At 36.1% G+C, this 144179-nt stretch overlaps 1 long non-coding RNA gene across 2 annotated transcripts; it reads right to left on the minus strand.

Moving 5' to 3' along the window:
* Positions 1-26792: 26792 nt before the first annotated feature.
* LOC141414887 (uncharacterized) lies at positions 26793-93367 on the minus strand. Of its 2 annotated transcripts, XR_012439842.1 has the most exons (4): positions 93059-93367; positions 87130-87235; positions 85365-85514; positions 26793-27731 (listed from the first exon to the last, which is right to left on the minus strand). It is a non-coding gene; the product is annotated as an uncharacterized lncRNA (long non-coding RNA). The 2 variants fall into 2 exon arrangements; XR_012439841.1 differs by lacking the exon at positions 26793-27731 and having other exon boundaries at positions 73914-85514.
* Positions 93368-144179: the final 50812 nt, after the last annotated feature.

Here is a 144179-nt window from a genome sequence, read left to right on the forward strand (position 1 = left end):
CATTGGTAAGATGAGACAAAGAAGGTCACTTCATACTAATAAAAGAGGCAATACATCAAAAGGAAATAACAATTATCAACCTATATGCACCCAATGTTAGTGCACCCAACTTCATCAAACATACACAAAGGGACATAAAAGCACATATAGACTCCAACACTGATAGTGGAAGACTTTAATACCCCTCTCTCACCAATAGACAAGTCATCAAAAAAAAAATTCAACAAAGAAATCCTAGAACTAAATGACACCATAAATCAAATGGACCTAACTGATGGCTACAGAATATTTCATACAGCAACAGACAATATAAATGATTCTCAGCAGCCCATTGAACTTTCTCCAAAATAGACAATACCTTAAAGCACAAAGCAAGTCTCAACAAATATAGGAAAATTGAAATAACCCCCTGCATTCTATTTGATCACAATGCAATAAAATTAGAACTCGACAACAAAAGCAGCAGCAGAAAATCCACAAATAATTGGAGGCTAAAGAATACATTTCTCAAAGATCAGTGAGTCATAGAAGAAATAAGAGAGGAAATCAAAAAATTCCTGGAATTTAATGAAAATGCAAATACAACCTACAGAACCTATGGAACATACAGCAAAGGCAGTCCTAAGAGGAAAGTTTATAGCTATGAGTGTATATATTAATAGGACAGAAAGATTTCAAATAAGTGACATACTGCTACATCTCAAACTTCTAGATAAACAAGAACAAGTTAAACCTAAAACAAGCAGAAGGAGATGAATTACAAAAATAAGGGTTGAAATTAATGAAATAGAAACCAAAAATAATAGAAAGAATCAACAAAACAAAAAGCCATTTCTTTGAAAAACTAAACAAGGTAGAAAGCCCCTGGCAAATCTGACTAAAATCATGGGGAAAAAGACCCAAATTAGTCAAGTCAGAAATGAAAAAGGGGAGCTAACAACAAACACAAAGCAAATCTAGAGAATTATCAGGGACTACTTTGAGAACATATATTCAAATAAATTAGAAAATCTTGAAGAAATGGACAAGTTTCTAGATACTTATGACCATCCAAAACTGAACCAATAGGATATTAACCACCTAAACAGATCTATAACACATAATGAACTTGAAGCAGCAATAGAGTATTCCAAAAAAGAAAAGTCCAGGACCTGACAGATTCTCCACTGAAATCTACCAGACCTTTACTGAAGAACTAATACCAACACTCCTTAAACTTTTCCATGAAATAGAAAGGAAAGAAACACTGCCTAACTCATTCTATGAAGCCAATATTACACTCATCCCAAAACTGAAGAAGGACACATCCAAAAAAGGAGAACTACAGGCCAATCTCCTTAATGAACATTGATGCAAAAATCCTCAATAAAATAATTGCAAACTGAATCTGACAACACATCAGAAAGATCATTCACCATGACCAAGTTGGCTTCATCCTAGGGATACAAGGATGATTCAACTTATGCAAATCAATAAATGTAAAACAACATATTAATAGAAGCAAAGACAAAAACCACTTGATCATCTCAATAGATGGCAGAAAAAACCTTCAATAAGATTTAACACCATTTTGTAATAAAAGCTCTAAGGAAACTAGGAATAAAAGGAATGTACCTCAACATTATAAATGTTATTTATGACAAACCTATAGCCAACATCATACTTAAAGGAGAAAAGCTGAAATCATTTTTCCTAAAGTCAGGAACGAGACAAGGGTGCCCACTGTCCTCACTTTTATTCAACATAGTTCTGGAACTCTTAGCCAGAGCCATAAGGCAAGAAGAAGAAATAAAAGGAATACAAATAGGTAAAGAAGTAATCAAGCTATCCCTATTCACAGATGACATGATCTTATACCTTAAAAACTGAAAAACCTCCACCCAAAAACTCCTAGACACCATAAATAGCTTCAGCAATGTAGCAGGATACAAAATCAACTTACAAAAATCAGTAGCCTTTATATACATCAATAATCAACAGATTGAGAAAGAATATAGAAAAAGAATTCCACTTACAATAACCTCAAAAAAAAAATCAAATACCTAGGAATAAACTTAACAAAGGATGTAAATGACCTCTACAAGTAGAACTACAAACTATTGAAGAAAAAGATCGAGGAAGACAACAGAAGGTAGAAAGATTTCCCATGCTAATGGATAGGCAGAATCAACATAGTAAAAATGACTGTACTACCAAAAGCAATCTACATGTTCAACTCAATTCCCATCAAAATTCCAATGATATTTATCACAAAGATTGAAAAAAATCTACCCTAAATTTCATTTGGAAACACAAAAGACAGTGAATAACACTGAGCAAATGAGCAATGCTGGAGGTATCACAATACCTGACTTCAAATTATATTACAGATCCATAGCAATAAAAACAGCATGGTTCTGACACAAGAACAGATAGGAAGACCAGTGGAACAGAATAGAGGACCCAGATATAAATCCATGTAGCTATGCCCACCTAATTTTTGACAAAGGTGCCAAAAACAGCTTCTTCAACAAATGTTGCTGGGAAAAGTGGTTATCTATATGCAAAAAACTGAAACTAGGTCCATGCCTGTCACCCTACACTAGTATCAACTCAAAGTTGATTAAGGACCTCGGACCTGAAACCTTGAAGTTAGTACAAAGAAGAGGAGGAACACACTGGAAGCAATAGGTATAGGCAAGGACTTCCTCAGTAGAACTCAAGCAGGTCAGCAACTGAGAAAAAGGATGGGTAAATGGGACCTCATTTAATTTAAAAACTTTTGCACAACAAAAGAAATGGTCTCTAAATTGAAAAGAACACCCACAGAACAGGAGAAAATCTTTTCTAGCTACATATCAGACAAAGAAGTCTGATAACCAAAGAAATGGTCTCTAAATTGAAAAGAACACCCACAGAACAGGAGAAAATCTTTGCTAGCTACATATCAGACAAAGAAGTCTGATAACCAGACTTACACAGGGAGCTCAAAAAACTAAACTCCCCAAAAATCAATGAACCAATAAAGAAGTAGGCAACTGAACTAAACAGAACTTTTTCAAAGGAAGAAGTTCAAAAGGTCAAAAAACATGAAAAAATGCTCACCATCCCTGGCCATAAAGGAAATGCAAATCAAAACCACACTAATATTCCACCTCACTCCTGATAGAATTGCTACCATCAAGAACACCACCAACAATAAATGTTGGCAAAGATGCAGTGGAAGAGGAACCCTCACACACTGATGGGGGGGAATGTAAGCTAGTACAACCATTATGGGAAATAATATGAAGGCTTCTTAAAAAACTAAAAATAGATCTGCCATATGATCCAGCAATACCACTCCTAGGGATATACCTGAAAGAATGTGACTCAGGTTACTACAAAAGCACCTGCACAACCATTTTTATTGCAGCAGTATTCACAATAGCCAAGCTTGGAAATATCAAAGATCCCCTACTAATGATGGATGGATTAAGAAAATATGGTATTTGTATACAATGGAATTTTCTTCAGCCACAAAGAAGAATGAAATTTTGTCATTCACAGAAAAATGGATGGAAATGGAGAACATAGTCTTAAGCAAAGTTAGTTGGGCTCAGAAGGCCAAAAATTGCATGTTTTCCCTCATATGTAGATTATAGACCTAAAACAAATGCAGTAATAGTATTGGACAAGGTCACACATTAAGGGGAGACTGCGCACAGGAGAGATAGGGAAAGGGAAGGAAACAAAAACTTGGCTGTGGTTGATGTGCTCACTGTATTGGAGCACACCGTGGGGATTGGTGAAGAGGTCTGGCAGAGATGAGCCCATGTGGGTTGTAATACACGTATGCATTGAAACAAAACAAGGAATATCCCTATATATGTCTTCATCTCAAATTAACAAAAAAGCTATGTTTTTCTTTTTATATTATATGTTTTTTCTTCAACAAAATCAGAGTACAAGAGAGTGGAACAGGTTCCGCCAGGAGCTGGGGGGGTGGGTGGAAAACAATGTAAACACAGGTAAGTAAATGTGAAAACAATAAAATTAAATTAAAAAAACTAAAATCCACTTCAAGGGCATCCTAATACCCCAACTTCCTTGTGCTCAGCCCCACCTATTAATGGCTCCACCACTTTCTAATATACCAAACTGCAGACCAAGCCTTTAACACATGAGCCTTTGTGGGACATGTGACATCCAAACAACTGCACAAGGGTAGCTACACTGGCCTCTTTTGGTTTCCATTACTGTGGAATATCTTTTTTCATCCCTTCAATATGAAGCAGATGAGCATTATAAAATCGGATTTTGTTGTCATCATAGAGCTGAGCCTTGTTTGTTTTCCTTTTCAATCCAGTCAACCATTGTGTCCTTCAATTGGAGAATTTAATCCATTTATATTCAAGGTAGTTATTGATAGGTATTGACATACTCCTGAGATTTTGTGAATTGCTTTCCAGTTATTTTGTAGATTTTTTTTTGTTCCTTTCTTCCTCTCTTGCTCTCTACTTTTGTCATTTGGTGATTTTTTGTGGTGGTATGCATTGGTTGCTCTCTCTTTTTGTGTACTGTGATGTTTTTGCATTGTGGTTACCCTGAGGCTTACATAAAACCCTTTACAACTGTAATACTTCATTTTAAGCTGATAATTTCTAACATACACAAAATCTTTTACCCCCTCCTCAATACTTTTTTATGACTTAAATGTGAAAATTTACATTTTTATATTGTGCATCCATTAACAAATTGCTGGAGCCATTCTTTTTAACAGATTGTTTTGTCTTTTGATCTTTAAGTCAGATATCAATGTGAATTACATACCACCATTATGGTATGAGATACTCTGAATTTGACTTTTGCCTGTGGTTTTTATTTTTTCCTATTGTCATGTTGTTTATTAGCCCTTTTTGCTTTATTTTGAATAACTCTCTGAGTCTCTTATAAGAAAGTGTCCTGGGTTAATAAGTTACTTCAGTTTTTGTTTGTGAAAGTCTTTATATGTCCTTCATATCTGCTTTTTGTGGCATTTTTGTTTTGTTTTGTTTTGTTTTGTTTTAAACAAGGTCTCACTGTCTTCCTAGGCAGGCTTTGAACCTCCTGCGTCAGCCTCTTGAGTGCACGGACCGCCATGCTTAGTCTTTTGTCATTTCTTAAGGACAGCTCTGCCAGGTATTTGTGATTTGCATTCCTTGCCCACAGGACATATCAGGGAGCCTACAACAGTGGTGGGGAATGAGGTACACGGGCCACTTAGAATGTTCACAGGTCCACTGTGGGGGTCTGCGGATAAGATATTCCAAATGGCACAGGGGCAGTCTTGCTGATAGAGTGCAGATAGTGGTGTCCTAGTGTGGACCTCTCTAGCACTCCATGTTACTCCATAGTAATATCCACAATCAAACAGAAGTGACATAGATAAGGCCAAACCCAGACAATTCCTGTGAGCTCAAGTAAATTGCCTGAAATGTTGCCTACCACTGTTAGAAGCTTTACTTATGATTCTCACCCACACAAACACCAACATGGTTTTTCCCCAGACAAGATTGTTTGAGAAAGAAGAAAAAAAATTGTTAGGGTACATACATAGGGTACAAAACATACATAGGGTAATGTATGTTTTGATGATAGTTTTAGATTATTATAAAATTCAAACAGCATTTAAGGTGATTTCTAGGATGAAAAACTTCCCCAGTTGGCACATAGCTTTCCTTCAGGAGAGGTACAGAACTGTAATTGATACATGCTGCTTAATGTTTGGCTTAAGGACTGGTCATAGCACTTGGAAATTTTAAGGTTGGAGGACTGGTAACAAGGAAGTTTGAACTTACTCAATTTAGTAAATGGGCCTGGGATATGATATTTTTATTTCACCTGAATATTCTATAAAAAGATTCCTTCTATAACGGAGAGTCATTTTGACAGTGGACATAATGTCTTATTTTGTGAAAATTGTTTTTTGTCTATAGATATCCATAAAAAATGACCTTCATGGCATACCTAAGTTTATACATGGGCTGGACAATATGAGCTTCTCTCATTGAGAAGCTTCAGGATGCTAACTAGTGAGTTTCCAATCACCAGTAAGGAATGAAGCACTGACCTTTAATATATATGCTACACCATGGTTAGTTTTATGTGTCAGTAATGGTCAGACTATGGCTTCTTGTTTTCTGGTCAAAAAATAGTCTAGAAACTTGTTATAAAGATATTTTTTACATGTGAGTGATATAGTAAATTTTAACTAAAGCAGATATTATCCACCATAATGTGAGTAGTCAGTTGAAGGCCATCAGATCAAATATGGAGGTTTCCCAAAAAAGGAATTTTGAGTTTTGAGCCTGCTGGCCTGCCCTGCAGATTTCAGACTCAGGACTGTATCATCAACCCTCAGCTGAATTTCCAGCTTCCAGTCTCTGCTACAGATCTTCAGAGTTAGACTTTCCGTCTTCCACAGTTGCATGGCCTAATTTCTTAATCTCTCTCTCTCTCTTACACACACACATTTTTATGCTATTGATACTAATTTCTGAAGAACATTGAAAAGTATATTTTTATTATCAAGAGTGCTCATAGAAGAATTGAATCCTATGAGTTTTCTGAATTGATTTTGGGGACTCAGGATGGGGATCTCTTACCTGACCTAAAGGCATTAAAGACTATTTCCAGTAGCAAAGAGGGGATTGTAGTGTGTGGCATGATGTAGCAATAGAGATATACAAAATTACTTGCAGGTACTCCTGATCATATACTTTTAAAATGGGAAGGTTTTGAGAAACCACATATTTGATACCTTGTAACATTTTTGTCAAACTAACAAGATGAATGAGATGGGCTGGTTGCTCCTGAATGTACCAAGCAAGGTGGTAAAAGAAAAGGATGAGTTCAGAGTTTCAAATTTCTAGTTCCAGTGCTACAGAAATAACTTGAAACTTTCTACATTGGTCCTGAAGGAACGCTTTTATCTACCATAGCTGTAGACCTTACTTTGCTAAAAAACAAACCCAGAGCCTCATTCTGCCAGTAGCTGAATTGCAATGCAAATGGAATTTCAACTCTTACAGGGTGTCTACTAGTAAAATGAAGGCATGGGCTGAGAACGACAAGATTTTAAACACTGGAATGAGGAAAATCATGATGACCCTGGGGATCCTGAACCCCTGATTTCTGAGAAGACATCTTTGCTAATAAAAGCAGCTTTTAAACCCAATCTGAAGCATTAGCCCTGTTTTGCCTGAGGAAGCTGTAATACCTCTCCTCATGTTGTTCCTGTTTGTGACAATGCTCAATGTCCTTTGGATCCACTCACCACCATTCTTGTTTTCACCTGTCTATCACTGAACTACATAAATCTGAGCAGGTACCTAATGGTGAAGTACAAAGTATGACCCATGAGAAAGGACACATACTCCAAGAGCACTATGCTATTTTTCCAAATTACAGAGACAGAAATCTAAGGAATATGTGTGGGATGGATATTAAGGATATGGGGGAAGGAAAATGAAGTTGAATCAGTATGAATTTATTGACATGAGTCCACTCAGCAGAAATCCTGGATTTCATGCAGTTTGAGGAGTTAGAAATGACTCCTCAAAACCATTTGCTTGTTAGGTTAGCTGAAACATGGAACTACATTAAACCAAGTTGAACTGCCAAAGCTGTTTTGATACAGGTAGACAAGAGCACCCAAACGATTAGTGACATTGGAAAGTTGGAATGGATTTATCGCTAAGGGTCCAGAAGACACATCTTTCCCAATAGCTGTGAAAAGTAAATTTGGGAGCACAGACTCACCAACCTGAGAGGGCCCTGTGGTTTTGCTTTAATGTAAGTCAGAAAATGCCATGAGAAATGCTTAGAAGTCTAATGCTAGCTGTGGACTTAATCCTTGTTTATTTAACAAAATATGTAACAGGTGTTTAGTCAGTGCTTAAAAAGCATGGATTTCTCACTTGGACTAACAAAGCAACCAAAAGCAGGATAAAATCCTGTGCACCTGTCACTTTTGTCTTAAAACTTTGGGTCAGACTCCTACACAGAGACATTAATCACTCAAGGAGTGTCTTGTCTAAAAACTGGTGCTGTCCTATCTCATCCTCCTTCAAGGTTGATGGCACAAAGATTAAAGTAACTGAGGTGTCTTACTATCAATTTTTATAATGCCATGCTCCAGACCCCCAGAAAAGTGCCTAAATTTCTTCAGTTATTGCTCTAAACCTGCAGTCGCCCTGGAATCCTGAAACAGCAGAGTTTTGCAGACAGATCACTCCAAATAGAAACAATCCTCTCATGGGAAATAGACTGTCCCCTCAAGAGACAAGTACTTCTTCAAACCATCTTGTAGGACCAGAACTGATATAATGAGTAACTGGACAATATTTTGGGACTGTTTAATAATTATCCATACCACTGGCCCACTGCCCCAATTCCTCCCCTATTTAAACCTCAAGCTTATGTCAGTATCCCAAAGCTGGACTGAAGTGCTAACTTTCCCGCCCCAACCACCTTAATAAATCTCCTCCTTTCTCTGACCTTCACAATTACTCATCTCTTTCACTGAATCGTAGGCAACTGGGCAGAATTGACATGTTGGAACCGCTAGAGTTGGGCCTCCTTTGGCCAAGGACTCTCGATACAAATGCAGTTGCTATTTATAACCCCAGTTGCCTACTTTCTGCTCCACACACCTTCTGCACTCACCATCTCAGCATTTAAGATAGCTTCATGTGACAGGTAAACTCACATTCTAAGTAGATAGGAGCTCTTGCCTAATCTGATTTTACTGTAATTAAGTTCTATCCAACTAACAGCATTAGGCTAAATATTCGATGGGTTTTTGTCAGAGGGATAAGATTGCCTGGCAACACAATTGACTCACCTTTGAAACAATGTCCCACTTATTTTTCAGTGAAATAATTTCCTTAGTCATAAGCAATGCTGTGTGCAGTGTAGAACTCGTGGGTAATGGCTATTGGATGCTGTGTAGGGAAAATCTTTTCTTGCCTCTTAACAGTTTCTGGTAGCTCCAGGCTTTCCTTGCCTTTTGAACATAAAGCACCAATCTTTGCCTCTGTTTTCATAAAACCTTCTCTGAGTAACTGTGTCCTCTTTTTCTTTCTCTTAAAAAATAAATAAGGAGATAAAATTAAAAAATTTAAAAACACTTGTCATAAGAGTTAGCGTATAAGAGATGATATCACCTTAAGTTTCTTAATTTAATTGTCTGCAAGGACTCTCACCAAATAAGGTTAGATTTACAGGTTCATGACACTGACCTGTAATTGGATACTATTTTTGGTATCAAGAACTCACTCCATGTTAGTGTTGAGAAATATTCCATTAAATGGATATACCACTTTTTTTTATCTACCTGGTTCCAATCAATATATATTTATTGAGAAAACAGAGCTACCCTGAACATTGGTCAACAGTGTTTTTGTGGACATGTGTTTCTCTTGTGTAAATGCCCAGGAGAGACCCTTGCAAATCTCCTGTAAATTGTCTCCTCTGTAATAATTTCCTTCACAAGTTCTAGCCAGCATGGTCTTTCTACTCTTGGAGAGTTCCAGGCTCTACTTGGGTGCTCCCTCTCTGCACTGAGGCTTCCTCTACACACAGGAGATGGCCGTGTTGTAGTAATGACCTTCTATGTGTCCACATCCCAAGGATTGCCCCTCTTTTCTGCTTGCTGTCAAATGGCTGCAAACTTGTTTCATGGATTTTGTTTGTGTCTTAGTTGTTTAAAATGGGGAGGGCAAATCTGTTACAGTTACTCCAGGATGAGTGGAAGAATAGCTTTTCTCTTGCAATATATTCCACTCTTTTGATTTAAAAGGAAATTTTCCTTAATTGAAAAGATATGCAAAATTAGACTTGGGCAGTCTATAAATTTTTTTGGTCTCCAAACATTCAACCATATCTTGCAGAAATAGTTGTTTTTTAGGTAAGTAAACCTATTTAACATCTCTACTATCACATTTGAAAAATCTAAGCTCGTTCTAGGTTTGTCCTAGACAAATCTAGACACTGTGTTTTGCAAGTTTCCACCCCTGTGTTGTGTATGTGTGTATCATGTATATTTGTGTGTTCATGTCTGTGTTTATGTAATGTTTTTATTGAAGTCTTTCAAAGAGAAAAGAGATTTATGCCACACAGGAACAACTCTTTACTGAATATTCTTTGTTGAATTATTGGTAATTTTCTCACTAAAAATGAAATAAAAAGCAAAATTGCATCTGAATACTTTTCAAACAAAAATGCATGCTCACTGTGTATGTCTCGTTATTTGGGTTGATTATATACATTAGCAAATTTCCTGGGAAAAATACCCATGGCTTCACTAAAATTGCTTCTTATTGTTTCTGAAGATAATCTCTAATGTAATATTATTGCAATATTTTTGTGAGGCATTAAAATTGAGTGCTGTCTTGGGAAATCTGAAATCAATTCATTTTTCTTGACATCCCCAAACAATAGTAGTTTAAATAAAATCACTTGCATGTGTTTGCAGAATCTGAAAGAAGTTAGTGCAAAAATCAAATACTTGGGTTAAGATAAATTATTAGTTAAATTATGTCTATGTGTTTGAATGTACAAATGTGTACAAATAAATACATGTACATCTATATAAAGTTAGATGTTTATAAAAAAGCGGTATATGACAAATAATTACTAATACCTCAAAATGAAAACTTTATAAAATTTATGATGACTATAGAAAATACATAATTTATGCAGGTAAAGCTAAATATAAGCATAATTAATCTAACTAATAATGCATCAATTAATGTATTACACTAAGTATGAAGACTGTGGCTCTTTAATATTCTATAAATGTGGCCATTAGTTGTGTATGTTTTTAAACAAATGGGAGAATAGTTAACTAACAGATATTCTACCATAAATGTCTCCCTTGAATTTAACACTTTGTTTTAATATAATTCTCTGAAAAATCTTATATACTAACATTTGAAACTATCTAAGTTGTAGTAAAAATCTTTGCAAGGAGCAGGACACAGTGGTTTATGCCTGTAATCCCAGCCACTTAGGAGGTTGAGATCAGGAGGATGGCTGTTCAAAGTCAACACAGGCGAAAAGTTGGGAAGAAACTTCATCTCCACAAATATCTAGGTCTAGTGGTACACACCTGTTGTCTCAGCTGCACTGGAAACATAAATAGTAGGATCACAGTTCAGAATGGCCTGAGCAAAAAGCAAGACCCCATGTCAAAAATAACTAAAGCAAAATGGTCTGGGGCCTGGCTCAAGGCAAGTGCAAGGTCCTGAATTCAAAGTCCAGCCTTCCCCACCAACACACACGCAATTCTTTGAAAGGGGTCACTTGCAGATTGGAATTTGTTTATTTGTCATATATTTGGAAATACTTTAATAGTAATAGTAAATGTGGTTTTATTTAACAAAGTAATTCTCTGAGTTTTAGCATATCTTTTCCTTAGGCCTTGAAATTTTTTCCTGTAATAATAATGTATAATGTTTACTGAAGATTTTCAATGACCAAATACTTTCTTTATAAAAATAGTTTATTTCTTTAACTATCCTGTTTCTGGTCAGTGAATGCAATTCTTATTTTTTGCTTTTTTGTATTTCAGACTCCCTCAGTATTCCCAGATGTGTAAAATGGTGCATCAACTGGGTTAGTATCTTACAATATGATAGCTATAGTTGTAGGAGACAAATGAAATCAATTTTGTCTTCTGCACATTGCATGTCTGAGCAGATTTATGTCTGAGATTTTGAGGGAAGAGTGAGTGAAGTAACAGCTGAAGGTTTGAGAAGTCTCCTTTCCATATCTCCTGCTGTCTGCAGGATGTAGAACACAGTGCCATGAAGCAGCCAGCCTGCTTCTCCAGGTCACTGCCTGTTTCTCTCCTTTGCATTTTCCTGCAGCTCTAGTCCAATCCAAATGCTCCCTAACTAGCCATAGGTTGTGTCATGACAAACTCATCTAAGTTGGAAGTATCCTAAGTCAAAATCACATCATATCATTAGTTGAAAACACATTTAAAACACTTAACCTACCAATACCCTAGCTTAGCAATGCAGCCCTCTGTGGAGTGTTGGCTGTCTCAGAGGTAGGGTTCACTGCCCCTGCCCAGAGTCATGACAGCTCAGGAAAAGATCAAAATTCCACAATCAGAGTAAAATTTCTAATGCATAGGCATTGCTGTTCTCCATCATAAAGTACAAAAGTTGTAAGTTAAATTGAGGTACAGAGCATCATCTGTACCTCAGCTTTCTGGAACACCCCGCATATCTGTCTCTCTGCTTAGGAAGCTTTCCCAAGCCCTGTTCCCAGCTGATTTTCCTTCACTTGGCTTGCTCACACTGGGTGAGCACTGTTTCCTAATGGAGCATTTTGCACAGGATTAATTCACTCTGGCTTTACCTGGCTCTGTTCCCAGTTTTCAGTGTAGAAACACAGTTCACGCTTAGCATGTGAGAGAATGCGTCTGGCAGCTGGAATATCTTCTTGCCTGACCTCCATCTGAATCCTGAGATTGTCATCTCCAGGCCTGGTGGCTTTTCAGCCCCCTCCAAGAAGGAACAGATGTAAATGATGAAAAATTTGTTTTGCTCTGTAACAAATGGTAAGCTATAATCTAGAGTCAAAGTGACATTGTTTCTAATATTTGAAGTTTTGTTTTTTTTAAATCATTTTGCCTGCTGTTTTTACAGCCTGCTTCTTCAGGTCTACATGTTTCTACAGGTACTGAAAATGAAAACTTCCAAGGGAAAGCCTCCATGGAATTCTCATCCTAACCCCTTGCCATATGGAAGGACTCATCACCTTCACAACCATCAAACTATATGTATTGATGTCTAACTGCTCATGGCCCCATGGCAGGTACAGTACACAGACATGAGCAGGACAGTTTTCAGTCCACTCTAACAAATAGAGAAGTGTGACCTTATGTGGCTCACAGGTTCACCCTTCACCTAGCACTTGAAGGTGTGGATGACCTGTCTTTAGGAACAAAATCATTGCTGATAATATCCTTTCTTTCCTTTTCTATTTTTATTTAATTGTCCTGTACCATATGTGTATTAGTCAGTTTTCTATCACTGTGACAAAGTACCTGAGACAATCAACTTAAAAGAAGGGAAGGTTTATTTTGGCTCACCATTTCAGAGGTTCTAGTTCATACTAAATTGTTCGGGTTGCTTTGGGCCTATGACAAGGCAGCACATCCAAATGAGGAACATGTGGCAAAGTGAGTTGTTTACCTCATGGTAGACAGGAAGCAATTAGACAGAGGAAGGGACCAGGGTATTCAAGGGCACCCCCCACCCCAGTGACTTAACTTCCTCCCACTAGGACAATGCCTCTTAAAGGTGCCACCACTTGCTTATATGTCCATGGCCTGAAGACCAAGACATGGGCTTCTGTGGAACATCTAGGAGTTAAATTACAGCAGTGTGGCTTTCTGCATCTGTAGCAGGACTTTTCCCAGCTCTTCAGCTGTGCTGCTCTACTAAAATCTTCTGTTAGAAGCCACACATCCCTGCAGCTCAGACTGCACCTATGGAGTTGCTCCTGACCCACCATCACAGCTGAGCTGTCTTTTCTCGCCTCTTGCTGAAAGGATCGTTTTTAAACCAGGTAGTGTCAATGTTCTTCCTCTTCTCTTAAGTCACCTTCATGGAAGTCTCTTCTTGTCTCGTTGTGTGGTCTAACAGTGTTCAGTTTCCCTATTGGAGCTGTGTTTTTTCCTCTAGTTCTGGTTGAAAGCTCATGGCAGGCCTCAGAGGCTTCCTATTCCCCAAGAGTCTAAGGCTCAGGAACCTGTCCCAGTCCCCCCCTAAACTCCCACACCCTGGAAGAGAGGCTCTGGACTGGCGGGGGGGAAGGGCAGGTATAGAATCGGCTACAGCAAGGCTTGGGCAAAGCAGGGAGTTCTCTAGGCCTGATGTCTAAGGTGAAAGCGTAGATTCTACAGACAACCCCCGTGAAGAGGGGCAGAAGCAATCAACACATGAGGCTTCAGGCAGTTGCACAGGTGTGTCTGGAATTTATTCTATCTTGCTCCTCCCCTTATTACTCTCCTCAAGTAAGTGGTGTTCACACTGGGACTCTTCCTAGAATTGCTAACTTTTATTTATTTGTCCTCTTCCTCTCCCCCCAGTTTCTCACTTACTTAACATTGTGCTTTCTTGAGGCTGATGTGTCCCTTGCTAGGTGAGAAGCTGCATGGCTAGAGGGAAAGCAGAGATAACCCTGTGTTCCAGACTTTCAAGCTACTGTTTACCCAAACTATAGATATTTTGGCAGGTTACTTTTCTTGTTTATTTATTTTGTTTCTTTCTGAGAAATCTGAATAGATTACAGAAGCAACCACCCCAGATTTCTGTCATTCCCTAGAGGGCACGCTTTGGTATAGACTTTTTCTCTGTCTCTCTTAGCTCATCTGTCTCTCTGGGCTTGACTACTTCTACTTTAGAGGTCACCAAGTCCAGGAAGTTCTTCAAAATCCCCCACTTCTCAATTAGGTGCCTCTCCCACGTGATCTGGCAACATACAGTTATGGAAAATAACGGGTTAAAACTTGGGGCTTCACACTTGCTAAGCAGGCATTCTATCACTTGAGCCATGCCCCCAGTCCTTTTTGCTTATTTTCCAGATAGGATCTGGTGTTTTGTTGTTGTTTTATATGCAGTCAGCTTCAGACTGTGGTCCTCCTACTGATGCTCCCTATGTAGCTGGAATTACAACTGCGTATTGGTTGCAATGGAGGCCTCACTAACTGTTTGCCCATGCTGCTATCAAATGGAGATCCAAATGATCTCTGTCTCCTGAGTAGCTGGGATTAGAGGTGTGAGTCACCACATGAGGCCTCTCTCATGGTTCGTTACTGAACTGCATTAGAATTTCATGTCTGATTGTCAGTTTCTTCATGAGATCTTAAGTTGCTTGAGTACATTTTTGCTCTTCATCATTGTGTTCCCATGATTAACAAAAAAGTCCATTCCTATTGCATGGCCAATATTCACTTGATAAGTTAAAGTATATAATATGATTTTGATACAAGTTTATTTCTTCTTCCTCAACTCTTACATATTATTAAAGATGTGAAAAGTGAAAGTTCCTTTCTATTGATGTTTTAATGGAGAAAGGATAAGAAAGTCTATTCAAATTATGGACATGTTATGAAATCTAATTGAATTAAAATTCTTATCATCTAATGACTGAATTGGATAGCTTATAGATGAATGAGATCGGAAGAGCAATTTCTATGGTGGACACACACAAATGATGCAAAAATAGGACACAAATATTACAGTACATTTTATGGAATGTGAGTGTGTGTGTGTGTGTGTGTGTGTGTGTGTGTGTGAGAGAGAGAGAGAGAGAGAGAGAGAGAGAGAGAGAGAGACAGGGAGTTATGCATAAACAAACACATACACATAGAGAAAAGCATTCCTTTTCCTAAAATGAATCTTTAGGAGGGGTGTCTACTGGAGAAGGAGAGATCCTCTAATTGGGTGAAGTTAGAAGATTCTTTTGCAAGCCTTGCATATACACAGCAAGTACTCCACCACTGAGCTAAATACTCATCCCTAGAATAATTCAATTTAATAATCATAAATAATGTGGCTGACAAACACCTTGTTTTCATAAGCAAACAAAAGAGAATAAATGTAAGATATTAATAAGCCTGCAGTACAAAAAAGATTACAAAACAAGGCATAACTTTTAAAGAGTTGATATTCATGTACAATGTTAGAGAAATTTTAATAAAATAATAACTAGAACCAACAAGTTATGCAATAAAATGGAGTATAAGATCTTTTCACAGATTTGTAATTTAAAAATAAGAGATATTGGTTTAATGAGACTATTGTTTCATTAAACATTTAAAGCAAAAAGTACCTTAAATTATATTTGTATTTATGATTTTTTTAAAGTATAAAATTTTATACACTTTCACTTAAAATGCATTTATTTTAATGGGAGTGGGATTTGAACTTAGAACTTCACACATGCAAAGCAGGCACTCTACCACTTGAACCAGTTCATTTTGCTCTGGCTAGTTTTGGAGATAAGGTTTCACACATTGTTTGCCTATGCTGGCATCAAACCACAATCCTCCCAATCTCAGCCTCCCATGTAGGTAGGATTGTAGGCGTGAGCCTAGCTAAAAACCACATTTTTTTTAAGGTATGTGATGTCTTGACATTTTTCATTTTGTTCATTATTAAGATAAATTAACAGATTCTGTAGGTTACATTAAATATCTTTTCCAATTTAAACAACAATATATATATACCCATATAGATACAATAAATATATTTGTCTGAAAACTTGTTAAATGTTCATTTAAAAATGATCTCATGTAACTTTTAAATATTAACATTTCTGTATGATATTTTCCCACATTTATTAGCAATTTCTTCAGTGCAATTTAATAACAACATGTGTGTAGTAAAATTTCTACCAGTCTGCTGGAGTGGTCTTCCATTTTGTTTGTATTTGCTTTATTTTTTTTCTGAGGTTTTCCATATCATGGGTCACTTCCTCTTTAATATTGTCAATTTTTGTCCTTAATTCATTCATCTCTCTGTTTATGGTATTCTCTGTTTCATTTTGGTGTTTATTTAGGGCTCCTATGATTTCATTTATTTGTTTTTGTGTTTTCTCATATTCTTTATTTTTGTTGTCTTGGAATTTCTTGAGTGCCTCCTGTATGTTTTGGTTGACCATGTCTAGTAACATCTATATGAAATTCTCATTGATTACTTGCAGAATTTCTTCTTTCAGAGTGTTCTTGTGGGCTTCATTGGGTTGCTTGGTATAGTTTTTCTTTGTTTTGTTGAAGTCTGGATCTGGGTAACTGTTTTCTTCATTTCCCTCTGAATCTTGTACTAATTTATTTTGGGGGGGGAGAATGGTTTCTATTCCTTTTTCATCTTCCTATCATTCCACTTGGTACTATTTCTGTCCCTGATCTTTGTGTAGTTTAGTATTAGCTAACTTACAATAGTAAAACTAACAAAACCAAGAAAGAAGGAGAAAAAAGAAAAAGAAAGCAAGAAAAAAAATGGAGAACCAAAGAAATTAACAGAGAGATATGGTGGACAATCAGACAGCAAACAAGACAAACAAACACTTAAAGAAAAGAGAAAAAGGAAAAAATAAAATAAAATAAAAAATTTTTAAAAATCCTGGTTCAGGAACAGTAGAATTTTAGTCTTAGTAGTTCTGGTGTTACTCCCTTAGCATCCAGTCCTGTTTGTCTGTGTCTCTTAAGCAGGTTTGGAGCTGGCGTCCGGTGGTGTTGGAGCCCTCCTGTGGTGGACAGTGGCCCCTGTGCCAGTGGGCCAGTGAGCAGGCAGTAGCCTGTGGTGAAAATTTCCAGTCAATGTAGCAAATTTTCTACTCAAAATTTTCATATGAGAACATACTGCATAGGGATCACTGTCATTGTATCATTTTTAGTATGGAGACTAAAATAATATGCAGATATAAAACAGACTGCCTGGTTTATGTCTTCTCTATGTAAGACCTTTTCTTATATCTCAAGACAAAGTGAAGAACATAATGATTCTTAAGTAATTTCTTTAGGACAAAATAAATTCTCTTGTCTCCATACACAAACAATCATTTGAAATATTTTTCCATGAGAGTGTTTAACATTTGAGATGAACATGAAAGTATAAAAAAAGAACAAAAATCTGTTCAGTCAAGAATACTATTTTTTGTCATAAAATTTAGTTTTCATGAATTTTTGTCATTTTTAATTATGTTAGAAATCTAAAAGTCATGTTCAAGTATAAAAGTTGCAAAAGAAAAGTAGCAGGTTAATTGCACAACATATAATATAAAGCAAGTGCATTGTAAAATGCGCAAGGCATATAGGAAAAAATAAACTAACATGGCTGCAGACCTTCACATGAAACAATGTGAAGATTATCCAGTTTGTTTCTAAAATATTTTCAAGATAATAATGTGCATAACCCTGTTTATTTGTTTGTTTTGTGGCACTGGTACAAAACTCAGGGCCTTATGCTTGCTAGGTAAGAGCTCTACCACTGGAACCAAGGGAGTACATCTTCTGTCTCATAGTATATGGCCACAACGGGGCGGGACTAAGACTATATTCATGTTCCATTTTCATTTATGAACTTTGGTTAACTCTTAAAAAAGTTACATTGTTGCCTAACTTCCTTTATCTAGTAAGAACAGCTCAACATCCTTTATGTGATTTGAACTTGAGACTACTTCTATATGCATCCAACTATTACTTCACCTTCTCATTCATGTCAGTCTTCATTGCAATACAAGTCCAACGGAATACAAATGTTCCTTGATTTAAGGTGGGGTTATATCTTAATAAACGATCACACATTGAATTGATCATAAATCCAAAAACACATTTCCTACACCTCACTTACAGAGCGTCACATCTCAGCAATACAGTAGTGTAGACTATGGTTGTTTCTTCTCCTGATGAGGACTGCTGGAGCTGCAGGTCACTGCACTGCCCAGCATCATGAGGGAATGTGGTACTACATTGTGCTAGCCTGGGAAAAGATCCAAATCTCAAACTCCAAGTATGGTTTCACTCAACGTTGTCACTTTTGTACCATCATAAAGTTGAACTGTAGTAAGTATAGGATGATATATGCTTCAATTACTGTGAAAAACATTCAATAGAATAGATATTTAATCCAACAACCCTGTGTTCACATCCTATTATTGATTTGTTAATACCAAGCCCATGAGGTGGTGGAGAAGAATCACAAATCCCTTTCTTTGCCTGGTTCCTACCAGGTACCTGATGGTGGCTGATGGGGAGTCATGATCTCAATCCTTGAAGGAGGCATTTGAAAATCCTTTGGCTTAATTCCTTCCCTGTAACAACATTCCTAAACTCAGAAGTCTCATTTATTTGGGTAAAGGTATGATGGGTGGCAAAGGCAGAACAGGGATGAAATGACAGCATGTGTGTGTAAGGAGTGATGTGGAAAGGGAAGGCCATCTTCGGGCCAAGATGGAGCATGTATTCCTGTGATGCTCAAGCCTGTCAGTACCTTCTGCATTTTCTAGTTCCTCACGACAGCCTGCATTTCCTGCTCTTGAAAAATTAAGTATCCAAACATGAGTCACAACCCATCTTATAATTTTATTTATTTATTATTTATAGTGCTAGGGATCAAACACAAGGTTTCAAATGTGATAAGCAAGTGTTCTACCACTGAGACACATCCCCAGCCCCAATTTACAATTTTTTAATTATCCTTCTGCTCTTTGATCTTAATGTTTATTTCTTAGTTTAAAAATTATAAAATTATTTAATCAAATACTACATTATTAATTTTTCATTGTAATGTCATGGAACCCTCTACACAGTTTTGGACATAAAATATATAATTAGGTATATTATTAGGGAATATTTTTGATAAAATGTAATTGTGAACCACATGATACTCCCAAGTAAAACAATAATGTAAGGTTTTGTTAAAGGAGATGACCGGTTAGAAATAAAACATTCCACAAATCAGTGTTTGTGTGTGGACAGAGAAAAAGATGATTAAAGAGGTCAAAATGCTGACTTTCCAAGGTGCTTGGGAGCATCACTGTCAAGTTCATGCTCTCATTATCTCTTGCTTCCTCTCTCTGTCTCTAGTCTCTCCTTGCTCTAGTTTATCTTTCACAGTTCTGCCAGAGTGCCCTTTATAAAATGCAAATTTGGTCTTGTTTTTCTCATGTTCAAGGTCTTTCAGGATAAAATAACTCTCAGCAGGCTTCCTTCAGCCTCACTTCACCCATCCCAGTTCATATGCTCCTTTCTGGCCAGACATGGCTACCTGATTTGCCAGGGCATTGTTCATTCCAAGCACTTGTGGGTGCTGTCACCCTGCCTGACCCTTGTCCCTGTGTTGCTGGTGGCTTCATCCCTGGCACTCCCATGGTCCCTGCTTCACTGAATTGCGGTGAGCCACACTCTGTCCTCACCCACCTGGTCCGTTAGGTAATGGGGTACTATACCCCATCATGTTCTATAGGTTAAGTTTATTAAATGTGCTTTTGGTTGATGATAAATTCTCAAGGTCTTGAGTCAGTGAATGCTTTTTCATTTTCAAATGACTGATTTAGATGCTTAAATCCAGAAAGTAAGTTCCAGAAAAATGAAATGATTTGTTTATGTAAGTAGACTAAAATATTCTGGGAACACTGGCTCTAGTCGTTGAATCAAATGGTCTAATATTTATGAGCAGCCTTGTCTACAACTTATTTTCATGATCCTGATAATGTTCACTTTGTTATGTTTGCTTATGTCTTACGTCTCATATCTATCCCCTTAAAAAGATTAATTAATACAAGAAAATGCCACTAGATTCCTCTTCATCCTTTCTGTTTTTCACCAGTGGATAAATGTTCCTTGGGTAAATACTATATTTAGTTCAGGAATACTGAAATGACTTTATAACCTCATTTAGTAACATAGGAGACAGCAACATAAGAGTGAAATGTGAGACTGAATGTTTGTGCCTTAGAGTTTAAGTATTGAGATCCTCACTCACAAAATGGGGCCTTGGAGAGGTGAGTAGATCATGAGAACAGAGTCCTCATGAGTGGAAAAGGTGGCCCTATAAAAAGACCCCAGAGAACTCCCTCACTCCTACCCCGTGAAGACACACAGAGAAGATCTCATCATTAAAGGGGAAACTGAATCCTCATCAGACACCAAATCTTCTGGAGCCTTGATCTTGAACGTTGCATTCTCTGTGAGAGAGGTAATCTTCTGTTGCTTATCAGCCCAAGTCTGTGGTATTCAGTTATAACAGCCCAAATGTACCAGGCCAGAAGCTATCAACAAATATTGTTTAACGAAGGAACGAAGGAGCACAGTCTACAGAGCATGGATGCAGCAGGCACTCCTGTGCTTGCATAGGGAAAAGCTAGGGGATTTGCTTCTTTCTTTGCTGATACTGTTGAAAACCTTAGGACAGGCTGCTCTGGAAGCAGGTGAGAAGCAGTGAGGATGTGAAGCATGGTATAGGGAAATAGGACTGAGGGGAGAGAAATGTGTCAGTATCCCCTAGACAGGCCAGAGTTGTTATGCTCAGGTAAAAGCCATCTGTACTGTGATGTCAATAATTTCTGTGCTTCTTGTTAGTTTACTAGAAGAACTTTCAAAAGGCTCTTTCAAGTTACTAATATGGAAGAAGCTTCCCTCTACAGTGGGCAGTGGCATATCATACATGGAATGAGAGTAGGAAGGAAAGCATGGTGGAAATACTATGTACACATATGTGCAAATGGAAAAATGGAACCTGTTGCAGCTACTCCAGGAGTGGGATGGGGAGATATAGGAGAATGATGGAGGGGTGAATTCAACTGATATGTTGTAAGAACTTTTGTAAATGTCACAATGTACCCCATTACAACAATTTAAAAAAAAAAGAACGGCACATTATTCATGTAAAATGTTGACAGAAAATAGTGGGAAGAGGTCAGAAACTTGGTGCAATAGGACTTGGAGGACTCACATCTCTTGACTTAGGAAGAATTTTCAGTGGTCCTAAAGGACAACCTCACCTAGAGATTCTAAACTCTATGTGAAGTCAAGATAGAAAAGTAATCCTTGGGGAAAATGTCACCTGATAGTTTTGAGGGAGTCAAGACTGGAAGCAGAAGATTCCCTTTGAAGAACAAGCATTTCACTTCTTAGCTTCCTGTCCTATTTATCTCACCCACAGAAAATGAAGGAGTATCCACTTCTCCTTTTTAAATCCCAAGCAGAATACCACTCTTGGGGATATACCCAAAAGACTGTTACTCCAGAGGCACCTGCACACCCATGTTTATTGCGGCACTATTCACAATAGCCAAGTTATGGAAACAGCCAAGATGCCCCAGCACTGACGAATGGATTAAGAAAATGTGGTATCTATACACAATGGAATTTTATGCAGCCATGAAGAAGAATAAAATGTTATCATTCGCTGGTAAATGGATGGAATTGGAGAACATCATTCTGAGTGAGGTTAGCCTGGCTCAAAAAACCAAAAATCATATGTTCTCCCTCATATGTGGACATTAGATCAAGGGCAAACACAACAAGGGGATTGGACTATGAGCACATGATAAAAGCGAGAGCACACAAGGGAGGGGTGAGGATAGGTAAGACACCTAAAAAACTAGCTAGCATTTGTTGCCCTTAACGCAGAGAAACTAAAGCAGATACCTTAAAGCAACTGAGGCCAATAGGAAAAGGGGAACAGGTACTAGAGAAAAGGTTAGATCAAAAAGAATTAACCTAGAAGGTAACACCCATGCACAGGAAATCAATGTGAGTCAATGCTCTGTATAGCTATCCTTATCTCAACCAGCAAAACCCTTGTTCCTTCCTATTATTGCTTATACTCTCTCTACAACAAAATTAGAAATAAGGGCAAAATAGTTTCTGCTGGGTATTGAGCGGGGGGAGAGGGAGGGGGCGGAGTGGGTGGTAAGGGAGGGGGTGGGGGCAGGGGGGAGAAATGAACCAAGCCTTGTATGCACATATGAATAATAAAAGAAAAATGAAAAAAATAAAAAATAAATAAACCCCAAGCAGCTCATTTTCCCTCTAAATAGCAGTACAGTCCCAGCATGAAATAAGTGAATTAGAATTTAAAATAATACTGTGAACCAACTCAGGGTCAGGTGCTGACACTACGGGGAGGAGGGGTTGCTGGTGCTGAACTTGCTGATAATACTGTCACCTGGTGCATGTGTTGACATTGAGACTGATGGGAGGGCAACACAGGTACATCAGAGAAGCCAAGGATAATAAAAATTACAGCAGCACATGAGGGAGTGGAGGAAAAAGCTCAAAACACAACTGTCATGAGGTGACACGGGGCACCGGGTGCCTCACGTCCAACATGTGAGAGTTATTGCAGTGCTGATGTGAGGTGCGGATGTGCGTGGAGACAAGGGACTGACTGGAGATGGCAAGAGGGTCACCTTGCTAACTTCTAAAACTCACGACTTATTAAAAATACTATATTGAAGAGGAGTTCTCTAGTCACCAAGGAACTGGCCTGAAAACAGCAACTACTAGCAAGGTCTTAGGGCTCAAGTAAAACGGGAAATACGTAATTGTTCTGGGGTTGTCAACAAAGGCTTTTGTACTTAATGAGTACTGATTGTTTTAGCATGGCAGGTCTCAATGATTGAAATAGATGCTTTCTTCCTTTTTAAACACATGCAGAGAGAGAGAGAGAGAGAGAGAGGGAGGGAGAGATTCCAATAAATGTAGGGTCTGACATACTAACTAGCAGGGGGATGGAGAAAGTTTTACTATTTGACTAATAAAAGTAGACCTTTCTGTGTGCGTGTGTGCATGTCCTGGTATGTTCAATCGCATGGGCTTCCCTAGAAGAAGAGTGCATGCCAGTGTCTGGGCATTCCAGCTGCTCAGGAGGTATAGGTAGGAGGTTCCAGTCTGAGGCCAGTCTCAAGCAAAAACAGAATGCCCTATCAAAAAAATAATAAAGCAAAGAGGGCTGGGAAGAAGCTCACGTGGTAGAGCACCTGCCTAGGAAGTATGAGGAAGAAGTATACCGAAGTTACCAACATTACAACAAAAACCACGTAATTTCCAATGTGTTTTATATCAGTAAGAATATCGAACCTTAGCACTTCATGACTAGACTATTAAAATTACCCAGCTGGCCTTTTGTGCCATTGTTTTCAGATAGTCTTCACATATCACATTTGTCCTATCACTGTCTTGCTCAAAAGCCTTACCTGGTCTGAGTCCCTCAGTCCACCCACAGAGTAGGATCTGCAGGAGGCCAGCCCTTCTTTTTCCAGATAGACCCCAATATAGTCCATGCAATCCTGGGGAAGGGGAGGGACTGGAACTAGTTTTGAATTTTTCTCCATAACTTACAATTGATTGAGTACTTATACACAAAACACACATTTTCCCCCAACACACACACAATACTAATAAAATTTTATTCTCAAAGGAAGATGGATTGATTTGGATGGAGGAAGCAGATTAAAGTACATGAGCTCTCGCATTATATCAGATTATTATCTCTAATACTTTGTCAGGAAAAAAAGAAAAGGCAGAGGTAAAAAATAAATATCTAGCCATAAGAGGGAAAGTGTGTGTGTGCACTTTGTTCATTAAAATCCTGGAGAAAAACAGTAATATATGTGCTTATAATTATTAAAAATTCTCCTGTTTTATAGTCTGATTCACTATTCTGAAAAAGATAAGCTAGCTAGTAGGCTGGGCTTCTTCCTTTTGTCTAAATAATTAAGCGATACTCTCTATGGTTCATTGGCTTCTCCGTCTTTCTTTTGGAGCAGAAACTGAATATTTTGATTTTTCATCTGGTCAGTAATGATCCACATATCCATCATCATCTCCTTATCCACTACATGATCAGATTTCAGTGGTTGTCACAGAGGAAAGTAAGAAGAGCCCAGGTGTTGTAGAAACAGAAACGGGGCAAAAGCAGGAGCCACTTGGGTCTTGAATAAAAAATAAGTTGGTCTCAGCATGTAAATTATTATTTGTTTTGAGGCGGTGGAGATGGACGCAGGGCTTTAGATAAGCACTCTACCACTGAGAGACACTCCAGCCTTAAGCATATTTATTTCTTACCCCTCCCACCAACTAGTTGTGTAAGAGAAGGCAAGCTATTTATTTTGCACTATGAGATTTTTCTTTAAAGAAGGATCATAACCCTTTTGACCTTAGGTACATCATATAATTTTAAGCTATTAGTTGCATATATTCAAAGTAGTTCTGAAAATACCTACATTCGTTAAATTTCTCTGGAACTGATGGCCCTGCAACTGTGCTGAACATATCAAAGACTAACTTTTTCTCTTTTTGACCAGGGGCTCTCGCCTTAAAAAAAAAAAAAAAAAAAAACTCTTGATAATACTGATCTCAATCAAAAATGTTGTTAGCTATAAATTTATTCTATAAGTCTCAAAGAAGATAACTTGAAGATAAGCACCATATAACTCCATGTCACTAGTTTGTAGGGGAAAAAAGGTTAAAAAATAACTTAGGCAAGTAAAAAAGATATAGTAGTGAGAATCATGGGTATTCTGGAAAAGCAGAAAGTAGCCCCAAGTGTACATTCCTGGGAGTGAGCTAGTTAATGAGTTTTTAAGTGTTTATTTAAGAAATTCCATAAATATAAGGACATAAGTCACCAAAAAAGAGAATTTATACCAATGCAGCCATAACAAGCTGAAGTTAATTCATCACAACTTTCACATAAGCCTTGATGGGCATTTGGCCAGGCCCAGTGCATTATCTGTTTGACTCACAGAGTCACTGCTGCTAATGGAATTTAGCCCCATGTTTGTTGTTGCCATGGTGATACAATATTCTCAGGCATGTCATGTTCACAGATCAGTAGCAGCAGCACGGTTGCAGACACATAGCCGCTCTCAGCCTTTGACCATCCACAGGAATTCACTGTGCAGCAGTCTGCCAGGAAGGAAGTGGGCTCTGGAGAAGGAACACCCTGGCTGGGGAGGCAGCCCTGCCTTCTTCTTTTGTCATGGCAGTTCTATTATCATTAAAATAACCTTGAATTTTCATGAATTCACTCATTCACAAACACTGTCAGAGAAGGTGCAAGAGTTCAAGAGAATCCTGAGGGTCAAAGAGAGGACTAGTTTTAAATCTGTGTCTATTGAACCTGGAAATGACATCGTCTGTAGATATAATCTTATTCTTACCATAGCAAATCAAATCGTGCTGACTGGCACCAATGTCCGAGGCGATTCAACACCATGAAAGGTTACTGGGAGCAAAAGGGTCATATCCTTTGTGGCATGACTCTGAGAAATAGACACAGACATGTGTGGGAATATTCTACAAAGAATAGATTGTTCCCAAAGTGAGAAACAAATCCTGCCAGCCATATATAAAGGCAGTGGGAATTCTATGCCATGGATACATTCAGATTTCAAACCAAAGTTATTTTTGCAGGGCTTTCAGTATCTAAAATGTTTGAATGAATTATAGATATTGTGCAAGATGTTCTAATTTGCAGATAAGTGATAAAAAGTAAGACAAAGAAGAATTTTCTGGAAAGTCTTTTTGCCAGTTGGAAATATGTTTCTATTAAATTATGCATAATTTTCACAAGGCATGAAATATGCAAGTAAATCAGGCAAACTTAAAACCACTTCGGTACATGTTTTTCTGTATTGTCTGATACAGGGTCTTGGGTTATTTATAACAATACAGCTTTGCATGTTCACAGGATTCTCCTTTAGTCTAGGCCTGTATTGCTGGTTTAAAATGGGAAATCTGGAATATCAAAAACGCCCATTTAGCTGCAGGAGGATTACAGGAGAATTCACTTTTATGGATTGCTACTTCTACATTGAAACATGAAATCAAAACCAAGACTTCCAGAATTAGGATCTTAAACCTGAATTTACTTTCTATGGGCATGGAGCAGGATGGGAAAGATGACAAAGTTAGAAGGGAAGGAGAGCTTCTTAACATTTTTTTTCTCAAAATACAGCAGTTCAAGGACATTGTATTGCCAAAAATTATTGGAATTTAAGGCTTGGAAGACTCTGTCTTCTTTCAGTTTCCTGATGTGAGGTTAGAGAGATGGCTAGCTGTATGACCCAAGAAAAGCATATATATATGTTTTTATATATATATGCTGTATTGTTATAAATAGCCCAAGGCCCTGTATATATATATATATATATATATATATGTATATGTATGTATATATATATATATACATACACATACATACGTGCACATATATGAATTACACATACACACATAAACATGTATACATACACACAAATACATATATAAGTACATACTCACACATATATGGAAATGATAGTCATCAGACCATTATAGCTAGTAGAGTAGTGGCATTGAATAAATTAATAAGAGAATATATCCTCAACCTTAACAAAATCATGAACTATTAAAAATAACTTGGTAAACTACTTTCAAAAAACTTAGAAAGTAGAGCATCCTAACTTCAGGAATGCATTATGATTACTGTGCTTTGCACAAAAAGAAACTCACACATCAAATGCTTTAGTTTTTACACACTATGTAATTTTCAGGTTCAAAGTCGTGTAAAGATAGATTGGCATTCGATGTTACTTTAACCATTCATCTAATAAGATAATATTGAGAACACTGAAACATAGGGAACTGGCCCAAAATGAAGAGCAAAATGGAAAATGGGAGATGGCAGTGTAACAGAGCATTGTAAGTTTTAATCACCTCAGTGATCGGAAAGTATTAGAGGACAGAGAGCACTGCAAAACCCAGCTACAGGGAAACTCAAAGGAAATGAAGGACCTGTGGGTAGAACCTAGCGAACTATGTCAGGACAGAGTGGAGCACAGGTGGGAAGATTCTCCTGGATAATGGCTGTACTGAATCCTAAAGTTTGTACCACAGGGTTAAGAAGGAAACAAAACCTAACTATTTTATTTTTTTGACATAGAACAACATATTTATTTCCAACTATTTTTAAAGATGAAGAATTGAAGAGACTGTCCTCCTTCTGCTCCTCCTCTGTCCTCCTCTTCCTTCTTCCTCCTCCTCCTCCTTCATTGCCTCTTCCTCCTCCTTTTTCTTCATTGACTGCTCTTTGTCTTGCGCTGAAGAGATCTCTTTCAATAAGTAGAGGAGGAGGCACTGCCATGTACCACAGAGCCCAAGCCTCTGCATGTATCAAAACGATCGCTGGCATGTTCTGTCATCTGGGAGGGAGGGAATCCTGTGGGCACATGAAAATTGGTTTCGCTAGCTGGGAGTCATTGTAACTCATGCCTCCTTCTCACTATCCACATTCTCTGACAACCCAGTGTTACTCAGGATTACTCATTCACCATAAAGCCTGGGATATTGTGGACATTATTAGATCCACATGAAATATTATCATAATTTGTTCACAGAAAAAGTATTCTACCTGAATGGGGGCCAGCTACAGCAGAGCCCAATACAAAATGAAAATGCAGGACACTTTATTGGAAGGAATGAAGAAAGGGAGGGAAGAAAGGAAGAATGAGGAGGAGGAAGGAAGAAAGGCAGAAAAACACATTTTCCTTATTCTGTGGCTTCTCTCTTAACTTGTTGTGGTGATTTTTATTTGGTATACCAAGCAACGCTCCCTTGGACACAGGAATACTGGTAGGATAAGAGCAGGCTCTCACAGCAGCTTGGGCTCCTGTGTTCAGGACCCTGCTGGGACACAAGGCAGCAGAGGTTACTGGTGGGGTCCCAGTAGTGGGAAACCAAGAACCTGTCAGAGGAGACAGGCAGATGCTGATAAGTAGAACCACATTGGGCTCCCAGCCCAATGCATGTTCCTTTGTCTCATTCAAAGATGTAATCATGATGAATTTCGAGATGGTCTCTCCTGAGCATTAAACCAGTGAGGAATACCCCTCACTTCTAAGCTGGGACCCTGTGATTTCACTGATTGCAAGGAGCTGAAGAAGATGGTCCTATAGCGAAAACAATTGTGTATAGTTAGTCTACATTACTTCTAAGAGCTTAAATATTTCCCAATGTGTTTTGAGAAATAATCAGAAAAAATAAATGTAATATTTCTCATTTAAACAGGTTTGGGGATCTTCACTGGCTATTTTAAGTTTTCCAATCTGTTCTGTTTTTATATAGAGAAGTAATACTTAAGTATATCAATGATATACTTTCAATGGATGGTGAGTTGGAGACACAATGCTCATAACACTTGTTTCTTCAAATTATTCAGATGCCATGAATTTTTTAACCAGTTAGAACTTTTATGTGGTCTCGCCTGTCAGTATTCGTGTTGCTAAACATTGTTCTTTATCTGTTTTTATGGTTCAAATCAATTTACCACTACAACCAGCAATGTAAAAAAAAGTTGTCAAAATAATTGTTCCTTGATAGTATCTACCAGAAGCATTTATACTCTTATATATAAATTAATATAAGCCATCAGGGAGGCCTCTTGTAACTGGAGTGTCATTGCCTGAATGGTGTTGCCGAGAGCCACAATGCATAGAAAGCTTTGCCCACAGTCAGCCCAAGAATAAAATCCAAATAACAAAATAAAACCTATTACTGATTATGAGAAAGAGGCAGTGTATATTTTCTCAGCTTCAATCCAATTACTTTATTGTCCCAGGACTTAAAAAAGATTCATCTTTATAAATGCTTCCTCATATTCATTTGGTAGCAACATATTTATGTTCTGTTCACTTTCATCCACTGCAGGCTGCAAATGCACCCTTCACTTGACCCAGTCTATTAATTTCAAAATGCCTAAAGCCAAAACTGGCAGTGGTTATAGTTCTAAACTGTTGGAATATGCTACCTGCTTCTGAAAAATGAACAACCACATCACTTTCTTTCCAGGAAATGTTAAGCATTCCTTAGAAAAATCAACCAAACAGAAACAAATTAAAAAGTGAAGAAAAAAAAATTTTTCAATGTTCTTAGGTAGGAGGTCTGTGTATGTTTTATTAGCACTCTCTCTATTTAAGTGCACATACCACTTAGGCTAAAATAATTGTTGGTCCTAAGATTCTTAATCTTATTTTTATAGTTTCTCCCTTATTATATGAATTGGCTAAAAAATTTGCATCTCATTCAGAGATAGAAAAATGTCACCTGGATTCAGTTATCCTTACTATCAAGATGTGGGTGAAAGTTTGGTAATATTTTATAATTAATGTTGATATCCATAGATTTATGGAAATATACTTTTTCTAACTTTAATCCTAGTACTTAGTTCTAGGTGTTTTTGATTTTTTAAAAAAGAACACATTCTCCTATATATACATTGTATAATATTGCCTTTAAAACAAACTCGCTGGCCCTACAACATTAACAACTGTGATACTTCACATAATACAAATGTGAAGAAAGAGTTCTTTAAGGACGTCATCCAAATGAGAGTTATGCAAAGCAAGGTGCTCCTACTAAGCTGAACAGATACTGGAATCATGTGCTATTGGCTTACCATCTTTCCAAGGTACCAACTTCTTCCATTGGAATTTGCTCTTCTAAATGTTGAAGACATTTGAGTCTTCGAGAACCTCTATTTTAAAAAAAACGACAACCATGAACACTCCATACTGGACAAACACTTCCACATGAAAACTCTTCAATTCCCATGTTCCAGGCATTGTGCTGGACATTGGTCATGACTCATCTGCAAATAATAATCAAAGACTGGTTCTCCCATTTACTGGCTTGGTGACCTTGGGAAGGTTTCTTTGCATTGCCTTTCAACATCTTCATCTAGACAGTGGAAGTAAAAGCAGCACTTTCCTTATGGAGTTACATGGAAGTTCTAATAATATATGTGTAGAACTTAAAGCATATCCTGACACACAGTAGATACTCATGAATGCTCTGACCTCTTACGTGTGTCTTTTTCTTTGCATGCTACTGTAATCTTCTATCTCTTTTACATGTCTATATTCACCACCAAATTGTACCTTGGTAGTACATTAGGGATGCATATTATTAATATTTCTATTCCTAGTTTCTAGCACATAGTAGGCAATCCATAAAGTTTGAATAATAGATACGTCTAAAAAAAACTATTCAAATTAAAGCTGAAACAAATATATTAAACCTACAGTGCAGGTGAAATTGCAGAAAGTTTCAATAACACTGAAGACAGCCAACTACTTATAATTTGCTTATGGTAATTCTAATACCAGAGAGTGTGTTCAATCCACAAGCATGTCTTTTGGAACTATAGTGAAAATATGCAGCAACTAATAGCTTCACAGATTTCTGGAAGAGATTAAGCAAACAGAAGACAATTTCTCTGGTCTCTTTTGTCTAAAAATGTCTGTGGTCCTATGATTGATGAGCCAGCCCAGAGCAGATTAGAAAAGTAGGGACAATCAGAGTCAATTGTACAATGTCATTCACTTTTGTGATAAGAAAAGAGCACTGCTCTTATTTGTGTCCTTAATTTGGAGTAATATGCTATAAAAGAAAAAGGGTGAATAAAAAATTACTTATTTTAATCCACTACAGCTTTCTTAGCTACAAATATTTATTATACTTAAGATAGTATTATATTAAATTATTTTTCATTTGCTGACTCAATCACTAGAATTTAATGAGAAATTGTACCTCACCTCAGTAAAGAAAGAATGAAAATTTGGACATGAAGATTATCTATCTTTAAATGAACTGTTTTCAGCTACAAAATTAAGAGTCACATGGTGTCTAAGAACATTATACTCTTTGGAGGCAGCTATCTGGTTTTTCTCTACTTGATTTCTGGTTGTCCATGTTTATTGTATGTTAGGTTCTTAGTATCAATCTATTTTTAATACATTACCACATGGCCTTGTAAATATCTAATGTTCATGGTAAGTATTTACTGAAGGATAGACTAGACTTGACCAAAGTGTTTGAGTGGATGACACTTTATGCTAATTTGTTTGCTCAAAACTATCCTAGCTATTTCTCAAATGGTAAATTAAATAACTTTTCTACAAAAGACTAGTTAAAAATTCTTTGTTTTCTAAATCATTTCTATAGAGTAGGGTACTAGGGCATCCTTTGGTGTGCTAAAAGTCATATTCTGTCTTCCAATGTTATTTCACTAATCAAAAAGAGGACATATTTATCTCTCAAAATATTCCCTACCACATACATTAAAAGAATGAGATACAATAGTCACTACTACCTTCATGTCCATAGTATAACATATATAATGAACAATAATTTTGAGAAGTTATTTTAAAAAGGGATTAAGAGAAAATAAAGAAATATTTTTAAATAAGTATCTAGATTGGTATGCTATTGTTTGAACTCATTTTAGTTAAAAATATTTTAAGTGCATGTTTCTGAAACTAGATGCTAAGAATTACTTCTTTTCCTAATATATACATGTATTTACATATATATATGAAATTTCAATGCATTATATCAATTCTACAATTTACACCAAAATCAAAATATCTAGCCAGATACAATCAATGTTTTAGTTATGTCATAAATATTAACACAAAACTCAAAACCGTACTATCATTGTTCCATTTCATAGATAAGGAAATAAAGGTGTGGATTGTTTAAATAACTTGAACAGAAAGTAGTTGATAGGAACCCAGAACAGAAAGAACTGCTATCCAAGTCAGTATAGGAGCCAAGATTATCTGATTATAGATTCTATCTTCTTCCCTGTAGGTTGTACTGTTACAATAGACTGGCTTTTCAATTAGAGCTTATTTTTGGATTTTGTTGACATACAACCTAAATGTCATCACATGATCACCAAAGATATCTGTACAGTGGGCAGAACTTCTATTTCTTTTATCTGCCAACGTTCTCTGTGCTTCATCACCACTGAGCTTATCACTTAATATCTATTTGGTATTTTCTCTTTTACCTTCCAATTTGACTTCCATAGTTTCTCTCATTTGTTTTTTAAACCTTGGATATCATCATTTGTCATGTTAAAATGAGAATAACTATTTTCTTTTCCGTGATGGGTACCTTGATAAATTAAGCCATGAACACTTTTTTTTTTTACTCCGAAATCATAACGTAGTCAATAATGAGCTTCATACAGCTTCTTGTGTGAGCATTCCACATGGGTAAAGGCTTTTCCAAAGCTAAGACAAGAAGGCTCACGAAAAGCAGTGTTGTCATTTTTCTCTATGTAGTACTTACCATACTTTGAAATTGATTCTTAGAAAACTTGCCCAATATATTTACAATGAATATTTTCTCTGCTTTAATATAAATATATGGGGATCTGATATTGTGCATTTTGTGTTAGGATTGTTTACAGTTGTGTCTGTACTTTTATGTTAGATTTAATTTTTCTAAATTTTAATATTTGAATATTCAAAACAGCATGCATACATATTGCTGTATTATTTCATTTCTAATAGTTTTAAATAACTTGAGAATACCATTAAATATACCATGTATATTCAAACCAAAACTCATTTGAAGAGACAGAAATTGTGTGTGTATATGTACTAGTCTACTGAAATAGCACATTTTAAGTTTTTCTCTATTCACAATAACACTGAGAACTGTAAATTGCAGGGTATTTATTCAATATGTCTCATAAATAATAGCCTCCATGAACTAAGAATCTCTCCAAAAGAGTGGAGTATAAAGGAAACAGTCAACAACTCAGAAAGTAGGTAACTCTGTTCTAAATAAGCACAGATTATTAGATTTGACTGATGAAAGCTTACAGCTGCAGGAGATCTCCAGCCTTGCAAATGGTTGTCAATGGAGTCATATGACCCATTAGCTGAAGTCTGAGGAGCTGACAATCAGTACCCATATATTTATCTATTCATTGTCTTGATATAAACTCAAATTAGAAACACCTTACTTTCAACTGTTCTGTTTCTCTTAGCAAAATTTCCTATTGTAGTAAACCACAGAACTTAACATGATCTCCCAACATAGTCTTCTGTTCTACTCATCAAAGTCAGGGCTGGAAAATGGGGAGTCCCAATAAAATGGGGAAGCAGGATGCAATAGAGTGGTGGGATGCAATTGAACTGAATGATGCAATAGACTTGCATCTCAAATACAATGAGTTGACATGATGTAATGGGGGAGGATAATGCAGTGGGGCAGCAGGATGCAGAAGACTGGCAGGATGCAATGGACAGCGTCCATACAATCTGTCAGCCTCTTCCTGCATATCTAGCAGTCCTGCATGCTTCCTAGTATTCCTGAAAGCTCCTACTCCCACTCCTTCCCTTCCTTAACTTCCTTAACTTAGTTTGCCAGAAGTCATCCTGCTCTTAATTTGTCTGCCCTTTCTTTATTAACCACTTCATGCCTAGCATAAGCTCATTCCTATCAGAGTGCCAGAACTCTGTACCATGCTGTACAAAATGCTCTCTCTTTTGGAGCAGAGAGAATTGACAACCTGTATAGATTCCTCATAACTAGTGTGGTGACCTTAGGCCTCTCCATCCTGGCTTAATAAGCTTATGGAACCAGGTGACAGGCGAATCTCACAGATTTCTTTTGAGAGCGAAATGTAGACTGGCAAGCTACTGGGAATTGTTGTATCATAAAGAAACCCTAGGGTGACCATGCTTCTTTGGTTGGTTCTGGAAGCAATGGGTGGACCTCAAACCCTGTCTTCTTTCTCCAGCAAAATCATTAGAAATAAATATTACCATTGGTATCTCATCAAAACATGGCATTTTCAAACTGACTTTCCAGACTCTATTTGCTCGCCTACCTAGGACAAGTTCTCTCCTCTACCCTGCTAGTCCTCTAGGCTCTCCCTAAAATGTCTGCATATGACCCCACATCTGCCTCTGCTCAGCCAGGGCCATCGTAACTAGGATGATGTCTTTATTTCTCAATTTCACTCACAGACAATTTCCCTAATCTCAGGGCCTGTCTGAAGTTGTCAGATGGATGACGTGTATTTTGATCATAGTTCCAACAATTGTTGGTAAATTTTAATTGAAAAGCTCATAATGCTATGTAGGCCATCAGTACTTCATCTAGGAAATGAGATAGCTGATATTCATGTCCAAAAGGTTCTAAAAGTGTCCACTTCTCCTGGACCCCCACTTCTCCTGGACCCCATCGCATTTTTAAGAAGAGACCTATGACATACATTGAAGATACTTGTATACATTTCTTAGCTCCTGTTACCACTGAATTGTAATATCCAAAAATTCATATGCTGAAGCCCTAATTCAGTGTGATTAGATTTGGAGACAGGAACTTTAAAGAGGTAATTAAAGCTAAACTGGGTCATAGGGTGGGGTCTTGATCTAATAGGAACGGTATCCTTATAAGAAAGAAAGGCAAACCAGGGCACAGAGGAAAGAAGATAGCCATGTGCAAATTAAGGACAGACGATACAGGAGAAGCCAACATGACTGACGCTTTGATCCTGGACTTCCAGCCTCCAGAACCATGAGGCAATAAAATTCTGTTGTTTAAGTTCCCCAGGCTGTGCAATTTTTTATTATGTTTTATTTATTTTGTTTGTTTATTTCTTGATTTATTTATATGGTACTGGAGTTTGAACTCAGGGACTTCACCTCGAGCCACTTAACCAGCCCAGTTTGTTTCCATATAGGGTTTTTTAAGATAGGGTCTTGTGAACTACTTGACTAAGCTGGATTTGAACTGTGATCCTCCTGATCTCTGCCTTCTGAGTAACTAAGATTATAGGTGTGAGCTACCGGCACCTGGCTACAATTTTTATATCAGTCCTCCCTGACTGACACATTTCCCCTATGAAATCAAAGCTTCTTGATAATGGTCCCTAACTCTCCCAGGATTTTGAAGTGTGGCTCAATAAATATTTGTAGAGTGACAGAATTTTACCAGTGATGACTGCTATAAGCACACACACACACACACACACACACACACCCCTTACTTACCTGTAGACGACCACTAAATATATCCATCTCTGTATTTTCCTTCAAAGCACTATTTATCATAATCACCTTACTTGAAAATAAATTATCCTCTAAATTACAAATATATGCCTTTTTAAAATGTGACTATCAGTCTCTCTAGGTGAGTTTCTTCTCTCTTTCTGCTTTACACGTAGGTTCAGGTGTCCCATGGAGTGCCCCATTTATCCAGATAATGAATAAATATCACTTGGCTATAAATACAATATGTGCTTTTTTGAAAGAGGTTTCATTGTTCTTTGTTTTAAACAAGTCTTATTTCAACAACAAACAATAACAAACTGGCACAGTTTCTAATAGGCCACATAGATATAATTTATCAGAGATTAAGATATATATTATGGCCAAATGGATTATCATTGAAGCAGAATTAATTGAAGGAAGTGGTTTAGGTAAAGGTAAGTCTGGGAACTTTATGACTTACTGTTTTATTCATCCGAAAAAATTACATGTAAACTCAACCCTTGTCATCAAGATTTGAAAAAAAAGAAATACATGTCTTCAACCAGGCTCAGTGCACTTCAATGTCTCTAATGCCGATATAACCTAACCTTTATCACTCAGATCTTGTTTACTTCCTGCATCACAGTTTCTAGAACAGTAGTACCATTACAATACTAGGTACTGATATTCCTTTGGTGACCAAGGATTTTTTACCTGTATTAATTTCTGTCTTTTTAAATGTGTGAACTCTGACTCTCCTGCCTGCCTCATCCTCATCTATTAGCATTTGGGGAATTTGGGGGCAGAAGACATTTTATTTGATAAATGTCGCAAGTCCAAAAAGCTTTCTGGGATAATCAGATTTGGAAATGGCCAGCTGGACTGCTTTTCAAATGATAAAAAACAACAATAGCAAACTCAAGTATTTTCACTATTTCTACAACCAAAACTAATCTCTGACAAATTAATTTAAGGCAATAGTTAAAAAACAGTATCTTTTTATATGTACTCTACCTTTCTCAATATTATAAAATATCCCCGTGTTGACTTACTGTACATTGATTTTAATAAGCATTCTCTACAGAGCAATATGAATATCATTGGAAAGAATATAATACAATTTTCTACCTCTGAAATGCTATAGAAAACTGCACATTTTATACTGACGTATGCCCCATCAATAATAGAGTTTTTATATCTTATTTGTAGCTATCGATTGAAACAGCATAATGAAAAATTGATTGCAGCGAAGTGCACCATTTCTTAAGTATAAATTTCAATGTCAAATTATTTTTATCTATGCTTCCCAATTATACATGAAACTTGTACATTTATATATGTTTGCTTCCACAAAACTCTAACACAATAAATTAAATATGACAAGAATCCACTGAGTCAATAGAAACCAGATTTCTCTCACTAAAATATGATTCCAAAATTAAATATGCTACTTTCATACCAGTTTCATTTCTTCATTATTAAGAGAATTAACATCTTGATATATAGTATCATCTTCCTATGCAATATAAAAATTTGAAATGAGGTCTTAAATCTTCTGGGGATATGAATGCACTCACACACACATTCAACACAGAGAGAGAGAGAGAGAGAGAGAGAGAGAGAGAGAGAGAGCCAGTGAGAGAGAGAGAGAGAAAATATGCACCCAGAAATTCATGCATCATTTGTTAGCTCACATGAAGCTATAAACAAGGTGCCTATACTTTGTTATCTCTTGAGACCTTATTATTTTAGAGGGAATATTCTGCTAGGAAAATCTATGGGCATAAGGTCTGATAAAAAAAAAAAGGGAATCATCTCTGCTCATCAGTGGTGATTCCCAACTCCAGTATCACAGAATCCAAATGAGTTAGGTGTCAGAAATCCACAAACCCAGACCAAATCTACAAACAAAAAGTGAAAGTCCAGAAGGTGAGAAAAATATTTCTTATATTAAATTGTCCGTCTTATCTTATAAGAACAACTATGTTATTTAATAGAATTTATTAATCTCATAAAATAAATATAAAACATGTATCTATTCTTTAGATGAGATACTTCTTCAGCACTTATAGTGGGATAGTATTAGCATTAGCAATGGTTATAAGAGTACTAATGGTTTGGTAATGATCCCTGCAAAGATAATATTCAGTCCTACTCCCATTTAATGAAGATAGTTTGGGAAATTATTTTGCCCTTTCAATCTTTTCCAGTATATTATTATGGCAGCTAGTTGGCAATGGGATTTTGAAGTCCAATATTATAATTATAATTAAAAAATAGATTTATTGAGATCTAATTTGCATACCACAAATGCACCTGTTTAAATTGCAGTTTAGTGATACTTGTATATTCAGAGTTGCACTGCCATCACCAAGATAGAATTTGAAAACATGTTCAACATCCCAAAAAGAAATTCCAAGTTTTTACCCAGCCATTCCTCCTTCCCAAGCCTATGGCAACCCTACTTAGTTTGCTTATCCAGAACATTTCATTTTTATAGAACCACACAATACATGATCTTTTGTATCTGACTCCTTCCACTTTTCAGAATATTTTTACTTCTCATCCATGTCAGCCTTTCACTCTGTTTTATGGAAAGATGACCTTCTATTGTTTGGATATACCACCTTTTGTTTATCTATTTTCCAGTGGCTGGGCATTTGGGTTGTTTATATCTCTTTTCTGTTATGAATAATGTGGCTATTATTATTAGTGTGCAATATTTTGTGTGGACATGTTTTCATTTCTCTTTGGTACACGTATAGGGATATAATTGCTGGGTCTTCAATATTCTATGTCTAATTTTTGAGAAACTATGAATTTTTACCCAAGTGGTTACACCATTTTACATTCCCACCAGCACGTGTGGGTGTTTCAACTTCTTTACATTCTTGAAAATGATTTTCTTATCTTTCAGTGATTCTAGTCTATATGAAGTGGTATGTCAGAATTTTTATTTACATTTTCACAGTTGTGGATGACATTGGACAACTTTTCATACTTAGAGATCATTTGTATGTCTTCATTGGAAAAATATCTGCTCAAATCCTTTTCTATTTTTAAATTGAGTTAGTTGTCTTTATATAGTAGAATTATATGAGTTACTTATGTATTTTGGACACAAGCCCTTTATCAGATCTGTGATTTGCAAAAGTATTCTCCAACTGAATTGTTTTTTTCATTTTAATTCCAGCCACATTTTCCAATGGCTAACACTGAAAGTTTTACCACTGACAATAGTAAAGAAGTATGGTGAGCCATACCAAATGGGGACAAATATTCTGCTCTGCACGAAAGAGTCCACCACACCAGGACTTCAGATAATGTAAATTGAAGTATGACATGTATGGATACAGGCTGGATTCCTGTTGTACTATCCCAATTTTCAATTTACTTAGCAAAAGCTTCAGAAAACTGTCAAGTGTCAAAGTCTGTAGCATGTCGACAAAAATCTGTGAAAGGGTGTAAGTAAATGAATAGTAGATAAAAATGTGCAGTATTAAAAACAAGGATCTTTAGAGGGAGGCTGACGTGCTATAGCAACTGAGCATGAAAGAGCTAGCAGATTTGACTGAGGGGAAGTCATAATTGTAACACTTTGCTATTGACAGATGGGGGCCCAGAAGGTAGCTTGGAGTCAAAACAGAGCACCAAACACAAGAATAACTTGTGAAAGAGTAGATGAGATCAAATACATGTTTATAAAAAGATAATTATTTTAGAAGAGGCTCTAAATAAAGGTTCCTCAGCTGTGAGAGTTCAAAGCAACAATTATTTTCAATCTCTTAATTTTCTGTTACTGACATTGATGGTCCAGTTGAGAGCTACACCATTTTACTGCTTAATTGTACATTGCTCTCTGAAAAAAAATGACTATTCATTATGGAAAAGTTCAAAATAAATCCATAAGTTATCCTCACATATAGTTTGGAGCTGTAATCTCATTACTCATTCGTTCATTTCATGAGTGTTTAATAAATAATTTTATGTATCTGGATCTTTGCTAAATTCTGGGGATCATATATTAACCAAGACAATGCCCTCTAACAGTTTGTAGTTTAGGAGTGGAGACGATAAGTAAAAACTTAGTTACATATGGCAGAATTGCATTTCTCAATGGCATATCCTTGTTGCTGTCTGGATTTGAGTGGTACTAGAATTTGGTAAGTCATCAGTCGGTGTTGTCATGTAAAGGAAGTATATTGAACTTACAGTGGAACTTGCACAAGGAATAAAGAAGAATGTTTCCTTTGCAAGTAGGATGTACAAGTTTCCTTGTGATGCTCTCTCAGTTCTCTATGGAAGAAAATAAAACTTGTGTATACTCGGTAAGGAAATGTGTACATCCTGAAGAGTGGGGTAGGGAGGAACATGCTGTCTTATTACTATTATGATTACTTCATTTACAATGACATCAAACCTTGAAGCCAACTGCCTTGATTTAAATCTTGACTGTGCCACTTAGCAGATGTGTGACCTTTAGTACATTACTAAGTTTCTCTGTGCCTTAGCATTCTCATTTGGAAAAAGGGGATAAAATAGTTCCTGGATTATGAGACTGTTGTCTATTGGATGTGAATAAACATGTAGTGTTTTTAGGACTGGATCTGGATTGTAGAAGGCACTGAAAGATTTTTTTATCTCTTTTCAATTTCTCAACCAAGAAATTTGTAGGGGCGTATGCCTGATGGGGGCTAGGGGAGTCTCTCTTATAGGATTTTATTGCATATCTGGCAAGGAAGAAAATTCACCACCCGTAACCTTCTGAAGAGGGCATCTGTGTTTGCCTGGAGCAATTGCCAAGTGACATTTGTGCAGGAACTGTTTTTCCTTCTTTCATTCCACAAAATATCTTGACAGCCTACTCAATATCTCATTACTATGTTTGACTTTCTTTATGAAACTTATGCTTATCTGAAATTATCTTACTTGTTTACCTGTGTGTTGTCTGGCTTTCCCCATGAGAATATAAATGCTGTGAGCATGGTATTCTTTGGTTGTAGCCCCAGGGTCTCTGACCATACATGACACACTGTAGGTGGTTGATAAGTATTTTAGCCTGTGGCTGAAAAGAGGATATGTGAACACATATTCCTAGCTCAAGATGTGATCAGGAAGACCCAGCATGTCCACACTCTCTTGGTGGAGACAAGCTATCTCAGTTGCCCAAAGTTTAGTGTACTACTCACTGAACACAATGGTGGCTCAGTGTTTTTTTCTTTTTTTTTCCTGAATTGACTCATGTAACATCTGGGCTCATGTAGAGGCAAACTATGACTGAGGCAAAGTATATTCAGATGTTTAGATTCTATGTGGATCAGCTTGAATGCGCCTTTCCTTCTGTGTGAATGATATGCTTAGTGCTAATAGCTCTTGCTGGAAAATTAACTTTACTACTCAGTGATGAACTTCACGTTGGCATTTAAATATCCAAGTGTTTTGCTAGACTTTTCAAAAATAGAAAAGAGCAAAAAATGTCAAAACAAGGTGCTTTCTCGTGACATTTCTTTTACATTCTAGATGTTGAACATGATTAGAATTTAGTGCTTCTTCTATTTTTTCATTAAATAAACATCATTTATGGATTGTTAAAGGGTTCCAGAAGTTGTGTTTAAATTTGGTTTTAGATTACTCTGAAAGTTGTAGTAGCCTTCTCTCTTTGATCAAGTACACACTTTGTTGTACTTGGTAGTTTTTCAAAAGAGAATGGAAATTAAATGCCAGACATTATCGTGGGAATTTCAGATCTAGTTTGGTAACATGGGAGACAGATGTCATTATAATTTCCACTATACAGCTATGGAAACTAGTGCAAAGATTAAACCAACTCCCCAGGATCTTACAGGTAGCCAGGTGGCACACTGGGACTTAACCAAGTTCTATCTGACTATCATACTAGTCCTCTGAAGTGCTTCATAATAATGTGGGGTTTTTTCCCTTGCTCTGTTCTTTGGAGTATTTTTTCCTTTTGCCATGCTGGGGATTGAACCCAGGGCCTCCCACATAGTAAGAAAGAACTCTACCACTGAGCTACATCTCTAGACTCATTCATTTGACTTGATAGATTTTTTTCCCTAATGATTGGCCTCTATTCCTTATTATGTTTTGTCTTTTCAGCTACTTCTGGTTGTTAACAATTAGGCAGAAGGGTGTGGAACGTGGAAAGTAGACTGCTTGGCAAGATCTTGGTAGTGGTACCTCAGCCCTCTCGGCATCTCCTCTCACAGGAGCCCACACTTGCTTTTCCAGGCTGTTACCACGTGACTTCAGCATAGATACCTGCACCATTCAGGCCGTGTCTGATCCTTCCACCCCACTGGAGCCCTGAGTACTCAGTTATACAACACATGACATTAGAAAGTCTAATGGGAATGTCCGTCCTACATTTCCAAAGAGTTTTTATTAGCATACATCAATAAGACAAGGAAGTTTCACTGAGATAATTCCATAGATACACACAGTGAACTATGGACAAATGTATCCCCTTTATCATTCCTTTAATATCACTTCCATTCTCCCCTTCAGTTACACACAGTATATGTTGGGTTTCACTATGCTATTAATATATATGTAATATTATTCAATCTTCTTCATCCCCAAGTATCTTTCCTTTTAATCCCTTGGCACTACCCCTCTGCATTCATGTCCCATGACCTGAACTATGTCATTGTTAAAAATAAGCCTTCCACCATGCAAAATAAGAGTATTAATAATGAATGAGAATTATTAATTTCTTGATGCTTAATTAACTTTAAAATAAAAATTATTAGTTTAAAACAATATGTTTCAATTGCAAAGGTATTCACATTCTGTACAAACTAAAGTTTGCATTTCCCTTACAGCTCTTGTGCTGTTTCACTGTATTACATTATGAACACAAATAGAAACTCCCAGAAAATGCAGAATTGAATGAATTCGATTTCTGTCTATAGTATTATGTGATTATATTTTAGTTTATTAAAATCCTATTGTTAAATGCAAGCATATCCAAGACCACAGAGGTAGAAGTCAAGAAGCGTACTTGAAGTGAGTCTAAGTTATTTGGAACTGTTATAAACTCATTTTCAAGATTATGTATGTAACCAATTCCACATTGGCACAGTTATGATGGCATTAACTAGTTTTCTGAGTTCATAGCCATGTAGAAAATAATTTTTATTAAACATATATAATGAAATATATTAATTTGAAGTTGACATATATTATTAAAACTTAGATGTTACTGCAGCAATTGTTAGAACTTAGACCAACAAAAAATTTAAGTTATCTATAGAAAATGTACTCTACTGGGTGCATCATGAGCAAGGCATTATAAATATGATCCATCTCCCTGTTTTGCTTGACAGCCCCAGGATGTTTACTACATGCATTAAATTTATTCAAGCCATACATAAGTTTCATAGCCAAGCTTACCCTTGTCCAAACCCGAGTTGGTTGCTTGCAACAATGCCTAAAATTTCTTTTGCTAAGTGTTCTGTGTTGTTAAAGAACTAAGTCTCAGTGCATCAGACTATGATCTTATTTGAACATAGACTTTAAAGTGATCCAATATGACTTGTCTTCTTATTAAACATGGAAATCTGGGCACAGACACAGATAAGCATAAAGGGAAGATGTGAACAGATATGGAAATGGCCACCTGTGAGCCAAAGAAAGGCATCTGAAACCTGGACCTGGTGGTGCATGCCTATAATTCCAAGATTTGGGAGGCTCAGGCAGAAGGATTGTGAGTTCAAAGCCAATTTAGGTCACATTTATTTGCTAATTCAAATACATAAATAAATAAACAAAGCCTGAGACAGATCCTTTCCTCACAAGCATAAGAAGAAACTAACTCTGCCAATATCTTCACGTTGGAATTCCAACCCCCAGCACCATGAAATAATAAACTTCTGTTAGTTAAGCCATGCAGTTAGTGGTGTAGTTGGTCTTCCATATCTGAGGTTCCACATTTGTAGATCTGTGGATCAAAAGTGTGGTTAGGCTTAGGATGTTTGTATCTGCACTGAACATCTGCCGACCATTGGTTGTCATTATTCCCTAAATAATACAGTAGAATAAATATTTTTTTAACATTTATGTTGTATTAAGCATTGAAAGTAATCTAGAGGTGATTTAAATTGCATGGGGGATGTGGTTAGGTTACAGTTTGAGCATCTGTAGATTCTGGGGTTTATATTGGGTACTGACTTACCCAGGACCCAAACATGGATATCAAGGGATGTTAGTTACTTTGTTGTGGCAGCCCTACCAAACTAATGTAATAACTGGGAACACCACACACACACACACACACACACACACACACAGAAACAGAATAAAGACACCAGACATTTTAACAAAACCATCATTTCTCACCTTAGTAGACCTTTCATTGTGGTTCTGCATCATTCTGATGACATCTGACTTCCTGTTCCTATCACAAAGTGTGCCAACCTTGCCCCTCTGACCCTCAGCACATGACCTGGCCACAAATATTATTTTTAAAAATACAAATAAACTAGAAAATAAGGTTCTCTGGGAAGATCAATGTTATCCTCCAATTTAAATATACCCATATTCCTTTCTTTCTTAAGAGTGGGAATTAATTCTCTGCAGTATTGAAGACAAAATCCATCTACCTCTACTACAGAGTACACGTCCTTCACAAGCTCTTCTGTAATGAAATCTATTACACCCCTCTCTTCTGCTGCTAAAACATCTCAACCCTCACTCTTGCTCTTTCCTTCAATATACAATAATGCTCTAGCACTTTCTATCTTAAACAAAACAAATGAGAGAGTTTTATTTCCTTTCATAACAAAGTAGTTGGGCTTAAATTCACTCTCTTACTTTACACACATAAAACTTAGACAAAACATATAAATTATATTAGAAAGGCTCCAAACAGCAATGAGTGGGTGACTATGATCCTTGAGAGAAAGGAGGCAGAGTAAGGTCCAGCATTTTCTGACTCTCTCCCTGTGAATGCTTGTGTTGTTGTTTTTGCTTTTTAACTACTGCATGAGAAAATAGCCCAAGCAGAGTGGTAGTCTGGCAGAATGGAGGGAAAAAAAAAGTATGGAATAGTCGTAGAAAAGAATTTCACACATAAGAATGAAAGATTAATTAAAAGTATTATCAAGTTATTTAATAATATATTATTAATTAATTTAATTAACTAATTAAAAGTATTAATGCACACTGCAAAATGGATGGATCTCAAGCATATAATGTTGGAAGAAAGAACACAGAATCAAAACTACGTACTTTATAATTTCATTGGTATGAAGCTCAAAAATAAGTGAAGTTAATCCATGGTAATAGAAGTCAGTCAACACAGCACCCCTTGGGAGCATCGACATGAAGGGGGCTTATAAAAAACAAGCTGCATTTTTTATCTGTGTGATGGTTGTAAGAGTATATGCAAATGAAAAATGATTATTGTACTTTACTCTTTAAGTTTTTATACTTCAATCTCAATAAAACCAAATGGTAAAAAGAAATGAAGGAAGAAGGAAAAAGATTCTGTTTGATTCATATCTTTTGAAACCACAAACATCCACAAAGCACAATACTTATTTTCCAAAGACAATGGTTTCTCCTGCATCCCCAGCAATAATATCTGCCTTCATCAGCTCACCTGTGTGGTCTGTGCTGAACTCACCTTGCTTTCACTGCTTTTCTCACTTTGTTAGTGTTGATGCCATTATTGTTGAAACCGGTTCCTTCAGGGTTCATGGGACCACTTTCCCTGACTGATTATTTTTTGTCAGCCTTGCCAATTCTTTCCTCCTCAAAACCTCACTGTGTTCATCTCTGCCTTTGCATGTTTCTTAAAGCAGTGGTCCTCATCCCTGGCTGCACTTTGAAGTCACATGGGGGATGTTGATGCCTGGATCATCTTAGAAGAGTAAATCAGAATTTATTGAAGTAGGAATTTTTAATTGAAAAATCTTCTAGATAATTTTACTGAGAATACTGAATTAAAACTACGATCTTAAGTATTCATGTTTCTTAGTTCTGTCCTCTGAAGTTTATATTCCAATGATAAATGATCTTCTAATGAAACTTAACCTTGCCCATTGTATTAGTAAAGAGAGGCTAATTTCTGCTGTGATGACAAGCAAACTGTATATTTCAGTAGTTTAACAAATAGATTTGAGTTTTGCTGATATAAAATCTCCTCTGGTTCACCAGCCTTCCCATGCTCCAAAGTCTAAGCCATCTGCATCTTATAGTGACCCCATCTGAAATCTGCTGAAGAAGTGAAGGGCTGGAAGGCCAGCGTGAATGTTGAATGCTTCAACAAGATGATGTTTCATATCACTTCTGTTCATGGTTCATCAGAAGTAATTACATGGACCTATCTGCCTAGAAGGGGTTAGAAAACATCGTAATTGAGAAATAGTACATGTCTCTGTGAAGCACACAGACTTTCTCTCTCTCTCTCTCTTTCTCTCTTTTTCTTTCTCTCCCTTCCTTCCCCCCAGTTTATAATTCTCTACTAGAAACCTTCACTTTACTTCATTACTATCAGGACTAATATTTAATCAATTCCAAATCTTGGATTTAGTCCTTGTCATCTCCGTTTGGCAAGCCAAACCTGTATCATCACTAAAATAATTTCTCTTTGCCCCTCCTGTCTACCACTATTTTGTCTCTAGTCAATACTGTGTGCCTTGACAACCTCAATTATCTTCCTACTGGCTTTCTTTCATTAGTGACAAAGAAGTTGTTCTTAAACCCAAGTCTGATCACCTAAAAAATTAGCTAGCATTTGTTGCCCTTAATGCAGAGAAACTCAAAGCAGATACCTTAAAAGCAACTGAGGCCAATAGGAAAAGGGGACCAGGAACTAGAGAAAAGGTTAGATCAAAAAGAATTAATCTAGAAGGTTAATGTGAGTCAACTCCCTGTATAGCTATCCTTATTTCAACCAGCAAAAACCCTTGTTCCTTCCTATTATTGCTTATACTCTCTCTTCAACAAAATTAGAAATAAGGGCAAAATAGTTTCTGCTGGGTATTGAGGGGGTGTGGGGGGAGAAGGAGGGGGCAGAGTGGGTGGTAAGGGAGGGGGTGGGGGCAGGGGGGAGAAATAACCCAAGCCTTGTATACACATATGAATAAAAAAAATATTATTATAGAATTATAAAAATTTTAAATCAGTATTTTTGAAAAATAATAGTGTTAATTACAAATAAAAAGGTTTAAAAAAAAACCCAAGTCTGATCATATAATTCATGTGTTAAAGTTCTTTTCAATGATTTTAAAACTTATGGTATGTAATAAAAAAGACTTGAGGCTGGAATCAGTGATTTACAGAGAGCCTCTTTGATTCTTTTTACTTCCCATCCATTTATAGTTTGAATTTAGCCCTCCTAATAAATTAATTTAGTTTATTTTTTGTAAAATTTTAAGGTCTATTTATGTTCTGAAAACAATAAAAGGGAGAATTTTGAACAAATATTTGTATACTTTTGCTTCTGTTCTCTCACAGGCAGAATGATTGCGTTTCTGGGCACTCTTCCATAATGATGTGTCTGACAATTCATAGATTGTAGATCCACACCTGTTGGGCCATCATGCAGGTGTTCTGGAGTACTGTTTCTATAGATGAGTGGGGTTTGAGGAGTTATCATCTGAAGGATCTCATTCATGTTGCTGTTCTCACTTCTGCTATCCTAAATAATCCTACCTTGTCCAAATGTACACTTTAGGTGTCAATTCGTTTTTTTTTTCTTTTTGAGACAGGTCTTTCTATGTAGCCTAGGCTGGTCTTGAACTCAGGATCCTCCCACCTCAGCCTCCTGAGTATTGGGATTACAAGCATGTGTCACCAAGACCGGTTCAAGTCTTATCTCATATTGGTGTATTTCTTTCTAACATAATCTCAGAAAATTGGAGGCACATTGAATTAATACAACGGATTTCTCTGACCATGTATTGGTGACTAGAAAAGTTATTATTTCTAATGCAAAGTAAATAAGGAGGAAAAAAATCTATCCAAGCATAGCATCCCTTTCCCCTCTTTCTTTAGAACAAAATACTATATATAAATGCATTCCATTTAATAGCCACACAGGTGTATATATATATGTAACACACCTGCACAGAAATACAAACTCTTTGTCCTTTAACAGACGTAATCAGGAACCAAATGTTCAGGCATTTCCTATGGACAGGATAGAATCCATGCTATAAAATCCTCAGTTGAGCTGGCTCCTGCTGTCTATTTGCAACTCTCATAAAATGACTGTGTTTCAGTCAATTTCATTCCCTTTGTCTGCTCTGTGAAAATGAATCTGGGCCTTTCAAATACTTTCCCTTTGACAGTTGGCTTGGAGTTAACCTTTTATCAGTAGAGGGCACTGGAGAGACATTGCCTAAGACCAGGGCTTGCTTCTTGGATCTGATATGTTCTCTTGGTGGGCTCACGCTATAGCAGCTCCCATAACACCATGCACCAACTGTGCCCTGGACTCCAAGTGTCCAGCTCCTGCAGCCCGTACAGCTGCTGCAATGCCAGCCCAAGGCAGCTTATAGTGTCCAGCGGCATTTCTGTTACCTGCAGTGTCCTGGTACCAGTATTTTCCCCAGCACATGCATTGGGTGGTTTTGTAGCACAGACAGACACATTCTTGTAAACATTTTGAAGATGGATTTCTATCAAGTTCCAGAAGGAATATTCCTAGCAAGTCCTGCCAACATAATGCACAGCAACTTTTCTATCGTTGGTGAGTCAGAACCTTGCCCACCCAAATCAGATATAGGAGAGGGACAACTGCTGGAGTGTGCTTCCTTCCTCACATTCCTACATTCCTAAGGCTTTTGTTTTTCTTCTTCGTCTTTTTTCTAGGCAATTCCTTCTTGCTTTAATCTAGGCGTTCAAAGACTTTTTTTTTAAGAGTACAGATAGTGAATGTTTTAGACTTTGTGGGACATAAGGTCTCTGTCAAAACTACCCATTTCTTCTGCTATAGTTCAAAGTTAAACTGGAAAAAAAAATATTTTTACAAAGTTGATTTCCTGCCTGTAAGTCTAGATTTCTCACTCCTCTTTGAATTCCCTGTTATAGTTTGTAGTCCTTTATATTAAACTTCCTGTTTAAATTACTGGATGGCTTTTCTGTCCTCATTGGTCCCAAATTCAAGTCGGGTTCCTGTGCTATGGCTAATTCTCCAAAAATGACACTGTTTGGTTCTACTTCCTGTCTCCTGTCTTCCTAGGGGCATTATTGTGTACATGTTAGTGCTTAAGTCTCAGCGGGAACTTTTACTTCACACACAATACAAGTTTCTTCCTCCAGTGTTTCTATTTGATGTGAAAAACAGATCGGTGCAGATGTATTGCTCAGAAAGCACAACACCTGTGTTCATCATGGCAGAAATCATTCCAAGTTCACCTGCTCTATCAACAAAAAATTCTGGCTTCCATAACCCCACTGACTTCTTCCAGACAAGTGGTGAATAGTGCACTGATGCATTAACCATCAATTTTGCAAAAATACATTTACTGTTCATCTGTGATTGGTCACCTTATCACATTACGTCACCCACATGTCCCCAGCCCCACTGGGTAAACTTCTTTCATTCATATTAATGCAATAAGATTTTAAACTTTCCAAAGACTGGAATCTCTGTCCTCTTTGGTTTCTCTAACCCTAACTCAAGGTCTGATATTTGCTATGCATTGAATGGCTTTTTGCCTTTGGTATAGTAAGACCCTTACAGATGCATTAATTCTGGGAATCTCCCACACTTTTTGCTGGACTCTCTCTTTAATGCATAGCATGAAAATGTGGGAGTGAGGTTAGAAGACAGATAGTGTCCAACTCTGCCTCAGGTTCTGTGAGGATAGCATGACAGTATAAAATTTTGCAAAGGTAGAGAACTTGAAAAGAGCAGGCTGGTATCATTGGCCAGAAATAAAAACACACCATGAGACCACGTCCACAGTTGAATGGGGATTTTGAGGTTCTATGAAGCCAACATTTAGCACACAGCAGCTTGTGTTGTTCCACTGTGGCTAGGTAACCCAACTCAATGTTGGAACTGCAGCTCTAACCTCGCTTACCTTGCATCACTCATTTCTCAGTCTACTCTCTCCCAAATGCTTAGAGCAGGAACGTGAAAACCTAATGCTTCAAGGCATCCATCATTTGTACTGAATTAATCTTTCTCCAAAATGGCAGTAACTGCTGTCATCCTTGAAAGAATTAGGAAAATTTTCAAATCAAGTCTTAATTCTTCCCCAACTTTTCTGTCTTCTGTATAAGAAAGAACATCTGTTTTGCCTACTTCCCAGGGCTGCTGTGTGGATCAAGTGAAATGATACTAGAAGAGCAGTTAACTAGTGACAAATTACTCGATAGTTCTGTTCTTGAGAGGAGTGTAGCCAGCATGTCATGCTTGTCTTTAACCTGTGACCCCTGAATCCATATAAGATTTAGTTCATTGCATAATAAACCACAAGTAGGATTGAACAATAGGTCCTTTACTACTCCTTCCCACCTTGTTCTTCTGTCACTGCGATATCCCCCTTCTCTTGAACATCCCCCAGTGTCCTTAGAACACCTCCCAGTGTTCTCAGGCACCAACTGTATTCTTTCTGCAGCATGGAACCATGGAAGCCAGTTCACTGCATTCCAGGCCAAGGAGTCCCTCACTGCACTTCATGCAAGAAAGATGAATTACCTCTGTATTTTCACTCTAGTCATCAAGGGAATAAGAGATTACATTATATCAACTGCCTTTTATTTTTATTTGGATGCTTATTTGTGTCTCCTCTTAAGGTGTTCAATTGAACTCCAAACAAATACTTGAAACTCACTTATTTTAGAAATGACCATAATGGGAAGCTCTCATAGGGTCATGGCTTGATTTGGGAGCAAGAAAGGGGCCTAGTAACCAGGTAAGAACTGAGACATTGAGATGCAATCTTAGGAATTCACCTAGTAGTGCTTGGCTATCACAAAGGACTTACCAAGTTGCCAGAGCTGGCAGTGGAAGACAAGGAGCCATTCCCCCTTTAGGTAAAATATATGCATTTTCTCTCTCTATGAGCCCCATGAAGGAGGCAAGTAACCAGGTCACATATTTCAGATAAAAAGGACTATTCCTGTTCCCCCACCATATAACCCCATTAATGTGTGGAACAAACAGCATACCTGAACAGCAAACTTGAGGATGTTCCACACACAAAGATTGCTAAAGGTAAGAAAATAGACAGCTATTTTTCCTGTCTTTAGAATGCTAACTTTATGCCTCTGTCACAGTGTCTTCCCAAATTCCAAGGACTCCCCAATCTCTAATATCCAGCTGAATTCCTTCTTTATCTCATTTCTTCAATTTCTAGTGATCTTTCAACTAAAAATGCTGTATATACCTCAAAACTTAAAACTTCAAGATATATTGTCATATATTGTTAGTCTTTACTTCATGGGTTTTCATGACCTTCTCTAAATAGTCTATAAAGTACCATTTTTTCAAAGTGTAATTCAAGAACCACTGGGAGTTTATGGGGCCAATTTAAAAGGTCCTTGAAGTGCTACCTTTTAATAACAGTGTGAAGGTGGATTTTTTTTTCCATATAATTCAAACAAATCCTATGTATCAGAACAGAATGCATGCAACAGCAGAAGTGAGAATATGTCTATCTTCACTTAAAGCAAACATTAAACATATTTGTCCAAATATAAAACAATTCTATTCACCTTATTTTTGTTTTGAAACACAGTTATTTTAGAAGGTTGGTATTATGTGAATATGCCATAGAACCATTATTCTAAATGAATTTGTGAATATTTTAAAATTTTACTTATAATTTCCAATATTTTAAATAACAAATAATGTAACCCACATGCACAAAAGCTCTTTGGATTGCTCAGTAATTTGTGGAAATCATAGGAGTACTGAGACCAAAATGAGAACTTCAACTAGGACTGAGAACTCCTATTCTAGTTCATTGCAGGATTTTTCTTATGAAACTGGGACAGCCCTGCAAATAACATCATCTACAAAGAATACAAGGTCATAAACTGACTGAGTGCACACTAATGGTATGAATTTCAAGCCACAGACTTTTGGTGTGAAAAAATAGCCATTACTTTTTAGCTGATGTGAGATTGACATATGCATGTATTGGTGGACATATGCATGAGTAGAAGGGGTGCTGTTTTCTCGCTCCCTCCCTTAGAATGAGCTTTCTCTTTCTCTTGGTTATTACTGAACCTAACTGAGGTTAACTGGGGGTGACTGGAGATTCAGAAAAGATACAGGATAGACAGACAGACAGAAAGTGGGATCAGGTGTATTGGGTGCTTGGGTGGAGACACACAACCCTCATTGCTTCTTTTCTCTATCTTTTCCTTTAAGGCCTTACTCCTTGCAGTTCTTTAAAACCTTGTTTCTAAAGTTTTCTTTAAAAACTCTTTTCGTAGACTGTCCCATGTTTTCTTTTAGCTTATCTTTAGTTTAATCGCTCTTAAGGTCTTTTGCCCCCAGGCTTGTCCTGTCCCATCTCTCCTTAGCTTTCTTAAAGGTGCTCAGACTTGCAAACAGCCACTTGTAAAAACTGCTTATGCATAACTCTTAAAGTCTCAGTCCTCAGACTTGCACTGTAAAGTTCTTTCTTTGGCTGTTCTTTAGCTTAGCTTTTCTAAGGTCTACGTATAAGTTTCTTTCTTTAGCTTAGCTTTTCTAAAGCCTATGTTAAAGTTCTTTCTTTAGCTTAGTTTTTCTAAGGCCTATGTTAAAGTTCTCGGTGCAGACTTTCTATCAAGCCCTCTTTAGCCATTCTTTTCCCTTCAGCAATTTCCCTTTAGCAATTTTTTTCCCTTTAGTACTTCTTTTCCCTTCCAAAAGCTTCCCACACCCAAAAGCCCAAAGCCAAAACCCAGAACGAAAAACCCTCCAAAGCCCAAAGTAAAAGCCCAAGGCAAAAAGCCCCTCTTCCTCCTTCAGGGGGTCATTTATAAACAGCAGCAGATAAGGTGGAGAAGTGGCTCTTGGGGAGGGGCGTGACATTGTAACAGGAGAAACCTGATTTTTGCTTCTCTGAGCGCAAACAACTTAGGAGAAACAGCTGTTCTGCTTTTGGGGCTGTGCCAATCTCAGAAAAGCAGGTGAGCCGCATCTCACCTTGCTTGTGTCCAGTTCTCATAGGCTTTTCATAATCTGCTCTCCACACATGTGTGGGGGGAAGCTCTTATAAAAAGATGAACTGAATATAGCATGAGTCAAGGCAGGTGTGATGTGTCTTTATCTCCCTCAAGGGCCCTTCTCTTCCACCCACCCCATGTCCTCCTCACTGCCCCCTTCAAAGTCTCAGGAAGAGCACAAAGAGATGGCGATGAAGGCAGGAAAAGATGGTCCACACTGAGCTTCAGGTCCTGCTAACTGACTTTACCTATTGTGAGGGGTGTCTAGAATGGGAAGGTAGGTGCTCTGTTGAAGAAAGTAAAAGAAAAGATGAGGGAAAGATAGCTAAAGGAAGTATCTTTGGGAGGAGAATGTAACTCTAAATGAATCTCTTTTCTGAGCTCTCTGACCAAAATCCAATTTTTTGTTGTAGATTATTTCTTTGAAGACATATATACTGCTCTTTTAGAAATCCTTACTTTAGCAGAACAGATTCATGACCTTTGTCACTTGCCTTTTCTACACAGACATATTCATATCTAACTGCTTCATCTGAGTGCTTTTTAAATGTTGGACATTATTCATAAATACACTTATTTATTTCAACTAATTAAATTATCTATTATAGCTATTACCTACCCACATTTTTCTTGACTGCATAAAGCTGTCCTCCTCTGAATGTTTATTCTATTTTAAATCTTTGCCTTGACCTTCAATCTCTCTACATATTCATCTAATTTCTTTTATTTTTCACTTTCAAACATTTCCCCAAATTCCAATATAATAATGTAGACACATGTAAATAGATGACTAAATTCTAAGGCACATGACTCTTCAGTCATTAGATCTTGAATATTTTCTCCACTTTTCTTTGACTCAAGTATTTGATTTTAAAAATTATTTTAATAATATCCAATTTTTCCTATCTCATAGAAAGTCTGAGAGGATGAAAGACTAGAGAGTATATAAAACTACTTTAGATAAATGCAATGTACCAGTAAATAGACATAGTGTATAATGTTATCATTATACTGCATTACTCAGAAAATATGTTCTAACTGCTATCTTGTCATTGTCTTCAAGCTATATTTCCCTTGTTGGCATAAGTAAAATCTTCATTCATTTACTTAATAAGCTTTTACTTTATTTCTGACTGTGATGCAACAATTTTGGGGGAGGGGGAAGAAACTATAGACATAAGGTAAAGAAATAAGACTCCAGGGCTTTCTTTACCATGGAGATCCTATAAATTAGTCCCTAAGACACACATAAACACAGATGATATCAGCCAGAACAGAACAGGATCTGCTACAGTAACAAATAATCCCAAAGTCTCAGGAGCTTAACTCTAAGCAGTAGTTAATCTCCAAAGACAGCCAGTACCTATTCCTTCTCTCTCTGTATATTCACAATGAGCCTCCCAAGAAGAGGTGGAAATTTCCTTGAAATCTAGACTTGCTTTTGAGTAGCTGTGACCAATAATATGTGAACATTCCAGACCTAATTCTTCTGGCAACTAGTGATTTTTTTTCTCTCTTGGAACGTAGCCACCATGCTATAAAGAGTTATGCAGAAAGTGTCTGGGGGATGAAACCATGTGAAAGAAGGAGGAAGTATAGCAGATGGATAGAGACTAACACACTCACCCCAGCCAGGGTGAGCCTAAGTGAGATTAGCAGACATTCCTGGAAAATCTACATATCCGAGGGAAATGATAAACTGTTGATGTTTTAAGCTATTATATTTCAGACTATTTTCATTGTTTTCCATCAATAGATAAATACAATATAGTACAAAAGTTTGTGGTACTTATGCAACCTGTCCATCGTGTGTTGAAAGGAAAGTTCTCTACAGTCACATAGGAACCCAGGTTATCAGAGAGACCACTGTATTAGAGCCACCCAATGTATAAAACTGGTTCCTTGATCACTGTACAAGAGGAAGAGGGCAACTAAATGAGGAAGTCACCCCATCACTTCTGCTCACTGCCCCTCAGCTAATCCAGAACTATGGAAAAAGGAGAAGTGGCATAAGGGGCAGATTTAAAAGGTAATTCCAAAGTAGAATTGATAAGAATATATGACCATTGATACAGGATATACAGAAATAAGTAAGAGGAAGGGACTTTGTGTACTCAAATTTATTTCATTGAAAACATAGGATATATATTATGCTTGTGATAAGAAAGGAGAAAAATATTGAGTTCCATTGGGGCCATATTAAGCTTGTGGTGTCTATGGTAAATACGAATGAAAAAGTGAGGCAAAAATTGAGCAGATAACATTGAAGTCAGGATGTTGGAGATGGAGCTCACAGATGAAATCACTCAGGTGGGAAAGGATCTGGATCCAGAGGGAAGTGCGTTGCAAATCCTGGAGAATCCCAAATACAGTGGTAGACTAGAGAATGGGACTTTCTGAGTTCACAGGAGATAAATTGGTATGTTAGTTAAAGATGTAATTTCACCTGGATGTAGTGGTGAGTGTCTGTAATCCCAGCACTCAAGTGGCAGAGGCAGGAGGACAGAGGGTTCGAGGCCATCCTGGGCTACTTAGGGAGATGGTGTCACAAAAAGACAAAGATTAGGGATGCATCTTAGTGGTAGATCATTTGCCTACAATGTGCAAGACCCTGGGTTCAATCCCTAGCACCACAAGAGGAAAAAAGATGACTTAAATGATTACTATTTAGTTGTCTTTCTTCTAATTTACCAACCATACTAATTTGTTTAATATCTCAAAAAATTTAAAAAAAAGGAAATCTCAGATTTATGTTTCATTCAGTTTTGAAAATTTTTTTAGTTATGGATAGTATCTTTTAGGAAAACAAGCACTGTAAAGAATCTACAAATGTAATTTCATCATTGAAGATCATAGACTGAAGGGATTAGAAAGGATGGGTATGTCCATCTTTTAAAAATTATTTTATAAGGAAAAAACACAAAGAGTAATCTTTTGGCTTATGATCGCTTATGGCATCTGATACAGATGTCTGAATTGAGTGACTAAGCCTTTCAGTTCAAAGTAGAAAGTGGTGCTTTCCTTCCATGTTCTCATTGATACCAAGGTGAAGGTTAAGGCATGGCAGAGTACAAAGCCAGCTACCTAGGCAAGTTCCTTCCTCTTCCCTCTGTTGGAATCAGGGGGCTTACCAAACTCTGCTTGAGGCCTGTGGTTATTTTGATGTAGCCAGTCTAATGCCATTAGACAGGAAAATGTGCACTTGAGCCAAATTATACAAGTGTATGTCCTGGCATTAACTTTAATGTGCACCTGGGTTTCAAAAAAAGGAAAAACAGACCCCCAAATTCCTTTCTTTTTCTTTGGGGATTCAGTCCTAACACCATTTTGTTTAAATTTCATTGGTTTAAGTTTCATCAAAGTAGAATTTGTTTATGTAAAATTACATAGCAGATGTTCACTGCCAGGGAAGTGGTAGAGTATTTTATTGCCAATGTGACCCTTGTGGATTCCACAATTACAAACTGAAGCCAGGTTGTTTATATAAGGTTTCAACCATAGACTGTGTAGAAATTTGGTAATGGGAGCCTATGGCCTTAAAGACAGATCCATTTTATATGTTCTTAAATGTCTCCTCTAGAAATTTAGAGCTTGTAAAAGTTGGAGTTGGAAGAAGTGCAAATGAATGGCAAGTGTTTATATTTTGAATGTGTTTTGGTGACTCTTGTCACTAGTCTGGCACGTGCTGTTTGAGATGTAATAAAGGAACATAGGAGGTCATTGAGCATTAAGCTAGGTTCTTCTATAGCAGCAATTGTCAACTTTATTGCACAAGGACCACACCTGCCTATTTTTTTAAAAAACAGATGGCTGAGACCCACCCCTGAGTTTCTGATTTAAGTCTTGGGTGTGGCCTGACAAAGTGTATTTCTCAGGTGATATAAATTGTTGTTATTTGTCCGAAGCCCACATTTTAAGAACCTATTTGTGCTTGATTGAACGTTTAGTCAAGCCAGATCTTATGAGTGGGATGATGGCCTACATGTAGTGTTGCTGTAACAAAATGCCCGAGATTGGATGTTTTATAAAAGAAAGAGTTTTATATAGCTCACACTTTTGAGTTTAAATGTCCAAAAAATGTTTAGCTGGTTCTGGCAAGGCACAAGGCTGTGTCATCACGTGATGGAGGATGTCATATCATGGCAGAAACATGTGCAAAAGGGGGTGGTCACATAACAATGGCAAGTCCAGAGACTACAGAAAGGCTGGTCTTCTTTTTTATAGCAACTTGTTTTTAAGAGCACTAAGTGGGGTTCTGTGAAAACTGCATAAATCCTTTGTAATGGCAACTTCCCCATTGACCAAAGTGCTATTAGGCCCCACCTCTCAAAGGTTCTACCACCTCAGCACTATCACACTGCAGATCAACCTTCAGTGAATCTTTGGGGAACAAATCACATGACCTGTGGCAGTGTGGTGGGAAGTGAACTAGGCAAGGTAGCTGCTGTTCCTCAGGAATTTAAATCACTACCAGTCATCTGGGAATATTAAGAATGAAGAAAGAGGAAGAGTGTTCTAACGGACCACATGAACCAGTGTATCTGAAATGTCATCTTGCAACAGAATTATCCACAGTTATTTTAAAACAGAGTTGAGAACCACTGTGACCTTAGACAAACAGATGGACTGAAGGAGCCCAATAATAAATAGCAGAAGAAGTGTATCCACGGAAGTGCAAAAGAAGCCAATACTTCCCAATGTCCTCAAAGTGTGGGCGCTAAACGAGCAACATCAGTACCAACTGGTGCAGATTCCAAATGATCAGGATCAACCCTCAGCCTACTGAGTCACAAGCTTTAAGAGTGGGACTCAGAAAAGTGTCAACAAGCCCCAAGGTAATCCTGGTGCATGCTATACCTAGAGAATCTGAACTACAGTGAGGCTGTATCAGAGTAGCTACAATCAAATATCAGACTGGGTAATTTATAAATAACAGAAGTTTATTTATCTCAGGATGGTTATCCCTCTCTAACTTGTATCAAAATTTGGTTTATTAAACAGTGGTCTCTCAGTCTCCTTAGATCAGAGATTCTCCATATGGTTAACAGGTAGAATATCAAACCCTACCTTAGTCTTAGACTATTTTCTGTTACTGTAACAAAATACTTGAGATCAGCAGTTCATAAAGAGTAGAGAATTGTTTGGCTCCATGGATCTGGAAGCTGGGAAGTCCAAAACATGGGACTTCCATCTCTTGCTGCATCATAGCATGGATGTCTTCTCTGTCTTCTTAGAAAGCCACTAATGCCATCATGACCCCATCCCCACCCTCATGACCTTATCTTATCCTAGTATTCTCCCAGAATCCACACCTCCAAATCCCATTAGCATATACATTTGGGGATTAAATTTCTAACACAGGAGCTTTCGGAGGACACATTCAAATCATAGCAGGGGTGATGGTTATAGAACAATGATCTGATTTAAATGGTATGCTCCCCTACATCAGTGGTTCGAAATCCTGAATTTAGCTTAAAATCATCGGACAGCTTCCAATAATTCCACTGTCTAGGACACTGCACTGACATATAACATATCCTCTGGGGGCAGTCCCAGGTTCCATGTTTTTTTTCCAGGTGATTCCAGTGTACAGCTAAGCCTAAGAATAATTCACTCCATGCCAGGTAAACAACTTCCCAAGCTATTGATTATTAAACCATGACCAGTGTTTTTAAGGCGTTATGGGATGTTGGAGAGAATCAATCTGCCTGTGCAGGAGTGGATATTTTACAGTGCACAAAGTGTGTAAATGCCATAGGCATTACTGAAGAACAGGGAGGTCATGATGCTAGTAAACATAACCAAAGTGTCAGGAAGCGATTCACAGCACAGGTAACCATCTGAAGACTCAATGAGCACTTTGCAAAATAAGATGGTTGTCTTCATTGAATGTTGACAAACAGTGACAAGACAGCCATCTGTACTAATACTGTCCAAGGAATTCCTTCAGTGAGTTAAGACCAGATGATACCTTTGGTCTCCCCAAATCTGGGAGCCCCTAATATGTTTCTGTTTTTGTTGTCTCAGAAATCAGAAATTTAAACTAGAATTGAAATCATCTAGCATAATCAATTAGCCTTGAAAAATTATTCACAAATTTATTTGTATTTCATCTGAATTCTGCTATTTTATCTAAACTTTATACATTGCTAATCAAGATTTGGAAAATATCCATAATTAGCCTTGTCAATATGCTTTCTCAATATTTAATACTAAAATGTCATGGCAACTCAGTGAAAGCAATGGTAAATTAATAATAAAATTGAACCTCCATCCCAAACCCTTCTTTGAAATCCAGAATCCTGTATTCAACTGTCTGTATTCCTCCTACACTTGAATTAGAAGGCATGACCAAAATCAATCTCTAAATTTTATTCCTTGTGATCTGTAAGCTTTCGCTCCCTCCCTCTTCCTGCAGATACACACGTCTGCCCAAGTGCTCCCCAGAAAAGTGAACTTCCCCGATCTATTGATACTGGTTGGACCTCACTGCATGTCTTGCTTTGTCCAATAGAACACAGGGAAGTGATTGTACCAATTCTGAGCTGGGGCCACAGAGGAATCAGGAGTTCTACTTAATTCTTCAAGAGCTTCTTTCTGTCTTTTATTATGAGGACTGATATACCCTGATTAATTGCTACTAATTCTGCACAGGCCCAAGAAAACACTTGTGAGACAACACTTCCCCAGTTTATTCCGGACTTGTCTTACTTGTTTTTGCATACCATTACTACCTTCTGGTTTGCTTATTTGTTTATCACAGGACTAAATCGTTCTTTAACTGACTCCTTGCACAATATTTCCTTCCTACTTTTCCTTCACTCTGTTGGACATCAGTATGTACAAACAAACACAGAAAACGTGGACTGCCATATACTCAATCGAGTGCTCACAATTAGACTTAACAACCACAAAAATTTGTGCAGTGCCTGCCATTTGCTTTGCTTCTCTACTATTTCTCTTTCTTCCCCTCCATCCCAACTTTGTAAAGGAAATGCCAGATACCTCATTTCAACCACCCTTACCAAGAACTTCAGTATGCATGTCAAAAACAAATAAGCAAACAATATTACCCTATATCATAGCACCAAAAAATCATTCTCAAATACTTTTGGTCCATTTCTGGTGTGATCATGTGAATTTTGATATCTCCTAAGTAACATTTAAGTAATGTTTAATTAGACTATAATCCCCTTCCTTACTGTTGTTTCTGTCACTGACTTGTGGAAGAAATGGGTCCAGTTATCCTGTAGAAATAGCTCTTATTACACATTGAGATAACTGCTACCTCATGGTGACCTTTAATGTGTTCCTATGTCCCAGAGACACCAGTGAATCAGACACAGTGGAAGTTTTGTTAGATTCAAGTTCAGGTATATTCTGGTCTGGGAGAAAACGGCTTCAATTTTGGTGCCATATCAGACATACTACATCACATCAATAGCCATATGATGCTTGGCTATCACACATTTGATGGGGCAACGATATGTGAATTATTTATTTTATAAATATGTAACAGCATTTTTGCGTTGTATTTATTCTTTCCATATGTAAATATGAATTTTTTTTCTGTTCTTATACAAAAAGTGACAAGGCAACATTGTTAGGTCGCACTTAGACAAACAAAATGCATGGGTGTCTGCCTGGTAACATATTCATCTTGAGGACTAAACAATATAACCAAACATTTCATGTATCATCCTCTCTAGTTATTAAAAACAGAATGCAAGTTCTGCCAAAGCACTCTACCAGGCTCCAGCTCAAGCCAGTTGGAATGAGCTAGAGTTGTCTTTGGGTCATTAAGGAGTCATTTTAATCTTATTGTAATTACAGGTGTTCCTCAACCTGTGGGCTTTACCTAGGTGTAAATGGGTAATCACAAGGCAGAATGATTTTTGTTATATAATAAGGGAGATGTCAATCACAGAAGATGATTGCCTTAAGAGGCAGAGAAGAAGGAGGGATTCAAAGAAGTTCCGCTTGTGCCAATATAAAGGTAGGGACTTCCAGAATTTGAGGATCGATCTCCTCTCTGAGATGACTTGCTGTCTCACTTGAGGGGGTAGTCTATTTTTCTTAATAAATGTTGCTATTGCTTCTGTTACATTTTGCATCTTACTTGAATCTTCTCCTGCAGACACACAAGAATTGAGGACTGCAAGGAAAAATTCTGGTAACAACAATATATATACATATATCTTTTTTTCTAATTCTTGCTTTAAAATTTTTTAATTTATAAAATATTCTGCAAATAACACCATATCAGCATGTGGAAATCTCTTCCTTCTTTTTTTAATAGCTGCATAGTACTTTCCTGTATTGTAGATACTTTGCAAAATTTTCAGCCAGGCTCTATGGATGGACATTTGATCTCATATTTCTGTTAATAAAAATAATGCCAAATTTAATGAATGTGTCCCATTTTTATTGTATATGTTCCGTTTTATTTTGGAAGATGCTTTTTGGGGACTGACTCCTAGAAGCAAGATTGCTAAATCAAAGACCATATTTATATATGATGCTGTTAGATGTTGTCTAACTCTCCTGAGACTGAGTTGTACCATTTTGCATTTTCTCTGCACTGTAAAAGACACAGACACCCCTCCAGCATCACTGTCAAAGCTGATCGTGAAGTTTAGCCATGTCACTGTGGACATTAAGAGTGAAGCTGAGTGTGCACTCAGAATTCAAGGCTGCTCATACCATTTTTTCCTTGAACCAACTTCTTGTATCTTTTTCTGTTTTCCCAATAGACTGTCAGTTTTTTCTTATTAATTTTTGAAAGCTTTTTAACATATTAGGGACCTCAATCATTTCCTTATTTACCAACTCTTACCATTTGGCTTTGCCTTTGGGGAAGGGGCATGCAAAATGTCTGCTATTATTCATAAGTGATATCTTTATCACATTGTGTATCATCTTTAGTCTTTGTTATAGTCAATTCCTTTTATAAAAGTAAGCATTTTCCTTCCTTTTCTACCCCCTCAGATGCATTAGTTAGTTATTTGGGTTTAATGCTTTGAACTTTTTTCTGCCTTCTTTACATATTGGTCACATTAGGTTTTTTTGCTCCAGGATTGCTTTGCAAAATTATATTTCTCTGAAAAATTATCTTTTCACTTAGGTTTTCAAAAACTGTGAATAGATTACAAAATAAATTTGTATAAGTCAGCTTCTTCTATATTTTTGGAAATTTCATTTGTTTAAAATATGATTTCCTTCTTGACATTTTTTGTGTGTTAATGTGTGTGCATGCATGTGTGCATATGTGTTTGTGCATTCTTTTTCTGTGTGGACTTAGGTGGCCAGCTGTTTGGATGAATCAGCATTTGGTTTTGGTTCATTACTTCTCAGTAATTTCTTCTTTACCTGTTACTTCCTGCTGCTTTCCTTTGGTTTGTTCTTTTCCTGTCATTTAGAGTTGGAAGCTTATCTACTTATTATCAATTTATTATTATAGATATTCAGTTGTCTGGATTTTTCTCTGAGTGCTACATGGCCTGTGTTCTATGGACTCTGATTTGAATTGTTTGTATTATCATTGTTTTCTAGTTGACTCTGAGTTTTCCTTTACAGTTCCCCTTTGATCCAAAAGTTGTGAGAGTTTAGTTTAGTTTAGTTTATTATTTATTGATTTGTTTATTTAACTTCTCAGGTATATAGACCCAGGAAAGCAAAGAGAAATGGTCACTGTCTATTTTTGTACTATACTAAAACTATAAATCTATTTATGCTGAATTTATAAAACCTATTACTTTGATATTTTTTTTTGCAACTTAAACAAAATCAGTTATTTGTTTGAAGTTTCTCACTAAGAAAATGTCTACATGCTCTAGGATATAGCATATCCACAGTCACAGTCTCAAGGACTCTGGCCGTACCCTAGAGCCATGGTTTTCTGTAGTATTTTCTGAAGTATCAAGATTTTAAATCCCAAAGAATATAAATTGCAAAGCTTGAGGGATTTTCATGATATTTGATTAGTCTCATTAAGTGCAACTAGGAGCCAGAAAGTATTTCCACAGCAGGCAGAAATAGAAGTAAATATTTCTTAATCAGAAAATAAAAATACTTAGAAGTTCATTAAATGTGGTTTCTTCCCCGAGTTGTCAATGAAATCGGACATTGACAATATCAATGAAGAGAACATTACTTGTTGCTTCTACAACTTGGGGTATTATGTACCAAAGTGTCGAAAACCTTCATTTACATCACTAGTTGACTAAATAGATATTTATTTATTTTAAAAAAACAGGAAAAAAGAGATTTTTTTCCATGAAAATATAGATGGTCAGCAATAGTGAAAATAATTCCAAAGTCAAGAAGTGCTCCAGACCAGAAGAAGGAAAATGATCAAAGACAAGTAGAAAATATGAACATTGCTTCAGAATTTAATCCTGTGTGCAAGGTACCAAATTGTACGTGATTTAAATGAATGGATGACCCCTGGTGGCACATATTTTGGCTATCAGTGAATGTTCATTGATATAAACACAGCTGACTCAATAATCTGAATTTGGTGACAGAAATAACTAAGGGTGAAAATTGGGCATTGAGTTACGCTTAGATGGAGCAGTCTATGCCTCTCGGATGCCCCAGTTTATAAGTACAATTCACTGGACAGAACAAAGGAAAGCTCTGAATGGTGGAAAAGAGGCAGACTGCTTCAAAGCTTAGATGTAAGGAATGGTGTGCAGGAAGTTCCATGGGCTCAAACCCCTCCCCTTCCTCCCCCTCTTCTTCCTCCCCCTCCTCTTTCTTCCCTTCTCCTCCTCTTCTCCCCCTCCTTCTTTTCTTCCCCTCCTCCTCCTCCTCTTCCTTCTTCTCTTTCTTCTACTTCTTATTTCCAGTACTAGGGTTTGAACTCAGGACCTTGTGCTTGCTAGGCAAGGGCTCTACCACTTGAGCTACACCTCAGTCCTTTTGTTTTAGTCATTTTTCAAATACAGTTCTGGATTTTTTGCCCAGGGAGGCCTGGACTATGATCTTCCTGTCTCTACCTCTCAAGTAGCTGGGATTATAATTGTGAGCCATCACCTGGCTTCTCTGAGTTTCTTCATCCTTCTCACATATCCTAGATGGGAATTTGTTGAACTACTAACAAGCATCAAGGAAAAAACAGTCCAATAGCCTGTTGCCCCTAACCAGAGTACAAGGAGGAGGGTGGCTTAGCAACTGAATGCCTTTGGCAGTATCCTTCCTGTATCCCAGTCAAACTCCAACAGACTAACTTCCTTTCAGTTTCCGCAACCAAGTGATGCTCTGAGTTCAAGCCCATGTGTTGTGGCAGGTTCACAGTCACTGCAGCAAGGAGACTTCACCCAGTGGGGCAAATGCAATTCGTTCTAAGTAGAACTAGTATCTCCTGACTCTACTATTTCTGTAATTTCATTCACTATACCTGTACAGTTTACCATTAATTCCATTTAAAACAAAGGAAGTGTAAAGAGGAGAATTTGCACAGTTGAAGTGATGAGAACATGGAAATCTGAAAGGAACGAAGAAGTGTGGTCTTGAAGGAAGTGTGGTCATGAAATACTATCACCTGGCTGACAGCTCAGGCATTGCCAAGAAGGGCAGGAGTTGAAGAGAAGGGTGGTTTTATATCTTGATTGTGACTGCAGAAGGGAGGACATTTAGATAAGACAAAACTCAGTGGTGATGCAAGGCAAGATTTAAATCAACTGAGAAACTGATTACCACACAATAGGAGTGGCCCATATGTGACCTTCCCAAAGTTCATCCACCATCAAACCAAGTCACCTCTGACAACTCCCTTCTGAAGAGCTGTGTTTTCTTTTAACCTTGGAACCTTCTGGAGAATAGGAGGTCAGCATTATTATAAAAGGCAAGATTTAAAAAACAAAATGTGGACATGTCTCCATGAGGTCTGTAACAAATACTGAAATGTTTATGAGGGTGAATGCATTAGAAAGCCATGCTGCAGCTGGAGGGACCTGAAGAATGCAGGCTCTATGCTGAAGGCCAAGTGCATAGACTGACTTTTGTGTACAACTTGCTGACTGTGTCTGATTCTTGTCTGATAACGAAGGGTCAAGGAGTCTAATCAAATTTGTGCTATTCTATTATACACTCAGATGGAGAAGATTCCCATCCCAGGCATTTGAAATCCATACGGAAGCACACCATCAGCAAATCCCCATCATCTGTCTGTTCTTCTCTTCTGCCTTTGCCCCTAAGTACCGCCTAGGAGTTTTTTTCTCTCTTTTCTTCTATTAAATGTATAGATATGGTGTGTTTGTCAGGGACACTCTTCTTATTGTGAAAAATTATAAGCAGACTCCATCTGTATTCAGATATCACCAAGGGAAGTAAAAAGCTATGCCTGCACAATCCAAATGTTGATGAATACAAGGACAAGAATGCCCTTCCATCTCCAAAGCATTCCAGAGCCCAGCCTACAATGAAAATTAAAACCATCCAGCAGTAATAAGTTAAACAATAAAACTTAATTACTAAAGCGCTTAGAAGCACAAGATTCAATTGCATTATGTCTCTTCATTGAAATATAGAATATATCTAAAAGATAAACATATTTTCCTAAGATCAGAATTCCTTTTTATTTTTTAGAAAAAGGAATTGATTTGTGACAGATATGTTTGTTTTCCTTGCCTAATAATTCCAAGCTTAGAGGAAAAGTTAATACTCTTTAGGTAAAGGACTAAATCTTTCTGTCTATGATAATGCCTTTCTTTCTTCCTTTCTTTTCTTTCTTTCTTCCTTTTTTTTTTGACCCATCTGGTTTGTCAGAAAAGTCTCCTACCTCTGATATTTATACAATATCATGCAAATGTCAAAATCTGAATGTCATCTTCAAAGACCCTTTTATGTCAGGCAACCCCTTTATAGGGAAAAAATAAACAATTTTATGTATGCAAGCTTGATGCCAGTCCAATTAATAAAAGCCTTTTTTGCTATGCTTGGCTACAAGCAAGTTTCTCTTTTGAAAATGAACAGAGGGAGAATGAGATAAAAGGTCTGTATTGTTTCCTTGCAAATTTTACAGTTTCATTTTTAATTTGTGTTTGGATGTGAGGATCTTGGTGCAGATGGTGTGATAGTCCACAGTATGTTCTGAGAACCTGAAATGATAACAAAGATATGCAAATCGAGAGGGTGCTTTGGATGAAAGCCAAGATATCCAATTTCACAATAGCTGAAAACAAATTGATGTGCCCAGCACACTACTCAGAGTAGCACTAGGATATGTAACAGTGCCAAAACAAATTATATTAATGACCTTAGCTGTTTGCTCAATTCTATTGGCTGGCTTAATGTTGGTTACATTTGCCTGCATTGGTACTTCATTTTCTGCACAAAACAACTTTTCTTAAAAAAAAAAAAAGCCAAAATAAAACAAAAAACTGTAAGCTTAATGAAATTCAATCTTCATAATTATAAAAAAGCAGTTTTGGCACCTGAGGAATGTTCAGTGATATTTAACATATCAAAGAGAAAAAAATGAAAATATTTAAGATTTAAGGAAAAGTGTTAGAAATGTATCATTTTAGGGAAAGAGGTTTTTTAAATTATAAATTAAGTATAGCATTTCATAAAAAAGAAGCTATTAAATGACAGTATTTTCATTAATTTGTAGAGGAGTTTAGCTGAAATGACTGAAATAAAATGCATTTTACCAATGTCATCTGTACAAAACATGTTTTTAACAAATACTTTGCTATATTCCATGGTTCAGCATGTAAAATACATTGTTTCAGAAGGAAGAAACAGTGAAAGGAAGTTAAGTGAGAAAGAGAAGGAAAAAAACCTATAAAAATGACAACTCACGAATATAAAATCTAATTTATAAGATGCCACATTCAATTATAAGTATATTCACAATTATTTAGCATCATTATGTACTTAAACTAAAAAAAATTTGATCAGAAAGAGCAATTTAGAAGTTATTTTCCTATCATATCAGATACTGGCAGCCTTTTTAATAGTCATTGAAATCCTGTGTCCTGGATTAAAAATATTGAAAGTAAGACTGATGTTTTACTTTTACTTCCAATGAAAGTGAAATTCAAGGCTGATGAAAAGTGTTGACTGAAAATGAATGTTTTACTAATACAAATGCAATTTTAAAGACAAATGTCTTGCAAACTAATCATATTTCAAAGTGTTTATTTCTTGGATGATTTAGCTAACTTGCCATGAAAAGCCAAAACCAAACAAGTGCAAATATGCTTGTAGGGGACACAGTTAAAATTTCAAAAATCCATAAAATATTTCCAAAAGCAAACTACGCCTACACTGTCTTTTCTATCATTTACCCTTTGCAAAACATTTCATCTGTAAGCAGTTTATTGTACCAACCCCCCACAAGCCTAGAATTCCTTAAAAATTGATTGTACTACTTGTTGCTCAGCAATTAATGCAAGAGTCACGCAAACAGGTGAATACAAATGAAATTTATGAAAGGAACATGACTTGGGGGTCATTGTGAGAACAAATGCAAGGTAACATTGCTGACATCAGAACTCTACCTGTCTCATGGTATCACAATGGATTTTAGTGAAAACATTTTTTAAAGGATTATGCCCTTCTATGAAATCATAAGAGGATATAATCCTTTTAAAAATGTATCTACATTTTAAAAATACAAAATGTATATATATATATACATATATATATATATATATATATATCCACAATAAAAGAACTGAGGCATAGACAAATCCATATTTCTTAGTAAGACTGGTCACTTAGAATTTTTCAAAAAAATAGAAATCTATTCTTAATTTTAGGTTATAATTATTTTTGGTCTAGAATTCTTATCTATAAATCCCTGCCCTTCTTCTTTTATTTGTATTTTCTTTTTTTCCAGATTATTTTCTGATTTAAAAAAATTTAAAGTGAAATGACTGGAAACAGTGACAACTTAAATTCAATAAGCAGACAAATGGTACTCGTGCTCCACTTATTACTTGCTTTTTGCCTTTTGATATTAGTCCAAGGTCAACTGGGCCTTGCTAAAATAAGCAAGTCTGAAAATTTCAGGTTTTGTCCAACACTAAGCAACAGGTTAACATATAACTGTTCATAGATACAAACACTGTTTATGTGAGATGTTTTGCAGCTAGGAGCTAGAAGATAGAATATGTCATTAGACAGCAGTGTATCTATTAAAAATCTGTTTTCATCATAAGAGTACTTTTGTAGAGCAGTGCTCTTGATGTATGTTAGGGAAATATGAAAAAACAAAGCTTCAATTTGCAACAAATGTCAGCTCTCACTAGCTATTTAATTGAAGAAACACCAAAATATAGGGTTGCTGATAAGCCCCCAAGTGACCTCTGGTTTTGGGGGAAGGGATGTGCTAAAAAGAAGATCTTGGAGCTGTCCATCAATTTCTGAGACACACGGAAATCCTGAGCAGTGAGGCAATGTACTCTCCGTCTTCATGCATAATACATACCAAATAGGTGAAGTAGTATGTAAAGTGAATTTTAATTGGTTATAATTGTCATTTCATTTAGTAAAGTATTGTCTGGAGACCAGGATATCAATTAGCACTCTATGGACTCTGTTACTTATGAAAATATGCATATAGAGAGACGATGTGCTCAAGCAGTAGATATACTTTAATTAAGAAAATGGTACAATAATTTAAAGACCTTTAAAGTATCGATTAATTGCTATAGAGGAAGGGTTTGAGTATCAACTTGGTAGAGTCAAAATCACTGCATCTGATTTAAATGAATGAAGAAAGCATATTTAGCTTCTCTACTTGATTTCTTCCCAAGGAATTTATTTGATATGCTGTAAGAAAAATTGCAGAACACACGCACACACACACACTCTCTCTCTCACACACACATACACACAAACAGAAACACGTACAAAAAGAAATCTCTCATAATGATGAGGATTTTCTTCTCTAATTTTAAGCCTCAATATGTATGCATTTTGTGAAAGAGAAATAAAAACACCAACATTAAGTGAAGAGTCCCCCCAAGAAGATATCTTTCACATGTCCTTCATTTCCTCAGAGTTAATGGATGTTCAGGCATCAATAAGGTTGAAAAAAAGATGATTGATGTATTTCGTTTTATTATTAAATTGTTGGTAACCAAGGCAGCTTTTCTTTTTTCCGTGGGGATGAAGAGGGACCTGTCCCCTTTTAACCACTTGCTCTGAATGACTTTTATACCCAATATCGGTGAGAAGAGAGGATGAATGTCACCTCTCTTCTCTTCCTCCTCCTGCTGATGCCTACTTCCTCCTTTGATTGACAGCTACTAATAACCTTCCCGCCCTAAGTGCCTTGGAGACACTTTATAAGGACAAACAGCCAAGGAAACCTAGGAATGGAGCCAAGTCTGCAGTGAGTTATTATCGGGCTCGTATTTATCTCAGCTTTGTAATTTTTTTCAGTGATATGCAAATCCTGAAATAGATCTTGTGCTGTTGAAGGACAGGTCCCTCTGTTAATTGATCCACTGAGATTCCCTCTACCCTCTTTCAGCTCTCAGCCAGGAAAACGTGCTACATGAAAGGGGCTCAGAGCTGTACACAGGACACAGAAATTCTCCACATACTCCTTCACCAAGAACTCCACATTGAAAGTGGTATTTTTTGTTTCCGAAAACATGTTTCCTCTCCATAGTATCTGCCCACCAGATCACACTGATTTGTTTATTTGTTTATTAGTTGCATCAGAAATACACTTTCAAATTATAACCAAATGTGATTTCAGATGGGATTTATACTTTCTTTTGAAATACACAGAGCTCACAAATATTGTAAATATATTAAAACTAATTCAGTGAGAACCAAAATTTATTTTTTCAGGAGAAAATAAATGTATGAAAGATCACAAAACAGAATATTCAGTTTCCTCAGAGTAGTTTCTTCTCTGTAAATTAAAAATACAGGTGTATGGTCTCAGGCTTTCCCATTCTCAGAGCACTGGATATTTGTTATCTTATTTCCTTAAACCATTATGTGTATGTGTTTCCACCTACTCACATACCTCAGGAAATTTACCAATACAACATTAATGACAGTGTTAATAATAACAAGATGTCTGTATTACATCTTCATTGCTTTGATAGATTTTTTTTAGCACTTAAAGAGTTTACATAGCATGTGAAAGCAGTATTGGAACAAAGACAAATAAAAATTATGAACTAAATAGCTAAATATTGATTAGTGCTCTGCATAGCATCTGCTTGGCTTTGGAGGAGCATGGTTTTCCATCTAAACTCCACACTAATACTCTCTTTTCCAAATTCAGTGTTGTCATTTGTAGATTAGCAATTAGTAGTGATGATATTCTCTTAATGATATTCCATGCCTTCTCTGAGTATAAAATAAAAAAATGTATGTGTAGAATTATTTCACAAAGTATCATTCTGAGGTAAGGTATAAAAATAATTTTTAAATTGCCTAATATCATTATACTTTATAATATAGTAATTTCTTCTAAAGGTGGCCACGTATATTTGGGGACTAGATGCATATTTAGAGATTCATAGTGCCTGTGAGCATATTAAATGCCTTGAGAAGTCTATCAACAACTATACTGTTCAGCCAATTTCTTCATGGAACACTTTTATCACGCATTATGTATCAGTATTTCATTAGAGCGAAGTAGATAGAATGTATCTGATAAATTCTGTGCCTTAGCATTGAGCAATTGTCCTTAACAGAAGCAATAAGGATGTCTCAGATATGCAATTTGTTATTTTCGACCCGTTTCCCTTTCCACACTGAGGCCTGAGACAAGAGAAAGTAAAACCTGGGAGGTTCCCCTTCTGTTAGCTCAGAGTGTGACTCCAGACCCCTACCCCATATCCAGTCTCCTCAAGGTGGTCAGGACTGATTTTGTCTGCCAGGGCATATTTGATAATATCTAAGACATTTCAGGTTGTCCCAGCTTGAGGGGTGTGTTAGTCAGCTTTCCATTACTGTAAGGAACACCTGGGTTTGTGGCTTTAGAGGCCTCTGTCCATGATCACCTGGCCCTGTTGCTTTGGGACATGTAGCAAATTATGGTATGTCCCCAGTGACTTAGATCCTCCCTAAGTCTACCTAAGAGGTCTACCTCTTGAAGATTTCAACTCCAATAGTGTCATGCTGGAGACCAAGTCTTTAACACACGTACCTCCGAGGAGCACTAACCATCCCAATTATAGCAGGGTCCCACGGACACTAGTGTGTCCGGACCAGGGATGCTACTACACAGCCTACAATACCAAGCTCCTCACAACAAAGAATTTTCATACAAAATGTCAATAATGAGTTTGAGAAGTCTGCTCTAGCATTCCATCTAGGCCTCTCTTAGTGTTTTATAAACACATGTCCTTGGAGAGCCTGTCCAATGTCTGGTGGCAGAAGCTCTCCAAACCCTGCTTACTCGTCCTGCTGCAAAGCCCAAGTGAAGCATCTGGGATTGTGGTCCCCTAGCCCCATCCCAATGCCTGAGTTCCTGTTAGACTTGGCAGTGACTGAACATGCTTTTGCTTGCAAAAAACAATTCTGCTGTTCTGAGGAAATTGTGCTATTCTGTAGAATAAGAAAATTTAGATTTTCTCTTTCCAGTAAAATTGTGTATTTTGATATATATAAAAAGTCCTGGAAAATGACAAAGGAACAGAGAGAAAAAATGCTGCTTCTATAAACAGAAAGCACATGGCATAGGAAAACTGGTCATGGTTTAGGTCTCCATTCAAAAAGGCATGCAACAGTCCATCAAATTCCTCAGAGCTCACAATATATTCATTAATTACTTCGTTTATACTCACAAATAGGACATATTCTACTGTACTGTGATCATCATGTTCCTGCCAAACTGGTGGGTGTGAAAGAGTTGCTTCTGTAGTGTTGTTTCGCTTTCCATAACAATATTTAAGAAGAAATTGAAATAATAAAGGTGCTCACATAACTATCAATATACCTATTCATCTCTCACACCCATAACTAGATATCCCTGAGAAAATTCAACACTTGAAATGATTTTTAATCAAAAATAACTTTTCTTTAAACAACTATGCTTATCAATTGCCAAGATCTTTTCAAACTTTCTCATCTCCTTTATCATCCTTAGAAAAAGAGAAATTAAAATCATTTAAATAGAGCAACAATAGAGTCAACATAACTGTTCTCATATTTCTTCTAACTTCCAATATGGTCCTCACAGTAGAGATGTATATTTTAATAAAATGATCAAATATTATCTAGTTTTTAAAAAGAAAATATGGACAAAAGGAGAATTATTTGTGAGGATAACAAATTCAACTTTAAGAGATAATGTCCTCTTACTGCTCTTAAACAAGGAAAATAGGACTTTAGATACACTGTTAGAAAGAAGTTGAGATTTCATTATCCAAAATTAAATGTTCTAATCTTGGTAATTCAAATGAATTTGACAAGTTCTTATCAAATGTCCACTGTATTTCAGGAGCTACAATATACTAAATGAATTTGGAAGAAGAATTTCAATATATTCATCACCTTAAAATAGATTACCTTCTAGATGGAGTGGGATTGAATCCCTGTTCCGGCATGAACAACTTCTGCTAATGGGCAATTATTCCACCTTGAAATAATGGAAATTGAGCAGTAAATATTGAAGGAAGTCATGCTCTGGCACATGAGGCTGTTATCAACACAGAGGATGCATGCAAAATCTTGAGAAGTAGCTAGCATGTTGTGTGTGCACAACCAATGATACAAACTATTATTAGACATTCTGTATGATAGGTAGAGTTAAGTACTGAAGGAATCATCTGCAACCTGGAACTCTCTGAAATCAGCAGAGAATGTATTCAACTGAGTTGTCATTCCATTCATAATGTGCAATAAACTGAACAGAAAACCAAACTAAGGAAAATGCTTTTGTAACTCCTAATATCAGGCAGAAAGCATGCCTGGCTATCTTTGGACACATTACTGATTACAAATGATGACACAGTGTTAATGAATATTTTGTGGTAACCATTTTCTATAAAGTGAAGGGCAAATGGAAAAATCACCTCTTTTTCTTATGGCTGCTCAGACTTCTTCATTGTTGAGGCATTTCTCTGTCCCAAAATAGTCCTGACGGGATTTCTGAAGGTGTTCTATATACAAAAGTTAAGGCACAAGCCAAAATAAGAAAAATAGCATGATGTGAGGGGTAGAAACAGATAGCTTGCTGTTTCTCTCTAGTAAGAAGCAAAATGGCTTATTTATAACCAGCTTTAAAAAGGATAAAATTGTGAGCAGGGTGTGGTGGCTCAGAACCATAATCCTAGCCACTTGGGAGTAGAGAGATTGGGAGGATAGTGGTTTGAGGTCAGTCTGAGCAAAAAGTTCATGAGACCCCATCTTAACTGAAAAAACTTGTCTTAGAGGTGTGTGCCTGTCACCCAAGCTTTGAGGGGAGCATAAATAGGACAGTCTAGGTCTTTACTGGCTTGTGGAGAAATTGTGAGACTCAGGTATGGCTCAGGGGCAGAGTGCCTACCTAGCAAGTTTATGGCCCTGAGTTTAACCACAGTAGTACAAAAAGCAGAGAAAAAAGAAAGAAAGAGAGAGAGGGAGACAGAGAGAGAGAGAGGGAGAGAGAGACAGAGAGAGAGCGAGAGAGGGAAGAAAGAAAGAAAGAAGGAATGAAGGAAGGAGAGAGGAGGGAAGGGAAGGGAAGGGATAAGAAGGGAAGGGAAGGGAAGAAAGAAAGAGAAAAAGAAGGAAATAAAGAAAATGAAGGATAAAATTGTGAATGGGATAAGGAACAATATAACATCTTTTAAAAGTGTTGGCTTCTCAATTTGAAAATCCATACAAATGAGATGTCCTTTAGGAAATAAAAGTGCATTCTTAAGAGGTTTTAAACTGATGAAAACAAAAGAAAGAAGTTACCAAGGACATGACTCTGACAGAGCATCACACTGAAAAACAGAAAACAGGTGCATGAAATTGTGGTATATGCACATAGAAAGCAGGTTAAATTCTCCCTTCTTCGCTGGAGCAAAGGAGGCAGATTCATGGAGGTGACTTTTATAGTAGAAAGCATGGAAAGCTCAAAATAAAATAGTAATGAGGTAAGACCTCAAAGGTGGCTTTGTTTTGATATTATTTAGTAGTAATTATTATCCAAGGCAATTCTACTGCAAGGTTCAAAGAGTACCAAGAGAAACATCACTGACATTGAACTAGACCACACTAATGTACTACTTAGCAAAAAGCAATCTTTGGTCCTAAGGCTGCAGTGTGAAACTGTCATCATTACTCTTGAACTTTTGTTTTGTTTGTCCAAAGACTGCTTCATAACTTTTATATATATATACATATATATATATATATATATATATATATATATGCATATAGGTATAAGAACATATATGAGTGTATGCAATGTAAAGTGTGTTTGTATATGTATCTAACTCTCAATATATATGTCAATATTGCAATATTGCAATATTGCAATATTGCTAAATTGTCATCACAACCTGGGCCTTTGGAGGAGTCTCACTGACAGTTGTGAGTGTGAATCAGGCCTCACTCACATTCAACTGACTCAGAGATACTCTCCTGGTAACCCACAGAAATGTTTCCCCAAGCAAGTTACCAGAACCTGTCCACTCTAGTTGTTGCTGATATGACCCTTTATAAGAAAAAGTAGTACTGGTGCCTGTTAAATAATTTAAGAACAATTACAATATTATTAACCAATTAACTCATTTAATAGTAATTAGTAATAATTCAATAACAATAGAATAATAAATTTATATTGAATTCAAAAGTAGAAAATATCATATATAAATCAGGTGGCACAACAAACCAAATCTTAATGAAGGTGGAGAAAAGTGACTTGACTTGCAAATCATCTCACCCTGACTGTCACCATTCTCCAGTGAGAGTTAGTGATGGTCAATGTATGTTCAAAACATCAGGATTCTCACAATATAGTTGTTAGAAACTAACAGAATTATGCAGCTTGTATGTGTCTTTTCTTGAATATACATATATATGTATTTATATATGTAGCTTTTCAAATTTGGAAATACTGTATTTTTTTCATTTGGACCTACTAAGAATGTTTAGAGCAGACATTCAATAAGACAAGCATAGCTAATAGTACTGTAGCTGATTTTAGCTTCAGAACCTTCATCACAGTGTGTGGCAAATTGACCAAGGTACAGCATTTCCTACATGATTTTACTCCTTTTTGATCAAATGCAAACTCCTTGTTTGGCTCCAAAGCATCTCTTGCTGTCTTTCTCAGATGTGGTTCCGTGATACCATTTCTCTTACACTCATTTTCATTACTCTGCTCTCCCACTTCACTTTTAAACTATTGGAAATCTACTTTAAACATTGTATACATTTTTTTCTCCTTACCCACATCCACTCCTGTTGCCATGTCTTATTTGTCATTTATAGCCAAGTGTAAAGGTCATGTCCAGGATACCTTTATAGCCAGTATGCTTGCGCCCCCATGTACCAGGTGCATGGACCTCTTCCTCTGTAATTACATGCTGTCCTATCTGTGTACATCACACGTCATTAATTTATATTTGATCTGTTGTGTCCCAGAAAGACCAAGAAGTGTTGTGTCTTTTGTTGTGGGAATCTTTTGCCTACTTTACTGTCTAGAACTGAAAAGGGCCTCCATAAAGACTGAATGAGTAAATGAACGGATGGGTTTGCTTTGAGCTTTTTCTCTAAGCATTAGAGCATTAGAGAATCCCAAGAGCTTATACCTTAGTTCTGTGTTACATTATGCTTTCTGAACTGTAGCATTCATTATCATGCTGAGAGAAATTTACTGAACGTTTGCTTGGAAGGCAGGAGCAGCTGTTAAATTAACCTCCGGACAATAGCCATATATTTTTTTTCACAGACAAAATAATGGTATTTATATATTATATATAATGTCAGTTTGTAGAAAAGAAAATGTTTTTATCTTTCTTTAAAACATAATTACCTAAAAAGCATAATAGATTAATTAATTCCTGGTTGAATTTCACAAAAAGCTGTTGAGGATTGGCAGATTTAGTTCTATTTCAGGAAAGACAAAGACTGGGTTAAAGTGAGGGCTTCCTTGAGCCGGGAGCAGGAGCTGGGAGGGCTTGTTAGTATGCCTGTGTGGGTGTGTCTATGCACAGACATGAGTGAAGGGAGGATGAAGAGGTTTGGTGCAGGTGAAAGCTGATCAAAGTAATGGGAAATATTAAAAATGAGAAGTTCAGAAGAACATAAAATAATACAAGAGGAAGACTAATTTTCCCAAAACCTGAAGGGAATCTTCAGGATTGTAAACCCCTAGGAAGCCAGAAGATCTGAGGAATTTCTCATAAATAGTCAACACTCTGGGGTCTAGAAAGAAAGGAAGAAATACCAGATGAAAAGAAATGGAGAAGAAGAGAATTGGACTGTTGATTACTGGTTTACAGACATCTTTGATTGCTTGCCCTCCCATCACTATGATATTACTGTTGTGAACTTATACTTCCAAAATAAGTGTACTTGTTCCTTTTTAGATGATGTGTGAGTGCCACTCTTACATATTGGCTATGCAATAGCACCTTCTACCTGCATGGGATACAGTAAGAGCTGCGGTGGATTCCTGAGTCTCTGACAGTGCCAATCCCTATATATTCTGTGTTTTTCCTATACATACATATGTATTATAATGTTTACTTTATAAATTAGGCACAGTAAGAGATTAACAACAACTACTAATGATAAAATAGAATTATTTGTAACAATGTACTTAATGACATTTATTTAAACCTTATCCATTGTTTATTTCTATATTCCATTTAATATTATCAGACCACAGTTGACTACATCTAACTGAAACTGTGAAAATGAAGGTGCAGATAAGGGTAGGGTACTGTATTTAGAACTTGCAAAGCTAAGATATGAATGAATGATAATCTGTCTCAAAGAATCTCACGACAGGTTGCTTATTTTTAAAAGAGAAAAATTTATGTTTTCAATGTAAACATCAAATGGGCACCTCTTAAACTAAGTGATCAAGTTGAACAACATGAAAATGTGAGAAATATCCATCATTTCTCCCAGTGAAATGCACTGAGAACAGCACCAAGCACTTGTGAAGTATGTTTGCCAAAAACATTATCCTAACTCTAATCACAGGAGGTGGAAGGTATGCAGATCATGGAAGAAATAAATGAATCTTCTTTGTTTCTGGCATAATCTTGTATAGAGCAAAAATTACAGACTCCCCCAAAATCAGTTAGAACCGATTAATAAACAATTTTGGCAAGGTTGCAGGATTCACGATCCATGTACATATTTTTAAAAAACATTCAAGCAAAAAACATACTGAAAAATAAAATGAAGAAAGCAATTTTGTTGACAGTGGCACCAAAAATAAAATACTCAAGAATAATTAAATTATCAAATTAAGAGAAGTATAAAACTTATACTTTGAAAACAAAAAAAACTTAATTAAAATGAACCAAAAAAAAAAAAAGACCTAAGTAAATGAAAATGCATTATGTGTTCATGGAGCAGAAAACGGAGTGAAGAAACCATACCTACCCACCCCAAATTGTTTACATATCTCTTTCAAAATCTCAGCCTCCTTTTTTGCAGAAATTGATAAGATGGTCTTAAAATTCATATGGAAATGCATATGACTTAAAATGTTGAAAACAATCAGGTTAAAAAAAGTAAAGCTAGACAACTCACATTTCCTGATTTTAAAACCTACTCTAAAGCTGGTGAGTGCACGAATACAGTTACATATTCACAGAGAGAAAGCAGAGGCCAAATTAAGCAACAACCACAACAACACATTTACGGACAGCTGATTTCAATAAGAGTTTCAAAACAATTTAAAAGGGAAGGAAAAGTTTTTTCAACCAATAGTGCTGAGACAGCACTAAATGAAGAAGAAAAAAATATTGAATCCCTACCTACATCACATACAAAAAAAATCTCAAAACAAATAAAATATCTACAGGAAAGTGCTAAAACTTAAAAGTATCTTAGAAGAAAACAAGTGTAAATCTTTATGATCTTAAATTGGGGAATAGTTTCTTATATGACACCAAAAACAAAGCAATGATAACTAAAAAATAGATAAATTCACTTTGCCAAAAAAACAAAAACTTCTGTGCTTCGAAAGACACGTCTAAGAAATTGAATAGACAACTCAAAGTTTTACCTGAGAATTAGAGAATATATTTCCAAATCATTAGTTTGAGTAAGTCCTGATATCTAGACTAACCCAATTTACCAAGTAAATCTGTGCACAAATAGCTAATAAGCACAGGAAAAGATGACCAACATCATTGGTCATTAGGAAATGCAAGTCAAATCAAATCACAATTCCATAACACTCCATAATGACAAGGATGACTGTAGAAAATCTTGGATAATAATGAGTTTTGGTGATGGTGGACTCACCAATTCCACTCCTAAATACACATCCATAATAATCGAAATATTTGTGGCACAAAAACTTGCATTCAAACAGGATATTTCATAATACCCACAAAATGGAAGGAATCCAAATGTTCATTAGTTGACTAACCAATAAGCAATGTGTACAACATCCATGGAGAGGAATAGCATTTAGCTATAAAAGGAATAAAAGACTGACACCTACCACAACATAAGTAAATCCTAAACACTTTGCTATATGAAAAAGCCAGGCACAAAAGATCACATATTATCTGACTTCACACATATACTAAATGTCCAGAATAGGCAACTCAATGAAGACAGAAAGCAGAATAGTGGTTACCAAGGGCTGGGAGTTAGAAGGAATGAGTCATGTATGTGGAGCTGTTTTTAAGGTGATTAAAGTGTTTTGGAATTAAATAGCAGAGATGTTTGTAAAACTTTGCAAATACAATAAAAGTCACTGAATGGGATATTTCTTTTTTGTTTGTTTGTTTTCTTTTTTGGTGCTGGGATCGAACCCAGGGCCTCATGCATGCTAGGCAAGTGCTCTACCACCGAGCTACATCCCAGCCCTGAGTGGTATATTTCTAAAGATAAATTGTACGGCATTGAAGTTTGATTTCGAGAAAAATTTCCAGGTTCATTTTACGAACCAAGTAGCCTAAGCTCTCTTTCTGTCATGAAAGATAGAATAGTAAAATTAAAACTGTTGAGCTGTTTCAGTTTTGTTTGTTTGTTTTTGCATTATTTGAGTTTGAACTCAGAGCTTGGAGTTGCTTGGCGGGTGTTCGATCCCTTGAGCCTTGCCCTCAATCCAAATGATTTTTCAGATAGGATCTCATACTTTTTGCCAATGTCTCTTTTTACCCACTGTTCCCTCTTAAAATGTGGTATAGAGTAGCATTTTGATTGAGGGACAAAATCAAGCTGGTGTGGTTGGAGAAGTAGCCTGAAAACACCATGCAGGACAGTGAGACACAACTTTGGTCTGAAAAGGCAGTGAAGAGATAGGAATGTTCTTAGTGGAGCCATGCAATCAACTTTGGATCTGTCTTTGCTATGGAGGATTGATTGTGCCCTCAGCTCTCTGAGTGTGATGCATGAGACTCCCTGTGGCTTCCTGCAGCAGTGAGAGCATCAGTTACACCTACCACACCCACATAACCTCTTCCGGGTGAATCACCTGCTCTAATTGGGGCACAGAGCATGAGAAATCCAGGACCCTATGACAAATATCTTTCCTCTGCAAATACAGATTTAATAATCTCCACTAGAGATGGTAATAAAGCACAAAACATGAAAGGGTAGTCTAACAAGACACACACAAAGTAGCCACCTTCTCTACCTGTAGATAATACAAAACCTCTTAAATATTTCTCTCACTTATATTTTTCTCTGACCTCTATGTTTGCCCTACATTCAATATAGGCTTATTGTGTGTATTTGTTGCACTAAAATGAGAGGGAACACTATGCAGTAATTTTACATACAAAACCAGAAATTCTTTGAAATTACTACTGCAAAGAAATATGAATAGAGAACACTATTATTAAGCATTCTGCCTAGAAACAATAACATCTTGTTCCAACTGTGTGCCAATGTGTCACTGGGGTTCCCTGAGCACAGAGGGTGCAGCAAATGAAATAGAAATACCAAAGGATGTCGGGAAGGTCCTGAACCCAGGCTGCGTATGCATCCTCAGGTACACTGCTGCACATGTCCTATAATGAAGACACTTTCAGTACTCCAAGTTGATAAAAGACAATAAAACTAGACTGTCTACCTAATCCATAAAAAATAAAATAAAATAATGTAAAGGCAACATGTTTTTATGAAAAAGGGAAAGTAATATGATAATTTTGAAGAACTGCGACCATTTTAGCAGGTGTAGCTAAAGCACAGAGTGTTTTGGTTTTGCCTCAAGTATTTTTCAAGCTCCAGGAATAAGACAAATCTTCACGGGCTTTCTTCATTTCACAGATCTGAATCCAGATCTCCTATGTGCTCTCCTTCAGCCTTCCTCCCTTCCTGCCACCTCCACTTCCCTCCACTCAGACTCAGAGAAGACCTTGGAGCATCACTGTCTTCTGTAGTTGCACCCATGGCTTCTGCAGTCCAGAACCACACTGGATAGAACACAAGTGGCCATGAGGATCCACAAGCAAGGACAGTTTTCACCAAATGTTCAGAGTGGGGAGGCAACGTTCAAAGTATTCACAAGATTTTATAGAAATTGAAGAGATAATTGAAATGAATTCATAAGGGTTTTTTTGTGTGTGATACTTCACTGGAATTCAAGTGGCTGCTCACACAGTTTTAAAGGGATTGGTTTATAATTCTCTTTTTTCCCTGTTGTGTCCTCGTCTGGTTTTAGAATATTTTTTGCATCCCAAAAATAAAATCAGCTTGATTATGGTGTATGTTTCATTCTAGCAATGCAGGGATAGTTCACCATACATAAATCAATAATTTAATACAGCACATAAACAGAATCAAGAACAAAAATCACATAATCAACTCAATAGATTTAGCAAAAGCCTTTGGCAAAATTCAACATCCTTTTGTGATAAAAGGTCTGAAGAAACTAGGAATAAAAAGAATGTACTTCAATGTAATAAGACTTAATATGACAAACCTACAGCCAACATCATACTAAATGGAAAAAAAAACTGAAATCATCTTCCCTAAAGTCAGAAATGAGACAAGGGTGTCCATTTTCCCCATTCTTATTAAATATAGTACTACAATTCCTAACTAGAGCAATAAGGAAAGAGAAAAAATAACAGGGATTCAAATAGGGAAGGAAGTAGTCAAAGTATCCCTATTTCAGATGACATGATTATATGCTAAAAAACTGCAAAGATTCTACCAAAAATACTTCTAGATCTCAGAAATACTTTATACAATGTAGCAGGCTATAAAATTAACATACAAAAATAAATAGCTTTTCTATACACCAACAATGAACAGGCTGAGAAAAGAAATCAGAGAAACAAACCCATTCACAATAGACTCAAAAAAAAAAAACAAACCCCACCTAGGTTTAAACTTAACCAAGGAAGGGAAAAACCTCTACTATGAGATCTATAAAACCTTAAAGAAAGAAATTTAAGCATGCATTAGAAGATAAAAAGACCTCTGATATTCATGGATTGGCAGAATTAATATCATGAAAATAGCTACATTACTGGAAGCAGCCTGCAAATTCAATGCAACGCCAATCAAAATCCCAATGTCATTCTTCATAGAAATGGAAAAATCAATGCTAAATTTCATGCAGAAACATAAAAGGCCCTGAAGAGCAAAAGTAATCCTGAGCAAAAAGAGCAATGCCAGAGGAATCACAATAACAATCTTCAAATTATATTTCAGAGCCACAGGAATAAAAACAGACACCAATGATAATGCCTTGATCTTGGACTTCTTAGACTCCAGAACCACAAAAATAAATTTTTTTCTCTCTTTCCCTCCCCTGGACCCCCTCAGACACCTCAAATGACAGTTTTGGTGCAGATTTGTACACGAATGGCTAACAATCTATACAGGAAAATATACTGCTATGGGAAATAGCACTGAAGGAGTAGAGTAGAGGGAAACTATGAATTTTCCCAGGTGATGTTGATGTTGCTTGATTGGGGAACAAACTTTGAGAGTCACTACCCTGGGAAGTCATTCGTCCCTGTGGCTGAGGACTTTTTGCTGGCTACTGGAATAGTTGCAGAAGGGGAGCCTCAAGCAACACAGAAGTCATAGTCATCTATATAGAGGGAGCCACTGGATAACTCTGGACATCCAGATGGATAATTGGCTTGAAAATGAATTCCTTATTGACTTTTCATCCTTCCATCACCAGTTTTCTACCAATGTTTCTTAAAATAACTTCTTAAATAAGATATTTGTACTTGGATGGCTTAGACTCAGCTCCTTAGATAAACCAAAGTATAAATAATAGTTAAGTAGTCAAGAAAATTAGTTTGATTAAATGCAAATAAAACAATTAGAAAAGTAAGCTTCACAATGGTCCACTAAAACACTTCTGTAAAGACTTCTTCTTGCTTTCTCAGACACTGCTATTAAAAGGGTTCTCAACTGCCCAAGAGTTGATAGTCATGAAGGAGTAGAACTTCAAGTCCTATATACTTGCTTGCCATTTAAAATTATCTTTATAATCACATGCTAGTCATTTTCATCTATTTTAAGGATTAGTTATGAATTTTTTTCATTGAAATCTGGTAGAGTAAAGTACAATTATATGATTGTTGGAATTTACTTACCAGCTAGGACATTGCTCAATGGATATTTTTGGCAGTACTGAAATCAAACCCAGAGCTTTGAACCTGCTAGGCAAATGCTCTAACACTGAGGTACACACACAGCCCCAAGACATTATTGGTAAGTTCAAAACTCCCACAACAACTTGAGATAGAAATTTAAATGATTTTTATTGATGCAGACATCCAAGGGGTAACATTCCTTCACACTAAGCTTGAACAAGGAAATCTGTCAAACAGGAAGCACTTCTTAGAAGCTAAGACAGGAGAATAATGCTCATCAGTTTTCCTTGGTGGACAAAGTGAGAGTGAGAGGTTTAGATCTTTAAAGAAAAGAAAAATAAGTTCTTTTCAAAGCCTGGCTGATACTGCAGGTGACAGGTACCCCATTGCCTGCAGGCACATCCATGGGCCAGTGTAGACTTCTCCCACAAAAGCTTGTGAATGTGTGGTTTTATCCTCAGGCAAACCTTCCTGGATTCAATGAAACCTCTTTTGAACATCAGATGGAATGTCACAGGCTGCACACTCTCTTCTTGCAGGGCTTATAATGAGTTTTCCTCACTGCTATTACCTGAGCCCCAAAATGCACATTAAAGGACACTGTCAATTAACATTTGGATCAAAATGTGACCTACATTACCTCTGACATAATTTTGTGGAGACAGTCTTGCATAGTCCAAATGTCTGCTCATATATTTCAATATTTTTTTACTAAGAAGGTATAATGTTCAATTAAGAGGAGGTGATCTCTGAGGATCTACAAAAACATAGGAATTCTGTATATTATTATTAGTGATGTTATATCATTTAATAAATTATCTGTTTCCTTGGAACTATGCTCACATCACCTCATCACCTGGATTATGCAGAAATTCAGAAAACTTGGGTTCAAGTCTCCCAATTTTAACACTGAGAAGTCAAACCATCTTGGTTGAATCTTGTTTCCTCTCTCAACCTCATTGTCTTTCTTCATAAAAACAAAAAGTTCCCATTGGAACTCACATTTAGTTCCTTCTTTCTTATCAGTGTCTTGCCTTTGAATGGGTCCTCATAAAAGAAAGGAGTCAAGCAGGGCTAAAGAAAGGCTAGAGTTTATCTGATGATAAAGATAAAATAAAAAATAGTAAAAACATAACTCAAAAGATTACATTTACCAAAAAAATGGATACATAGTACACCCTATTTTGATTTTTACATATTAGTGGAGTTGTATCTACAAATTCTTCTTCTGTCTCTGCATATTTAAGGAAGTGTTCAGCTCTTCCTTTGAGGAAGGATTTCCAATTCCTGCTCTGACTATAAAGCACTTAGAAGTTATTACTTTCACATCAAGTGAACAAATGAAAAACAACAACAACAAAAAGAAAAACCCAGACTCTGGTAATCAGTATCTTTTCTTGACTACATCAGAGAACAAGAATAAATCTACAGGGAGACGAATCCAGAACTCAGGAGTTAAATCTAAGATCTGGTCAGCTGAAAACAAAGCTATTTAAGTCATAAACTGCTAGGAACACATGAGCAATAATTCTGACAAATTGCTAGAAGCTACATGTGGACTATTGGGGATGTACAAGTCTTCACAGGTCACAGTTTCAGGGAGAGCACACACTTTCATAAGCTTTAGTTTTAGGATCCCAGTTGGTTATCATGAAAAAAGTCCACCAACATCCTTTCATGGCTCTGCATGAGGGAGGGAAAAAAGGAATCTATGAAATGCATTTACTCCCAGAGACTTCTAGTTAACTAAGGCCTCCTTGCCAGAATATGCCTGAGCCTTATCCCATAAAATGGCTATTTCCTTGACTGTAGTTCCTTCTATCCTTGCTGTCTCAGCTAAAGAGATGAAGGATAAGAGACAATGATGAAGAACAGTGAGAGATTTAATTATGAAATTATATGCATTTCCTGTCTTTCACAACTTAATGACTAACAGGGGACAGGAGCTGAAAGACATGGACTGTATCTGAGGAGGTCTTAGGGGAGCCCAAAGACAACAAGGTGACTCTTCTGCCACCTACAGCTACAGTAAACCTTAAATACAGTCCTCTTCCTATTGTAATTAGAATAAAACCTCATATAAAGGTCTCTTTACCACAGTTCTTAATATTAAAACATTATATTTAGTTTCAACAAAAAATATTGCAGGTGTGACATAAGACATGAAGAAAATCTGAAGAGACACAGAACTTGGATTGTTAAACAAGGAATTTAACTATGACTAATAGGTTAAAATGGGGAAATAAAGTAAACAATGTGTAACAAAAGATAATATAAGCAGAGAGAAGGAAACAATAAGAAACAGTCAAAAGGAAATTCAGGAAATCTAAAACATAGTTATGAAGAATGCTTTTAATTGGGTCATGAATAGTCACAATAGCACCCAGAAGCAGACCAGTGGGCCATAAAATGTGCCAATAGAGTCCTTCCAAAATGAATTTCAAGGAGAAAATATAAAGGACAATGAAACCACAGATTGGATCATCCAATAACTATGTGAGAATTTCAAAGTTACAACTTTTGCAAACTCAAGAGAAATCCCAAAAACATTTTAAGGAATATAATTGGTATGCTAACAGAAGAAGAACACATGAATATAAAATACTAAATTAACAACAGATAAAGCAGAAAAAAAGAAGAAATAAGAAAAACAAATGTATGTGCAACACCCAAATGCTAGTGGCTCAGGCCTGTACTCCTAGCTACTTGAGAGGCTGAAATCAGAGGATTGCAATTCTAAGCCAGCCTGCTCAAAAGAAGTTCAAAGTTCAAAGACTCTCCTGAGATTCAAGGCAGTTTCTTAGCTGTGAGACCCTTCGAAGTCAAAAAGAAAGTTACACGCTTCCGAGATACAGTGGTGCAGAATAAATATTCACATTCATATAGAAAGGAGAAATGGGACCAAAGCAAGACCAAACACTAAAAATCAAGACCGAACACCAAAGCAAGGCAAACACTAAATCCTGTACCTCATATCTGGTACCTGGGACATAAGGTAGCTTGATATAAGCTCTAAGGAACTTGGGAAGCCCTGCACACATAGCCTTGCCAGTGACAGCATTGACTCTACTCTTTGTTTACAGCTTTCCTCAATAGTTTCTCCATATTGCTTGCCTTTTTAACTTCCTGGGGTCTCCGTTGTGTCTCCAGTTTGACCCTCAGAGCTTCACACATTACACTTTAAGGGGCTGCCACAGGGATCCTGACCTGCCACACACTGCCTGGTGCCCAGATCTTCCATTGAAATCTGGGTGGAAGCCCCTATACTTGCGATCTCGAATCCTGCTGCCTTCCAGCTTGGTCAGTAGTCCTCTCCTCTTAGACCATGGCTGCTGAGGCTTTTTGAGGCCTGGATGGCTGAACACAAGGAAATATTTCATTAGTAAGCACCTCAGAGTTGATCTCTTCTCAAAGAAAAATCTTTCCAATGAGTTTACTCTTTAATACCTTTGGGTCAGAGATGGGTGGAGTCTGGTCAATTCATGAGATCCTCTGAAAGCATACTTCTTACTGTCTTGATGCAAAGGATTTGACTTCTTTTTTAATTGTGTTAGTCACCTCAGAAACCTTGGCTTCCTTAGCCTCAACTTTACATGGGCCTTTCTGACCAACCTGCAAGTTTTTTAAGTCTTTATATTGTCCACTTTGCTCGATTCTCATTATAAAACTGGCTAAAAGCTGCCAACAATATCCATGCCACAGCCTGAATTCTGTGCTACTTTGAAGTTTTCTAGGCTCGATTAATTCATCCATTACTTTTAAACTCAACCTCCCATAAAAAAATCTCACAACATGGAAATAATGTAAACAAGTTCTTTGCCAGCATATAACAGGAATGGCATCTTGTCCAATTCCCAGTAGAGTCCTTGTTTCCATCTGATATGTCACGAGTTCAGATGTTTTGGCTACATTTATATCAGCATTCTGATCTTCTGAATCTCACCAGAGTCTCCCATTAAGGTATCAGGTTTATCTAGCCTTCATTTTCTAACTTTTTCAAATTACTCCCACAAACCAATTCTAAAAGTTTCTATAGAACATGGTCAGATAGTCACAGTAGTGATACTGGAGGGTTGTTTCCCAAGCTCGTGTCCTGGTATGGTTGATGATTGAAGATGCCAGACCAGGATTTAAGAGTTAAAGGAAGTGCAAAGTTTATTGAAAGGATAGCAAAGCACCTTCATGAATGGGACTTAGTAAAAGAGGTAAACTAATGAATGTCTGAAGTCTAGGAAATGACAGAAGGCTCGGCCTGACTTAGGCATGTCCTACTTTACTTTGAAGCTGCATCTATAATTAGCTGTCTAGTTAACTTCTGGTTGAATCCATCCTTATCTGACTGGCCATTCCAGGAAGGTTTTATTAGTCCATCTTGTCCTTGAGACCTGCCATATACATTTCATGACCACCGCTCATTATTTTGGTGAGACTCCTTGTTTGTTTATCTTGGGAAAGATAAATTGTGATATCTTCTTGAAGAGGTCTATATTGCATCTTTTTAGATGTTTGCCTTTAAGAATGCTTCTTTGTCTCCCTCGTCTAGGAGAAATACGGTTGTACTTTATTATCTGGGTGAGAAGCCTGCTCCCCACTTCTCCTTAAATGTTTGCTTTTAAGGATGCCTTCCTGTCTCCTTTATTTAAGACAAAGTTACTCTTGCCATTTGTTTCCTTTACATTCCCAGAGCCACTTTAGCCATTTATCCCCCCGAAGTTTGCTCCCCTCACAGTAACAATCCCAATTCTCTAGTGCCAATTTTCTGTGTTAGTCAAACTCTCCATTGGTATGACAAAATGCCTGATGTAAAACAGTTAACGAGGGAAAAGTTTATTTTAGTTCATGGTTTCAGAGGCTTCAGCCTATAGTTCTTGGCTCTGTTGATACTGGCCTCATGGCTGACAAGAATCTGAGACAGAGAGAGAGAGTGGTCCAAGACAAAGCTTAGCCCCAAGGTTATGCCCTACTGACTTACTTCTTCCATCTTGTCCCCATCTCCTAACGTTTTCAGAATCTCCCAAAATAGCACCACCAGCTAGGGACCAAGCCTTCTGTGAGCCTTTAGGGGACATTCTTCATATCTGAACAAAAACAAGAGTTGGTCAAAATTTGAAACTCAAGTTACTAATATCAGAAATTAAAGTAGGACCATTGCTACTGATGCTATGTCTATTAAAAAGAAAGGAATGCTATGAAAAAATATAAGCCCATAAATTTACTAACTGCTTGAAAGACAAAAGCTACTAAAATTCACACAAGAGAAAGAAATCATCTTAACAGTTTATAATGATTAAATAATTAAAATAAAATATTAATAAATTAACAGTTATTATAAAAATGTTATTATAATTAGCAAATAATATTCTATTGAATATAGTATGTGCTCTTTAGTCACATTTTATATATTTTCCAAGAATTATAATTTGTAATATGATATATAATATATGATAATATAATTAACCTTATATTAATATAATATTATATTTTATGTTATTCTGGATTATTTTATTAATTAATGATACTATGGTATGTAATATAGTATTGCATTATTGTATTTAAGAAATAATAATTGTAATAAAATGATAATTTCATTGTTTCAAATTATTTCTATACTGAATTCTACCAAATATTCAAAAGGAAGTCATACCAATTCTTCACAATTTCATCCAAACAGAAATAGGAGCAGAAGAAACACTTCCTAACAGATTCTTTGAGGAGAGCCTTACTCTTAGATCAAAACTAGATGAAGGCAGTACGGGAAAAGTCATACCAGTTTCTCCCACAATTATTGAAGCAAAAAGGTTCAGCAAAACATTAGCAAATCAAACACAATAGGTAAAGTGATTTTAAATGGTTCAGTATTAATAAAAGCAATCAACCTAATTCATCCTTTCAACAAACTAACAAAAAATGGAAAGCACAAATGCAATTAATTATATTGAGAAGAGAGGAGACTGAATGTGTGGCGTATAGGAGCTCTCCCATACCGTCTTCACAATTTTTCTATAAATCTAAAGCTCTTCTAAAAGGATTACTTTAAAGTATAGCAAGATGCTGTTGGAGTGGCTCAAGTGGTAGTATGCCTGTCTAGCAAGCATGAAGTCATGAGTTCAAACCCTAGTACCACCAAAAGGTAAAAATTAAAAAATGCAGTGAGCTGAGTTAGTTTTAACTGAGAATCTAATGTTTTTGTTTTTATACAACAGGTCCTCTCAAGCAGAGGGAGGGCACATAGCTTCAGCTTCTTGGTGCTTTTGAGAGGAGATATCAAAGTAGAAGTTCACTTTGTCACTTAAAGCTGTGGTAGCATCCTGGATGTTTCTAGCATATACACACGGTGGCCCAGGTCACTGCTATTCCTTTGTGATCTGTTCTACTGGCACATGTCCACATAGCTAATCTCTCACTTCTCTCAGGCCTGTTCCCAAAAGTCACCTCAGCCAGGCTTACCCAATCTGCCCCATCTAATAATAATATTTCAGTGCACTACTACTGTGGACAATTCTTGTATTTCATCATGCTCTCTTTCTCACAAATAAACTTTGATTTGTTACTTATTGCTTTGGTTATTGTATATCTCCCTCACTGAGATAGACATTGCAAAAAGGCAGCAATTACAGGGACTTCTGTTCCTATAACCTTAGTGTGTATAAGTGCCTAGACTAGAGTAGGTTGTTTCCACATATCTGCTGAAATAATGAGTGAGTCTTAAATAGCCCAGTTCTCCTTATTTCATAGCCCAAATAATTGTCAGCTACTGACTTTCCAGAATAACATATTTCTGTGTGTCCAGCACCTGAGTTTTCTCATGTTGAGTCTAACATGTCAAAGGGCTTGGGCTGGGCTGTGTTAAGCTTAAGCAGTCCCATAATTCCTATATGAGAGAAGACTCTAGGCAATATGGAATATGAAGTAGCAAAGGATAAGTTCACTTAAGGAAAGCAGCAAGAATTAAGTATGAAGGGACCATCTGGAATTACATTTTTAAAAGGAAAATTCTCACATTGCACTCTATGGACAAGTGTAGCCTTTGAAACAGGACATGATTTTATCAAATTAGGATTTTTCTTTTGGTAGGGAAAAGGATGAGTGTGCACTGAGAGACAGGAGGCAGGTGGGTAATGCTTTGATAGCAGAATTAATTTACTTTAAAAACAGAACATAAAGAAGTCAGTGACTTTACATCTAGAATTTTCTTAATTTGGAGATCTTTTGAAGTTCCTGACAGATTTTTATCATGACCTTCCTGTAATTTTGAGTTAACAAGTCTTGATAGAATATGAAAGTCTACTCTAAAGATTTAAAAATATATTTTAAGCAGTGATGGGACATTTCCTTTGTCATGAGTACATTTTCCCAATGCAGATAGGAATACTCCAAGTGTTGAAGGATTTCCTCTGTTTTGTTGAGGTTTCTACCATCTGCCTTTTGAATTTGGGTTATTAAGTTTGAGCAGCTTTGTGTCCTCCTCAGATTGCCAACATCTGCATCATTTATTTATGCTTTTTATTTTTCTAATACCCAGGATGAATTGAATTTTAATGGATGGGACCGTTTTTAACTTTGCTTTCTATTCAAAAATAAACTTTTTAAAACATGAATCTAAATCTCTCACTCCATCTACTTGCTGGCAAGTAGGCATTTTGCAAAATGTAGTTATCACAGTGGAGCAATGCTATTCTTTATTTAACACAATTTACCTATGACAGAGCACAGTGTACAGTTCTATAAAGCATAATAATCATAATGAGAATACATAGATTCTCTCAGCTAGCTCTATTTTGCATATGATTCATTTTAATTTCAGAGGCACAAAAGGGATTATGTCTCTATTGGAATGTCTTGAGTAAGCCCTACAGCAAGGGAACTGTGATGTCATTTGTTCTATGAAAAGCATGCTTTTCTTCTATTTTAGACTGAGTCTAACATATAAATATAATATACTAAAGCTGTTCTTGTTAGAAAACTGGTCATAGCATTTTTTTCTCTCAGTTAATAATCAGTACACATTTTCCTATGCAAATCATAAGTAAAATCCAGAAGTTGGATCTCAAGTTGGAAACATTTAATACTATCACCCTTCACTTCTTTCTTCAAATATCTGATTGCTATTTGTTAAAAAAATGGGCAAACCATTCTGTGGTCTTATTTTTATAATTTAAATCATTAAATATCTTTTAAGTTTAGACTCTAAAAGCTGTGTTCAGTTTCTAGAGGATGTTTTTCTTAGTTTTATATTGTAAGAAAATATATGTTAAGACAATGTTTATGTTTAATAAAAAGTATTCAAAATTATGTAAATAATTTTATATTGCCATTTGTCCTCTCAATTTAAATTATTAAATTTGAGATTAATGAGATAAATTACCAAATTACAACAATATCACTGATATGATGATGAAGTTATTGCATCAGAGTTAACTTGGTGTGAGGCTAAAACTGCTGGAGAAATCAGAATTGTGGATTTGGGTTCTTAGTCCATCATGTACAGAAATTAATGCCCCCCACCTTATATTTACCATTTGACCACTTGGCTTTTAAAAGACTTCAAGCTATGATCGTTGAGTAGTGAGTAGGATTAGAGATGCTTAACATGGAAGTGAAAAAGTGATTGTAAGATACTAAAAGGATGAAAAAACAGGTAGTTACCAAAAGGAAAATGGCCTTGCTATAATTCCATCAGAAAATTAAAGTTTAATACTCAGCAAATGAGCACCGACCATAGAAAGAGACACATGACATTATGTGACATCCTGTCAGAAGGTACACAAGGACATTGGCCCACATCTATTGGTAATAAGGTAGGTGAGTGGACTTAGGCATCCATCTAGCTGATCCTTCCATCACCAGGGCTCCAAGGAGATCCCACCTAACAGTGTCGGCATCTGTGGATAATCATCATCCACACTACTATGCATTAAGAATAAAAAATGGAAGGTTTCTAATTTGATCATTCATTTTACATTTATTAGCTCAAAATGGATTAAAAATTTATCAACCTTCACTTTATGCTACAGTGAATATCCTACAGAAGAGGCAGATCAAATTCTTAATCAGGCATGTGTTGCCATTTTTTTTTCAAATTTTGACAGGTGACCATTGAATGTCACCTTTGGCCAATGGAAGCCCATTAAGACAGGCTGATATATTTCTGCTTATGTATTCCTAATACTTATTACATTTTCTGTTTAAGGGCACAGCCAGATGTTCAAGCTCATTTATACCTTGCACACCAAAGTCTGAAATCATTTCTCCCAGAAGCCCTGTGCAGGAGAGGATTTCAGTGTTTTTAATTTTCTTTTCTGGAAAGCAAAATGTGAGCCCAATTTTTAACATACAGATATTAAAAGTAAGTTCATTATTATTTTTCCATAAACATCCTGCTCTGACCCCTCCCTGCCTCACATGGGAGTTCTGTTCTTTCTCTTAATAAACTTCTTGTCTATTCTCTCTGTCTTTCAAAAAAAAAAAAAAGAAATTCACTAGGCACCCAAAAAAACAAACTACAAAACATCTTTTGTTTCTCCACCCCAGAACTAGCTAACAGTTTTTCCCTTGGTGTCCTATGGAAACATTTACCAACACAGCTCAGAGATATCATGGTATAGTATATAATTATCATCCATTTGTTCCTAATTCTCTTCATAAAGAGGTCAGTGTAATACTTAAAATTTTAAATGGTCTTTATGTCTTCTTTTCGAAGGGCATTACTGGGATTGGAAATTAAGTCTTTGCAGCTGCTAGGAAGGTGCTCCATCATTTGAGCCATGTCTCTAGCCCTTTTCTGCTTTACTTATTTTCAGATAGGATCCATGCTTTGCCTAGGACAATTTACCTACTTACTCTTTCCCTGTAGTTGGGATCATAGTTGTACACCACCACTCCCAACATATATGTCGAGATGTGGTCTCACTAGCTTTTTACCCAGCTGGTCTCAAACCATAGTTTTCCTGATCTCTGCCTCCTGACCAGCTGGGTTTAGAGGCATAAACCACTGCACTGACACTCTTGATGTCATTTTAAAACTATTTTAGAAAAAAAGAAAAAATAAATCTAACCCTTGTCTGTTCCATGTAGTTTGAAGACCACTTTTTTACTGGAAATTTAAAAACAGAAGCAGATGAATATTTTGTGTATTTATTAACAAGCTGATTTTCCACACAAGGTCTGGTACAGTTCCTCCTTTTACTAAAATAAGAATTTAGACAATGAAAATTCAAATGCATTCCATTCTGCTTTGTTTCTAGAACCTTGTATAACCAATTGGCTATTTTTCTGCTCAGAATTAAGCATCATCGAAGCTTATATAACAAGAACTTTGTTCTTCATAATTCATTTCCTGTTACTTGCTCATGCAATGAAGCATTACAATGTGCAGGCTAGTACTTCCCAGAACTTTTAACTTCATTGTTTGTACAAAGAAAAGAACAAAGATGAGGCAGGAGTTTAAAAAACATTTCCTAAGTAATGAGAAAGTAAATCAACTTACATTTCCTGCAAATTGATAAGTCGGAAGTTTTTTCCAAATGAGTCCTATAACTCTGATTATGCAGTATTATTTGCATGGCTTCTTCACAATAAATATGATTGTGTCTGGTAAGTATATTCTATACTGAATTACTTCCATTGAAATTAATATAAAATACCTAGATATGCTCTTGAACTGCCACATTCCAATAATTTTAAAGTCAATAACATTTTGACAAACCCATTAAGTAGTAATTGAAATGCTCCATGTCTGTTTACTCAAAAATGAATGATTAATTCTTGCCTCTAAAAATTTTCACACTAGCTTTGATTAAAAATAACTAACAGAGGAAAAGCTCTTGAACAGGTCCTACCGTTTAAAACTGCTCCCAAGCAAGGTATGCGGACAGAGGTGGGTGAAGAGCATTCTCATTTACCTTTAAGCCTTACGTCGTAGACAGTGCAAACATCCAGTCACAAGAAGTTCAGAAGCAGGAAACACTGTGGTGGGCATCACTGAAGGAGTTGGTATTGACCCAGAAAGCATGGAAGAGAATGCACTGGTGTTGCAGAAACACACTCTATATTTACCTGGGTGACAATTAAAAACTACATGACCATGCACAATTTTGCCAAGTTGTACACTTAATATTTGTGTACTTTATGGAATGTAAATTGTACTTCCACTAACAAAATATAGGATCAATGGGTCAGGAGTGGTGGGGGTCGTATTGAAAGGCTGACACTCCCACAAAATAACAAGTGGGAAATATTTTGGACTTTGTATATATTCAAGGAAAAAGGATAGTTTCACATTGAAATTTAAGTAATCAGTTAACCCATTTACTAATTCATTAAATATTAATTTAGTACTGACAGACCAACTAACTTTTTGCTAAGCATTTAAAAAAAATCATCCCTTTTGAAAAATCCTCAGTATTGAAAGACATTTTATATTAAATCACATTAAAATCTTTGTTGGATAATTTATCACTTTTACTACTTTTAAAATTCTAAAGTAAATACTTGTATTCGATCATCTTGAGCTAAACTCCAGAGGTAAGGACGTAAAAGTTTCTGGTTTCAGCCTGTTAATATGTGGTTTCTATTAACTTCAAACCCTTGGTCATTTCTCCTCATTTCCTTTTCCCTCCACTTACTTAACTTCCTCATTTTTAGTCCTTAATCAATATTCATTTCTTTTCTTGCAATTCATTTCTATATTTTTGTCTCACTATTTTCATGACTTTCTATCTTTTTGAACTTCGTTGCTATTTCATAGACACTAGATTCTCACATACTTACACATATGTGTGTGTGTATTGTATATATATATATATATATATAGAGAGAGAGAGAGAGAGAGAGAGAGAGAATCTAATAGACACAGAGAAGCACAGAATTATGAGGTTAGGTCTTTTCACTTTTTTTTTCTTTTTGGAGGTACTGGGATTTGAACTCAGTGACTTGTGCTTGCTAGGCAGCTTCCCCATCACATGAGCAAAGCCCTCCAGCCCTTTTCACTTTAGTTATTTTTCAGACAGGGTCTGGTGTTTTGCCAGGGCTGACCTTGGATCTTGATCCTCCTACCTCTGCCCACCAGGTGGCTGGGATGACATGACTGAGCCACCACCACCTGACTTACTGACTAACATGGGTCTCACTAACTTTTTTTGGCCTAGGCTGACTTTCAACTGAGTTTCTACTGATTGTCTCCTAGGTAGCTGAGCCTCATTTTTTTATTTGTTTAACAACAGTTTTATAGTTCCAGTAATTTTTTTAAGAAAAAATCCTGCTTAAAAATATGAAATCTATTTAGCACTGAATGGCAAAAACATTTTCTTTTTGTGGTTTTCAGTATCTTTTTCCTTGGTTATTTTATTTGGTCAATCTGTATGTAGCTCAGAGCAGAAGACAAAATGTGTGATTCATCACCAAGCTGAGAGCACTATTTGAATGACACTTTATTTACATTAGCATTCCTAATTACTTAATGACCAATCAGATATGGTTCATTGCTGGTAAGTGTAGAAACACGTTGTCTGAAGGATGTGGTTTAATTAGTAGACTCCTAAAACATGTCCCTTGTGACCATCAGACGTAATCATTATTTTATGTATCTAACTGTGAAATTCATATTTACTCAGCAGGCTGGAGACCAGCCTTTTAGCTCTCGAAGCTGTTTAATAGAACATAGTTAGATTTTTAAAGCAGCCTGTAAAATCCTTTAAAACAGTTTTATTGTATTTTTGAATTAGTGTCCCTTAATAATCTGAGGGGACTTCATTGTGACAATTTCAAAAATGCATATAGTGTCCTTCGCACACGTTAACCCTCTCCAGTATACTCTCATTTCCACCTGTCTCCTTTGCCCTTTTCCGATGTTTGGTAGGATTTATTATGCTGTCTTTGAATATATGCAGTAACATACTTCAAATGTCTTCACCTCGCAGTAGCCTTTCTTTCCTCCTCTCCTTCCCATTGATCCCTCAGACTATCTCCCTTTCATATTCACGCTCCATTTTAGGAATTATGAATATAATCATTTTAGGTCTATAGTTCCACAAATGAGAAAGAACATGCAATGTTAGTCCTTTTGATTTTGACTCCTCTCGCTCAAAGTGGTGATCTCCAGACCCATTCATTTTCCTGTAAAGACATAACTTCATTATCTTTATGACTGAGTATATTCCATTGTGTATATGTGTGAGAGTGTGTGTGTGTGTGTGTGCCCTTGTATATGTATATTTTTATATATTTTTTTCTTTACCCATTCATCATTTGTTGGGCACTTCTGCTGATTCCACAGTTTAGCTCTTGTGAAGAGAGCTGCAACAAACATGGGTATGCAGGTATCTCTCATGTAGATTGATTTACACTCCATGGGTATTATGGTAGGGTCATAAAGTAAGTCTATTTTTAGTTCTTTGAAGAACCTCCATACTGATTTCCATAGTGGTTGTATCAGTTTACATTTCCATCAACAGTGTTTGAGGGTACTGTTTTCCCTGCATCTTCACCATCATTAGTTGTGTGTTTTCTTGTTGATGGTCAATTTGATTGGGGTCAGATGGAATTTGGCGTTTTGGTTTGCATTTTTTCTTTATGCAGCCTGCAAAATCCTAAAAGACAAGATTATCTTTTAAAAACGCCATCATTCCAGTAAAGTAGTCATTATAACTAAGTGCTAGTAACATAACCGCAAAACAGGAAAGAAAAACAAGTACCTAAAGAAGGCTATTGTAATTCTCTCCTTCACAAATAGATAGAGGGAGCTCCCATTCTTCCAACGCACTGAGAATATTTAGATATTTTTATTCTTGATCAATGGTTTTGAAAATGGCCTCATTTCAGTGCTAACCAGTGATTTCTAGTTTTCTTTCTTTAATTTTTATTTATATTTTTTGGTGGGACTGGCGTTTGAACTCAGGGCTTCACACTTGCAAAGCAGGCATTCTACTGCTGTGAGATGTGGGCTCATGAAATATTTGCCCAGGTTGGCCCCCAACCAAGGTCCTCCTGATCTCAGACTCCCACAAAGTTAGGATTATCGGAGTGAATCTTAAGCACCCTGCTGCCAGGCTGCTTTGATTACAGTTTTAGTGCTATATTTATCCCCTTGCTAAAGATTCCCTAGTCCTTCACTTCCCCATCAATATCCAATCACACACAAAGATAAAAAGTGGAGGGTGAGTGTTTGCCCCAGCTTAAAAGGTGTGTTCTGAAAATGAAAGTAAAGGAAGGCTTCCTTTTTTTTTCTTCCCAAAAAAGAAAAATTTTACTTTCTTATTAGTTGTATTTAATTTGATTCATTTTACACTGTTTTCCAACCTTTTAAACAAATGCAATTATCAATAATAAACAAAACTTCTGTATCTTTCTGTTTTAGAAAAACTCCTATGTATGTATCATTGTTTTCTTTATTGTTGTGCTGGGTGAGGGTACATTGTGTCATTTACAAAAGTTCTTACAATGTATCAAATATATCATACTTGAATTCATCCTCATCCACTGTTCTCCTTTATCTTCTGCCCCATTCCTGTAATAGTTTCAACAGGTAACATTTTTACATTTGCATACATGTGTACATAGTTTTTGTACCCTCCTACCCCCTTTCCGTACCACTTCCTCCCTCCTACTGGTACCAACACCCCCCAACTTCCCCATTTCCCTTTACAAAAGTATAATTTAATACCCAGATTAAACATGGGCCACCAAAAAAGTGCCATGTCACAGGGAAAGGAGCCCTGTTGTGTCACAGTCTCCAGTTATATCAATTCCTGTCTGCAGGACCTTGGGCAACTTGTTTGTGTTCTTCACAGCCTTGCTGCCTTCAGACAGAGGATAGTTGCTGAGAGACAGAAGAAAACAAACAAGAACAATGTGTGACAGACAGGTAAAGTTTGCTGAAACTCAGTACAGGAAGGCCACAGGCACAGGGCTGTTTAGTGCCACCTGTGTAGCACTGCAGAGGACCTAGGCCTCTCCAGCAGCGATGCTCCTCTTACGCTATCTGGACGTCCAGGGCTGGTGCTGGGCAAGAGCACCTGTCCACTTTCCATCATGCTTCTTTTCAGTCCTCATCACCAGTGGACAGGGTGGTCAAGGTTAGACACAGGCATGGGTAACATTCACTTAGCTTGCCTTGTCCTTGGGTGAGCAGCATCCTCAGGAACAGCTCGGGGAGGAGGCAGCTTCTCTTGTAGGTGACACTGGTTTGTCCCAGTTCACAGTATGCAGGACAGGGCAGCTGAGGTCATTCACGCAGCCCTCACGCCAACATTGCTGCCTCCAATGCTTATTTTCTCCCCTTGTCTTGGTAAGAGTCTTTGGAACAGAAAGGGTCATTTCATGGATATGGCACTGGATACTGCCACTATTTTTAATCAGAGATCCTAGAGTGTTAAATTTTACTGTGTCTGCTTTTCTTTTTTTATTGTTTTCCATCTTTTCTTTTTTCTCTTTTTCTCCCATAAAATCTGAGATAGTAATTTTTGTAAGGATCAAATAAGATTATGCATATAAAGTAAATCACATATAAAGTGATTATATGCATATAAAGTAAAGTTCTTGACATGGCATATGGGTTGAAAATTTGAGTTATAATAAATAACCCCTGCCACTGTATTCTGAAAGACAAAAGAAGAGGTACGATCACACTTAGATTGGATTAAGCCAACTAATAACTATAGAAAATCCAAGTCAAATAGGTACTTTAATGTCCTGTTGACTAAATGCAGGATCTTACTGGCAAAATGCTTCAAAATTCCTTGCATCAGGTCAATTTAACACAGGTTGATAAAAAGTAAAAATTTCATGCTTTTTCACTGGTTCTTTCTGATTCACCAATAGAGCTAAAGGGCATGGCTCAATGGATACTGATGTAAATGATCATGAAGTATACTATCATAGCTCTACTCCAAATGACAGATGTCCTAAATGCTGAGGAAAAAATGCTTTGCAGCCTCAGGGGTATTTTCCACAATTTAGAGTCTGTCTGTGCACCAGGTTCAAGTGTATGGTGAAAAACATGCTCTATGAGAGTGAGTGAGCCCAGAGTCAAGTGGTCCCCCAATTTTATCAATGACTACTGGCTTCAGCTATTTGACATCTATTCATGCCAATAATAGCTTAGTGAGGTCAGTTGAAAGTCTTACTTAAGGCTTCTTCTCTTACTGCCCACACAATGAGTAGGGTGTGAATCATAGTACAACAGGTCTGAAACTCACATACTCTTGGTTGGTGATGTGAAATGTTTTATTTATAAATGTTTCCATTGATAGAACCTAGATATGTGTCACTTTTAAACTTTATTACATACAAATTTCACCTAGGGAGCTTATTTAAAATATAGATTACTGGAGCACACCATGAAAACTTCAATCTGGTCAAACTGCATCTTAATGAGCACTTTTGGTGTTAATTTTTAATTTCATTAGCATATAATAGTAGTACAGTGGATACAGTTTGATATTTACATATGTGTTTAAAATATGTCTATGTTAGATTTACCACTCCCATTGTTTTCCCTCTTCCACCTTCATAGAACAATTTCAACAGGTTTCATTCTTCCATTGTAACACATGGATACAAAGTACATCCACTATATTCACCCTCATTTGCCTTTTCCTTATGCTCACCCACCTCCCACTGGTATCTGCCCCTGGAAAAGACCTGTTTTAACCTCCTGCCCTTCATTTTTTTAAGTGTGTATTGATAGCCCAGGTAAGTTTGACCTTGGTGTTTCAGGCCTGAATATATCATGCTTTAATCAAATTAACCGCTTCTCCATTGTTGACTCTTTATCACCATGCTCCCCCAAAATACCCTCTTCATTAAATGGTGCTGGGAAAACTGAATTTCCACCTGCAGAAGGCTGAAACTAGACTCAGTCTTCACCTTGCACAGCATCAATCCAAAATGGATCAAAGATCTCAATGTAAGATCTGAAACAGTGAAAATAATCTAGGAAAAAATAAGGAACACCCTGGACTACATAGGCATAGGTGATGACATTATTAATAGAACTTCAGTTACTCAGCAATTAAGATAAAGTATTGACAAATGGGATTGCATGCAACTAAAGAGCTGCACAGCAAGGGAAATGGTCACCAGACTGAAGAGACAGTCTACAGAATGGGAGAAAATATTTGCTAGCTACACATCTGACAAGGGATTAATAACCAGAATATACCTCTCAAAGAGTCAACAACTCACTGAATAAATGAGCAAATGAACTGAACAGACAATTCTCAAAAAAAAAAGTATAAATAACCAATAATTATTTGAAGAAATGTGCAACCTCTTTGGCCATAAAGGAAATGCAAATCAAAATGACATTGAGATTCCACCTCACCCCAGTCAGAATGGCTATCATCAAGAACACAAACAACAACAAATGCTGGCGAGGATGTGGAGGAAAAAGAACACTTCTACATTGTTGGTGGGAATGTAAATTAGTGTAACAATTATGGAAAGCAATATGGAGATCCCTCAAAAAACTAAAAGTAAAACTGCCATATGATCCAGTGATACCACACCTGGGTATACATCTGAAAAAATATGCTCCAGGATACATAGAGCCACTTGCACACCCACATTTACTGAAGCACTATTTACAGTAGATTAAGAATATATGGTATATATACACAATGGAGTTTTATTCTACCATAAAGAATAATGAAATTATGTTGTCTGCAGGTAAATGGATGAAACTGGAGAACTTCATGCTAACTGAAGTAAGCCAGACTCAAAAAGTCAAAGGTCGCATGTTTTCCCTCACATGTGGAAGCTAGATCTATAAGTTAAGTGTATATATATGACCGTGCACACACACACACACACACACATATATATATATATATACACACACACACACATACATACATATAGTGAGAGAGAGAACAAAATTGTATTAGTGAGTCTGCCTGAGGGCACTATGGAAGAGGGGAGAGGTAAAGAAAATGTTAGAGAATGAAAAATACTGAAACAATCCATCATATATGAATATAATGTAATGCACTACACTTCTGGTGTTTTTGATTCAATGGGGTCTTGGATCTACTTTAAGAAAAAGGGTCTCGAAGGTTCTAGGAATTGTTCTTAAATTTACCTCAAAGATCAGTTTGGAGAACACATTTTTCTTTGTGTTCTGAAATAAGCAGAAAGCTTAATTTAGTTTCAGTATCTTCAAAATGTATGGAGAAGTGAAAGGCCCAAGGAAATTCAAGGATATAATAACAAATTAGTAGCTAATATTTGTAAGATGTTACTAGACACTGCTAAATATCCTGCCTTCATTTTTCTTATTATTATTTGGAAACCCTATTATTATCCCTATTATATAGATGATAAAGCCACAAATTAATAAGCATAGGTAATATGCTCCAATTTATAAAATTAGTCAGTTTTGGAGCTGAAATTCAAATATAGTTCCTCAGAATACACTGCAAATGAGCAGCAATAGCAGTATTGATGATAATAAAAATAAGCAGCACTCACCAAGTGCTCACTATAAAACACATCCTCTTTTAAGTACCCTACATAGATTAATGAGTTTATCTTTACTTTATGCAGGTAGGATTCTAATTATCCTTATTTTACCTATGTAGAAATTAAAGTTCAAGATGATAAGTAACTTGCTCTACATCACACAAAATGAGGCAGTTATGATCTGGACTCAGGGTTTTCTTCAAAGCTAGTGCTCTTATTTACCGTAGCAAGAAATTTAAGGTTTCTCAACTCTCAATCAAGTGTTTTTCCTGTGGTCACAGATCACTAAAAATATAGAGTAGCTCCCAACTGGGATCCAACAAGAAAAGTATTGTCTGTATTTGTATACGAATGTGTATACAAATATGTACACATATGCAGGATTCTTAAATGCATGCAAAAGAAACTGAATGAAACTCATTTAAGCTGAATGATAGTTTATTGGAAGGATGTAGAGGAAACAATGAACACATATTCAACACTTAATTCCATAACAGATGGGAGAGATGAGGTAGAGAACAGATACATCAGATGCTATCACTGCTTATATCTCCAAGCCACCGGATACTGACACAATAAATGGGTAGTAAACCCAAGATTAAAAGTTCTAAGTGGCCAACGATGAGTCAACTGACTGCATTTAATTTTCCAATGTGTGGAAAGTACCTGTCCCTGTCCCTGCAACCTAGTATGGACTATCTATTCAGAAAAGTGGTTGTATTTGAGCAGCCAGAGAGAACAATTATATAAAAGAGAATGTTTCAAATAGGAGCACCCAACACGTGCTATCTAACATACACTGACACATTAAGAGAATTGGCTCTAGTTTAGCAAAAATGTATACTATTATGAGACATAGTATTTCAGTGGAAAAAAAGATAAAATTCAGTAGCAAGATGTTCATAAAACTTCAAAATTGAAATAATAGTCACAAAAAGGATAATAAATTGAAATGCTGAAGCAGTCAAAATTCAGATGACTTGCCAATATGTTTGTGAAGATTATATGTGTAAGTAGGTCACTAGTTAAGACGTTAATGTAAACTTTGGAAGCTTTGGAGGGAAGAAGAGAGCCAGAAAAGCATTGTAGTGAGCCGGTCTATTGTCATGCTTTTGATGCCTCACATGGGGTCTTGAAGAATGAGTAACCAAGATGTTGGAAAATATTCTGATGTTGAATTATTTAGTTTTCTTTTGTGAGACAAAGGAACAGAGCTGTCTGGGTGAGGGCAGGGTATTCCTTGAAGCAAATTCAATTCCCCCCATTAGTCATTGGTTAGGAAATGAGACCATGAGGAGGGTGGCTCTGGAATTCGAGAGAAAATCTTAAATCTCTGGCATTTAGAGTATTTGGCCCAGAAACCACAATATAGCCACATGCACTCTTTTAAAGATATCTTTATTCAGGTAAAATTGACACCCATTAGCAGCACTTGTTAGAGTGTACACTTTGATGAGTTTTGATGTACATGAAAACATCACCACATTCAATGAAAAGAACCTAACTGCACACTTTACAAGTTTTCTTATGTCCTTTGTAATTCATCTCTACTCCTCTGTCCCCTGTTCCCAGGAAAACACTGTGTGTTTTCTTTCTGAATGCATTACAGTTTTTAGTTTTTTAATGAATGGAACATGTAATAGGTAATTTTTTGTCAGACATCTTTCAGCCAGCATAAATTATGAAATCCATTCATCTTTCTTGTGTGTATCAATAAAATACTCTATTGCTTTTTATTTCTGAGGAGCATTCATATACCACAGTTGGTTTATCTATGTATCCATTTGTGTACATTTTACTTGTTTTCATCTTTGTCTATTACAAATAAAGCTGATGAGAATATTTCTTTGCAATATTTGGTGGATGCAGTGGCTAATTTTATGTGCAATAGTCTGGAGAACTGGTAAACATGATTCCTGGTGTGTATGTGAGACATGTTTGAATTGATAGACCAAGTAAAGATCCAATTTGGGTGGACATCATACAATGCACTAAAAATCTAGTGCAATAAAAAAAGGCAAAGAAATGGTGATTTGCTTTTTGGCCTATTCTTGAGCTGAGACATTTCTTCATTTCTTTTGCCCATTTTCTAGCTAGATTATTTAGGCTTTTGTTGTTCTGTCTGGAATTTCTTTATGTGTTTTATATACTAGCCCAATTGCTTTGTAAACATTTGTTGAAAATGCCATTTCCTTCAATGATTTACTCTTGAATTTTTGTAAATATCAAGTTGATTATGTTTGTGTGGTTCTCAATATGAGATATCAAATGTGTTTCATTGTCCTATGTGTCCAATGGTTTTGTCATAAAAACTTAATTTTAATTACCTCGTTATATAATAAGTCTTGAAATCAGGTAGGTCGATTTCTTCCACTTATTTTTCTGTTGTTCAGAATTACTTTAGCTTTTCTAATCGTTTGTCTCTCCATATACATTTTAAAGTAAACTTGTCTGTATTTATAAAAAATATCCTGCTTGAATTTTGATAAGAATAACATTAGGCTTTTATTTTCAGTTTGGGGAGGATTGGCATCTACCCAAACCATCTCATCCACACCATGGACCCATTATATCTTATTAGTTGATTGAGATAAGCAAATTACTATTATTTCTGTTTTTTCTGAGAGTTTTCATCATGAATCATGTTAAGATTTTCACTCATTTTTATGCATGAATTTATAAGATCATATGCTCCTTCTTTTTAACCCTTTAATAAGTTGATTATATAATATTGAATCACCCTGGAATTAGCCCACTGGCTATAGCATAGAATTATCTTAATGTTTTGTTGAATTCTTATTGATAATGTTATTTAAAACATTTTTGTATTTGTATGTGTATGTTCTGCAATGTTTTTTGTAATATCTTTGGTTTTGCTATCATGATACTACAGCTTAAAAATGAATTGATAAATTTCTTCATGGTAAATGTCTCTACTTTTATTTTCCAGAACAGGCAGTGTACAATTAATGCTTATTCTACAATGAACATTTGGTAGTATTCTTTGGTAAAATAACTAGCTCTAGAGATTTCTTTTTTGGAAGTTATAAAATTAAAAAATTTTATGTCCTTACTATTATGAGACTATCAAATTATTTCATGAGGAGAGTTGTAGTGCTTCGGTTGTTTTTTTTTTTTTTTTTTTTTTTTGAGGCATTGGTCCATTCATGTAGATTACCAATTTGTGTATATAGAGTTGTTTGGATTATTTGTTTACTATTCCCTCAATACTTGATACTTTTCTTCTTTCTGCTTGCAAGGTTTGCCTTGCTCTTTTTTCTAGGTTCTAGAGTTTGAAACTTACATTGTTGATTTGAGGCTTTTCTGATTTTGTGAGAAATCCCTTTACTAATAAAAATTTCACTCTGTCCTGCTTTATCTTTTGATATGTTGTATTTTAATTTATATTCAGTTAACTGCATATATATTTTTTCCTTCCCTTGAGATTTCTTATTTAGTGGATAAAGTAAGCACATGTTGCTTAATTTCTTGTTTTTTGCAGATATTTCCGGATTAACTTTCTGTTGTTGATTTCCAGTTTGACTGTATTGTGATCAGAAAACACTGGATCAATCGTTTTTAATTTGTAGAAGTTCACTTTATAGGAGTTTATGTGTTGTTCAGTTCTTCTGAATCCTTACTGATTTTCCATCTAGTTGTTCTATCAGTTCTTACGGGAGCCATTTATAATTGTTGATCTCTTTCTCTTTTCAGGATTTTAAAATTTTGCCTCACATATTTTGTACATCTATTGCTTTACATATACACATTAGAATCTTTGTACTCTTCCCCAGATTGACCCATTTGTCCTTGTGACATGCCCCATTCTGTCTGTAGTTAAGCTCTTTATTGTAAAGTCTGCGTTATCTGACATTAAATCGCTGTATGAAGAGTGACAACTTTTTTTTCAATATTTGAACTCAGGACCTTGTGCTTTCTAGGCAGGAGCTCTACTACTTGAGCTATGCACTCAGCCCTTTTTGCTCTAGTAATTCTGGAGCTAGAGTCTCCTGCTTATGCTTGGGCCAGCTCAGACCGTGATCCTCCTATTTATGTTTCCCACATAACTGGGATGGCAGGTGACTGGCACCACACCTAGCTGTTATGTTAGTTGAGATGGGGTTAGCAAATACTTTCCTCAGATTGATTTCTAACCACAATCCTCCTGGTCTCTGCCTCTTTGTGCAGCTGATATTACAGGAATGAGCTGCTATACACAGTTAAGTGATGATTTTTAAAAGATTATTCTAATATTTGATTTTGAAATCATAATGTAGGTATAAAAGAATGGTTTCAAGTTAAATGGGTCTTTCTTCTTTTAGGTTACAGAATGCTTTGGCAGATTATTTATTATGTGAAGTCAGCTTTAGAAGAAGGCAGAGGAAGCAGTGTAGCAGTTGTGTTGCTCACATGATTTCTACCACTCACACAGCCTTGGATATTCATGGGGCTGTGAAGCCTGACTGGACAGGAAGATTGTCAGGAGAAGGCTGGCAGGTGAGGGGAGTTGAAAGAATGCTGAGGGACCACTCAGGGGAAGCTCCACGGCCCGGGTGGAGCAGGCTGTGAACATGGTTGCCAAGGTTATGTGACTGGGTCCATTGGATTGGAGACTTGGTCCCTGAAGTGGCAGGATTGGCAAATGCTATGGAAATTTTAAGTAAGAAGTAAGGCCTATTTTAAAGGCCATAGGTCATTGGGACATACCCTCAGAGGAATTGTGGAACCCTCATCTCTTCTTTCTGGCTTGAAATGTGCCCACTTGTTCTAACACACACTCCTGCCATTGTCGCCCAATTACCTCCAGATCCTCACTGAACTGAATCTATACAGGCATTATGTCCTTAAACTTCCAGAACTCTGCAAAGTCCTGATATAATAAAAACAATAAAAACTTCATAATGTTCACTGAGTCAGTATTTTGTTATAGCAATGAAAAACTAATCCACATAATTTTAAGACACCCAAAGTTCAGCTCAAATATTAGATAACTAAATATGAATAATGCAGGATTTGCCAAAAGGGAAGCTATATTTAATGAGATTTGTCTTAGAGTTTTAATGATTTAAGTTTAATCATTCATGAAATTGTTCATGACCTTTTAAAAAGTTATGTCACAGATGCTTTGAAAATATAATGGTTTGGAATTGACTGTTGCTGATAGAAGTTTGAAAACTGTTGGATTTTACCACATATAACTATCTTCCATGTCATTTGCATTTTGATATCGAGTTTTTCACACAACAAAAACTGCATTCTTATGGCCCAAATCTCATCATGCTAATATAAATGATGACAGAGCACTCATTCCAGGGCAGGCAATGTTGAAGAGTTAGGAGCCCTGGAGTGTCAAGGTGGCTACTTCGTATTTTGCAATCAGTGTAGATGAGTTTGCCAGGAAGCCATGCTGGCAGTATAAGGAAAGCGTCAGAGAAGGAGTTGCTCAAACTCTGAATTCCACCTGGCAAGGGACAAATTGTTTTTTCTTCATTAGTCTATCCATCATTTGGGTAGGTAACATTAATTATTATGGTGGGCAACACAGAGAAAGCACTCAATTCCAGAAGATTCTACCATGTTGGTAGTAGACAAGAACCTTCACAACTGGGGAGGAAGTTAAATAGATGTCTGATCCATGTGTCTGATCCACATTCCTCCCTATTGTTTATATATTGATATGTAGATAGAAGGATATGACTGCAATAGACATAATTTAGAAAAATATGATTAATTCATTTCTTTAAACTGTAAGATAATAAAGAGCAAGTCTATAATTTTTCACTACAAGTGCTTTATTTTCCATTTCTTGTTTATCTTACCATATTGGTATGCACAGCTTCCACAGCCTCCCTCCCTGGTGTGGTAATCCTTCCTGTGCAGGTTCTAGTACATAGACTTCCTGAACTTATGCAGAAGGTAGAACACACAGAAGCTGACTGCACGTGCCTTCTAGTGACTGACCACCTTACAACTCCATCAGAATGACAATTTAATTTCTTCCACATCATTGCCCATACATGAAAGAGTCAGCATGTTTTATTTTAGTCATTCAAATACATGTTTCATGGTATTGTATTTTTGTTTCATTGTTGAATATCTTCTCATGCTTTTATTTACCGTCTACAAATCAGTTTTGGTGAAGTGTCTGTTCAAATATTTTTTCCTTTTTATTGAATCTCCTGTTTCCTTATACTTGTATTTAGAAGATTCTTTAGATATTTGTAATATGAATCATTTATTATATATATGATATACAAAATTTTTCTCCCAGTCTGTGACTTGTCATTTCATTCAGTTTCCAATAATTGAAAGCCTTTTGAAAAGATAAAGTTTTTAATTTTGATGAAGTCTAATTTACCAATTTGTTCTATTGAACAGCCCTGCTATAGAAGACAATTTCCCAAAGAATGAGACTCTTACATGTATTTAAATTTAAAAACCTTTCTTTGTCTTTATTTTATCATCTATGAAAAGGATCCAGGTATGTATAAACCAACACAAAGGCAGTTCTGAATTGCACATACCAAGGAAGAAAAAACCAAAAAAGAAGAGATGGGAGTGGAAGAGAAAGTAGGGGAAGAAAAGAGATAAAAGGAAAAGTTATTGTTTTTGAAGAACTTATTATGCATAAAGTACATCATTTCTTTAAAATCTCATGAGGAGATTTCAAGGAACTTTGCAGCAGGCGCAATATTCTCATTTTCAGTTGTAAAAATTCCAAGTTATTAAGCAGCTCATCTCAGGTTGACATGGTCATGGTGTGAACATTCGAAATGAAACTCAAACTTACATCATTGACACCAAGGCCATTCCTTTTGGACTTTAGTATGCTGCTATGTTGAGGGACACTATTGATTAAATGAATAAAATTCTGAGAATTAAAATGATGCACTAAATATTTTATCTATTAAATTACCTTTTAACAGTTAAATAAGTAGGTAAACATTTATTGAAATACATTTTTTAATTACTTGTTAAAGCATCTTGATTATATTTTATCAAGCTCTTGGATCAGGTTATCCTTATAAAATGCAAAATTTTTGCCAAGTGTAGTTTGGTAGCACACATAATTCAAAGCATTATGTATTTTAATTAAATTCATAGAAAATTTTCTTCTTTGTCCACTTGCATTGTGCCAAGCTTTAAAACAACATAAATGACTTTATTCTTCTGGATAACGTAAGGAAAAGAAATGCCCAATTCAATGTATTTTAGGTGACTGAAGAGAGGAAGCAACATAATATAGAACACTGATGCTGGAAATACCCTCTGCTAGGGGAATATAGCCAGAAATTTTATAAATAATAAGAAAAAGAGTCCTCATTCCCATTCATCAGTGATATGTTAGGAAAGCCTTTGCATTTTCAAAGCCTGTGCGTTTGACACACCAAGGTCAGACAACACAGGCTGTCTTCTGTTTTGGTTGTTTAATTTGGATGTAGTCTATAAGAAATTTATTATTCTTAAGAATTTGTATTATTCTTCCTTTTTTAAAGTAAGAAATATTGTTTCTTAGTAATTCTTTTTCCCTCTTACAGGGAAAACAAATAATGTTAAAAAATTCATATTGTATACAAATCTACATTTATGTGTTTGTATTTATTATTCACAATGCATGGGGCTCCTCACTAACAAAGCATTTGAATAATGCAGAAAATAAAAAAGTTAACCTGTGTTCTTCACCCAGACAGGATAGTCATTAATGAGTGTTTTACTTACTCTCTTGACAGGTTTCTACTTTGCTTTATTTTAATTAAAAATATGCTGTGCTGTGTCTTTCTTAGTATATTACTGAGCATAATATCATAACATCTATTGGATACATAAGAAATTTTGTGAAAGTCATACATATGTTTCTGTTATGTGATGTGAAGTTTTAGTACACTTCAATGGCTTTTGTCTCAGAAATATTCAGCTCCACACATTGTGTAGTTCTTCCGTGGTACCATATTGCTTAACTGTAATGAACTATCAATTATTTCCATTTTTTTTCTAGAAAATGTGGTACTAATATTCTAGTTCAGAAATATATACAATATAAACAATTTAAAAGTAAGAGAGACCATTTGCCTCACCACACAGCACTGTGCACTCTAATTTTAAAAAACAAAACCAAAAACACCTTTATTTCATGCCTTGGAAATTAGATAAACATAATAAAAATATTTGTTTTCATATTGTACAAATATAATGTCACTACCTCAGTACATTATGAGTTCATTTTCACTAATGAGAAACAATCTACTCAGCAGGATTCCATCATATTTTTCAAGCCAATATTGAAACAAGACAAGGGCGAAGTACTTCAATTTACCTCAAAGGAATGAATCTAAAATTTTTATTAAATTAAATACTCACTCTTTTCTTTGAGTAAACCTCTTCATCAAATAAACACAAATTAAATAAGTAAAATGAAAACAAGTCCAAGAATTGATTTTAAAACAAATTCAGAAGAAGTCTATTATTACTTATTTGGCATCAATATATTTATATCACCATTGTTGGGGATGAGGAAATAAATAAGGAGATACATGGCTCCTGTCTGCAGCATACCAGCATTTCATGTAATTTGAGTACAAGAACATATAATTCATTATTAGGTATCACAAAAGTCAGGGAAAAAAAAGAACCCAAATCTCTTTCCAAGTTTTTGTGTTCCCTAATTTCTTTCATCGGTGTTTTATAATTTTTCTTGTAGAGTTATTTCACTTTCTTTGTTAAATATATTATACTATTTTTTATTTTATTTTGTATTCACATGGAATATAGTCATTAGTTTAAGTGAAATAAACTGGGAACGTTGTTTTAGTCCTTTGTGGAAACTCAAAGTTGTCCTCAAAGAAACAAAGAGAATGATAGAGCTGATCATTTATTTAAAAAAAAAAAAGATGTCAAATGATGTTTTAAAAGTACAAATGTCCTGAGTCATGTCTGATTTTGAGCAAAATGGGACTAGCAAAACAAACAAACAAAATCCTACAGATTTAGTATTAATTCACAAATATTTAACATTTTACTTAAAGGAAATTAGCAAATTAACAGACAATTAAAAGGAGACCAGTGTTTTATCCACATCATGACACAAGATTCTAAAGGGCTTAGGTTTTGTGAGTCATTATTTTAAATCAAATGGTTAACATCTGGTGGACTCATCCTAGAATGTTTTATAAGCTTGATAGAATTAGGAAAATGTTTTCTCTTCATGGATCCCAGCAGTAGGAAAAATCTTGTAAAATTTGTTATGATTCCTACTTTTATTATTTTAATTTTTGAATTTGATCTAGAGGTCTGTCTTTTAAAGGTAATCATAAACTCTTAGCTCTGGCTTGACCAGGTACAACATCCTGTTTTGCTGTGTGTGTCAGAAGGACACAATAAGAAAATGAAACAAAAATGCAACTTTACAATCTTATTCAGGCCTTAGAGCACTTGTTGAGGGGCAGTGGGAGAGAAACACATGGGACCAGGCCTTTATTAAGGCTGGTAGGTGTTGGGTCATAGTCCTTAAATTTTCCATTTCCCCAAGGGGATTGAGGATTGTAAGTGGGGACACAGTCACATGACTGATGTTGGCAGTTGGCTTTTCTTATGATCAGCAGCTATGGGGTGTGTTGACTTTTTGGCCATTGATAGGAGGAACAAGGGTAAAAACAAACAAAAAACCACTTGAGAAAGGAAATTTTAATTAGGCAAAAGGTGATAGAGTACAATTGGATTCTAAACAATTATCTGAGGGGTAAAAATGAATGCTAAGAAAAGAAATATACAAAAGAAACTTATGACAAGGCTGTATATATAAATCTTAAACTTTATAGATATGTTATGTTATGTATGTGCCTAGATGCATTTTAAAGGAAATGCTAATTAAGCCTCCAGAAACAAAGTAGTTAAACAAAACTATCATTTTCAGGCCCAGAAATGTTACCTTAAATTCTGGTGTGTGTGTGTTTTTTTTTTAACCCAGGGTGCTGGGATTTGAAATAGGGACTTCAGGCTTGCCTAGGCTGCTTTTGAGCCACATTTCCAGCCCTTATCTTAACACATTTAATTGCAACCTCTGAAAACTATTCTGCCTACAATCTTAACATTAACTAAAGAAGTTAATTGTTCTTTCACTCACAGTGAACACTTCGATATTCAGAATATCATAGCAGAAACTTACTTTCCATATATTGTGCCCAAATTTCTGACCAAAAGTGGGAACTGAATCAATTTATTTAGAAATTCCCAAAGATTCAGCTTCGTTTTTTCTTCTCAAGTTCACCTTTATAATGAATGTAATTTTGAGACAGTAAATACTGCAATTTCAACCATCACCTTGGAAATAAGCAAGCACAATTTCAATATTGAAGAAAACAATATGAGACTCTGTCATGAATTGTTGGTTTTGTGTTACTTTAAAATTTCATCAGTACTACAATGTACAATTTTGCAAAGACAGAGGATGACAATTTCATTTTAAGAAAGATTTCTTTTATAAAGTGACTGTGGGGAGTCAGGTAGCTAAGAACAACATAAGATGTACCACATTTCTTAAACTGGTGCGTTTACTTTTGCCTGCATACATCAGAATAGCCTCATGCTCACACCAGACCCATTGTCTGTGTATATGTATACAGATAGATACACTCATAATATTAATCTAAGCTATATACATGCATATATATATATATATATATATATATATACTTGTTTCCACAGATAAATTCCTTTAATATTTCTCAATAGCTATTATTTTATAATATACACAGATTTTAGGGATTCAAGGAAGATACTTTCTTACATATTCAGCATCTATTTATTTCAAAAGGTAACAATCTCATTTCCTTCTGCTGAAATCCATGCTACAAGGAAAATATAAATTAGTGTCTGTGTCTGTGTGAGTGTGTGAGAGAGACAGAGAGAGAGAGAGAGAGAGGAGAGAGATGTGAGGGAGCATTAAGGAGTAGTACTTAGTTGATTGATTAAAGACTGCAAACTTTCCCTCAAACCTTCAAGAATAATAGGTAAAAATTACACTAATTGAAAATGATACTTCTATAGATGATAGAAAACTAACTCATGAATGGTTCAACAAAACATTAATGCATCATAATGCAACTTTATAATAAATTTTGTAGGGACTGAAATGTTACTCTGTGGTTATCAGGACAAGATTCATCTGTCTTATCAAAGTATTATTTGGGTAAAATGCTAAAGTTGTGCTGTACACAGTACAGTTGGTTTTGCTTGCTAACTTTCATTCTGCCTTATTCCACCAAAAAAAAAATTTTTCAGTGTGCCAGCCGAAAATTCACGTACTGCAAACTTGGATATATAAAACCAAAGTGAGGACTAGGAGCATAGTTCAAGTGGTAGAGCACCTGCCTAGCAAGCATGAAGCCTAAGTTCAAACCCCAGTACAGGCAAAAATAATGAAAGATGAAAATTATACCTTATATTATAGCATTCAAAAATTATATCTTATTAATTCATTACCTTTGATATCAGGTGGAAAGAAAAATTGAAAAAGTATTTCCCAAATTATTTTGGAAAGAGACATTTGTTTTGCATTTGAAATTGCCAGGGCATTTGTGTGCCTTTATTGGTAGTTTTGTGTGTGTGTGTGTGTGTGTGTTTCTGATGTCACACAGAAGTGGCAAAACTGTTTGAACCTAGTGGCCATAGTTAAAAAGCCATGTAGAGGACATTCATACAAGACATAAATATTAATCCATGTCATACATCACAAAAATACACAAAAGTAAATTTCACAAAGTAATAAGGATGTAGTGTCCTCTGATTCCTTTAGCCATATTGCAAGTGACAGGATGTGCAATGGTTAAAAAGCATTCACACCCACTGTCCATGTCTTCCCTTGCCATGTGACTGTTAATAATTGCTACCTCTTAAGTGAGATGAAATATTCTATTCCCTCTCAGTTTATGTTCTTAAATTTATTTTTCTGAATTCTTCTAAGATAACAGCTTTGAGCCAAAACATCAAATTAAACTTAAAGTTATGGAAGCATTTGTGAAACAACAAATCTGCATTCAACTCCCTCCCTTCATTGCATTATTGCATGTCACAGTGTCATAATCTCTCTGTAAACTAAGATATACTGGGAAACTTAGCTATCTGTTTATTGATGAATCACATAATCATTTAACCACAATTAGAAACAGAATAAATTGTAGCTGCTTCCAGTTCTGTTAGCTCATGAAGATGTACTTGCATGTCAAAATATATTCATAGGAAAAGAAAAAATAGCATAAGTAATTTAATTGAGCTGAATTTTTATATTTCACTAATGGATATAATCACTGTTCCACCGACAGCATAAGTCATTTTTGTGCACAGCGAGAAACCACTGGAAAACTTATTTCATCCATTATATGCCACGGTAATACGAATCTGCCCATACCATCCATCTCTTATGAGCTAACTCTCTTTGAAAAGTATTTATATTCTGGTAAATTTCAAAATACAAATTATCATACTCTTAAAATAAATTTGCCTGGCACAAAATTTTCCTGCCTCAATAGATCTGGTGCATAATTCTCTTGACCAATCTTATGGAAATACATATAATACACATTTTTTTCCTATTTTTTTCAGCAGAACAAAGCTGTGAACTCTTTAGTTTAGAACTAAAGAAATGAAACAATCTGGTTTCAATTTTACTTTCCAAAGCATCTAAGCTCCAGTGTTAACATCACAGACTCTGGAAATAGACTTTTTCCAAGCCAGGTTCTGGTGTTGACTTTAGGGAAGTTACTTAGTATCATTGCAGCTTAGTGACCTTATTTACAAAAAGGATACATGTGTATAAAAATATATATTATATATAATATGTTATATATTATCTCATATATATATATATATATATTCAATCCCTCACCTGTACTATTGGCTCCAGTGTACTTTAGAACTGAGAAATTTCAACATTTGAAAGGTAATGACATATCTATCATGCATGATGTTTGTCTCTCTGAACCCTCTAATAACACATTAATAATTCTTTAGCAAAATAAACACATACTCCAATTATAGGCCACAAGTAGCAGTATGTCAATTCAGAATAGTATTATTCATTTTCTTTATGAGAGGATTTGGGGTTTTTAGGGTTGAGAATAAGAAATTGTCAAGTAGTTATAACTAAGCCATGTTATTTGGAAAATTAAATTGGTTTTAATATGTTAATCCTACATAACAATGCCAGGCAACAAGTGATCACTATATATTTTGGTTCCATAATTTTTTCTTCCACTCTTTTGCTAATCAGAATCTACCCCTACTGCAGAACTGTTCTTAATGACCTCAGCTGTATTTCCATGTTTGGCCCTGTGGCTTTCCTTCAGTCATTACATTGCCTCTCTAATGTTCATTTTTACAGGTTCTAAGTCCAATATCTACTTGACTTTTAAAGAATTCTTAAAACTTCCATATTATAATTTCTCCCTTCTACAAATTTCTTTTTGAATAATACATTCATTTATTAGTTAAACATACATTTAAGTATGATTTCTTTTGTCCTGGTTTTATATTATTACTTAATTGTTGTAGGTTAGTTAAACATTTGTTCATGTTTTGTTGTTATTGAAATTTACATAGTATATGTCACCAATTAAAAGTGTACAATTCATTAGTTTTTAGATGTTCACAAAGTTGTGTAACCATTCCTATTGATAAATCCTGGAATATTTTCATCATTGTGGAAGAACCCATATCTACACTAGCAGTCACCCACCCTTCACCAGCTGCTGAGAGACATGCTATGGATTTGCCTATCTGGTATTTCAATAAAATGTAATCATAAAATGTGTGGTCTTTTACATCTAGATTCTTTTACCTGATAAGATGTTTTCAAAATTCATCCATGTTGTAGTATGTACCAGTAGCATATTACATTTTAAGGCCAAATCAGATTCCATTCTATGAACAAATCACATTTATTCATAATAGTTGGTGAACATTTGGGTTTCTAATTTTTTTTACTATTATCAGTAATGTAGCTATACATAACCATGTACAAATTTTTGTATGGAAATATTTTGTAGTACTCCTGGGTATGTATGTAGGAAGTGTTGCATCATATGTTAATGATATGCTTATCACTTGAAGTACTGTGACAATATTTTTCAAATCAGAGACAATGTTTGTATTGCTGTCAATAGTGTATGAAAGTTGCTACTTCTCCACATCCCTACCGCCAACATGTTTTTGTCATTCCTTTCAATTATACTTATCCTGGGAAGGATACCTCATTATAGCTTGACTTTCGTTTCCTTGATGACTGACACCTTTGAGCAACTTCTCCCATGCTTATTGTCCATTTACATATCTTCTTTGAGGAACTGTCAATGCAATTCCTTAGCCCATTTTTTTTAAATGGGTTATATATCTTTTCATCCTTTGAGTTGTGAGAGTTTTTTTTTTTAATTCAGGAGAGAGAGCAAACTAGTACCACACTCTCATCAGATATGTGTTTTTCTGCCATTCTGTGACTGCATATTCACTCTGCTGATGGTATAATTTCAGCAAAAAAGTTCTACATTTTAATAAATCTAATTTATCATATTTTCTCTTGTCATTTATACTTTTGGTTCCATATTTTAGAAATGACTGCCTAACAAAGATTACTAAATATTGGTCCTTTCTTTTCTTCTAAGAGGTTTCATATTTTTCTTTCATGCATTTAGGACTTACATGTGTTTTGCACTACTTTTTGTACATGCCGTCAGGTAGACATTGCATCTTCACTTGTACATGTGAATATCTGGGTTGTCCTATCATCATTTGTTGAGAAGACTACTTTTTCCTTATTGATTTGCCTTAGAAGTCTACTCCAACATCTCTGGCACAAAGTTTTTCTTTTCTGGTAAGTCACTTGGTTTCCTAGAAGGTATGCTGTTGGTGTATTTATCCTTCTGCTTCTACTGTACAGTCTTGATCACTGCAGCTTTCCAGTAAGGTTTGACATTAGGAAGATTAAATTTTGCAACTCTTTCTTTTGCCAAGATTATTCTGGCTATTCAGGGTCCCTTGAATTTCCATATGAGATGAGATGAAGGAGATAGCTGAGAATCTGGTGAGATGTACATTCAAGAGACAAAATCAGAGGACTTGATGATAGAGTGAATGAGACAGGAAGATGGTACCAAAAATGACTCTTACATTTCTGTGTTTTAGCAGGGCTTCTGGAGAGGTGATGGGAAATCAAATTTAGAGGTGTTTGGAAGGTCAAATATCAGAGAGGGCTGGAGGTGTTCCAGCCTGTCAATCAGAAGTAAGATAAAAAAAAATATGTCCTACATCATAATTTCTTCAGTTGACTCAATAGTGGAGAGAAAGAAGACAAAGTTAGGTTTCTCCCACAGAAGGTTCACAGGATCAAAGTGTCAAAATTCAGTCAACAGAAATGTAGGTTTGAAAAGTATGAGTGCAGATAACAGCACATGGAACTCATGGAATAAAGCAAGAGATAAACAAATAATTCAAAATTTTTATCACCAAATGAGCTGCCAGTCAGAATGGAAAGAGAAAAGGAGTGGTCAAGCAATGCCAGCAGCAGCCAGCATCTACAGGCAAGGAGGGACGGTGTTTTCTTTCCTCAGTCACGTGTAGCCAATAGGGACAACTGAGAAGGAAGGTCTTCAGAGGGAGATTCCTGGGGAACAATTCACTGTACTGAAGATGAGAAACTGTGTCTTCAAAGATGAGATCCTGCATCTTCTAACAATAAAACTGGTTCAGTAAATATGATCAAAATTAATTTTTTAAAATAGACATCTTATCCATGCTAGAATCAAACAATTGTCATAGACTATAATTTAATAAATTATTAATATAATACTCTAAACCTTGTAGAGTTCTCTGTTACTATTAGAATTCCAAGAATTCCAAACAGTTTTAAATTGATGGAATGAAAAACTGTAATATTATGCTCTCAAAAAAATCCTACGAAATGTAAGATTCTGTAAGAGTCTAAATAATATGCCACCTTTACAATGTTATACAAAAATATTGTGATTTTTAAAATTCATATTACTAATATATAAATAATTCTGACCCAGATAATTTTAATTCCTTATGAATATGTTGTTGAAGTTAGATAGCATTGAATAAAATATTCTCCTCCCTTTATTTCCTTCAGATTTCATAAAACTGCAAGCTCATTGTTCCTGGAAACACATCCTATTTAATGCAGTAGGTTTTAGAAAACCTTAAATCATACTGTGGTTTGAATTCAGAGTGTTGGGTGGAATGTACTGTACAACTTGAGCCACACTTCCAGCCTTTTTTGCTTTAGTTAATTTTCAGGTAGGGTTGAATGCTTTTTGCCTGGGCTGGCCTCAAACCATGATCCTAAGATCTCCACCTGCCAAGTAGCTGGAATTACAAGTACAAGCCACCCTACTCAGCCTTTGAATATATTTTTAATGAGATTTTTAGAAATGATGAAGTTGAAATTCATCTAGAGTCTAATGGGATGGGAAAAAGGCTAATGGACTGACTTTCAAACATGCTTACTTATAGTGCATTTTGTCAGTTTTTATTAAAGACCTATAGTTGTAATTTTTACAATATGTTGTGTCAGGTGCTGGTGCCTAAAATGTCATTTTTAAGTATTTAAATATTATAACCAAACAGATGTACCTTGAAAACAAGATGTAGGACAAATGCATTTTTTCAATTTTTTAAAAATAATATCTCACAAATTTATCTATGAATGGTTTCTAAGGCAGAATAAATATGCATTTTAAGTTCTGTGGATATAGCAGAAAGTAGGAGACATTGGGTTGCAATGATTTCCTGGCCACCTTAGAAGATAAGCTGAGATGTTAAGATGTCAGAATGGTATGAAAAGTAGTCCATCAAAACTGAAGAACATCATTCTGAGTGAGGTTAGCCAGACTCAGAAGACCAAAAATTGTATGTTCTCCCTCATATGCGGTTTTTAGATCTAGGGCAAATACAGCAATGTTGTAGGACTTGGGTTAGATGACAAGGGGAGAAAAAGTACGGGAATGGGGTTAGATAGAAAACCCAAAACATGAAAGCACTTGATGTCCTCACTCCAGAGGAATTAATACAGAAACCTTAAAGTGACAGAGGTCAACACAAGATGGGGATTAGGAACCAGGGTAAAGATCAGTTAGAGATGAATCAACCTGGGTCGTAACACATTTGTACACGAAAGCAATGCTAGGAATCTCTCTGTATAGCTAGCCTTATCTCAACTAGCAAAATGCTTTGTCTTTCTTATTATTGCTTATTTCTACTCTTCAAGGGAACTGGAGAAAAGCACAGAACCGGTTCTGCCTGGAAGGGAGGGGGGAGGGGGAAAAGGGTGGGGACAGGGAGCAGGGGGGAGAAATGACCCAAACAATGTATGCACATTTGAATAAATGAATAAAAAAATTAAAAATGAAAATATTTTAAATTAAAAAAAAGTAATCCATCAAAATAACTGAAGTTTGGGGAAAGTTGCCATTTAAAAACCAGTATTTGCTAATATTTTAAACTTAAGGACTTTTGATTATCAAAAAATTCAATAAATACCTTAAGATAAAGATGTCCAAAGAAACTAAATCATTGGAAATGTATCTAATTTACCAAATCATTTGAAATTGGATTTATTTTAATTTATGGTAGCATAACCTGTAACTTCTGCTGAAAATAAGTGTGGATAAGTGAAATCTGTTGGAGGTGATTCAGAAAAGAGTTGTGGATTCCATATGATAGCAGCTTACCTGGGCTGTGTCTCAGCCTCCAGCAACATCACTTCCCTAAAACTCAACTTAAGGGCAGAGTAGTAAGTGCAAAATTACCTTTGAGCATTCAATAGCAATATCTCAAAGTTCATTTTAGAGGAAACTTCATATCTTCCACCACTGTTTATTTAGTCTTTTTTAGGCAAAAATTCATAGGCTTGACTGCATTGTTGCAAATCTTAAATCATATCAGAGGTCTTGCTTTTAGGACCAGATGGTGTATATTGACAAGCACATTGACAGGAAGAGGTAATAGAGGATCAGAGAGGAAAATAATAGGGAAACCACCAGATCAAATATATGGCACGGAGTGGTGTAAAGGCAAATATCTCTATATATAACAGCTACATCTGATGGCAAAACTACTTTGTAGTGTCATTTTAAAATGGTACAATTAGTTCTGACAAAAACCTCAAGTTTTTTTTATATTATTGTGGAGGTAGGTAAGTATTTCGAACAAAATTGATGAAAATTGTCCCATGTTCATCAGTCACTGTCAAAAAATTAGTTATTTAAATTAATTTGTTTATCTATGATATCCAACAATGTGAGATTTAACTAAATATTGATAAAAACACAATGATTATTTTGGTAATTATAGGTAGTCCAACAAGTGCATAAATGTTGGAAAAACTGATTTTCCTAGGATAGAAACTAGGAATACTTAAAATTTAAATCTGTTAAAAAATCTAAATGGCCTTTCTGTGAAGTATACCAATCTGGCAATTCTTAAATGAAATATTTTCCTTAACCATAACAGCACTTATGTCAATGAATGAACTAATGATAACTCACTAAAGATGAAGATAACCCACACACCTACATTGTACTCCATGCTGAGCGCACTTGTGCTCCATGTTTCACTCTGCTGCTCCCTCTAAGTTTTCTGGACAATGCAGCTGATCTAAGTTGTGCATTTTCCAGGATTTTCTAAGGTGGTACTTGACTTCAGGGGCTAACCAGGGTCAAAAAATAAAGAAGTATGGAATGTGATCAGACACTGTTAAGTAGAGGTAAGAATGTTTTAAGGGAGTGTGCTAAGGGCAACCTGGCTACTATTTCATGTGAGAGATGCATAAAGAATAGGATTTAACAAATACTGAAAGGTGGACACTAGGGTGTCAAAGAGAGGCATATTTTTAATCATGAAGCATACTAATGCACACACACAAATTAGATATTAAAAAGACTCCTTAGGAAAACAAATCTAAATTTTAGGATGTAAACCTTTTGCTACTATGTGTTAAAAAATCCATTAAACATTTTAGAAGACAGCTTCCATTTTTCTATGTGTCTATCCTGTAAACCATACATATCAAAATTAAGAAAAAGAACAATGCTGGTGCTGAAATTTTTGTAGAGGATTTATAAAATAACAATAAATAAGAACTTAGTGTTTTCATCAAATGATAATTTTGAAGATTTTCCCCATGTCTAATGTACACAGAACTAGAGAGAACAACTGTGTGTAACAGAGATTTGTCAATTCGTCATCTCTGTGGCTTGTTGATTCCTATTGTATTAGTTGCTTATAAGGTAGTATAAAGGAAAAAAAGAAATAATCTCAACATTATTTATTTACAAAAGTTAGTTCCTTATGTTTTGAGTTTCATTTCATGTTTCATATTAAAGTAGATTTCATTTTTCCTTTTTAGATTCCTGAACACTATCATTGCCTAAGGAGAGACCAGGTCTGATTCTCTGACCTGATATGTTCCTTCATATTCCCACCAGTGATCCATTGGCCCCCAATTCTTGCCAGTATTTAGTGTTGCCAGTCTTATTTCAGTTATTTTAATGGCATCCGAATGTAGTTTTAAATTTGCATATCCCTGATATCTAATTAGGTTTGACTTTTTTCTTTTGCTATTGGCCACATGCTATTGAATATATGTTCAGTCTGGTATGTGAAATTTTGCTCATTTTTCTTGGGTTGATTGACTTACAGATGTATAGAGATACTTTACATGATCTAAAAATAAATCTTTGTCTAATATATATATACTGTGAATAATTTTCCCTCCAGCTTACATAACCATTCTCTTAATGTTGAATTTTGTTAATGGTTATTATATGAATATTATTATTTTAAATTAATAGGCTGTATTTTGAAAAACAATTTTAGGTTAAAGAAAATTTGAGTGTAAATACAGTTTCCACTACTCATATGATCATCACCAATATTCCCAGGAAGTGCTATTTTTTATTCACTCATTGGTCTGCAAAAGTCACATAAGAATAAAAATTCTGTCCAGACTTTGTGGACAGATCACGTGGTCATTATTTCAGCTCAATTAAATGTCCACAAAGATTTAAATTCAAATTGTGGTTTAAGATGCTATATTTATGATGTTGGCTAAGTTTATGCTATAAATAGAGTTTTATTACTGATTTTCATTTGGATAACCAATGTTTGCTTCATGATTATTTTTTGGTTTTGTTTTGCCATTTATCCAGTTGAGTATGTTCTTTTAGTAGGAAATTTTAGAAAAGAAAGAGTAAATGCTAGAAATAAGACTTCAAACTCTTTTTATCTTTCGCATGTTATAAAAATGACCCTGATTAGAAATGTGCAAATCAATGTATTTATGTGTAGTGCAATTACTATTATTACTTTCTTTCCTATCAAAAAACATATATATGTGAAAAAAGGAAGAAAACAGCTTTGTCAGTATTTACATGTAAAATACATTAGTGTTTAACTTAACTACAATTTTAATGGAAGCCATCAGTGATGAATAAGCTAAAAATAATATAACAGTCATGGGATTATTAATGAATTATAATTTCAATTCCCAACATTCTGTAGCCACATTCTTTTTTATTTAATTTTTATTACCATATTATTGTGACATTTACAAACATTCTCACATTATGACATTTATAATAATTCACACAATATATCATAGCTGTACTCATCCCTCCGTCATTCTCCTTTAACCCCATTCCCCCCTTCTTAGAATAATTCCAACAGCTCTCATTTTCCCATTTTCATGCATGAGTACATAATACCTCCACCATATTCACCCTCCTTCAATCCTTCACTATATCCTCTCCCTCCCACTGGTACCAACCCCTAAACAGGTCCTACTTCATCTTCCTGTCCTTCAGTTATAAAAAAAGACATGTGTTTGTTTAAAATAACTACACAGAGAGTTTCATTATGACATTCAATGTATATATTATATCTCTAATTTGTTCATCCCCTCAATTTTTCTCCTTTCTACCTTAGTCCCCCTCTTGTGATGTTCTCAGCAGGTTTAAATATTCTATATATAGCCACATTCTATTCTTAATTAAGATGTAACTGGAGAATCCATTGCATTATTTATTCTGTTTTAATTTAAAGCAGTATATGTTTGAAAAATAGTCATAAAAAGAAATGAATGTGTACTTTCCCTCTGGACAATTACAGAAATGTTTATGTGCAATATTAATTGGTAATATCAAAGAGTTGGCACATTCTAACATCAATAATGGCCTACCAACTTCCTTTACAAAATGATGTAAAAGTTATTTCTTAATTGGGTGATTATTGAAGGAAAATGATTGTAAGAGTTCTTTATTTTTTTATACTTTATTATTCTGAAAAACTGATAGCACCACTTGGTACAAGAGCTAATTGACCCTTTTGAAAGAAAATTTTATACATTTTTGCAACAATTTTTCAGATGCAATAACAAAATATTAGCAAAAGCTATTAGAAATGTAAAAATAATTTGAACTTAGGAGACTCCCTGGTATCATGTGAATTTTGCTTCACCAAAAATTTGAATATAGATAGTCACTTATGCTTTTAACAAAACAAGGTGGTCTAAGTTCTTGTTGCAGTCTACTCCAGAATGAAGTATTTTTTACTGTATGGCTAACTGGGATGGGAATGTCATAATTAGGTTTGAGCTATAAAATTCATATTTTAACCTATTCGTGGGTATAGGGCAATGTAAGATATTTCATCTGATGAATCAGTCTAAGATTTCACTTAAGAGATAAATTTCATTGTCTTCACTAGAATCTGGAGTGTTGCTATCTGTGTTTACTGATCTAATTGTGTAATGTTTTTATTGTTATTTTGTTTCACAATGTAAGCAAAGAATGAAAAATTCTAAATTCTAAATTGTGTTTAGTGAAATCTCATAATGAAGCTTGTGTCTGAAGACTTATTTCACATCTTCTTGACAGATTTTACAGTAGTTCTGGTTATACCAAACACAAAACAAAAAATTCAAAAAAAGTATTATTATTCTTTTAGAAGATGCCAACAGTTTTCCATTTTCTTGCTATTTGTTTCCCGTGACAACATCTGTAGTGGTTAATAATTAATAGTGAATAAGAATGAAATAATGCTTAATATGGATACTAAAATATTTTAAGATATTAGAAAAATAAAATAAATATGATAACATAATGTATCATAGATTTATAAAATCTATAAACAACAATCAATGGGCTGGCATAGCAATTATAAAATAGAAAGGGATTCATCTTAGTATTTAAGTAAATTTTATCTTTGTTGTTTGCAGAGTCTCTAGAAAAATATAGTCATGAAACATCTATCTTGAAAATTGAACTACTCAAAAAAACCTCAAAACCTCAAATTGTACCCATTGTATCCAAAATTAATTTCACATGTGTGAACATAAAAGTAAAGTATAAACACACACACACACACACACACGTATAAAGTAAAAAACAACCTCAACCTAAATCGTAGACTCTATACTATAACTTACTGAGGTCAGAAATAAAGTTTGGGTTTGCATGAGATGTTTAAAGTAGAAAAGTATAAAAATAAGCTATGGCTGTAGATCAGGTAGAACACTTGCCTCACATATGTGAGATCCTTGATTTGATCTGAAGTACAGCAAAAAATAGTGTAAGAAGACTACATTTAAGAAAGTGTTTCAACAATGAAGTTTGAAAAAAATATCTTCCAGCCAACCAATCGATGCATCCAAAATTATATTCTGAGTGTGCACTCATTTCCAATCCACTGCAGTGTATACTTTGGAGAAGTATGTGTAGTGCTCAGCTTTCATAAGAGTGTCTCTATTTTAGTTGCCTATTGAAGTATAACAAACTGTCTCAGAACTCGGTGTCCTAAAATTCAAATCACAATATTTGTCAGGCTTTTGTGAATTGAGAATCTGGGAAGGGATCTACCAGGCAGTTGGGTATCAACCAGGATGGCTGGGCTATTCTATCTGCTTCCAAGACAGCTTATTCACTCACACATCTGGCATCTTGTGGCCCTTGGCTTCTATATCCCTACATGGTGTCTCATTTTCCAAGATCTTTCCACATGCCTTAGGTTCTCCAGTGCTTTGGTGACGGCTTTGTTAGATTTTCTAGCTAGCAGTTGGATTCCCCCAGAGAGCTTATTAAGACAACTGGATGGACACAAACTTTCTTAAGGCCATCAGTTTGAAGTCCTTTATAATTATTTCACCATTGTTATTTTCACATAGTGACTAACTCCTCCCAGTTGCCCAGCACATTCTACTTTTAACATGGAGCCTCTTGTGCTCTGGGAAACCTATGATCCTAGCTGAACATAGACGACTGGTCACTTGATCTATTTTCAACCAAGATGTTTGGAGTAACCTAGATTCAAAGGGCAGGGGAGAAGTGAATACACAGTTGATGGCAACTACCTCAAGGTTATGGCTAAGATTCCTATCAAGTAGATGGAATTCAGGAATGGATAAGGACCGTGGGCACCATTTCCTCAGGTGTGCTTTTTCTTAATATGAGTTTCTGAATTTAAGAGGTGAATCCCACACTCATCACTTATATCTAACTCACAGTGGTAAAGAGCTGCAATAAATACTCATATTATTTAAAGTAGGAATATTAGGGTACCAAAATCTTACTGACCCATAATATTTCAAAATTTTGACAGAACCATATGACTGTGCTCTCCTTGCCTGGGACTCAGTAAGAATCTCTGAGTGGCTCCCCTGGGCTCTTGGGATCTACCTTCTGGGTCCTTGGATTCACCCTTTGAAACATCCTTCCTTTCTTAAAGAAATAGCTGGCATTTACACCAAAGTTGCGTTCTTCTACCCTTATTCTTACTTACAAAAGTTAAGGAGTCTAAAAGTCTCTTTGTTTCTAATAGACTCTGTCCCTTTCAATCTGACCTCTTAAATTTCCTTTAATTTTTTTACCTTCCTAAGTATCAAATTATACTCTTCTCTGATATAGAAAAGTCACATTAATGTTTCATTCTAAAACAGTCTTTTCTATACCTTGGGCTGAATGCTGTACTTAAGGTGATTGAAACATTTTGTCCAGTTCAAAGGATTTACAAAGCATTCCCTTAAGATACACAAAGGGTTTTTGTTGACTAAACAGAACCAAAGAGGTGCACCCTTAAGAATCTCAGAGGAGATTCCAAGATGGCGGATAGAGGGAGGAAGCAGAAAGCGAGCCTCCTATAGTGAAATCTTGGAGAGACACTGGAGACACACTTTGCAGGCATAACCACTAAGAGGCATAAATTTGACCCCTCCACACCTCCAGCTGGCGCAGAGAATCTCCACTTCACGTTAAATGGAGAAACCAGGAGGGCCCCCAGGCCTCCAGTTGCCCCCGCCAGATGGCTTGGGAAGATGCAGACCAGGTGAGCTTTGTGGTACCGCGGTACTCCCACAGACAAGCCTGGGCCAGAGCAGCATAGCCCCCTGACAGACTGACCTCCACCTGGGGAAAAAAGAGAAACTGACTAATAAGCAATAAGAACAAAAAAAGCACACAGGAAAGAGGGTTGGGCGCACTGAGCACTGAAGATTGGGGGAAGGGAATCCTTCCTGGGACTGTAAATAAACAAGCCGGGTGGGCTCGAGAGGCTCTGGTGGGAGCGGGGGCGCGCGCCCAGCAACCAGGAGTGGGAAAGCTTGTAAGAGTGGCGGAGGAAGGAAAACTCCACAGGAGAGTAGGGAAGACCCACTTTTCACGTGAACAGTAAATAAACATGGCGGCTGGCAGGAGCAGCAGCACCGCCCAGTAATCAGGAGCAGGAAAGCTTGTGAAAGTGGCAGTGGGAGGAAAACTCCACCAGAGAGGGGGGAAGACCCACCTCCCACATGAACTGTAAGTAAACACGCAGGCCTGACAATGCAGGTGCAGTGTCACTTTTCCCAGTGTGCTTGGAAAGGGGAAAGCTTGTAGCAGAGGCTCCCGCGCAGGAGAACTCTGAGCAAACAAAGCCTGCTGGGCCAGGTGAGTGCTAAGCTCACCCCAGAGATCTGCATAAACAATGCCTCCAGCAACAGCAGGCTGACAGCAGCGGGCAGGCAAGCCACAGCTACAGATGCCATTCTCAGAACTGTCTCCAGACTTTTTTTTCCTTCTTCTCCCTACCTTTGATGAGAAAACAACCGAATTATACCTGCATGCTGAAAAACTTACTGAAACTGTATTGCATTTGAACTTAGGACACTTGGTGGGGTTTTTGTGTGTGTGTGTGTGTGTGTAGTTTTCTATTTTATGCGTCCCCTTTGATGAGACAACTACAGAACAACATCTGAGGCACCATCTGCAGGATTGGAGACTGAGACGGGCACCGAAATTATTAAGACTGAAACTTCATTGCATTTAAACTTGGAGGTTTTTTGGTTTTTTGGGTTTTTTTGTTTAAATTTTCTATTTTCCATTTTATTTTAATTCATATTTCTACATAGATATTTCTTTCATTTACTTATTTTTTATTATTATCTTTATTCTTTTTTATTTTTAATTTTCAATTCTCTCTCTGTCTCTCTAATGTCTGTTCAGCTTAGTGTCAATTAGTACACTAACACACCCTGTTTATACCTTTGAAACTTTCTTGTCTGATACCTTGTTCTGTTTTCTCCTTCTTGTCTGTGTATTTGTTTGTCTCTATTATTTAACTTCTTGCTTTCCATCTCAGCTCACCCTTCCATTCTAAATATTACCATTGTTATTATTACAAGCTAGAAAATACTTAATTGCACACAGTACAGGGACAGTAACAACACCAAAGACAATGACGGGAAGACAGAAAAAACAGGGAAACCAGTTTCCCCACAGCAAAAAATTAGTACAGGAACCAAAGGGGAATGAAGAAAACAGATACTCAGATCCAGACTCCAACAAAATGAAGATAAACTATGCCAAAGGACCCAATGAAGGCCACAAGAATAATCTAAAAGAAGAAATGCAACAGATAATCAAAGAGAATTTTATAGAGATGATACTGGATATGGTCAACCAAAATGTACAGGAGACACTCAAGAAATTCCAAGACAACAAAAATAAAGAATTTGAAAAAGCAAAAGAAGAAATAAAGGAAACCATAGAAGCACTGTATAAACACCAAAGTGAAACAGAGAACATGATGAATAAACAGATAAATGAACTCAGGACAAAAATAGACAACATTAAAGAGGAAACCACCCAGGATATGGAAAACCTCAGAAAAAAGAACGAAACAGAACTGCAAAACAAAACGGAAGGCCAAGCCAGCAGAATAGAACAAACAGAAGACAGAATCTCAGAACTTGAAGATGAAATGGTAATTAAAGGAAAAACTGAAGAACTATTAATTAAACAACTCAAGACCTGTGAAAAGAAAATGCAAGAACTCACTGACTCCATCAAAAGACCAAACTTGAGAATCATGGGCATCGAAGGAGAAGAGGTGCAAGCGAAGGGAATGCATAATATATTCAACAAAATAATAATGGAAAATTTCCCAAATCTAGAGAAAGATATTCCGATACAGATCCAAGAGGCCTCCAGGACACCAAACAGACCAGATGAAAATAGAACTACTCCACGACATATCATCATTAAAACAACAAGTTCAGAAACTAAGGAAAGAATATCAAAGGCTGTAAGAGAGAAAAAACAAGTAACATACAAAGGTAAACCCATCAAAATCACAGCAGACTTCTCAACAGAAACATTAAAAGCAAGAAGAGCGTGGGGTGAGATCTTCTGGGCACTGAATGAAAATAACTTCAACCCCAGGATACTCTACCCAGCAAAACTATCATTCAAAATAGATGGAGCAATAAAAGTCTTCCATGGTAAGCAGAAACTAAAACAATATGTGACCACAAAGCCACCACTACAAAAGATTCTTCAAGGGATTCTGCACACAGAAAGTGACACCCAACTTAACCATGAAAAGACAGGCAGCACCAAACCACAGGAAAAGAAAAAGCATGACAGTAGAGAGTAACCTCAACTTAGGTACACACAATCAAACCTTCAAACAACAAAGACAACTAAATGACAAAAATCACCGCATACCTATCAGTACTAACGCTTAATGTTAACGGACTTAATTCACCCATCAAAAGGCAAAGTTTGACGAAATGGATTAAAAAGGAAGATCCAACAATTTGTTGCTTACAGGAGACCCATCTCAACGACAGAAATAAGCATAGGCTTAGGATGAAAGGCTGGAAGATTTACCAAGCCAATGGTCCCCAAAAACAGGCAGGTGTAGCAATACTTATCTCTCACAAAGTAGACTTCAAACCTACATTGGTCAAATGAGATAAAGAAGGACATTCCATACTAATAAAAGGGGAAATAGACCAAAAGGAAATAATAATTATCAACCTGTATGCACCCAATGTCAACGCACCCAATTTCATCAAACATACCCTGAAAGAACTAAAAGCATATATTAACTCCAACACAGTGGTTGCGGGAGACTTTAGCACCTCATTATCATTAATACATAGGCTTTCCAAACAAAATATCAATAAAGAAACCCTAGATCTAAAATATACAATAGATCAAATGGACCTACTTGATGTCTACAGAACATTTCATCCAACTTCTACACAATATACATTCTTCTCAGCAGCCCATGGAACCTTCTCCAAAATAGATCATATCCTAGGGCACAAAGCAAGTCTCAGCAAATATAAGAAAATAGAAATTATACCATGCATACTATCTGATCACAATGCAGTAAAAGTAGAACTCAACAACAAAAGTAAAGACAAAAAACATGCAAACAGCTGGAAACCAAATAACTCATTACTTAATGAACAATGGATCATCTATGAAATAAAAGAGGAAATTAAAAAGTTCCTGGAAGTCAATGAAAATGAAAACACAAACTACCGGAACCTATGGGACACAACAAAGGCAGTCCTGAGAGGAAAGTTTATAGCCATGAATGCATATATTAAAAAGACTGAAAGATCCCAAATCAATGACCTAATGATACATCTCAAACTCCTAGAAAAACAAGAACAAGCAAATCACAAAACAAATAGAAGGAGAGAAATAATAAAAATAAGAGCTGAAATCAATGAAATAGAGACCAAAAAAACCATACAAAGAATTAATGAAACAAAAAGTTGGTTCTTTGAAAAAATAAACAAGATCAATAGACCCCTGGCAAACCTGACTAAAATGAGGAGATAAAAAACCCAAATTAGTAGAATCAGGAATGCAAAAGGGGAGATAACAACAAACACCATGGAAGTCCAGGAAATCATCAGAGACTAGTTTGAGAACCTATATTCAAATAAATTCAAAAATCTTAAAGAAATGGACAGATTTCTAGATACATATGATCATCCAAAACTGAACCAAGAGGAAATTAATCACCTGAATAGATCTATAACACAGAATGAAATTGAAGCAGCAATCAAGAGTCTCCCCAAAAAGAAAAGTCCAGGACCTCATGGATTCCCTGCTGAATTCTATAAGATCTTTAAAGAAGAACTGATACCAAACCTCCTTAAACTGTTCCACGAAATAGAAAGGGAAGGAAAACTGCCTAACACATTTCATGAAGCCAGTATTACACTTATCCCAAAACCAGGCAAAGACACCTCCAAAAAGGAGAACTATAGGCCAATCTCCTTAATGAATATTGACGCAAAAATCCTCAACAAAATAATGGCAAACCGAATTCAACAACCAAGTAGGCTTCATCCCAGGGATGCAGGGGTAGTTAAACATATGAAAATCAATAAATGTAATAAACCACATTAACAGAAGCAAAGACAAAAACCACTTGATCATCTCAATAGATGCAGAAAAAGCCTTCGATAAGATCCAACACCATTTCATGATAAAAGCTCTAAGAAAAATAGGAATAGAAGGAAAGTACCTCAACATTATAAAAGCTATATATGACAAACCTACAGCCAGCATTATACTTAACAGAGAAAAACTGAAACCATTCCCTCTAAAACCAGGAACCAGACAAGGATGCCCACTATCTCCACTCCTATTCAACATAGTACTGGAATTCCTAGCCAGAGCAATTAGGCAAGAAGAAGGAATAAAAGGAATACAAATAGGTAAAGAAACTATCAAAATATCCCTATTTGCAGAAGACATGATCCTATACCTTAAAGACCCAAAAAACTCTACTCAGAAGCTTCTAAACATCATCAGTAGCTATAGCAACGTAGCAGGATATAAAATCAACATAGAAAAATCATTAGCATTTCTGTACACTAACCATGAGCAAACTGAAAAAGAATGTATGAAAACAATTCCATTTACAATAGCCTCAAAAAAAATCAAATAGCTAGGAGTAAACCTAACAAAAGAGGTGAAAGACCTCTACAAGGAAAACTATACACTTCTGAAGAAAGAGATTGAGGAAGACTATAGAAAGTGGAGAGATCTCCCATGCTCATGGATTGGTAGAATCAACGTAGTAAAAATGTTGATACTCCCAAAAGTAATCTACATGTTTAATGCAATTCCCATCAAAATTCCAATGACATTCATTAAAGAGATAAAAAAATCTACCGTGCAATTTATGTGGAAACACAAGAGGCCACGAATAGCCAAGGCAATACTCATTCAAAAAAACAATGCAGGAGGTATCACAATACCTGACTTCAAACTATATTACAAAGCAATAACGATAAAAACAGCATGGTACTGGCACAAAAACAGACATGAAGACCAGTGGAACAGAATAGAGGACCCAGATATGAAGCCAAACAACTATAACCAACTTGTCTTTGACAAAGGAGCTAAAAATATACGATGGAGAAATAGCATCCTCTTCAACAAAAACTGCTGGGAAAACTGGTTAGCAGTCTGCAAAAAACTGAAACTAGATCCATGCATATCACCCTATACCAATATTAACTCAAAATGGATCAAGAATCTTAATATCAGACCACAAACTCTAAAGTTGATACAGGAAAGAGTAGGAAATACTCTGGAGTTAGTAGGTATAGGTGAGAACTTTCTCAATGAAACCCCAGCAGCACAGCAACTAAGAGATAGCATAGATAAATGAGACCTCATAAAGCTAAAAAGCTTCTGTTCATCAAAAGAAATGGTCTCTAAACTGAAGAGAACACCCACAGAGTGGGACAAAATATTTGCCAGCTATACATCAGACAAAGGACTGACAACCAGAATATATAGGGAACTTAAAAAACTAAATTCTCTCAAAACTAATGAACCAATAAAGAAATGGGCAGGTGAACTAAACAGAACTTTCTCAAAAGAAGAAATTCAAATGGCCAAAAAACACATGAAAAAATGCTCACCATCTCTAGCAATAAAGGAAATGCAAATTAAAACCACACTAAGATTCCACCTCACCCCTGTTAGAATAGCCATCATTAGCAACACCAACAACAACAGGTGTTGGCGAGGAAACGGGGAAAAAGGAACCCTCTTACACTGTTGGTGGGAATGTAAACTAGTACAACCACTCTTAAAAAGCTAAACAGTGATCTACCATTTGATCCAGCAATACCACTCTTGGGGATATACCCAAAAGACTGTGACACAAAGGTTACTCCAGAGGCACCTGTACACCCATGTTTATTGCGGCACTATTCACAATAGCCAAGTTATGGAAACAGCCGAGATGCCCCACCACCGACGAATGAATTAAGAAAATGTATCTATACACATGGAATTTTATGCAGCCATAAAGAAGAACGAAATGTTATCATTCGCTGGTAAATGGATGGAATTGGAGAACATCATTCTGAGTGAGGTTAGCCTGGCCCAAAAGACCAAAAACCGTATGTTCTCCCTCATATGTGGACATTAGATCAAGGGCAAACACAGCAAGGGGATTGGACTTTGATCAAATGATAAACCGAGAGCACACAAGGGAGGTATGAGAATAGGTAAGACACCCAAAAAACAAGATAGCATTTGTTGCCCTCAATGCAGAGAAACTAATGCAGAAACTTTAAGGCGACAGAGGCCAATAGGAGAAGGGGATCAGGAACTAGAGAAAAGGTCAGTTCGAGAAAAATTAATTTAGAAAATAACACTTATGTACAGGAAAGCAATGAGAGGAATCTCATGCTATAGCTATCCTTATCTCAAACAGCAAAAACCCTGTTCCTTCCTATTATGGCTTATACTCTCCCTTCAACAAAATTAGAGATAAGGGCAAAATAGTTTCTGTTGGGTATTGAGGGGGTGGGGGGGAGAGGGAGGGGGTGGAGTGGGTGGTAAGGGAGGGGGTGGGGGCAGGGGGGAGAAATGACCCAAGCCTTGTATGCACATATGAATAATAAAATAATTTTAAAAAGAAGTAGAAAAAAAAAAAGAATCTCGGAAAATATATATGGTCTTTCTGATGACTCATTGAAAAGTCTGAAAGTCAAAGCATCAAGAGCTTTAACAAGTGACCACACTTGAATAGGCCCTGGATTAGATATGGTAGTCCCTCCTTATCTTCCATTTCATTTTTCACAGTTTCAGTTACCCATGGTCAATACAATCCAAAAATATTACATGGGAAATTCCAGAAATAATTAATTCGTAAGTTCTAACTTGCATGGTGTTCTGAGCATTATATTGAAATCTCACATCATCAAGGTCCATTACATCAGAGGCATGAATCATTGCCTTGTCCAGTGTATCCACATTGTGTATCTACCTTCCTATTAGTCACTTAGTAGCGATCTCAGTTATCAGGCCAACTCAGAGGGTATTGTAGTGCTTGGGCCCAACTAAGCCTTATTTTGCTTGATAACGGCTCTGAAGAGCAAAATAACGATGCTGGAAATTAGGATGTGCCAAAGAAAAGTCATGAAGTGCTTTCTTTAAGGAAAATGTAGAAGTTCTCCACTTAATAAGGAAGAACCATATGTTGAGGTTGATAATATCTATGGCAAGAGCCATATTTCTATCCATGAAATTGTGAAGAAGGAAAAGAATGTTGTGGGTTTTGCTTTCACACTTCAAACTGGAAAAAAACTCAGCCTCAGTGTGTGATAAGTGCTTATTTAAGACAGAAAAAGACATTAAATTTGTAGGATTTGATACTATCTATAGCTTCAGGCACCCACTGGGGATCCTGGAACATATCTGCCATGAATAAGTAAGGACTATTTTCCATGAGCCAGAGAATTTAACCTGTAGAAGGAACTAAGGTTCCACTAAATCTCTTCATTATATGTCTTACAAGTTCTGCTTGAAAATTGAAAATTCACTTTATTTTACTTTATCCATGTTTTGTCATATGCATTTAAAAGACATAATTATGAAAATCTTCTTAGCTAACTAGTCAAGTACACTAGATATATTTTCTGTTAACCTCATGGCAACAGTGAAGCCAAATTATCTGTCCTACCTAACAGAGGTCACCTGTTCTTAAAGATTTCAATACCAGAGTCATTATTGTCCTTTAAGCCTCCCTTCACTAACAAACTCCTCTGACAATAAGGACAATTATGGGGAGAAAAGTCTTCAAATTAGGCAGTGATTCATTTATTCATTCACCAATTACTTTTGACTTTTTCCTCTAAAAGCCCCTCAGAAAGGAAGGCAGTGAATATAATGAACTATGCTTGGGACTTCAATATCCCAGGTAGATAGAAAGTGATAAATGCCAAGTGTGAAGATGTACAGATAAAGTTCTGAAGGGTTTTAAAAAAGAAAGTCTTGTTTTGCTTTTGTTTTTCGTTTTTTTCTGGCTAAATTTAAACTTGCACCTACAAATATCATAGAAATACAAGTTTTCATGGAATTCATTTGAAATAGACACAGAGTCTGTTTGGAAAACATTGACAATATTAATTTGGTGGATCATAGGAATGGTCGATAAGCATAGGAAATAGGAAATAATGCTGTCAAGAAATGAAGCCAAAAGGCTTGAGCACAGCTCAGTCAGTGAAGGAGTGCTTGCCTGGCATGTGTAAGGCTGCTGGTTTAATCTCCAGGACCACAACACAAAAAGAAAAAGAAAAAGAAAAAAGGAAGGAAGAGAGGGAAGAAAGGGAAAGGAAAGAAGGAAGGAAGGGAGGGAGAGAAGGCTAGAGGGAGGAAAGGAATGGAGCCAGGGCTATGAAAGTCAGGCTATTGACTTCAATAGGAACTGAAGAAGCAATATTTTGGTCATTATTGTTTTTTCACAATTTTATAATTTCTTAGGTGTATAGAGATTAATCTGGAAGCACAGGGTAGAGTACAGGGTAAGCAGGAGGGCTTTACATTACATTAGGAGCTGGGACCTCATGTCAGAGGCAGTATATGAGTGTCAGGCAGAGGACAGGCAGTGGGAACAGGGAGAACAAGGAAGCACAGGTTGAGTATCATCAGACTTTAACCTAATTCATTGTATCTTTCTCACTCTATTACTATCTCTCTATGCATCGAAATGAGCAATTCTTCATTATGTATGACGTTGTTAAGACTTAAATGCATTTTATAAACTCAGCTACCTGTTGTAAAATGTAAATATGAAGGGCTACTTAGTTTTGAAATATGTCATAGGTCTGAATGCTTGCTTAGTTAAGCAGATTTATCAGCCCATTTCATTATTCAGTGACTCATGAGTTTGTGAAGAAAACAGCCTTCAGATCAGGGATGAAATTCTGTGAAACACTGAAGCTTATTGTTGACTGTAATTAAGATGCAGTTAATCACACTCTCAACTTAGCTCTCAAAGTCACTGTCACTCCCAGCGACTTAAATAAGAGTGATGTAAAGTCACTCACTTTACAGTTAGATTGCATTTGCAATTTGATATATTCAAAAGCTAAGAATATTTTAAGTATGTCTTATAAAATGAAATGCAGCTATTCAAATAATTTCATTATTGCTAGTTCTTGCTTACATATAATTTTTACCCAAAGAAGACATGCTATTGGAGGGTCATCAGATCCAGGGGTAAGCAGCTCTTCATCAATTTACTGACTTTAGCTTGGACCCTGGCACCCATTTAAACCAATATTGAAGAATCAATTATTCATCCTCAGCTTCCTAGATCCATAAGCTATATTCTCAACATTCTGTCATAAAATCTAATGATATAACTTCCAAAAGTAGTAGACTATCTTCAATATTTGCCCTGGCACTAAAATGTAAATAACAATAAACTTAGCAATTTTAGCAATAAAATTAAATCATAAAACAAAGAAAACATTTACATTTTTTCTAATGGCTTGTCATGAGTTAAATAACTTTAAAGACTGCAATAATTTATTTTAAGAATAAGACATCCAAAGATTCTTAAAAAATAATTTGAGTGCATTTGGAAATATAAGTATTACTTTTAAAATATTTAATTTTTATAGAACCATTAAGGGTTGATTTTTAATGGAAGGTAAAATAATTCATCTATGGAAAGGTTAATATCCCACAGTTGCTCATGTGCAGAATCTACAAAAGCTGAATTCAGAGAATGAGACAGTGGCTAACAGAGGTGGTTGAGGGGCAATGAGGACAAAGGGACTGGGGATAGATTAGTTAGTAGATACAAAGTCACAGCCAGATACAAGGAATAAATTCTGATGTTCTGTTACACAGAGGGTGATTATAGTTAAAACTCTTGTATCGGGTAATTCAAAATAGTTAGAAGAGAGGATTTTGAATGCTTTTATCACAGAGCGATATTTGAGATGATGGATAGATAACACAAGTATCTTGTTTTGATCAATAGATATTGATAAGTATATTGAAACATCATATTGTATCCCATAAACACAATTATTATTTCTCAATTAAAGAAACCAAAAAAGACAGCATAGAAGCCAGCCAAAATGAGATCTTATTTGTTAATTAAGAGACAATTTGAGCATGAAAATAAATATCAATAGTAATGAATTTCAACTCACTAAAATGATAAATCAAGATTTTTTTAAAAGACCAAAAGAAATGACAAGTAGCTGTGATATGTGATCTTGATTATGCTTTTGCTAATTTCCAGAATTAAAAAAAATGTATTGTACTCTGGTTGTGTAAGATAACTTCCTTGTTCTTGGGAGGTACAGACTGAAGTGTTCAGGAATAAAGAGACATGATGTTTACTACTTGACTTACAAATGGCTCAGGAAAAAAGATTCAGGAAAGAGAGCAACAGTGACTAGTCAATGTAGCAACATTCTAATGATTAGGGAATCTGGATGAAGTAACTATGGAAGCTCTTTATACTATTCTTGTAACTTTTCTAAAATTAAGAAATTTTTCTCAGCATTAAAAACAAAATAAAAGCAAAGGGAATTAAAAACAAGATTTTATTATATTTATTTATCTGCCAGGCAAATTTCAAATGCTTTTAAAGATGAGTTTTAAGCTCTTTAGAAGGCATTAACCATATACATATTGCAGATATATATCTTCTTTTCTCTAGTTATAACACTATTTGATATTGAATTTCATGTTTAAGTTATCCAATATATACTTTAAACTAAAAACTGCCTGGACATACCCTCCTACTATTCTCAGTGAAAAACAAAGGAGAAAAACATGAAAATCAATGAAGTACTGGAAATCATCCCAAATGATATTTAAAGAATGATAGAATTTGGAAAATAAAGTCAGAACGGATGCTTACTTGGCTAAGAATCTTGAGCTTGGAAATAAGAAATAAAAATGATCTAAGCCAAGTCACAAAGTATCTAAAACTAAATGAAACAGCACAAGCATGTGTAAGTGACATTTTTTGATGAGTGACATTTTAAGTGGAAAAGCACACTCACTTTTAGAATGAAAGATAGATAAAATGCTTAAGATTTAATTACTCTTGAGAAGTACAAGGTATAGCCAGTCACCTGGACTTGCCCTGAGACTTGTTTATGGTTTTTTTTTCCTCATTGTTCAGTTAAGCATAAATTCATAGATTTCACGGTTAAGAGAGCCTGAGATGAGATACTGCTTGCCTGCACTTAGTCCTGCCACTTCTTATCAGACCATCTGCTGTCACCTAAAAAGCCAAGACTGTATAATCTTGGTAAACATACAAACCATTCCTGCATTTAATTTTGGTTAGAAGTAAGACCCCATTATGTGTATTGATTTTGAAATGCCCGAGCTTTTTTTGATTAATTCTCAGTACTTTATAGCTACTGGCTGAACGTCATACTAAGTATTAACAGTGTTTACTCCGACTTCTTCCTCAAGTCCTAATGGAGTTCATGATCTTAGAAGTAAATATGATTTGCATGAAAGCTTGCCTATGGGTTTTATTCACCTTCTGGATTTAAGTAGCATTTGTCATCAATGGACCCAGCTGGGGCTGGCACAGAGTTAGTGATAAGCAGAAACAAGAATCACTGCTTGTTGAGAATTCCAGTGCCCGTTCAGAACTCCAGAAAACTCTCTTGCTAAAGGGTGGGTTGTTTTTGACCATCGGGATATGTGTGTGTCTTTGCAAAGGGTCAAGTGTGACCAAGCATGGTGGGAGAATGAGGTATAGGGTTGGGGAAAGCCAAAAATGTGAAGTAATCAGAGCTATGAGAAAAAAGACATTCGTACAGTTTATACCTCTCCTTAAATCATTAGCTGCAGATTTTATTTTACCCCGTTCTTCCATTTACTAATTTTTCAGAAGTCTGAAAAATCTATAGTAATGCCGCATACAGATTGAAATTCAGCACACCTGACAGTACAGTCAAGCTAGTCAAAATGAACAACAAAGAGAAAATCTTGAAAGATGCCAGAGAAAAATCGCACATCACTTAGAATGCAATGGAAATTCTAAAGATGGCAGTCCTTTCATCAGAAACTGTGGAGGCCAAAGAGCAGATAAAGACTCTTTTAAAAGTGCTTAGAGAAACAAACAGACAACAAACAACATTATACCGTCCACATGATACCTGCACTAGCTACAGCAACTGTTCTTTCACCTTCAGAAATTAGAGACAAAAAAAGTGACTTAAATACAAAGTTAGTAGAAGAGAGAAGAAAGATCAGATCAGTTATCAATAGAACAAACAATTTGGTAATTTAAAAAGGTCAATAAAATTGATCAAATTCTAGTCTGAATGATCAAATTCTGTCATTATCAGAAATAAAAAAAGGCATTATCACTATATATTCTATAGATGTTAAGATGATAATAATTTTATGGTAACAGCATAAGTTGATGAAATGAGTGACTTCTTATAAAACATAAATTGTCAAAATCCATACAAAATGAAACAGAAAATATGAATAAAACTGTATTGATTAATTAGTTTTTTTAAGTTATTAACTTTTAAAAACACTTTTACATTTTCTGATAAATTTTATGAAATATTTAAGGTGTACATAATGTCAAACATACAAAACACTTTTTCAGAAATTAGAGAAAGAGTATACAATCCCTAATTCATTTCTAGAATCATTCATAAGCCTTGCAGTCTTACAAAGATTTTACAAAACAGGAAAACAAATTGTCAATTAACTCCAAAATTTTTATGGTATGACCTAATGATATTTAACCCAGAAATCAAGTACTGCAGACAGGCTCTAAAATGTCCCTTAATGATCCTATCAACATTATATATTCGTACTGTTGCTTCCCATGGAGTGTGATTGGACTTGGTGATTCACTTCCAACTTTTAATATTGTTATTAATGATTTTTAAAATTTTTAATCACGCCTGAAAATAATTCATTTTCGACTTTGGATTTAGTGAATCACTTCCGAGTTTTGATATTTACAGTTTTGGGCTTGTTGTGTCCCTCCCCCTCCTATTTGGATGCTGACTTTAGGATAAGTCAGCCGCTGTGTCATAAGGCAGTCCAGAGGCAAACAGTAGCCAGAGAGAACCAAAGTCTCTGCTTAATGCCCCATGAGGAATCAAGGTCCACATGAGTAAGCTCGGAAGAAAATCTTCTTCCAATTGCACCTTCAGATGAGGGTAGAGCCCCAAGCAATAGTTTGACTCCTCATGAGAGTACTACTAAGAATATAAATAACTATTAGCATAAAACAGTCTTTAAAAATGAAGATTTTTAAAAATGCTGTTAAAACATTAGGAAGCAAATTCAAATCCAATAGGAGAATCAGGGAAGCCATCCAGGGATTCCTTATTCTCCAGTAGGAGAACTAAGGAAGGCCTAATATAAGAGGATGGTGGTCCAAACTGGCCCTGGGCAAAAGCAAAACCTTATCTTCAAAATAACCAGAGCAAAAAGGGCTGAAGGTGTGGCTCAAGCAATAGTGCATCTGCCTAGCAAGCTCAAGGCCCTGAATTCAGTCCTTAGAACCACTGATAGAGAGACAGAGAGAGAGAGAGAAAGAGAGAGATACAGATCACTTCAGTAGACTTACTATGTCCAGTATCAAAAACAATTCAGGAATAAAAGAAAAAAACTCATCAAAGTAGAACTGAAGAAAACATCTTTCGAAAAAAGCATCTAAGAAAAATCTACAACTAACACCACGGTCAGTGGTGAAATGTTGAGACATTTCCTTAGTCTCACTCCAGGATGTATAGTCTCACTACTGCAGCTTGATATTCTATTGGAGCTTAAGTCGGGGCAATAGAGCAAAGAAAAGAAACAAAGGATGCAAAGATGAGAAAAAGTAAAAGTATCACAATTTGCACACAGGCTTGTTTACATAGAAAGTTTTATTTCAACTCTTGAACCAACAAAGGAAATTAGGAAAGATACAGAATAAAAAATAATATTAAAAATCAATTGCCTTTTCCTATACTCATAACTGACATTTGTAAAAATTAAACTAAAGAAATATTACACTAGGAGGTCTGAGAAAAAATTTAAATAGAATAAATTAACAAAAGATGTGCAAGTTATCATTGCCTGAATCTACATAACATTGTTGAGAGAAATTAAAGAAGACATAAATCAGTGGAGTAATAAACCATGTTTGATTTATGGATTGATATGATTGTATGGACTGATAGAGTCATTATTATTACCAAATTCACCTATTGATTCAAGGCTATCACATTCAAACTACCACTACAGATCATCCACAATAGATAAATCATTAAAATAAATTTGGAAGGTTTATAAACTACCTGATTTCAAGAATTACTCAGGGTTACTGTTAAGACACTGTGATTTGCACATTAAAATAGACACATAGATTAATGAAACAGAATAGGGATTTCAGAAATAGATACTTTCAAATATGGTCAATTAACTTCTTGACAATCACCATTTTGGCAAAGGTGACAAGGCAATTCATTGGGAAATTATCTTTTCAACGATAGGTTTTAGAACAACTGAGGATGCATATAGACAAAAGTGAATCTTGACCCCTATCAAGATAGCACAGAGATATTAACTCAAAATAGACAATAACTGTAAAAGTTAAAACTTAAGAGAAAATAACTTGGAATATGAAAACACAAAAAAGGATAATTTACAAGGACTATCTTTAGTTTTGTGCAAATTACAAAGGTTTGCCTTCAACTTACACTATTAAAATGGGAAAAGGCATGCTGTGTGAAGGGAGAAAATATTTGCAACAAATATATCGGACCCCAACCTGTATTCAGAATACATAAATAAATCTTACAACTCAATAATGGAAGGTAAAAACAATCTATAATAAAATGGGAGAATGATTTTATATTAGAAAATTGACAGATGTCCATTGAGCACATGAAATCACTATTAGAAACCAGAGTAACATAAATTAACTACAATGAGATATTTCTAAATATTCACCAGAAAGACTAAAATGTTAAAAGCCTCAACATACCAAGTTTGAGTGAGTTTGTAGACTAGGGAAATGTTCACAAACCATTGTAGGAATGCAAAATACATAATTAATTTGAAGAACTGTTGGCAAGGGTCTAAGTAATTTAAGTAAAATATATTATAGCATAGTATTTATTTAACATGTGCAATTGTACATTATACTATATGTAGTTATATGCTAAACTATATATAATTAATATATAACACAATAAACTATATTATCTAGCCATTCTACCCCTTGGTATTTATAATAAATAAATACAGATATATATTTACCTAAATTCTTGTATATACTACATTATTTACTACAGACAAAAACTGGAAATATCAAAAGTCCTACCACCAGAGGAATGAATAAACTGAGGTTTAGGTATAGAATAAAATAGTAATTGAAAATAAAAATAAGAAAACTCTTATATACAGCAACAAAAATAAATTTCAAAATTATGTGAAAAAAGAAGCAAGTCAGAAAAGAACACATGTAGAATATGTCCATTTTTACATAAAATTTTAGAAGATGAAAATTGGTTACAGTGACAAAAAGATCAGTGGTTTCCTGAGCTAGGGAGGAGGGAGTCACACATACTTCCAAGGAGAAAGAACATTTTTAGAGGTGATAGGAATTGTCTGTATCTTGATGTGGCCATGTTTTCGTAGGTGTACACTGCTGATAAGTCTTCAAATCATGAAATGGATGCAGTACAAAAACGTGTCAGCATATAAATTGTACTTCAATAAAACTGGTTAAACAAAAATGTTCAAAGTTGAGTGTAAATCTTACAGAGATAATCGAACTTAGCCAGTGAATGTGATGATAGTAGCATGGGGATGAAAGCTGAAGGCACTGTATGACTGTCATTAAAGGATACCCTTCTGTCCAGGCACAAACTGTGTTAAGAAGTCCTATGCTCTGCATGTGTTCCACCAGGACAAAACAACCAGAAAATCTGAAAGAACTTCCAGGAATCCCAGCACTCTGGTCCTCTTCCTCAGACCCTGTACTATCAACTAAGGAGCTAGAACTTTATACAATTATACTATGAGAAAGAATCTTTACTTAATTAAACATAGAAACGAAGTCACATAGAAGTCCTAGGGAGCCAGGCACTGGTGGCTCACTCCTATAATCCTAGCTACTCAGGAGGCAGAGATCAGGAGGATTGTGGTTGGAAGCCAGCTAGAGACAAATAGTTTGGGGAGACCCTATATCAAAAAAACCCTTTACAAAAAGGACTGGTGGAGTGGCTCAAGGTGTAGGCCCTAAGTTCAAATCCTAGTGCCACAAAGAAAAAAAAAAGTCCAAGGGAAAGTTTAATTCCCAATGAGCCAGAGTTGCTGGCATCATACAAAGCTCTCAAGATATCTGTACCTGTATCTGGCAAGATACCAAAAAGCTTGAGACAGAGTCACCAGACAGTAAATGGCAAACTGCTTCTAATGTGAAAAAAAGAACCAAGAGAAGACTGAACCTGCAGGGAAGTGCCAGGTAAATGAGGAATGTTTCAAAGAGGCCATATCCCAGCTTCTCTTTGATTCATCATGAAAACATATTGTTGCATTATTTTTAAATTCATTATATCGCAGACGAATGTCAATGCCATGTTCAATTTAAATAGTGATTCTGACCTGCTGGATAATGGAGGTGGTTGAGGGTTGGCTTTGGATTGTATTTGATGAGCATATATCCAGGAGGATTCTTCTGGAGGAGTGGGTGGAGGGACAGTGAGGGAAGCAGGACACCAGGACAAGGTGGCTTAGGAACATCAGGAGGTCCTGAGTAAGGTGTGTCCAGCGTTATGTAAATCTGATGTTAAAGCAACAAGACTAAAAAAATAGCAGTGTGGTAAGTACATCAAGCTACTATGCCAAAAATTTTATTGTCTGCAAGATAAGAGCTCTTGAAGCACTTTTTACTCAGCATTTCTACATCTTGCTCACTATTGAGATGAGAAAAAAATTATTTGGGGCTTTATAAAGGCTTTAAAACTGATGTGAATAAAGTCCACAATGAATTCCTAAATGTCTTTCCAGCATTGTGACTGCTCTTATTCACTGCCACGGCTTCATTCAGGGACTCATCACTCCTATTAGAACTAATAATTTCCCTATGATTGTTTCCATGCTTCTGGGTTCATCCTGCAAAACCTATACCCTGCCCTACATTCTGAAAGACACATTTCATATCACCACTCATTGCCAATTATAGAGTAGGAAACACATTTCTCAGCCTCTCGTAAAGTAGCTTTCCAGTCTCTCTTCAGCCACTACCTCCACCCCGAACCCTTCAATATACATCTTCCACTGTAGCCACATCAATTGTCTCAGACTCAACTGCTCAGTCTTGTCTTTATGCCTTTGTACCAATGGTTATCTTTGTCTGGAAAACTGCTTAAATCATCTCCCCCAATCACAACTCACCTATTAATGTAATGGACCGAGTGAGTGCCTGGACCTAGTCCTACACATATATTGGCTCTGTTATTAGCCATGTTGTCACAGGAGACCTAATGGCCATACTCAACTGTGAGAAGTATGCTCACTCATTGAAACTCAAAGAATGGACTCAGATAGCTAGAGTACAGTGACAGTGAGACTGGGTGCCCACTGTGCAGAGACACCAGAAGCAGTTAAAATAACCCCTTCCAGTGTCTAGTGTGAAAGTCCCTTCCCTGGTTCCTCATTAACTGAGTACTATGGAGTGTACATTATTTTCCTGAATGTCACCTAGATTTCTTAATATGTCTCTCTTGGGATTGGTCAAATTTTAAAGGCAGGCTTTAGGTGATATCTGCCTCCTTTGTGGCAGGAAGGTTTCTGTGTGACATGTGCTTTCTGGCATATGCACAGTTTTTACCCATTTCCTCACTCTATGGTGATTTACCCCTCCCAGTTTAAGTCCCCTTACCAGTTGTCCCTCCCCCAACATCGCCAAGCTGATAGGCAAGAAAGCAGTCAGAGCTAAATGCCTTGACTTGAAAATGAACTCCCATTGACTTTACATCTAACATCAATTGATTCAAGGATATAGTAGAATAATAAATGGCAGCTTGGTGCTGGTGGCTCACACATGCAAACTTAGCTATTTGCGAGGTTAATATTGGAAGGATCACAGTTTGAGGCCAGTCAGAGTAAAAAAGTTAGTGAGACCCCCCCATCTCGACCAATAGCTGGGTGAAGTAGTACCTGCTTGCCATCCCAACTATGGTAGGAAGCTCAAAATAGGAAGATTGTGTTCCAGGCTGGCCTGTGCAAAAAGCAGGACCCTATCTCCAAAATAACCAGAACAAAAAAGGCTAGAGGTGTGGCTCAGGCAGATGTGAGCACCTGCCCAGCAAATGTGAAATCCTGAGATCAAACTCCAGTACAGCCAAAAACAACACGGACAGCAACAACAACAACAATAATAATAAATGACTGCTCTGTAGTTTGTTGCATAACAATGGCTAATTGACATAATAATTTTTATACAGGTTAGGACCTCTCAAATACTACAGTCATCCCTTGTGTCCATGAGTGGGCACCAGTTGGCTCACGCCTGTAATCCTAATACTTAGGAAGCAGAGATCAGGTGGACTGTGGTTAGAAGCCGGCTTGGGGAAATAGTTAATGAGACCCTATCTTGAAAATACCCAACACAAAACTGGGATGGTGGAGTGATTCAAGTGGTAAGAGCACTAGCCTAGCAAGCATGAGTACGAGTTCAAACTCCAGCACTTCCACAAAAAATAACATGATGAATCAATCAATAAATGACATAATAGGCATTTACCATTACCAATTCTTCCTCTTTCATCATCTTTTCTCTTAGTAATTTTCAACATGCATTTGATAACTTTTGAAAGGCTTAGAAATGGCAAAGAAATTATTCCAAAGTATGAATTGTAATGTCACCATAAACATAAACATTATGATGAAAGTAAGTCTA

Source organism: Castor canadensis, chromosome 12 (genome assembly GCF_047511655.1).
Source record: "Castor canadensis chromosome 12, mCasCan1.hap1v2, whole genome shotgun sequence".
Classification (NCBI taxonomy): Eukaryota; Metazoa; Chordata; class Mammalia; order Rodentia; family Castoridae; genus Castor; species Castor canadensis.